Source organism: Triticum aestivum, chromosome 6B (assembly GCF_018294505.1).
Source record: "Triticum aestivum cultivar Chinese Spring chromosome 6B, IWGSC CS RefSeq v2.1, whole genome shotgun sequence".
NCBI classification, from domain to species: Eukaryota; Viridiplantae; Streptophyta; class Magnoliopsida; order Poales; family Poaceae; genus Triticum; species Triticum aestivum.
Window position 1 is genome coordinate 43,648,185 of NC_057810.1, and position 144,179 is coordinate 43,792,363.

A 144,179-nucleotide genomic window follows, 5' to 3' on the forward strand; every position below is an offset into this window, starting at 1 on the left:
TTCCTTAATTCTTTCCAGAAATAAAATTTGACTCGATTTTCCCTCTATACTCCATAAGTAAGTAGCCTGCTCCTAATATAATTATATATTGCTCCATATGTTTCAAAATATATTGTACACATGACTATTTGTAGTTTCAAATTCACAAATTTATCTTCCAATTTTCATTTATAATACGCCCAAAAATGACATACGACATACAATTATTTTTGCAATTCGACGCTATTCTTGCATGTCTAATTCATACACTTTTGCCTATAATAGTATAAAGAATTTAACTCATTGATTACATGTTTAGTTACACAAACTATATTTTGAGAAAGACGGTGTATTTTTCTTTTGCATGCATATATGGTTTCGCATGGTCCTTCACATTACTATTTTTCTAATTAAAGTGAACTTTTCCCCACAATCCATGATATGTACGTACACATCCACTTTTTCGCTCGTTTTTTAGAAAGTTTTTTTATTACCAATGAGATGTACTACGATGGACTCTTGTTTTGTGTGGGGTACTCGGACTCCTAGTTGGCAGCCGTCCTATCTTTTCTCAAGTGTCCGCAACAGCGCTTTCCATCTTTTTTAATTAGCTGGTGGCAGCGGCTCTTTCCATCTTTTTTAGTTAGCGGTAGGCTGTTGTATTTTTTGCAATGCCAAAGTACGTTCACGTCTGGTTGGCTCGGACATACCTTTTTAGGTATAAAACGAAACCACAGATGAAAGAAGTGATACGTGTCATGTCAAATTATTGGTCCGTGACTCTATTTGTATGTAACGCTATATCTTTTAAATCTTAACAGCTAATTTCTAAAATCAACGGTCAAGATAATTTAATATATGTGGATCAACGTGATGGCTAGTTTGACTTCTGTCTTAATTATATAATAGATAGATTCCATGGTAAATACTGATACCTCCGGCAAAACTCGAATGGCAAAGATAAGGAGGGCGAAAACGGTGATGGCAAGAATGATGATAACATGACAGGTGATGAAGCTGATTCTGATTTTTGTTCTGGCCTGGAAGATGCTCGATTCTGCAAGAGCAATAGTTGAGACGAGTCCAGACAGTACGATGGAGAGAAAATAGAAGTCCTTTTTTGCTCTGGCTGAGGTCTCTATGCAAAGAGGTGGTCTCTGTTTTTGCATATAACCGTTCCTCTGCTTTATAGTAGTATGATAAAGCAACATATTTGCAACCCAAGCGCTGTTATGTATCCTTGTCCTATCGCAGGTTCCTTCACTTGCATAAGTGCACATGTTATTGCATATGTACATGGAAAATGTGAGTTCAGATAATGCTTGTATCTTGTATATATATTGGCTTTGTTAAATTTTTTAATACAGTCCTGGAAATAATTTCTTTAATTCAGTCATAGAAACTTCTGCACATTGTGCGAGTTAGGGTCCACGCTTGGAGTTGGAGGTGCGATCCAATATTGTGCTGCTGCTATCTTACTATGCGTGTCAGTATGCAGAACCTGTAAAATGCTCTGGAAGCTTTGTTGGTTGATAATGATGCATCTGCGTCTGAAGCAAGGGAGCTCAACAAAATCTGCTCTTGAAGATGAGATGAGAGTTCTTCAGTGGCATATTGGCTGAAACTGGAGAAGGTAATATAAACCAGGTTGGATTCATGTTACCGATCTTTCTCATGAACACAGTGCTCTATAAGAAAGAACATGTTTTCTTCTTGCTTATAAGGATTGTTGTTTTTTGACATATATGAGTCTTTTTGAATCAGCTTGAAGAACTGGAGCAAATGATATCAACCCCAAAAGCAGGCATGCAATCAACGAAACTGAACTAATTATCAGTCAACAAAAAGTGAAATGACTATGCTTGGGGTGGAACCATGGTCAATGCTGGCTCGCTGAGAATCCCTTCCGGAGAATCCCTTCCGGAACAACACTCCATATATTAATAGTTTCCACTTTCTTATGCTTCGTTTCTGTTCCGATATACTAATCGCTGATTGATGCTGGCTCGTGCAAGTTGCTGTTCTCCTGATGCTTGCTCATTGTATTTGCACCTACGACTGCTGTTCCTGAAGAAACTCAAGTTCCTAAAGGGAAGACGGACTATATGGTCTTCAAGTATTGTGCAACGGCTAACTAGAAAGGGTGAAACAGTATGTCATGGCGTTTCGTTTGTCTTTGTCAAACAACCATGGAAGAGTTTTTTTTAGAGCGCACATGCCCGGCCTTAAACTGAAGCCCTTTGTTGGTTTTTGATCGCTTGATCAATTCACCCTGTGCCTATGTGCAAGCTAGCCTCAACCAAGCAACCAAGCAGGCAGCTGGATTGATGAACAGTAGCCACACACGTACAAGTTCACGGCTTGGACTAGCTTTAGCTGATCGAGTCGATCGTCTCGACGGAACTCTCGTAACTTGGCGAATGTGGACGGAGAAACAGATCGGTAGACTTTGATGGCCACAGGTGCCTGTCGCACCTGTTAGTACTTTTATTACTTTTATCTCTGGCGTAGATTACAGGGGGCCTGATACATGTATATATAGCATGATCGGCTAGCTAATACATGACGGAAACGTCTAGGAAAACTAATCCTACTTGGAGTACTACTCGGACGATAGTACACGAGTACTACTCGGACTCTAGGACATGATCGTGTTTAGCTCTCACACCCTTAAACTGAAACCCTTGCAGATCCAAGTCTTAAGAAAATGAGAACGAACAAAGGAAAAACAAAGAAGGTTCGATACAAGGTCAAGCATGACCCGGAGCCGTGACACAGTGACACAGCGCGCCAAATGACAACCGCAACCATCTGATCCCATGAAGAATACGGGTGGCTCGCTCCTAGCCGACATCATCCCGCCTTCCCATGCGGCGGAGCTCAGCGCACCTTGCATGAAGAGTTGAAGACTGCGCGAAGACCTAACCATGGAAGAGTTGACAAGTAATCATTCATATAAAGAGAGACAGAATCACTACTAGCGTAGCACGGGCACGGATTACAGATCTCCCTCCCTCTTTTTTTTTTGAGGAACTGGCAAGAGCACTGTCCGTCGTCCGGAGGCAGACGTAGGGGAGAAGGAAGGAGGCGCTGAGTGGCTGCTAGCCGTCCTCGTCACCGGCGTCGTCAGCCTCCAGATCGCAAGGTCGCCTCCTTCCAAACAATTCATGGTCGTTGGACAGTAGTACCTGGACCCTCAAGCCAAGTAGTTGTGGAAAAACTGTACTTAGCTTCACAAATTCCAAGCCACAAAGTCCTCATTGGCATGCTATCTGAAATCTCAAACGAATAGTACCTGGACCCTCAAGCCAACTAGTTGTGGAAAAACTGCGCTCAGCTCCACTCCAGCCCCAAAGTCCTCGTTGGTCTGCTATCTCAAATCTCAGAATGTATAACGGAGAAAACTTCATGAAATGTACATAATATAATAGCCACCAGCGACCATCACATGCAAATCAATGGTGTTGAAGATTACACGTAACCAGGGTCCATATGTACCTGTATATGAATGACAAATCAACCAGAAGAAATTTCGCCTCCAATGTCACTGTAAGCAGTCAAACATCGCAGAAATTCAACAGTCAGGACACCAACTATTGGAACGATGGAGAACATATCATGCATACCAGTGGACCAAGAAAAACATATAAGTGACCCGGGAGAAAAGAAGGCCATATGTTCATGCCAATATCTCCAATGGACACACTTCACTTCTCCTGCATCCAAATAGCCATAGCCTTACTCTTGTTCACTCAAGCCAAGAGCACCACAGAGGGCAGCACATCTGTCCTGCATGCAAACGATGCGATCCCCAACTGTGTTGCCGGTGAGAAGTCTGCCCTTCTTTTCTTCAGGGCAGGCCAATCAGACTCTGGCAACCTCCTTTCATCATGGAAGGGCGATGCCTGCTGCCGGTGGAAGGGCGTCTACTGCAGCAACAGAACCGGCCATGTTGTCAAGCTGGATCTCCGAGGCCCTGAAGACGGAAGCGGGCAGGCACTATCAGGCAACATAAGCTCCTCGTTGCTTGGTTTACATCATCTTCGGTATCTCGACCTCAGCCACAACAGATTCGACAAGGTACAAATACCGGAGTTCATTGGTTCCATTAACAATTTGAGATATCTCCATCTATCATGGTCACTGTTCGTTGGAAGGATACCACCGCAGCTAGGGAATCTCTCCAACTTACGATACTTAAATCTTGGATACATCTCAGACAACACATACTCCACTGATATCACCTGGTTGTCACGCTTGACTTCCCTTGAGCACCTAGATATGTCTTGGGTGAACCTCAGCACAATTGTTCACTGGCTTCCATCTGCAGGGGCGGACGCACGTTGAAGGGTGTGGGGGCACCTGCCCTCCACTCGATTCCAAGTACGCTTTAGATACTGGTCACGTACAGCTCTACGCGCCCCCACTTGGCCCAATGTCTTTGCCCCCACTCAGCCAGTTTCTTGTTTATTTGAACGCAAAAGAAAAAGTTTCTTGTTTATTTTGAAAAGCCCATATACACGAAATTTATAGAAGCACACCACCAAAATGAAATAACAGGCTTGTGAGATGGGCTACGTGGGAGCCCACCAAAAGCCTAGTTACGAGTGCATAACGCACGTGAAGTCACAAACGCACCAGACCGCGGATGCCCGTACCTCGCCGCTCACGCCTCACGGGATCGCGCAGTCGCTGCTCGCCGCCGGAAATTGGCGGCTTGCGGTCGCTCTTCCCTCGCGATCTTGCAGGACGACACTGCAACAGAGGACAATCATCAATTGAGCAATCCCCTCATTCTAATTTCCAGCAAGGTTAGCCGTGTAGTTCATATAGGGTTTTTTATTTCTTTTCTAAACAATTGTTCAGTTGCAATTTCTATGTTAAAAATCATGTCAATCTCCTTAAATTATGTGTGATTTTAGGTGACTAGCTCAGTTCAAATGATTTTTGTATAACATATAAATTCTAGCATGCAACTTTTTATTTACAACTAGAATTGGCTAGTCTGGACCACCACCGTCCAGTTTGATTAGGATCATCTATTACTTCTTCCTAGTTCCTACCACACTTCATCTTCATGCATGCTATTTTGGCAATTCGAAAATTCATTTAATGTTTTGGTTTTCGACACTTAAGGTTCAGGGAAGCTAACGGAAAGGTTTTTAAAAAAATCAACAAGACAACAGCCTAAAAAATTCCTGAACTAGTCGATTTGAACAAGGTTCGTAGGGATCCATCTAAAAGGAAGAGGGATACTGATTGCAATCCCAATCAGCACGAGGATATGAGAAGAAAGTACTTGATGTGCAGGGACACTCATCTGCCTCGTGCAAAAAAATTAAAGCCAGGGATGATTGGAAACATCAATCAGTATTTTAGATTACCGAACAAAATTGCTTATGAAGTGATAGTTAAACGTTTTTATGAGGTGAAAGATCATCGTGGGATGAAACGAAAGATAATGTGCTAAACCATTTTTTTCTTTAGTAATACCGGCATCCTTCAATGTTTTCATTCCCCCACGACTTGATTAAAAAACAATCTTGAAGGTTGTAGCTTAGATTATTAGAACAATGTGTTGATGTTCTCTTTTACAACTAATGTAAGTCATTTCGTTTTAAATTTTTAGTTATATTTTCCTTTGCTATGAACTTGGTTATCTAGTGGAGATCAAGTGATTGTGCCCATGTTTTAGTTTGTATAGTTGCCTGCCTTGCTGGTTCATGAATATGGTTATACATATTTGCCCCCTCCCGAAAAAGTTTCTGGGTCCGCCCCTGTCCATCTGTGAACATGCTTCCAACTCTGAAAGTTCTTCGTGTTACTAGTTGCCTGCTTAAAAGTAGCCCTATTCTCTTCTGCCCTCAAATCTGACATCTCTTGAAACACTCGACCTTTCGGGAAACCACTTCCATAAGCATAGCATGCCCAACTGGTTCTGGGATTTAACTAGCCTCAAGTATCTAGATATCTCGAGCAATGGTTTCTATGGCCCGTTTCCAGATGGGATAGGTAATATGACCTCCATTGTGTTGCTTGATTTATCAGATAATAACCTTGTGGGCATGATACCTTCCAACATGAAGAAACTGTGTAATTTGGAGAGATTAATTTCTATGATGAACAATGTCAATGGAAGTATAACAGAGTTATTCCACCGATTACCAAACTGTTCACAGAATAAACTACAATACTTGTTTGTACCGTACAACAATCTGACTGGAAGCCTGCCAACTGCACCAGTAGAATGCTTAAGCAACCTGAGCCAGCTGTATCTCGCTCATAACAGCCCAACTGGTCATGTGCCACTGTGGATAGGAGAGCTCAAACAGCTAACAAATCTGGACCTTAGTTCTAACAACCTGGACGGGGTCATACATGAAGGTCATTTATCACGTCAGGATATGTTGGAGGAATTGAGATTATCAGACAACTCCATTACCATCACAGTGAGCCAAACTTGGGTTCCTCCTTTCAGTCTAGGAACAATTGAACTTCGGTCCTGTCAGCTAGGGCCAAAATTCCCAATGTTGCTTAGATGGCAAACACAGGTAATGAGTCTTGATATATCAAACACAAGCATAAATGACATGGTACCAGGTTGGTTTTGGATAGCAGCTTCCTCAGCAGATTCTCTGAACATTCAAAATAATCAGATTACAGGAGTGCTCCCATCAACAATGGAATTTATGAGAGCAACAAATATGAATTTCAGTTCTAACCAACTTAGTGGTCCAATACCTAAACTTCCCATCACTCTGACCGGCTTGATCTCAGTCGGAACAACCTAGTTGGGCCACTACCATTAGACTTTGGAGCGCCAGGGCTTGAAACACTTTTTCTATATAACAACATGATCTCTGGGGCCATTCCATCTTCTTTGTGCAAGTTGCGATCACTGCGGTCATTAGATCTATCAAGAAATAACCTCAATGGATCAATTACTGATTTCCCAGTCAATGAGTACAACACAAACATGACAGATCTGAGGATTGTTAATCTAAGCTTCAGAAACAACAACCTCTCTGGTGAATTTCCTTCACTTCTCCAGAAATGTCCACGACTCATCTTTCTTGATCCCGGACATAATCAATTCTCTGGGGCTTTACCAGCATGGATTGGGGAGAAGCTATCATCTTTGTCATTCTTACGACTGAGATCCAATATGCTTTATGGTCACATTCCAAACAAGCTTACGGAGCTTGTTAATTTTCAATACTTGGACCTTGGCTACAAGAATATTTCAGGGAGCATACCGAGATCTATTATTAATTGTACAGGCATGACACAAACAAGAGAGAATGATGATCTTCGGGATGCATTCACTTCTGGAGTATATTCTGCTGGCAATGAACTAGTTGACTATACTGAGAATTTAACAGTACTCACGAAAGGTCACACTACTAGGGAAAAGCCTGTACACAGAACTTTAGCAGTAGCGCGTGTTAATAAAAGGCGCTACTGCTAGATAGCAGTAGCGCGCGCGAGAAAACCGCGCTGCAGATACACATATAGCAGTAGCGCGTCCATCCATAAAAGCGCTACTACAAAAATTCTCACCGCTAAGCCGATCGGCTACACATAGTAGTAGAGCTCTTTTATAAACAACACTACCGCTAACTTTGTTGTAGCAGCGCATTTATTTTTAAGGCGCTACTGCTAACGAAAATAAAATAAAATGAAAAACAAGTAGAAAAGTAAATGAAAATGAAAGAAATAAAAAAAGGAGAAAGGAAAAAAAATAAAATATAAAGAAAAATAATGAAAAAGGGAAAAAAGGAGAAGGGAATAGAAGTAGCGAGTTTCAGGAAACACGTTGTAGCTAACTTAGCTATAGTGTGTTTTCGGAAACGTGCTACCGTTAAGTTTTCACTTAAACATCGGTTCCCCCCACCCCCCGGCCACCACTTCTTCCCCAAATCCCTTGCCCTCGCCGCCGTCTCCTCAATTCGTCGTCGCCCCAGTTTGCCGCCGTCTCCTACCGGCGTGGATGCCCGCAATCTCACCATCTCCCCTAGGCCGCCATCATCCTCACCGCCGCCGCCCGAGGCCGCCCTCAGCCTCACCGCCGCCGCCCGAGGCCGCCCTCGACCTCACCGTCGCCGCCCGAGGCCGCCCTCGACCTCACCGTCGCCGCCCTCCACCTCACCGCTGCCCGAGCCCGCCCAGGACCGCCGTTGCCCGTGCCCGAGCCCGCCCTCTCCACGCCTGCCTCCGTCGCCGAGCACCTCCCGACCATCGTCTCTCCCCTTTTTGTAAGTCCCCCACCCCTCCCCCCACTCCCCTCTCTCTGCATTTTAGAGCAAAAATTAGTAGAGCAAAAGTTTGTTTATAGCAAAAATTTTAGTTTAGAGCAAAGGGTGTTAAGTAGTAGATGTTAGAGCAAAAATTAGTTTAGAGCAAAAAATTTGGTTTACAACAAAAGTTAGTTAGGGCAGTAGCGTTTAATTAGGGTACGTAGATGTTGCTTTTATAGTATATAGTGATACTAGTAGATGTTAATTAGGTTAGGGCAGTAGTGGTACTAGTAGATGTTAATTAGATGTTTTTCAGTTAGGGCAGTAAAGTTTTGCTAGGTTAATTAGGTTAGTAGTGCTGCTAGTATTAGTGGTACAGTAGGTTAATTAGGTGAAGTTAAATAAATAACCTAAATGAATGAAATTAGTAGTTAACTGATTTTTTTCCTTTTATCATTATAGAGCACTAAAGTTAACTGAATTTTGTTTTATTAGTAGTTAAATGAATTTTCTTCTACACTTTGTTTTTGAATTAGCTTGTGAAATTCGGACATGTGGTTACTCGTGTATATTTGGACATGTGTTGCGGTGTCGAAGAGGGATATTTGAACACTATTTTCAGGGAATGAAGATGAGTGATGACCCACAAGTATAGGGGATCTATTGTAGTCCTTCCGATAAGTAAGAGTGTCGAACCCAACGAGGAGTAGAAGGAAATGATAAGCGGTTTTTAGTAAGGTTTTCTCTGCAAGCACTGAAATAGTAGGTGATAGATAGTTTTGTGATAAGATAAATAGTAATGAGCAAAAGTAAATAAAGTAAATAAGGTGCAGCAAGGTGGCCCAATCCTTTATGTAGCAAAGGAGCTCCCGATGACACATTGAGAATTATCGTCAAGCTAGTTTCACCACGTTCGTAAGATTCTCGTTCGGTACTTTGATAATTTGATATGTGGGTAGACCGACACTTGGGTACTGCCCTAACTTGGACAAGCATCCCATTTATGATTAACCCCTATTGGAAGCATTCGCAACTACAAAAAGGAGTATTAAGGTAAACCTAACCACAACTTTAAACATATGGGATCATATGAACCCCTAACGAAGCAACTCATAAACTAGGGTTTAAGCTTCTGTCACTCTAGCAACCCATCATCTACTTATTACTTCCCCATGCCTTCCTCTAGGCCCAAATAATGATGAAGTGTCATGTAGTCGACGTTCACATAACACCACTAGAGAAGAGACAACATACATCTCATCAAAATATCGAACGAATACCAAATTCACATGACTACTAATAGCAAGACTTCACCCATGTCCTCAGGAACTAAAGTAACTACTCACAAAGCATAAGCATGTTCATAATCAGAGGTGCAATAATATGCATTAAGGATCTGAACATATAATCTTCCACCAAGTAAACCAATAAGTATCAACTACAAGGAGTAATCAACACTACTAGCAACCCACAGGTACCAATTTGTGGTTTTGGATACAAGATTGGATACAAGAGATGAACTAGGGTTTGAGAGGAGATGGTGCTAGTGAAGATGTTGATAGAGATTGACCCCCTCCCGATGAGAGGATCGTTGGTGATGACGTTGGTGATGATTTCCCCCTCCCGGAGGGAAGTGTCCCCGGCAGAACAGCTCCGCAAGAGCCCTAGATTGATTCCGCCAAGGTTCCGCCTCGTGGTGGCGGAGTTTCGTCCCGTAAGCTTGCCCACGAATTTTTCCAGGACAAAACCCTTCATATAGCAGAATATGGTCGCCGGAGGCCCACCAGGGGGCCCAGGAGATAGGAGGCGTGCCCTATAGGGGGGGGGGGGCTGTCTCCTGGACAGGGTGTGGGACCCCTGGCCTATTTCTTTTGCTCATAATTCCTTAAATAAATCCAAAAAGTGTTTTCGTTTCAGGACTTTTGGAGTTGTGCAGAATATGTTTCCAACATTTGCTCCTTTTTCAGCCAGAATTCCAGCTGCTGGCATTACCCCTCTTCATGGTGAACCTTGTAAAATAAGAGAGAATAGCCATAAGTATTGAGATATAATGTGTAATAACAACCCATAATGCATAAATATTGATATAAAAGCATGATGCAAAATGGACGTATCAACTCCCCCAAGCTTAGACCTCGCTTGTCCTCAAGCGGAAACCGAGATCAAGAAATATGTCCACATGTTTAGAGATAGAGGTGTCGATAAAAGTAAAATACGGACATGAGGGCATCATGATCATTCTAATAACAGCAACATATGTAGATTTTGTCATATTATTTCCTATGTTCAAGTAATAAGCAATTCACAATGTCAAGTATGGTTCATAAACTTCATTAGGAACTAACAAACTATAATCTCAGTCATTGAAGCAATTGCAATTTATTGTAACATCAGAAAGAGTCAGTAATAGAGCTTTTCAGCAAGATCACATACTCAACTATCTCGTAGTCCCCCATAATCGTTAGCACTCACTCAATACTTGTGGTTATAGAGTTTCAGCCGGACAATGAGAAAGATAGGGGCTTATTGTGTTGCCTCCCAACGTATTCACCTTTAGGTGATGTCAACAATAATAGCCTATGCCAACTTACATTCAATTTGATATATGTATCATGACCTTTCAAACACGAGGAGCTTGCCAAAGGATAAAATGAAAAAGTGGAAAGGTGAGGATCACCTTGATTCAAGCATAAAGTAAAAACATAAAGTAAAAGATAGGCCCTTCGCAGAGGGAAGCAGAGGTTGTCATGCGCTTTTAGGGTTGGATACACAAAATCTTAATGCAAAAGAATGTCACTTTGTATTGCCCCTTGTATGTGGACCTTTATTATGCACTCTGTCGCTTTTATTACTTCCACAACAAGATCGTACAAAGCTTATTTTCTCTGCATTAATAAGTCATGCATATTTAGGGAGCAATTTTTATTGCTTGCACCGATGACAACTTACTTGAAGGATCTTACTCAATCCATAGGTAGGTATGGTGGACTCTCATGGCAAAACTGGGTTTAAGGGAGTTTGGAAGCACAAGTAGTATCTCTACTTGGTGCAAGGAGTTTTGGCTAGCATGAGGGGGAAAGGCAAGCTCAACATGTTCGGAAGGTCACTAACAATATACTTTAACTGAGATGTCGGAAAACATAAACCATTACGTTGTCTTCCTTGTCCAACATCAATTCTTTTAGCATTTCATACTTAATGAGTGCTTCACAATCATAAAAGATGTCCAAGACAATATATCTATATGTGAACCCCTCTTTCCTTATCACTTCCTATTAATTGCAACGATGACCAAGGCTACGTTCATCAACTCTCAACAATTTTTATGCCTCATACTTTCTATGTGTGAAGTTATCACTATCCATAAGATCAATATGAACTCTTTTGTTCTTTCTACTTTCTCAAGATCATAGTAACATAGCAAAGGCCTTGACTCAACACTAATCTTTATTATAGATAGAACACGGACTCGCTTACAAAAAGAGATCACAAAGCAAAAATCAAAACTACTTGTTATTAAAACTTCGAATTAATAGATCAAGATACTACTAAAAGGATCGAACAAAATAAAGCGGTAAAGATAGGAGTGTGATGGTGATACGATACCGGGGCACCTCCCCCAAGCTTGGCAGTTGCCAAGGGGAGTGCCCATACCCATGTGATTATTTCTTCGGAGGTGTCAGAGTGGGGATTGTTGCATTCTTCTTCTGTAGCTTGCGTCTGAGGCTAAAGGTTTCCTCCCTCAGATCTTCATTCTCTAGCTCAAGTTTCATTATCTTTTTGCATAGTGCTGCCTTGCCGTCCTGCAAAAAACGTGGTGGGATAGATTGGACCTTAGTGAGGCTTGATTTCTTGAACTCCACATGCATATCACCAGGTTGAGGAAGTGGGTCATCCTCCTCATCGGAGATTGTCTCCTACTTCCTCTTTGGATCATAGTCTTCTTCTTCCTCTATGGTCCAGCCATAATGTTCCACATCTGCATATACTTTTGGATTTGCAATATAATCAACCACGTAACTCTCTCCCTCCGAATCTTGGGACGACATCTTGTTCCGAATCTACAACAGGAACAGCTCGAAACGAAAACAGAGGATATTTGCATGATACGGTGGCCAAAACCTTCGGGAGTATATATAATGAATTTTTACCGACCAAAATACGTAACATACAAAAAACGGAGTCCGGGGGGCACACGAGGTGCCCACGAGACAGGGGGCGTGCCCTACAGGGGGGGGGGCGCCCTCCTCTCTGGTGGGAGACTCGTGTCCCTTTCGGACTACTTCTTTCTTCCTAAAATTCTTAAATAATCCAAAACTGATGAACATTGCCATTAGAGTTGTTTTGGAGTCGGTATACTTACCGTACCATGTACCTATGCCTTTTTGGGGTTTGGAACATTCTGGAAAGTGTCTCTTATGTACTCCTCTGGGGTTATGGTTTCAATAATATTAGTTTCAACATTGATAGGGTTACCTGAAATATAATGCTTGATTCTTTGACCATTAACCACCCTAGGATTTGTGCCTTCAAAGTTGTTAATTTTTATAGCACCGGAACGGTAGAACTCCTCGATAACGTAGGGACCTTCCCATTTTGAGAGAATTTTCCTGCAAAAAATCTTACACGAGAGTTGAATAATAACACATAATCTCCTACATTAAACTCATGCTTTTGTATCCTTTTATCATGCCAGCGTTTGACTTTTTCTTCGAAGAGCTTGGCATTCTCATAAGCTTGGGTTCTCCATTCATCAAGTGAGCTAATATCAAATAACCTTTTCTCACCGGCAAGTTTGAAGTCATAATTGAGCTCTTTAATAGCCCAATATGCTTTATGTTCAAGTTCAAGAGGTAAATGACATGCTTTTCCATAAACCATCTTATATGGAGACATACCCATAGGATTTTTGTATGCAGTTCTATAGGCCCATAACGCATCATCAAGTTTTTTGGACCAATTCTTTCTAGATCTATTCATAGTGTTTTGCAAAATTAATTTGAGCTCTCTATTGCTCAACTCTACTTGACCACTAGACTGCGGGTGATAAGGAGATGCAATTCTATGATTGACATCGTATTTAGCAAGCATCTTACGGAAAGCACCATGAATAAAGTGTGAACCACCATCAGTCATAAGATATCTAGGGACTCCAAACCTCGGAAAAATTACTTCTTTAAGCATTTTAATAGAAGTGTTATGATCAGCACTACTAGTTGGAATAGCTTCTACCCACTTAGTAACGTAATCAACAGCAACTAAGATATGTGTATAACCATTGGAGGTAGGAAAAGGTCCATGTAATCAAAGCACCAAACATCAAACGGTTCAATAACAAGAGAATAATTCATAGGCATTTCTTGACCTCTACTAATGTTACCTAATCTTTGGCATTCATCACAGTATACGACAAACTTACGAGCATCTTTGAAAAGAGTAGGCCAATAAAAACCAGATTGTAGTACCTTGTGTGTAGTTCTATCTCCAGCGTGGTGTCCTCCATAGGATTCAGAGTGACACTTGCGTAGGATTTGTTCATGTTCATGCTCAGGCACACAACGTCTAATAATACCATCTACTCCTTCTTTATAAAGGTGTGGATCATCCTAGAAGTAATGTCTTAAATCATAGAACAACTTTTTCTTTTGCTGGTATGTGAAACTAGGCGGTATATATTTAGCAACAATGTAATTAGCATAGTCAGCATACCAAGGAGCAGTACGAGAAGCATTGACAACCGCTAATTGTTCATCAGGAAAACTATCATTAATAGGCAGTGGGTCATCAAGAACATTCTCTAACCTAGACAAGTTGTTTGCAACGGGGTTCTCAGCTCCCTTTTTATCAATAATATGCAAGTCAAATTCTTGGGGCAAGAGAACCCATCTAATGAGTCTAGGCTTAGCATCTTTCTTTTCCATAAGATATTTAATAGCAGCATGATCAGTGTGAATAGTAACTTTGGAATCAACAATATAAGGTCTAGACTTATCACATGCAAACACAACTGCTAAGAATTCTTTTTCAGTGGTAGCATAATTTCTCTGGGCAGTATCAAGAGTCTTACTAGCATAATGGATAACATTCAATTTCTTATCGACTCTTTGCCCTGAAACAACACCTACAGCGTAATCACTAGCATCACACATAATTTCAAAAGGTAAATTCCAATCAGGCGGCTGAACAATAGGTGCTATGATCAAAGCTTTCTTAACTGTTTCAAATGCGTCTACACAATCATCATCAAAGACAAAAGGAATATCTTTTTGCAATAAATTAGTCAGAGGCCTAGAGATTTTAAAAGTCCTTAATGAACCTCCTATAAAACCGGCATGACCAAGGAAACTTCTTATACCTTTTATGTCCTTGGGACATGGCATCTTTTCAATAGCATCAACTTTGGCTTTATCAACTTCAATACCTCTCTCGGAGATCTTGTTCCCCAAGACAATGCCTTCATTAACCACAAAGTGACACTTTTCCCAATTCAGGACGAGACTAGTGTCCTCGCATCTCTGCAAAACTCGATCAAGGTTGCTCAAACAATCATCAAAAGAGGATCCATAGACGGAGAAGTCATCCATGAACACCTCACAAATCTTTTCACAAAAATCCGAAAATATAGCCATCATGCATCTTTGAAAGGTAGCAGGTCCATTACATAAACCAAAAGACATACGTCTATAAGCGAAAGTACCAAAAGGGCAGGTAAAAGTAGTTTTAGATTGATCCCCCGCTGACATAGGTATTTGAGAGAAGCCAGAATAACCATCTAGAAAGCAAAAATGTGTGTGTTTGGATAACCTTTCTAGCATTTGATCAATAAAAGGTAAAGGGTAATGATATTTCTTAGTAGCTTTATTTAACTTACGGAAATCAATTACCATCCTATAGCCTGTAATAATTCTTTGCGGGATCAATTCATCTTTATCATTAGGAATAACGGTAATACCTCCCTTTTTAGGGACACAATGGACATGGCTTACCCATTCACTATCAGCAACGGGATAAATAATACCTGCCTCAAGGAGTTTTAGAATCTCCTTTCTTACCACTTCCTTCATTTTGGGATTTAATCGTCTTTGAGGATCTCTAACAGGTTTGGCATCTTTCTCCACTGAAATTTTATGTTGACATAATGTGGGACTAATGCCCTTAAGATCATCCAGAGTATATCCAATAGCAGCTCGGTGCTTCTTCAGAGTTTTCAATAATCTTTCTTCTTCTTTCTCTGAAAGGTTAGCACTAATAATAACAGGATATATTTCTTTTTCATCAAGATAAGCATACTTGAGATTATCAGGTAAGGGTTTGAGTTCAAACACGGGATCACCCTTGGGTGGAGGGGGATCCCCAAGAATTTCAACGGGAAGATTATGTTTTAGCATAGGTTCTTGTTTAGGGAACACTTCATCTATTTCTTCCCTTTCCTTCATAAATATATAGTTTTCATGGTCTACCAAATATTGTTCTAACGGATCAGTTGGAGGAACAACAATGGAAGCAAGACCAATAATCTCATCCTTACTAGATGATTCCTTTTCACGATGTTGTCTACTAAACTTAGCAAAATTAAACTCATGAGACATACCATCTAAGCCAACAGTGACAATATTCTTTTCACAATCAATCTTAGCACTAGCAGTATGCAAGAAAGGTCTACCAAAAATAATGGGACAAAAATCATCTTGTGGGGAACCGAGAACAAGAAAATCAGCAGGGTATTTAATCTTTCCACACAAGACTTCAACATCTCTATCAATCCCAAAAGATTTAATGGTGTCCCTATTAGCAAGCCTAATTATAACATCAATATCTTCTAATTGAACTAGTGCAATATCATGCATAATTTCTTTATAAAGATCATAAGGTATCGCATTATCACTAGAACCCATATCACATAAGCCATGATAACAATGATCTCCTATTTTAACGGAAATAACAGGCATGCCTATAACAGGTCTACGTGTCTTAGTATCGGGTCTAGCAATATTAGCAGTTTCACCCACGAAATAAATAACATGCCCATCTAAGTCTTCATCCAAGAGATCTTTAATCATAGCAATACTAGGTTCAACATTAATTTTCTCAGGAGGTGTATAAGTCCTAGTATTACTCTTACGAACAACAGTCGAAGCTTTAACATGATCTTTTATCCTAACAGGAAAAGGAGGGTTTTCAACATAAGTATTAGGAATAATAGGATCACTATATGTAATAGTCTTTTCTTCGACTGTAATAGGTGCAACTACTTTCACTTCAACAGGCGGATTATATTTAAACCACTTCTCTTTAGGGAGATCAACGTGAGCAGCAAAAGTTTCACAAAAAGTAGCTACTATCTCAGAGTCAAGTCCATACTTAGATCTAAATCCACGGAAAGCATCGGTATCCACAAATGATTTAACACAATCAAACTTAGGTGTCCTACCTGACTCCTTATCATCGTCGGAACCCCAATCTTTAGAGTTGCGTTTAATTCTTTCTAATAAGTCCCATTTGAAATTAATAGTCCTCAACATATAGGAACCAACACAGGAAGTATCAAGCAAGTTGCGATTATCTAGAGAAAGTCGAGCATAAAAATTCCGAATAATCATTTCCCGAGAGAGCTCATGATTGGGGCATGAATATAACATTGACTTAAGCCTCCCCCAAGCTTGAGCGATGCTTTCTCCTTCGCAAGGCCATAAATTATATATGTAATTACGATCACGATGAACAAGATGCATAGGATAGAACTTCTGGTGAAATTCCAATTTCAATCGCTTATAATTCCAAGATCTCGTGTCATCACATAGCCTATACCATGTCATTGCATCTCCCTTCAAAGATAAAGGGAAGACCTTCCTTTTGACAACATCATCAGGAATACCTACAAGCTTAAATAATCCGCAAACTTCATCCACAAAGATAAGGTGTAAGTCGGGATGCAAAGTTCCGTCTCCTGCAAAAGGATTAGCTAGCAGTTTTTCTATCATACCCGAAGGAATCTCAAAGTGAATATTTTCATAAAGTTCAGTAGGTTGAGGAGCATCTATTTGCTCCTCTGGTTGGGGTGAAGATACCCCAAACAAGCCACTCAAAGGATTAGTTTCCATAGTGACTAGTAACAGAAAATTTCAGCACACTAAATAAATCTTTCCTTACCAAGTTCCACTCACCAAGAGCGCTACGCTCCCCGGCAACGGCGCCAGAATAGAGTCTTGATGACCCACAAGTATAGGGGAAATATCGCAGTCCTTTCTATAAGTAACAGTGTCGAACCCAACGAGGAGCAGAAGGAAATGATAAGCGGTTTTCACTAAGGTTTTCTCTGCAAGTACTGAAATAGTAGGTGATCGATAGTTTTGTGATAAGATAAATAGTAACGAGCAAAAGTAAATAAAGTAAATAAGGTGCCGCAAGGTGGCCCAATCCTTTATGTAGCAAAGGATAAGCCTGGACAAATTCTAATAATAATGAAGGAGCTCCCGAGGACACATTGGGAATTATCGTCAATCTAGTTTCATCACGTTCGTAAGATTCTCGTTCGGTACTTTGATAATTTGATATGTGGGTAGACCGACACTTGGGTACTGCCCTAACTTGGACAAGCATCCCACTTATGATTAACCCCTATTGCAAGCGTCCGCAACTACAAAAAGGAGTATTAAGGTAAACCTAACCACAACATTAAACATATGGGTCCATACGAACCCCTAACAAAGCAACTCATAAACTAGGGTTTAAGATTCTGTCACTCTAGCAACCCATCATCTACTTATTACTTCCCCATGCCTTCCTCTAGGCCCAAATAATGGTGAAGTGTCATGTAGTCGACGTTCACATAACACCACTAGAGGAGAGACAACATACATCTCATCAAAATATCGAACGAATACCAAATTCACATGACTACTAATAGCAAGACTTCACCCATGTCCTCAGGAACTAAAGTAACTACTCACAAAGCATAAGCATGTTCATAATCAGAGGTGTAATAATATGCAGTAAGGATCTGAACATATAATCTTCCACCAAGTAAACCAATAAGTATCAACTACAAGGAGTAATCAACACTACTAGCAACCCACAGGTTCCAATTTGTGGTTTTGGATAGAAGATTGGATACAAGAGATGAACTAGGGTTTGAGAGGAGATGGTGCTGGTGAAGATGTTGATGGAGATTGACCCCCTCCCGATGAGAGGATCATTGGTGATGACGTTGGTGATGATTTCCCCCTCCCGGAGGGAAGTGTCCCCGGCAGAACAGCTCCGCCAGTGCCCTAGATTGATTCCGCCAAGGATCCGCCTCGTGGTGGCGGAGTTTCATCCCGTAAGCTTGACCACGATTTTTTCTAGGACAAAACCCTTCATATAGCAGAAGATGGTCGCCGGAGGCCCACCAGGGAGCCCAGGAGATAGGGGGCACGCCCTATAGGGGGGGGGTGCGCCACCCTGTCTCCTGGACAGGGTGTGGGCCCCCTGTCCTATTTCTTTTGCTCATAATTCCTTAATAAATCCAAAAAGTGTTTTCGTGGAGTTTCAGGAATTTTGGAGTTGTGCAGAATAGGTTTCCAACGTTTGCTCCTTTTTCAGCTAGAATTCCAGCTGCCGACATTCCCCCTCTTCATGGTGAACCTTGTAAAATAAGAGAGAAGACCCATAAGTATTGAGATATAATGTGTAATAACAGCCCATAATGCAATAAATATTGATATAAAAGCATGAAGCAAAATGGACGTATCACTGAGTGGCCTATGTTTTGCCGGAATGTTGATTCATTTCTGTTCCGGCAAATTTCAGGTTCTCGATTTGTCCACTTTTTAGCAAAGGTCATGCCGAAATTTTTCGTGAATTTCGGCATGACTTGTGATACAAACTAGGACATACCGAGTGCCCGAGATTTGCCGCACCAGGAAGGAGTCAACGTTCCTGCAAAACAATAGGCCTTTTTTATGTCATTATTCATTTTATTAGGTCTAGAATTAATTGACTAGATTTAATCATAGGAAACATGGCTAGCAACAATGAAGGATAGGGTTCTGTTGATTGCGACGACGTCTACCGGGCGGCAGACGAATTTTTAACGATCAACCGATGTTGTTGCTAGGCCCACCAGTGGCATCGGGGACTGAGACCGACATGCAGACCGGTGCTGAGACTGAGACCGGCGCCGATACTCAGACCGGCATCGAGACCGGCGCTGAGACTATGACCGGCACTGCCTCGGGGAGCGGAGCCGGTGTAGAACCGAAAGCAAAGAGGCAACGACTTCCTAACAAACTCAGGACTACTCGACTGGTGGTCATGGAGGTGGACGACAACAATTTTGAGCCAAAGGCGCCCGAGGAAGCGCGCAAGTGCTACGACAATCAAATTGGCTGCATCATACGGACAACCGCCACCATCAATGATGAGAAACTACAGAAGATAGATAATATGAGGCCCTCCCTCCTAAAGAAGTTTCACCAGATATTCTTGTTCCCGGGCCGGAATGAAAAGGATTATGAAGATCCAGATAAGGACCCGGCAAAGAAGAAGATAAACAAACACGCCATGACCAAGTTTAGCGACGCGTTGGCCGCCTGGAAAACAAGGGTGAAAGCAAGGATCATCGACAATGAACCCTACTCCGAGATTGTAAAGGATAATCTGACAATCACGGTAGAGCAGTTTCTAATATTCAAGGAGGCTTGCGAGGCCGAAGCTGCCAAAAAAAGTCTAAGTACATGAAGGGGCTTCATGAGAGGAACATTGGGAGCCAGCACCTCGGAAGCCGTGGTTACGGAGGAAAGAGGTCCAAATGGGCCAAGGAGGACACGGAAGCCGCGAGTCTGGGCATCCCAGACCCCTTGGCGGAGTTCACCGTCCCGCAGGAGCGTGACGTCCTCAGGGCCCGGCACTGTTGGGAACCAGTGAAGAAGGTTTACGAGACAAACCCGGTCACGACGAAGTTCATGAGACTGCTGGTAATTTTAGTTTCTGATCAATTCGACTGCACATGTTAGTCATATTTGTCAACGATCCTTGTGCCTTTTGCAGAGAGAGAGAGCGTCACATGATTGCGGTCGAAAGCGACTCGCCGTCTGAGGCATTGGCGAGGCCCAAGTGGGACACTCCATTCAATCGGGCGCTGAACGTATTGAAGCGACTCCCGGTGGATACTCGACCGTCGTATGGACGCGTGCACGGTGTCGGAGACGGCGCCACGTGGAAGAAGTACTACCGTGAGACCATAGAGGAGAGAAAGGAAAGACGAAGGTTAACTGGACAAAACATCACAAGAAGGTTGAGATTGCGGTTGAGAAGAAATCATCTCAGACAGTCACAACAGCGGTAGCTGCCGCAAAACAGGTGGTTGCAGATATATCTACTTCCTTGGTTTCGACCTTTTTCACTTGGACCAAGCAAAATCCAGAAAAAATTGCAGCGGACTTTCCCCTTGCTGACTTCTTGGGGAGCAGCTCGACTAGCGTTGCACCAGCACCAACTCCCGCACCGGCTCCCGCACCGGCTCCGGCACCGGACGCGCTCGACGGTGCTTCATCTTTGGCTGAGCTCGACGCCCTCACGGTATCTGTCACACCGGTCCCCTTCAATAAATGTATAATCTCCCATTTTCGTTGCCTTTCGGATGTCTCACGTCGCAGACTTTTCTTTGCAAGTCGACGAAATCCCGTGCACCATATTGTACATGTCACATCCCTAGCTTCAGGCATTGCTCTAGGTTAGCTTCATGTGTGCATCATGTCTATATTTTTTGAAACTTGAATTGAGGAATATTGGAAGCCTCAAAACCCTAAATAAAAGAGGGGCAAAAACCCTAGAAATCTTATTCATTGCTCCAAAAGGCTCTTCTTAAATGTTTGATAATTTTTGGTAAGGGTTCTGGTCCCAACCAAAATATTAAACATTTTTAAGGATTTATTTTTGGGACTTTGAATTTAAATCATTAGCTATTTGAATTTGAATTATATTCATATAATTAGAATATAATTTCAAATACCCCTAAATATATTATGAGCTTTTGGAAAAGTCCATCTAGCCAAATAAAATTATTCAGAGGAGTTTTTGGCATTGTTTGAATTTGTTTAAAATTCAAAACAGTGGCAAAATAAATTAAATAAAACAAACAGAAAAAAATAAAAAGAGCAAAGCTTACCTGGCGCTTACCTGCAGCCCCACCTAGCGCCCCATCTGGCCCAGCACCTCACCTGGCCGGCCCAGCTAGCAGCCCGGCCACCTGGCCAGCCCACCTCCCCCTGTCGTCTTCCTCCCCTCGCCCCGAAGCAGCTCGGTGGCGAGCGCTGGCGACACCGTGGCCTCCTCCCTGCCTGCCTCCCGCCCTCGAGGCCCTTCCAGCGCCACGGAGACGGCCACGCAACCCCTCGGACCCCTCTCATTCTTTCCCCGAGCTCCTCTCCTCCTCTGGCTCCCTCGCGCGCAACCACCGAATGCAGCCGTCGCCGCCGACTAGAACCACCGCGGCCACAGGCCCTCCCCCGCCTCGCCGACGTGTCCATGGCCTCCGTTTCGACCTCCTCGTCCTCCCCGTCGACTCACTCGACGCCGGATGCCTCAAAACACCGCCACCGGCCTCTTCTTCATCGCCGGCCGCCGCGGATCCCCATCATCGACTCGTCGCCGTCCGGCCTTCCCCGAGCCTGCTTCGACGTCCGCTGCAACCGCCGTGAGCCACCGAACCTTTTCCCCCTCTCCGTTCCCTCTCTGGCACGCCATAGCCGCCTCGCCCCTTTCGCCCGACTGCGTCGCCGCCTGCACTCACCGCCGACACGACTCCGGCGACCATTTGGTCCGGGCGTCGTGTCCAACATGCTCGCTGCCTCGCGTAGCTGCTGTAGGTGCCACGAATGCGATACCACGGCCGCAGCAGCCCCGTAGCCAGAAACAACCGAACGCCGGCGCCGCCTCGAGCTCGTTTCCGGCGAGCTCCGGCCGTCCCTGCTGCTGCCGCAAGCCTCCCTGGATGCGGGCGAGCCCCAGCTCCCCGCGCGTGCACTCGGCCGGCCGTTTGGTCGCCGGAGACGCAAACCCGAGGCTCGCCACCGCGGCTGGCCTCGCCGGCGTCAAGCCGCCGGTGGGTTTGACCCACTTTGACCACGGCGGGACCCCCCCTGTGTCCATGACATGTGGGGCCGGCCTGTTAATTAGGCTAGGATTAGTGTTAACTAAATATTAGTTAGTTTAATAGACACTGACAATGGGCCCCAGGCCGCTAACTAAATTATATTAGTTAGGTTAGTCACTGACGGATGGGACCCACAGGTCAAGATTGACCTGGACCAGCCCGTTGACCCGCTGATGTCACAGTGATGCAATGCTGACGCAATAAGTATTTTCTGGATTTATTATAATCAGGAAATTCCAGAAAATTGTATAAACTTCTAAAATTCATAGAAAATCAACCGTAACTCCAAATTAAATAAATTATATATGAAAAATTATCAGAAAAATTCAAGGAATCCATCTGTACCATTTTCATGCATGTTAGAACAACTTATAGGTGCTGTTTAGCACAAATCAATTAAATGGCATTTGAATAATCACATATGGAGTTTGAATTTGAATCTTGTATTCAAACCAACTTCATTTAATCTGTTGCTAGTTGCATTAGCCCAAAACACATTCATTTTGCCATGTCATGATCATGCATCATATTGTGCATTGCATTGATTGTGTTCCCTTCTGTGTTGCCGGTATTTGTCCCCTCTCGATAGACGTGATACCGATGATGCAATCGTTGACACTGATGAAGACTCAATGCTACCTTCAGAAGTGCCAGGCAAGCAAAACCCCCTTGTTCATTCCGATACAATCCTACTCTCTCGCTCCTGCTCTCTTTTACTGCATTAGGACAACATCGATTCATCTGTTACCTGCTGCGGTAGCTGAACCCCTTTATCCTTTGCATGACCTGTCATTGCCACAGTAAATAGATGAAACCCACTAGCATGAGTAGGAGTTGTTTGAGCCCTGTTGTGCCTACTCATTCATGCTTGTTTGTCATGCCTGCTACTGCTTAGAGTCGAGTCAGGTCTGATTCATCCGGGATGAATCAGAGGTGTGTGAACATGTCCTACGGTGTGTGAGCTAAGCGTGTGAACACGATTTGGTAAAGGTAGCGGTGAGAGGCCATGTAGGAGTACATGGTGGGTTGTCTCATTGCAGCCGTCCTCAGGAACTGAGTTCTGTGTTTGTGATCCATGATTCAGCTACTACCACGCATTGGGCCCGAAACCAATGGACCCTCTCGGCTTCTTGATCACCCTTGTCCTCTGTCCAGGAGTTGCAAGTAGTTTCTGGTGTTTGTAGTATGCTGGAGGCCGTGCGCAGCGCTGACCGTAGGGGTGGGCTGTGATGCGGTAGGCACGTGGCCGGGTATACCGGGCGCCCGTTTGGTGTCACGGAACCCTGTTCACATCGTTTGGGGCTGTGAGCGAAACTCCGGCCGGATCCCCTCATGGATGGAACCCGAATAGGCGATAAACCTGGACTAGAGACTTGAGTATTTAGGCAGGCCGTGGCCGACACCCACGTTGGGCTTCCGCTTGAAGGTTGCCGAGTACATGTCGTGTAAACGGCGGTAAGTGGTGAGAGCGTGTGTGAAGAAGTACACCCCTGCAGGGTTAATATGATCTATTCGAATAGCCGTGTCCGCGGTAAAGGACTTCTGGGTTGCTTATATCAGTTCATAGACAAGTGAAAGTGGATACTCTAAAATACGCAAGATAAGCGTGAGTGCTATGGATGGCGTTCTCATAGGGAGACGGGAGCGGTTCCATAGTGGTGTATTGGTTGGTGAATATGTGGACTCGTGTGCGCCACCTCAAAAGAGTTACTTGCAGTCGTAGTTCAGGATAGCCACCGAGTCAAAGCTGGCTTGCTGCAGTTAAACCCCAGCATCCCTTTGTTGATAATGATGCATATGTAGATAGTTCTGATGTAAGTCTTGCTGGGTACATTTGTACTCACGTTTGCCTATTTTATGTTTTTGCAGAGAGAATTCAGTCTCGCTAGTAGTTCCACGTGGACTTCGACGTTTAGCTTGATACCTCAGCTACGATCTTGTGCCCTCGGCAGGATCTGGTAGATAGTCAGGCTTCTCAGCCTTTTTCATTTATAGATGTCTGTACTCAGACATGATAGCGTCCGCTTGTGCTTTGATTTGTATGCTCTGATTGTTGGGTCATGAGACCCATGTTTGTAATATCTCGCTCCTCGGAGCCTATTGAATAAATACTTGAGTCGTAGAGTCATGTTGTGATGCCATGTTGTATTGCACATATCGAGCATATTGTGTGTATGTTATTGAAATGCTTGATATGTGTGGGATCTGACTATCTAGTTGTTTATCTTTAGTAGCCTCTCTTACCGGGAAATGTCTCCTAGTGTTACCGCTGAGCCATGGTAGCTTGCTACTGCTCCGGAACACTTAGGCTGGCCGGCATGTGTCCTTCTTCGTTCCTGTGTCTGTCCCTTCGGGGAAATGTCACGCGATGAATACCGGAGTCCTGTTAGCCCGCTACAGCCCGGTTCACCGGAGTCCCGCTAGCCCAGTGCTACAGCCTGGATTCACTCGCTGATGACCGACACGTTCGATGCTGGGTCATGAATGCCTGTCCCTGTAAGTCTGTGCCACTTTGGGTTTACGACTAGCCATGTCAGCCCGGGCTCCTTATCATATGGATGCTAGCGACACCGTCATATATGTGTGCCAAAAGGCGCAAACGGTCCCGGGCCAAGGTAAGGCGACACCCGTGGGAATACCGTGCGTGAGGCCGCAAAGTGATATGAGGTGTTACATGCTAGATCGATGTGGCATTGAGTCGGGGTCCTGACAGTACACCATTAGCGACTAGAAGGTGGACGTGGGGAAGGCGACGATAATGGAGCCGAAGGAACCATTGTTCCACAGCCGGCCGATCCCCCCGAACGCCTTCAAGGTTTCCGTGGCCAGTGTCAAACCGGGTCATGCGAATTTGCCTCCTCTGATACTAGTGGGGGATGATGAGAGACCCCGTGGTGGCTTCATGATTGTTGCAATGGGTGGGTCCTGTTGTAGCCAAAGAGTCTGCTTCGTCTGGAGTCGGCCGGGAGCACACCCACGAGTACGCAGCCTCAGCAAGGTATGAACATCAACACCCCACCTACCCAATTAGCGTCGGGTGTCGGGTTGGGTGATAGCGGACGGGGTAAGGAGGAGGCTCCATTAGTCGCTGATGACATCGCCATGGATGAGGATGAGGATGACGATGGCACTCAACAGTATGTCTATACTGGCGCCTACTCAGGGATTGAGCATCATGAGTCGGTGCCTGAATTGCCGTCTCCGGAGGCTCAACATATTATGGACGACCTTTCAGTAGTAAAGATGTCTGGGAAGAGAGCGAGGAAAGGCAAAAAAGCTGATTCTATGATCCAGCCGCCTCAGCAGCCTCAGCTTCAGGTCCGTATAGATATCCCCGATGCAGATAAATGGCATATCCCCGGTCAACCAATCCTACCTGCAACAGCGCTACGGGCTAGATTCGGCTCTCTAAGGAGACTTCATGACGATGTGCTGCAGATAGATAAAGGCCTCATCGCCTCGAAAGATCCAGGATACCCACCCTACGTGGTTAACGTTCCGCGGAAAATGTCGTATGTCGACTGCTTCCCCGCGGATAAGTTCTTCCTTCGATTCGATTACATATTCAACATGTTTCACATGAAGAAGTTGGATTTTACGTTTGTCCGCCTTTATGCCTTGCACATGAACTACATCATTGGGGTTGAGTAGATACATCATATCTGTGTCGCTAACCCGTACTACATGCACGAGGGCTTCTTGGGAGTCTGCGCAAAGCACCATGAATACGCGAGGGATTACATCGTCAGTTTCATGCTCGCCAATAAGGACAAGGAGGCGATTCTTGTGCCTTATCATCCCGTGTAAGTCATCCGCACTGCTATCCTTCCTTCGATTTCAATCATTCATTTGCACGGTGGAGGCTAATTAATTTGAGGTGTACTTATTTTGCGCAGCGGCGGGCGCGCCGTCCTCATCATCCTCTACCCCCGATTCTCCCACGCTCTTTACTTGGACTCGTCGAAGAACATTCACAAAAAGGATTACACCCACATCAAGGGTGTTCTCGACAGTGCTATGTTTTACTACCAAGCACGGGGTGGAGAGGTCAAGGACAAGAAGAGAAGGGGAGGCAGGCTCGCCTTCAGCCATAAGACCGACTTCTGCTGCATCCAGCAACCGAGTGATTCTCTTAATGATGGATTCTATGTCCTACACCACATGCTGGAGTACAGATGGGATCACCAGAACCTTCACATGTCACCTAGATCTGGCGATGCCCATATTTTGCAATGGGCAAAGGACATAGGAGATATCGAGGATCATCGACTTCGAGCTGAGTTCTATAACATCCAACGCGAACTTGCCCAAATCATCATGAAGGAGGTCGTCAGAAAAACAGGGATGTTCTACGGAGAAGGACAAATGTCGCGGGAAGACGTTCGAACATGGGTAGCCCCTCAGCGCCTCGACATGAAGCCTTTCACTAAGCTCGGGGACTATCTCCCTGACATGGATGGATGACAAGACATGCTAGAGTGATTGTCGATATATGACAATGTGTCCGTTTAGTCCATACTTTCTGTATGACAAAACTTTGAGTTATGCATGGCGAAACTTTATTTGTGATGTAATTAAACCGTCCTCCTCCACGAGTAGCGAAGATCACTCTAGTTAGGGCATTTTGGGTACGATGAACTTTGTTATTTATGCTTATGATATGTTGTTTCTATTTTTGCCAAGTCTGTCTCTTTCCGTTGCTCAACTATATATGTTGCATATCATCGACTCATGTGACGATGCAGGTGCATAGATCATCGATGGCGAAGAAGTGCTATGCCAGGAGTATATATACGTCGAGTGGCCAGAGTGTCAGGCCCAGGTGTACCGGTTTCCGGTTTCTGAGCTACATGCAATAGTTAGTTTAGGTTCACACTAATGCGAGAGAGGGATATGAACTCATGTACTGCAGAGTTCCGCTCTCACTCAAAGTGATAGCTCTTCTCGCGTATATCATTGTTTAGATGGATGACGATGTATTTGCAAGTAATCGAGACTTGTATCGCTATTTTCGAGATGATGACGAGAGACCACTTTGTGTTGGATGATGATTATGATGATGACATGATTTGATGAGACTAATTGTATGTATATGCTATGATTACATTTGTATGTGTATGATATGCTAAAGATTATTGTATAAAGACTATTCAAATACAAAACAAATATGCAGAAAAAATAATAATAAAACTAGTAGTAGCGAGGGGAAAAAAGTTAGCAGTAGCGCCTCCTTAGCAGTAGCGCTTCCCTGTAAAAAGCGCTGCAGATAATATCAGCAGCGCTCTTCTCTGAAGCGCGCTACAACTATCCATGTATAGCGGTAGCGTGGGACGACAGGCGCTACTGCTATACGTTAGCAGTAGCGCCTTATCAGTAGCGCATCGTCCCGCGCTACTGATAGGCCTAAAACCCGTGCTGCTGCTAGGCTTTTCCCTAGTAGTGTCAAGAGAGATTATATACAGGAGAAATCATATATATGGTGAATCTTGATTTATCCTGTAATAGTCTTATGGGAGAGATCACTGAAGAAATCAGCGCTCTTGTAGCATTGAAGAGCATGAACTTATCATGGAACAACTTCAATGGAAAAATCCCTGAGAATATTGGCGCCTTAATGCAGGTGGAGTCACTTGACCTATCACACAATGATTTGTCCGGTGAAATCCCTTCAAGCTTATCGACTCTCACATCATTGAGTCGCCTGAACCTGTCCTACTACAACCCGAGGGGGAAAATACCTACTGGAAATCAACTGCAAACACTCGAAGACCCGGCCTATATTTATATTGGCAACCCCGGCCTCTACGGTCCTCCTCTCTCTGTAAATTGTTCGTCACAGCCCAAGCCAATTCCAGGAGAAAACCACGGAGATGCAAGCGAAGACTTGGTTTCGTTTTTCCTTGCCATGGGCCCTGGATATGTGATGGGTCTCTGGGTGGTCTTCTGTACCTTCTTGTTCAAGAGAAGATGGAGAGTTTCGTGGTACTCGCTCTGTGACAGACTGTATGATTGGGTGTATGTGCAAGTGGCTGTTACCTGGAGTTCCTTGAGAGGTAAAATCAATGGGTGAGATGACCATCACTGGTTCTTGGTTTGCTCTCATGTAATTCAATAAATGCTTTTGAGATTTATCATGAACATATCAATATCGATGTTCAGGTATTGTACTAGAACTAGTCAGGATATGTATTCAAGGTGCATTCCATCGACTGAGATTGTTATGCTGTTTTTTGTATTGTAGTAGAACCAGCACTTGTGGTTCTTGGTTTGCTCTAGACATGTATTTTGATATAATCTGGAGATTTATCATGAATGTATCAATTGATATTCCAGTGTATCGTACTGGAACAAGTCAGACACATGTTTGTATTCTAGGTGTATTGTATTGGAACTAAACATGCACATGTATGAATTCTAGGGGCATGCCATTAACTGAGGTTTTATACATGATGTGTTTTCTATGTGCTTTCTGTTGATGGTGCTTTATTTTTATAGTAACTGACGGTCCTCTTCTATGTGCTTTTACCCTATGGTAAATACTGATTTAGTCATTTGCCCGGGCAAAACTCAAATGGCAAAGATAAGGAGGATGAAACCGGTAATGGCAAGGATGATGATAACATGGCAGGCGATGAAGCTGATTCTGATTTTGTTCTGCCCTGGAAGATGTTTGATTCTGCAAGAGCAATAGTTGAGAAGAACCTAGGCAGTAATATGGAGAGAAAGTTAAAATCCTTTTGTGGTCTGGCTTAGTTAAAGTCCTTTTGTGGTCTGGCTTAGGTCTCCATGGAAAGAGGTGGTCTCTGTTTTGTTTGTTTCTCCTGCATATAAACCATCAGATGTTTTTTATAATCGTGTCCCCATATCCCATTTACAGATGACATAGACTGTTCGCTTCATTACTAGTTCAAAGCTTCAGCCTCTTGGATTATTTGGTTGAGCCTGACCATTGTCGAATTGTCGAACCGTATCCCCCCTTTGGTAATGATCGTGCTAGTTGTGTGCCTCTGCTTTATAGTACTAGTATAAAGCAGCATATTTGCTACCCAAGTGCCGTTGTGCATCCTTCCGTGCGTGTGTTTGTTGGGTTTTGGGAGTAAATTTTGTCCAGGTAATATGAAGATCTAAGTGTCTAGAGGTGTCATGTTTATTTTGTTACACATGTAGGATCTCAGTTAACTTAAGTTGAGCCACATCTGGCACATGTTCCTTCACTTGTGTAAATGCACATCTCATTGCATATGTACAGGGAAAATGTGAGTTCAGATAATGCTTGTATCTTGCAGATATTCACTTTTGTTAATTTCCTTAATTCAGTGCTAGAAATAATTTCTTTAATTTAGTCCTAGAACCTTCTGCATATTGTGTGAGTTGGGGTCGACGAAACCGAACAAAGCAATCAACAAGAGGTGAAATGAGAAGCAGCCACTGGAGGAACGATAAAGCGAAAACATGTTCAGGTTTACTTTTAATATGTTTGTTTTGAAATTGCTAGCGTATGCTCACACAGATAATCACAATGGTCAATTCTGATCATTCGTGCACTAATGAGCCTGGGGTGGAACCATGGTCAATGCTGGCTTGTTTAGAACGGCTCCGCTTTCTATTGTTGAGGCGAGTCTAACATCCAGAGTCAGATAGGCCTCATATGAAGTCCAGTCGGTACACAGGGAAGGAATGGATCACATACTTAGGCAGGAACCACTTGTAAGAGTTGTGTGGTGTGCTTTAATTTGGCTCTAGTTCTGTCTAGAGAGGCATCCAGTGGATCATCTGAAAAGTTGAACTCTGAAAGGGGCAAACCTCTTTCTTCTTCACCAAGTTGCAATCCGGATCTGAGTGGCTAACTTTGGCTAGAGGAAGGAAAATCTTGTGATGTTCTTGAGAGATACTACAAGTAGGATCGTAACAATTGGTACTCAGAGCTTTGACCCTTCCCTCTTTGCTTCATACGCGTGGAAAATCTCTGATCAATTGCTTGATCCCTAAAATCCCTTCATGTCTGTGTGAAAACAATGTATATCTAACACCATATGATTCAAAGATTGAAACAATATGTATGTGAACTATGCTATGGCTGTGTCTTTTGATCAGATTATGGGCATTGATGGTTGAAATAGGGATAAAACAATATATATCTAACAATGTATCATTCATGGCAATGGTATAGTCAATGAACTGGAAAATAATGCATTACATTATACATTCGCCAAGTATGAGTAGTTCTATGAAGTTATTTTCTCCCTCTAGAAGCTACTATTTTATCAATCTTATTGCTACAGTAACACTAAAAATGCAATAAGACTTTTCTTCTCATGTTTATCTTTCGTTAGGGGAATACACAGTTATTACTTGAAGGTAAGCAATGTAAAACTTGAATGTTCCATCCTTAAATATGTTTAGAGTTTTTTGTAAAGGCATGTTATTGTGCACGTGCGAAAAATTGATATTGTGGTGTCCAATTCTGAATAATTGTGTCATGAGATTATCGACGGGCGGAAAATTTATGACGTCAGTGGTGGTAATCTTGGATAATAAAAATCAAAGATCAGATTTATGCAAAAAAAATCTATGGTAAAGAAGCATTCATTTGCCCAACTACTTTTGTATGACAACGGCTAACTGAGTATATTTGAATTTAGCTCATGTTGACATATGGACTATTTTTGGACTTGTATTGTCTTTGACTTATGGGTTATTTAATGCATCTAATGCAACTTCCTGCTACTTGTGAGTTGCGTTGGGATTTTTCCCGAAAAGAAGAGGAGATGCAGTACTGTAGAGATAAGTATTTCCCTCAGTGAGAACCAAGGTTTATCGAACCAATAGGAGAATCACGCAAAGCATCATGAACAACACCTACATGCACAAAAGAAAATATTTGCACCCAGCGCGGGCAAGAGGGTTGTCAATCCCCTTGAAATCATTACTTGCAAGGATTAAATTTTGTGTAGATAGATAGATAAATTGCAAAGTATTTTTGGATTTTATGATATGATAAAACTATACCCGGGAGCCATAATTTTCACTAGAGGCTTCTCTCTCGAACAGATAGCATACAATGGGTGAATAAATTACTGTTGGACAATTGATAGAAAAGTGCATAATTATGACGTATTCATGACAATGATCATGTATATAGGCATCATGTCCAAGACAAATAGACCGACTCCTGCCTGCATCTTCTACTATTACTCCACCAATCGACCGCTATGTAGCATTCATCTATGTTATTAAGTTCATGACATGATATAGACAAAGTAAACCAAATCAATATGAATAAACCCCACCGTGTTACCCTTAATGGAAACAATACAAGTACGTGTCTTGTCCCCTACTTTGTCACTTGGTTATAGAGCACCGCAAGATTGAACCCATTACAAAGCACCTCTCCCACTGAAGATAAATCAATCTAGTTGACCAAACCAAACGGATAGATGAGAGAGAAATACAAAGTTATAACAATCATGCATAAGAAAGTTTAGAAAAGTCTCAGTTACTTTCAAATATACTGATCATAAATCCACAATTCATCGGATCCCAACAAAAACACCGCAAAAGAAGATTACATCGAATATAACCCTAAGAAGATCGAGGAGAACATTGTATTGAGGATTTAAGAAATAGAACAAGTCATCTAGCTACTAGATATGCACCGATAGGTCTGTGGTCAACTACTCACACATGATCGGTAGGCAGCAAGGATGATGTAGAAGCTGTTCATGATCGATTCCCCCTCTGGCAGAGTACCGGAAAATGCCTCCAGATGGGATCGCGGAAGAACGGAAGCTTGCGGCGGCAGAAAAAGTGTTTCAAGTGGCTCTCTTGGGGTTTCCTAATATTTGAGAATATATAGATGTGGAATTAGGTCATACAGATGAACATGGGGCCCACAAGGTAACAGGGCACCCCCTGGGCGTGCCTGGTTGCCTTGTCATCTCCTTGTTTGTCCTCTGGACTCCTCCCAAATCTTTTAGGGCATCTTATGTCCAGAAAAAAAACGTCAAAATATTTCGTAGCATTGGGACTCCATTTGGTACTAATTTTCTGGAAAACCAAAAACAAACAGAAAATAGCAACTGCCACTAGAGAGTAGGTTAATAGGTTAGTCCCCAAAGATGATATAAAACAACATAAAAATGGATATAAAGTATCCAAGATTGATAATATAACAACATGAAACAATAAATATGATATAGTGTATACAAGTAAAAAGAATAATATGGAAATATAAAATCAAATGCTTTATCCCCTTATGATGTTGGAACATAAGGTCCATATAAGCTAGAGACAAGGAAGGCTTTTTTCCCGTTGCAAGGCACATACATGTTTGCTATACTAGTGAAAGCATACAAAGCAAAATAGACCATATCTCCCGCGATCATTCACCTTCGTTGTGCTCCTCCCATAAAAACGTATCCCATGCAATGAATGAACGGGTGCACCAGATGCACCAATGACTTATGTATTGTTTGATTGAAAAGGGAGGGACAAGATCTAGGTATGGGTAGGGCTGCTGGCACACTTGTAAAATGAACCCTTTGTTGCCCCTCAATTGAACAAACTGAGTGCTTCGATCTTCACCCTGGGGTCAAAACTCAAGCATCTCTCTTCGCCACCTTGAGAGGTAGGGTTACCAAATTTCAGCCCGACCACCTATCTCCCTCTTCTATACATCTCGAGCTCTCTGTCCCCCCTCCTTCCCTCCCGTATCAAAGCCAGTGATCGCCAATGTTGAAGCTCTAGCAGCCCCCAAGTCCGATGAGGCCATGCGTGTTGAATTCATCCTTGGTGGCAGGGAGCTCATTGCATATGCGTCAATGCAGCGACGTTGCAGTTTAACCTCTGGGACCTCGATAGTACCGCTGCATAGGAGTGAGACATCTGCTGCAGCTCAAGATCGAACATATTTTGTCTTCTTCCTTTGTCCATAAGTCTAGTCGTCAAGCTCATCTCTAGATTTTATTCTCTTATTTTCCCTTCGTTTGGAACATGTGACCGGGAAATAGCTATCATCACTGCCCTTTCTGAATAAAAATCATGTGTAAGTAATGCTCAGATGTATTTGAAAGCTTTTTTTTGTGAGTAGATGTATTTGAATGCTTACAAACGAGACATGAAAGGCTTAGCGCATAGAACACACAAATGTTTTTCTTGATTAGAAATACGAGGTGGACTTTGGCCGCGTGCTAGGGTTAGATTTTGTTGAAGTCTAAATGCATAGCCCATCTTTCCCTATTAGTTTGAGCTTTTGGGCGAGCCAGTTGGTCCGTGCAGTTCTATATGGTAACCAAGCCAAGAGATTTTGAGTTCAAGACCCAGCTGGTGCAACTAGCTGGTCTGTGCAGTTCTACCAATTTAGCCATTATCTGCCTCAGAAAAATCCGTCCATAGATGTGACTCTGACCACCTCTCCTTGGCAGTCACCTAGGCACACTCCTCTCCTTCCTTTCCGGGTGTGGGTTGTTCATGAATGCACATCCATTGTTGTCCATGGTAGGGTCTTTCCAGCAAATTACATATTTTTCTTTTATCCGTTGGAGTGTTTATGGGCTCGAGTGCATCGGGTGTAGCTGGTATGTTCTTATCATACACCACATATAAAAATCTTTGTTTAAGTACACTATCCTCGCTCATGATATTTGTTCATATGCTACAAAATAATCTAGTATGATATTTAAGAATGTTAAAATGGACCTAGAGATATGTAAATACACTACATACCAGCTACACCTAGCCAGCAACAAAAGATCTTTGGTAACTTTATTTGCCTATCTTATTCCCTTTAATCTAGGAATGATTTCATTTTGATGGGCAAATTCTATTTTAAGATAAACTTATACAATTTATTAGCAAATATGATTTCAATTCTGCCTATATTTATTTGCAACAATAGGCACTGCAATTGTGTAAAATCAACCGTTTAATAATATTTCAGAATGCATCAAAGTTTCGTAAGGTGCAATAAAGAAAATTTAAATTAGAATTTTATGTCAAGGCTTATATCAATTAAAAACCAATAGGAAATCAAAATTTTAATTTATAATTATATAAAATAAAAAAGTTTGGTATAAATACTGTAGGTTTAGGGGATAAAATATAACCTTAAAAGATGTTGACCAACTCACCACCACAACCTTCACCCTAATTGGGCAATTCCTGACCATAGGTTCTGAATATATTTGTCCCTTGACTCGTATTGGTCATTAGATATTGTTCACTGCTTGTTTTACTTTCCTATTACTTACGTGTCTCTATGATGTTGGAGTAAACTACACGTCTAGTCTGGTTCGGGTTTGAAATCATCAAGATGTATATTAATAGTGCTAGATTTGTAATCTTATCAAGAAAAATCAGTAAAACAAGTAAACATGTACGAGACGTGTTTGTGTCTATCCATGATTCATGTCTAGGAAAGAACAAAATAATCTAGTATGATATTTAAGAATGTTAAAATGGACCTAGAGATATGTCAATTTTGTTCTTTCCCAGACATTCCAGGATCAACAGGTCATGTACGTACGTTGAGGTTCGTCTAGACGTGCGGGTACTACTCCTTGAGAAACATTCAAGTTACCCTGCTTCCTCTTCATGCGCCAGTCTTGCGGCTGAGTGTGTATTGCCCCTGAGAGATATGAGCTAGTCCTTTAAACCCAACAATTCATATCTAGAGTCTCAAGGATCTATGATGGTGGACAGTGATGCAGAGTCATTCAAGTCCGACAATGGCGGTTCTAATTGAAGAAGTTCGACAATGGCCACTCCAAGGCAAACAAGAACGAAGACAAGGAGGAAAAAAGCAACAAATCAGCTACAAGTGGTGAAGGAACGAGCGGAGCCAATGTACTATCGCATCACAACATCCCCATCCACTACACGATGCTAACAAACGCCAACTATGCCTTGTTTGTAGTAATAATGAAGGTTATTCTCTGATCCATATGAGTGTGGCAAGCAATCACGGACGACAACGTCAATGATGAGTGCGACGAAAGTGCATACCACCATATGATACGTCCATTTTACATTATGTTTTCCTACGGATATTTATAATATTTTTATCGTTATTATACTTTATGATGCAATTCTAATGTCTTTTATCTCTGAATTTGCAAGATTTACATGAAGAGGGAGATTGCCGGCAGCTGGAATTCTAAACCAGGAAAAGCTACAACAGAGATACCTATTCTACAGAGCTCCAAATGACCTGAAACTTCACGGAGAATTATTATTGAATATATAAAAAATATTGGAGCAAAGAAGTACCAGAGGGGGCTCACCAGTTGCCCACAAGGCAATAGGGTGCGACCACCCTTTAGGCGCGCTTTGAAGCCTTGTGGGGCCCTCGGTTCCCATCTTCTGCTATATGAAAGGTTTTGAAATAGAAAAAATTAGGAGGAGACTTTTGGGACAAAGCGCCATTGTCTCATGATGGAACCTGGGCAGTAGCACTTTTGCTCTCCATCGAAGCAATTCCGCCAGGGATACTTCCCTCCCGGAGGAGGAAATCGAAGCCATGGACACCACCAACATCCTCTCATCGTATGAGAACCAATATTCATCAATATCTTCGCTAGCACCATGTCATCTCAAACCCTAGTTCATCTCTTGTATTCAATCTTTGTCCTAAAACCTCAAATTGGTGCATGTGGGTTGCTATTAGTGTTTATTACATCTCGTCGTTGATGCTAGTTGGTTTATTTTGTGGAAGATTATATGTTCAGATCCTTAATAATATTCAATACTCCTCTAATCTTGAATATGAATATGATTTGTGAGTAGTTACTTTTGATTTTTAAGACATGGGAGAAGAATTTTTATAAGCAATCATGTGAATTTGGTATTCATTTAATATTTTGATGATATGTATGTTGTTGCTTCCTTTATTGGTGTTATGTGAATGTCGACTACATGACACTTCACCATACTTGGGCCTAAGGAAAGGCATTGTGGAGTAATAAGTAGATGATGGCTTGCTAGAGTGCCAGAAGTTTAAACCCTAGTTTATGCGTTATTCCGTAAGGGGCTAATTTGGATCCATATGTTTCATGTTATGGTTAGATTTATCTTAATTCTTCTTTCGTAGTTGTGGATGCTTGCAAGAGGGGTTAATCATAAGTGGAAGGCTTGTTCAAGTAATAACAACACACAAGCAACGATCCACCCACATATCAAATTTTATCAAAGTAGCGAACACGAATCAAATAAACATGATGAAAGTGACTAGGTGATAATTCCCATGTGTCCTAAAGAACCCTTTTCTTATTATAAGAACCCTTGTACTTTTCTATAAAAAGGAGTGGGCCACCTTGCTGCACTCTTCCTACTATTGCTACTTGTTACTTGTTACAAATTACCTTGCTATCAAACTATATGTTATCGCTACTTCCAGTGCTTGCAGAAAATACCTAACTGATATTTTCTTATCATTTCCTTCTGCTCCTTGTTGGGTTCAACACTCTTATGTACTGAAAAGACTACGATTGATCCCTTATACTTGTGGGTCATCAAGAATCTTTTCTGGTGCCGTTGCTGGGGGGTGAAGCTTCTTTTGTAAGTCGAAATTGGTAAGGAAACATTTATACTAATTGTTGAAATTTATTGTCACTTGTCACTATGGAAAATAATCCTTGGAGGGGTTTGTTCGGGGTATCTTCACCTCGACCGGAAGCAATAACAGTTTCCCCTCAACCTACTGAAAATACTTATTATGATATCCCCTCTGGTATGTTAGAGAAACTGCTAGCTAATCCTTATGCATGAGATAGAATGGTACATCCTGATATGCACTTAATCTGTGTGGATGAAATTTGTGGATTGTTAAGCTTGCAGGTTTATGCGAGGATGGAGTTAAGAAGAAGGTATTTCATTTATCTTTGGAGAAAAATGCATTGACATGGTATATGATATTTGGTGATATTCGAACTGGTTGAAATTGTAATTTCATCAGAAGTTTTATCTTATGCATTTGATTCATCGTGATCGGAATTTTATATGTAATTTTTGGCCTCGTGAAGGAGAAAGTATCGCTCAAGTTTGGGGGAGCCTTAAATACATGATGCACACATGCCCCAATCACGAGCTCTCAAGAGAAATAATTATCCAGAATTTGTATGCTCGGCTTTCTCATAATGATCGGTCTATACTCGATACTTCTTCTACTGGTTCCTTTACAAAGAAAACTATTGTATTCAAGTGGGGTCTTCTTAAAAGAATTAAACACAACTATGAAGATTGGGAATTCGACAAAGATAAAGAGCCAGGTATAAAACTTGAGTTTGGTTGTGTTAAATCTTTTATGGAAACTATTGCTTTTCATAAGTTTAGTACTAAATAATGACTTGACTCTTAGATAGTAACCTCATTTCATGAATCATTTGCTACTCATGTTGATCTCCCTAAGAAGAAGTGGTATAAATTTCATCCACCTATTGATGAAAATTTTGAGGAGCCTGTTATAACTAAATATGAAATAATTATTTATAATGTTGACCCGGTTGTGCCTACAACTTATATTGAGAAACCACATTTTCCTATTAGGATTAAGGAACATGCTAAGCTTCAACTGTGGTCAATAAGAGTAATATTAAAGCTGACGACGGCTCCTTGCTCCTACTCTTCCCAAGCAACACTCCATACATTAATATTTTTCCCGTGTTGAAATTTAGACTCGGTGCTTTAAGCAAAGCAAGAAAAAATACAGATGAAGTGGCAGAGATCGGGGAAAGCAGGAAAACTCAAACATCTACTATTAAAGAAGACTTGGTCCTATAATGTCGAAGCTCGGCATGAAGTTTGACAAAATACAACAAAACGAGTGGAAAAAAGAAAAAGAAATGCATACAGATTTGGCTCATTGAAAAAATATGGAATTTTCAAATTTGGAAACAGAAAAAGAATTTATCAGAGACAAGTTTTGATCTTGGGACCTGTGAGTTATGGGCCACCATGCTTCCTCTGCCAAGTCTCGTCGGTGTTGTGCAAGTTCTGAATCTTAGGTTTGTATAATTTACTCGGTTTGTTCTCCTAGTTTCTGCTGCTTGCTCCAGATAAGACGAACCAGAGGAGCACATTGTATTTGGACTACGACTACTATCGTGACATGGCTTGCATACATTGGATTCAACTACCTTGAAATGTTGGCTCGACAGGAAAGACTCTCGTTTTCATTTTTTTTCTTGATCTTGGCCATAATCAGTTCTCTAGGATATTACCAACATGGATTGGGGATGAGCTATTTGTCTTTATCACTCTTGCGACTGTGATCCAACGTTTTTATTGTCATATTCCAGCCGGGCTTACAAAGCTTGCTCATCTTCAATATTTGGACCTTGGCTACAACAATATATCAGGGAGCATACCAAGATCTATTGTTAATTGCACAGGCATGATACAAACAAGAGACCGCATGTTCGCACATGAACACGTCACTAGGTACCTCCAACACCGAGGGTGATGCACCGTAGCTCACGTCGTAGGAGACACATCCAGAAGCGCGGTACGCAAGCAATCCGGCGGTCGCTTTTGATGACTTGAAACCCCACACGCCCGGGAGGGACCCCGTCAGGGTGCACGGCGGCTATGGACTACCCTAGGTCGACCTGATCGCCACTAGGGCCTTGAGGTTCGTCGCCCTGCAACAAGAAGAACGAGGAAGAAGAAGAACAAGGGAGAAGATAAAAGTAAAGGTAAAAGTTGTATATGATTGTTTGATTGTGTGTTGTTTTTCAATCGGTCGTCGCCTCTTGTCTATATAAGAGGCGGATGGACTTCCCATACAAGAAAAGGACTTGCCTAGCCGTCCAAATCACCAAAACCTATCAAAACATGGACTATTCATGACCTCCGGCCCTGATGTCCGGCTCAAGGCCCCGAGGATCCGGCCTAGCCCAGTTTTCTGACCGCAGCTCACTAATCAGGTTGTAACTTTTGCATACAGACTTGGATTAAGATTTGTATCAAAATCAACCATTTCAATGAAACACACAACTTTTCGATTGAACACTTTTTTATTTGAGGTCATCTTGAGGGTGTTTCGGGCTGTTTTCTAACATCTGCAGCAGAAAAAAGTAGTCTGGACGTCCAGATCCTTGCCCGGATTTTCTGGCCTTTACCCGGAGCATCTGGGACTGCACCTAGATCATCCAGCTTCACTTTTTAGCTCATGTTGTTTGGTTCATTTTTTCGGCCTCTGGCCGGGTGATCTGGACCCCGGCCTGGATGATCCGGCCATGCCATGCTGCAGCGCGCTGTTGTGACCGTAGATTTCGCATACATCCTCGGATGGGGACGATATTTATATCAAAATCATCCATTTCAATGATACGGAGAACTTTAATTTTAAAAGTTTTTTCATCTGAGGTCATTTTAAATACGCTTTTGGCCATGCAAAAATCTGGTGTCAACAAATGCCCCCCTGTTTTTCGGCAAAGTTGCGTGCCAAAAAATAACTTGCTAGACTTTGGTCCAAGGACGATGTCAACACTCCATCGGCCATTTATATGTGCTAAGGAGATAATTATATATCTTCCATATCTTTGCTTAGGGCGATAGTTATATATTGGTCACTTTGACTAGCAACAAAATACAGCTAATCGAATGTATGGTGACGCGGTAAAACCCTTGCATGATGTAAGAAGTTATATTGCGTCCATGGATCGAAATATGTCCATGAAGGGTAACCAATCATACCTGATGATAAATTCCATGGTATCGACATCAGTGTCATAGTTGGAGAATGTGGATAATGTGTGGATCGAAAATGTTGAAACTTCGGCTTGGTCGTTCATAGCATTCACTCTTCTCCTTCTTCACCTGTACCACACTTATTGCAATGGAAGCTTGCATATTATTCTTGTTTTTAGTACTTCCTTTGGGAACCGATGCCATATTCATCTTTTCAAGTTCTTGTGCACTCAGCTTTTGCAATTTCTTCTTTTGCCAATACGATAAGCCGAGTGGGTACCCCGACTGTGATTTTGTTTGAAGTAATGGCAGTTCTTGTTTTATCTTGTGCACTCTCAACTTCTTCCTTTGAGATTTGGCACTTGATTGACTTGCCTCATTGCCTTTAGTAGCCAATGTCAACACTTTAATTGGCTCTTTTTCATTTGAGATAATATCTGAATTGGCACTCTTGCGACCATATTTTTTAAATCGATATACTTGTTTGATCACCTCTTTCTTCTTTCTTGAGCTCTGGACCGATTCTTTGTTATTGAAACGGTCTTGAACAAATGACTGCTCACAGAACGTTGATCTTCTTGGAGCTGCATAATAATGGTGAGATGCTCTAAAATATGATGGAGAATGTGCCCTTGTATCATACGTGTCCCATGATGAATATTGATCTACATGAGCATAGGGAGACATCCACAGCATTGGCGGCCCAAAAGAAGGATATGAATATGTTGTATTGAAATTCTCACTTTTCCAATACCGATCCTCAGATTTGCACCTAAGGGGTGATCTTGATGCTTTTGAATTACTTGGCCGATAAGCACTTTTCTCTTTAGTCTTCTTTTGATATTTTTCCAAAAGCTGTGTGAAAGTGACTTTTGGCTTTTTACCTTTGTGCTCACCTTGGCATTTGCTTTCTTTGGTTGTTCTTGCATTGATCTTTGGATTTGCTTGCTGCCCCCAAGTCCTTGGCATCTTCACCGTAACTTCGATAGAACTCATGCCTTCAAGAATATTATCATTGTGCTCTCGAACAACTTCCTTAGTTGAAAGCTTGATCCCATTATCTCAGTTTTTACCTTCTCATGTTGAATGAGTCGGCTTGAAGCAGCCGATGCAAAAATCATTTGCCATCAGGACCAATCGGAATAGACTGGTCATCTCTTGGTGTCTCAACAAATTTCAATCGTCCTCTATCAATGGCCGATTTGAATATTTGACGAAACATCACTACTAGGGAAAACCTTATACATAGAGTCTTAGCAGCAGCACGGCTCAAAAAGAAGCGCTACAGCTAATTAGCAGTAGCACTGGTACGCAAAACTCGCTAATGACAAGGCATTAGCAGTAGCGCGTGAGGGATAACCCGCGCTGCTACAAATATCGGCCGGCAGTGTCCTCCAGCCTACATTTAGCAGTAGCGCGGTGACACGACACGTGCTACTGCTAAAGCTGTAGTAGTAGCACGCTTTTTATGAGGTCGCTGCTGCTAATTTTGAAATTGGGCACACTGTTAGTCCCGCTTAGCAGTAGCACGTGTGTGGAGAGTGCGTTGCTGCTACTCACTTATCAGTAGCGCATTTTACGTCCCGCGCTACTGCTAAGCCGCACCAACCCAAGACCTTTCCCCACCCGTCCTCCCCTCCCCCATCTCCTCTCTTCCCTTTCCCCTACCTGCCACATCCTCCCTCTCTCACTCTTCTTCTTCCTCAAACTTCTCCCCCATTACTCTCCCTCTTCTACCTACCTTTCTCTCTCTTCATTACTCCTAGCTAGCTAACTATACCACCTCCATTAATGCATCTCCTTTCTCTTTTTCCTTTGCCCTCCACTAGTTGAAGTTGTCTCCTCCCAAATTAGCTAGCTAGGTAGATGTAGCATTTAGTTAAGTGACCTATTTGCCCCCTAACTACATCTATCTTTGTCAAGAAGATCTTTGTGCACTTTTGATCTCTCTACATCATCATCTCCACCGTGTGCTCGATCTCGAGATAGAGGTGATTAAACTTTCATGCTTTTGCAAAATGGAAATATGTTTATGTGTGTGTGATATGATAATTGGGAGATATGATGGAAATTGTGTGTGTGGCATGAGTTGACGCCAAATTGTGCTTTTGAGTTGCCTATGTTTTGCCGAAATGTCGATTTATTTCTGTTTCGGTGAATTCCGGGCAAACTCTAGATCTATATATGTCCTATTTTTAGGGAAGGTCATGCCGAATTTTTGTATGACTTTGATGCATGCACGCATTTTTATAATCAATTTGTTTATTATTACCGTGCAGACGTTCACGATGGTTAGTGGAACGATGGTGGACAGGTGGTTGAAGTCGACGGTGCAGGACATGAAAGAAAATAACCGGACAGAGGTTTTATGTCCGTGTCGAAAATGCAAAGGAATAGTTTGGCTCGACCCCCATGATGATGGTCGTGTCGAAGCGCACCTGCTCATGACTGGTTTCATGGATGGCTATACTCGATGGATAATTGAAGATGAGGATGACGATGTTGGGGACCCCGACGGGGCAGGCAATGACGACACGGGGCAAGATGAAGAGATGATCGATAATGGCGGCGCGGAAGAGGCCGGACATGGCGGCGGAGAAGGGCCCGGACATGGCGGAGGAGAAGGGGCCGGACATGGCGGTAGAGAGAACATGGACTCCACGCAGCAGAGTTCGTCGGTACTAAGTTCAATAGTGCGGGACCCACATGTTCAAGCACTGCTTCGCAAGGAGACGAGTACTGAGAGAGCTACTTCTAGAGAGGGGGCTAAGCTAGAGCAACTAGTGGTAGACTCGAACACTCCATTGTATGATGGATGCAATCCTGAGGTGACCCGCTTGAGTTTCACGCTCCAACTCCTGAAGACGAAGGCTAAAAACAAATGGACCGACACTAGCCTCGATGAGCATCTCAAGTACCTAATGGATGTTCTTCCCACGGGGAATATATGTCCTACTAGTGTTGATGAGGCCAAGAAGATCGTGTGCCCTATTGATCTGCCGCATGTTAGATAACATGGATGCATCAACGATCGCATAATTTATCGAAAGGAGCACTGATAACCCACAAGTATAGGGGATAATAGTAGCCTCTTTCGATAAGTAAGAGTGTCTAACCCAACAAGGGGCTAAAGGTAGAATGAATATTCTCTCAAGTCCTATCTGCCACTGATTATGACTCTACGCACGCTTAGTGTTCGCTTTACCTAGAACAAGTATGAAACTAGAAGTACTTTGTAAGTGTTGTTGGATAGGTTTGCAAGATAATAAAGAGCACGTAAATAAAAAGTAGGGGCTGTTTAGATAAAGAAGCAATAAAGTAAATATAGCGAGTGTGGAAAAGTGGAGGAGTTGTGAAATTGTCCCTAAGCAATTGACTACTTTACTAGACCGATAGCAAGTTTTATGTGGGAGAAGCATAAGCTAACATACTTTCTCTTGTTGGATCATATGCACTTATGATTGGAACTCTAGAAAGCATTCACAACTACTAAAGATCATTAAGGTAAAACCCAACCATAGCATTAAAGCATCAAGTCCCCTTTATCCCATACGCCACAACCCCCTTACTCGGGTTTATGCTTCTGTCACTCAAGCAACCCACTCTAAGCGAATCATGAACGTATTGCAACATCCTACAGCGGGAATCCCTCACGCTTACGCGACATGGACGGCACAATAGGACAGCAACATAACCACAAGCAAATTAAACCAATCATAGCAATTCATCAATCACCGACAGGACAATGAAATTCTACTCACACATCATAGGATGGCAACACATCATTGGATAATAATATGAAGCATAAAGCACCATGTTAAAGTAGAGGGTACAGCGGGTTGCGGGAGAGTGCACCGCTAAATATAGACGGGGGAAGGTGATGGAGATGTTGGTGAAGATTGCAGAGGTGTTGGTGTAGATCGCGGTGATGATGATGGCCCCCGGCGGCGTTCCGGCGCCAACGGAAGCGAGGGGGAGAGAGACCCCTTCTTATTCTTCTTCCTTGACCTCCTCCCTAGATAGGAGAATGGTTTCCCCTCTGGTCCTTGGCCTCCATGGCGTGGGAGGGGCGAGAGCCCCTCCGAGATTGGATCTATCTCTTTGTCTCTATCTGTTTCTGCGCTCCCGGATTCTGCCCTAGCACCGTTTCTTTTATATCCAGAGATCCATAACTCCGATTGGATTGAAACCTTCGCCCAAATATTTTTCCAAAAATTAGCTTTCTTGCGGCAAGAGAATCAACCGCCTTATGAGGGGCTCACAAGGGTCATGGGCGCGCCCAGTATAAGTGGGCACGCGGGCCACCCTCGTGGCCACCTTGGGCACTGTCTCGCGTTGATTTTACTTCCCAAAAATCATAAATATTCCAAAAATAAGCACCGTCCATTTTTATCCCGTTTGGACTCCGTTTGATATTGGGTTTCTACGAAATATAAAACATGCAACAGACAGGAACTGGCACTGGGAACTGGATCAATATGTTAGTCCCAAAAATAGTATAAAAAGTTACCAAAAGTATATGAAAGTTGAATAATATTGGCATGGAACAATCAAAAATTATAGATATGACGGAGACGTATCAGCATCCCCAAGCTTAATTCCTGCTCGTCCTCGAGTAGGTCAATGATAAAAAAGATAATTTTAGATGTGGAGTGCTACCTAGCATAATCTTGATCATATGATCTAATCATGGCATTAATATTAAGACACGAGTGATTCAAAGCAATAGTCTATCATTTGACATAAAAACGATAATACTTCAAGCATACCAACCAAGAAATTATGTCTTATCAAATAACATAGCCAAAGAAAGCTTATCCCTACAAAGTCATATAGTTTGGCTATGCTTCATTTTCGTCACACAAAATGCTCCCATCATGCACAACCCCGATGACGAGTCGAGCAATTGGTTCATACTTTTTAATGCGGTTCAGCCTTTTCAACCCTCATGCGATACATGAGCCCAAGCCATGGATATAACACTATAGGTGGAGTAGTATATGATGGTGGAGATTTATGTGGAGAAGACAAAAAGGGAGAAAGTCTCACATCGACGCGGCTAATCAACGGGCTATGGAGATGCCCCTTAATTGATGTCAATGCGAGGATTAGGTATTGCCATGCAACAGATGCACTAGAGCTATAAGTGTATGAAAGCTCAAACTGAAAACTAAGTGGATGTGCATCCAACTTGCTTGCTCATGAAGACCTCGGGCATTTGAGGAAGTCCATTATCGAAATATACAAGCCAAGTTAGATAATGAAAATTCCCACTAGTATATGAAAGTGATAACTGAAGAGACACTCTATATGAAGAACATGGTGCTATTTGAAGCACAAGTGTGGTAAAAGAAATAGTAACATTGCCCCTTCTCTCTTTTTCTCTCATTTTTTTGTTTTCTCTTTTTTTTGGTGGGCATCTTTGGCCTCCTTTTTTATTTGGGCTTCTTTGGCCTCTTTTATTTTTCATAAAGTCCGGAGTCTCATACCGACTTGTGGGGGAATCATAGTCTCCATCATCCTTTCCTCACTTGGGCAATGCTCTAATAATGATGATCATCACACTTTTATGTACTTACAACTCAATATTACAACTCGATAGAACAAAGATATGACTCTATATGAATGCCTCCGGTGGTGTACCGGGATGTGCAATGATCTAGCATAGTAATGACATCAAAAAACGGACAAGCCATGAAAACATCATGCTAGCTATCTTACGATCATGCAAAGCAATATGACAATGAATGCTCAAGTCATGTATATGATGATGATGGAAGTTGCATGGCAATATATCTCGGAATGGCTATGGAAATGCCATGATAGGTAGGTATGGTGGCTGTTTTGACCAAGATATAAGGAGGCTTATGTGTTATAGAGCGTATCGTATCACAGGGTTTGGATGCACCGGTGAAGTTTGCACGAACTCTCGAGGTGAGTAAGGGCAATGCATGGTACCGAAGAGGCTAGCAATGATGGAAGGGTGAGAGTGCGTATAATCCATGGACTCACACTAGTCATAAAGAACTCATATACTTATTGCAAAAGTTTATTAGCCCTCAAAGAAAGTACTACTATGCAATCCCCTAGAGGGATAGATTGGTAGGAAAAGACCATCGCTCGTCCCCGACTGCCACTCATAAGAAAGACATTCAAAGAAACACCCCATGCAACAAATTTGCTACACAACTGTTACCATACGTGCATGCTGCGGGACTTGCAAACCTCAACACAAGCATTTCTCAATTTCATAATTACTCAACTAGAATGACTCTAATATCACCACCTTTATATCGCAAAACTATTGCAAGGAATCAAACATATCATATTCAGTGATCTACAAGTTTTATGTAGGATTTTATGACTAACCATGTGAATGACCATTTCCTGTCATCTCTCTAAATAGATATAAGTGAAGCAAGAGAGTTTAATTCTTTCTACAAAAGATATGCCCACGCTCTAAAAAATATAAGTGAAGCAAAAGAGCATTCTACAAATGACGGTTTTCTATGTGAAGAGAAACAGGCAATCCAAACTTCAAATGATATAAGTGAAGCACATGAAGCATTCTATAAAGCCATACTCAAAAGATTTAAGTGAGGTGCAGTGAGCATTCTATAAATCAACCAAGGACTATCTCATACCAGCATGGTGCATAAAAGGAAAGTGAAAACTAAATGCAAAAGACGCTCCAAGACTTGCACATATCGCATGAGCGAAACGAATCCGAAAACATACCGATACTGGTTGAAGAAAGAGGGGATGCCTTCCGGGGCATCCCCAAGCTTAGACGCTTGAGTCTCCTTGAATATTTAATTGGGGTGCCTTGGGCAGCCCCAAGCTTGAGCTTTTGCCTCTCTTCCTTTTCCTCATATCGAGACCTCCTCGATCAAACACTTCATCCACAAAAAACTTCAACAGAAAACTCGGTAAGATCCGTTAGTATAATAAAGCAAATCACTACTCTAAGTACTGTAGAAAACCAATTCATATTTTGTTTTTCATTGTGTCTACTTTAATACAGCTTTTCCATGGCTTAATCCATTGATATAAATTGATAGTTTCATCAAAACAAGTAAACTATGCATCAAAAACAGAATCTATTAAAAACAGAACAGTATGTATAAATCTGAACATTCACCATACTTATGGTAGCCCAAAAATTCTACCAAAATTAGGAAACATAAAATAATTGTACTGCAAGACATTGCAAAAAGAATCAGAACCATTTGACGTTCCAGTAAAAAATGTAAAATCGCGCACTACAGCCAAAGTTTCTGTCCTACACCGTACAAACCAACAAGCATTGTAAACATCCTAAAGGCAAACCTTAGCACATAATTTTTATAATACAATGGAATTGTACAAGGGGATAATTATTTTTGATGAATAGTTTCTGTAATCAACATTCACAAAGTTTCCTTGAGCATGAACAAAGTTCAAGGAGCTCTCTCACTTCAACAATGCTTGTCTCTCTCACTTCGACTTTTCTTTTTGAAAAGTTTTGGGTTCCCCTCTTTATTTATTTTTTATTTTTATACTATATGAAAGCACTCAACAGAAATAAATGACTCTCTAAAACTTCCAGGTTGTCTCCTGGCAGCGCTTTCTTTAAAGCCGTTAAGCTAGGCATATAGTGCTCAATTAATGGATCCACCCGGATCCCAAGGTATACCAAAGCCAATTTTAATTAACAATGATTTGTAATTTAGTAGTGAGCACAAAGTAACATATATCAAGGAACAACAAAGTCTAACTCTCTTCCTATGCATTGGCATGCCATAAAAGAACAATTCATGCACACAAAGTAAAGGCCAATGCATAGTATAAGCAGTTTCTTGCAATTTTATCATATTGGAAACATAGAGTGGTGGAGATATAGTTCCTCTCTCATAATAATTGAAGTAGGAGCAGCAAGCACATGTATATCACATTCATCAAAATTATCATGTGCAATGGTAAAAGGCAACCCATCAATATAATCCTTAATAAGCACAAACTTCTTCGATATAGTGTATAGTTTGGAGAATTCAAAAAGATAATAGGACTATCATGCGTGGGTGCAATAGAAACTATTTCGTGTTTAACATAAGGAACTATATCAAGTTCATCTCCATCTATCTATCTATACCTCTATACCTACCTATACTAATTACTGACTCCCTAAAAATTTCCACGTTAATCAGTAATTAGGAGCCGTTAATCCTGTGGGACCGAGTTATTACGGTTGTGATTTATCTAGCAATCAACCGTAGGTATAGATTCGCCATGCATATGCCTTCTACAACCCGATCCAACCTCAGCAAGGCCGGTTTGTCTCTCCCGCAGAGGCCCAATTTAACTCCCACATGTGCCCGTTTTCCATCTAGCATACAACCTCTTCTCAAAAAAATAATAAAAAAATAGCGATACAATCACGCAGAAGATTGCACGACCGTTCTTCCTTTCAGCGCTTCCAATCGCGATCTGCTGCACCTCGTCGTCGTGGCGATGAGAAGCAAACCCGACACGTGATGGGCAGGCAGAACAACACCTTGGGCTTGGGCAGCACCAGTGCAAGGAAGTTACATGTGGGAGGAATTGCAGAAGTGCAGCAAGGGACGAGTCACCGGCGACACCGACTGGCTGCACAAATTAGGCAGCGATCATGGAAGCCGATAAAACAATCATCTTTTTGTCTAAGTTTGTGGACTGCAAACCAGAAATTCCTCAATCCATCTTCCAGTTTTGATTAAGATTTGCATGACTGTAAATTTAATAACAGAATCATGTCTTGCCTTAAGCTGTCCTGATCATGTACGTGTATAGCAAAAAAGAAAAGCTATGCCATAGTTACACCGGATAAGGATGCGCATGTTATGATCCGAATATCCAACCACAGTGAAGCTGCAAGGATGAGTGCCGGTCAGCTCGAGGAGTGGCAGCATCCAGGTATGATCTATACAACTACTGACGTATACACATGCTAATGCGAAAGCTGAGAGCATTGGCTATTATTCTGCATGCATATGCTTTAGTTTCGTGCTTTTTACCTTATGGCTTTTGTATGGTGCATTCACGAGTGGCATGGTAAATTTTTTAAGGGCATGGGATTTATTCGTTTTGTCGTATGTCTCATCTATTATCTGTGCGTAAACTTACACCGTAGGTTTCATAGCCAGAGAGACCACAGAACAAAAGCACAAAAAATTGTCTCTGTCATGACAGCTAGATATCAGGCCTTGCCGTCAATGTATAATCACATAGCATGGAGTCGTGCTAGCCGTTGTACGCAATCGTGGCATCATCTGATCATATTGAGGCTGCACTTAATTAGAAGCATTGTGATACCATCAATTGTACAGCCATCCGTCAAGCACATGGACGAATCAGACATCGAAGGCAGGGTTAACCCAACTCTCTTCCTTTTTGGAGGCTAATTGAGACCCACAAGAAGAAACAATGATTTCTGGACATCAAAAAGTTTGAAAGGAAATTTCGAATGTGTGCCCAGCCATTGTTCATATTCAAAGTGAAAGACCGTGTATATGTACAATATGGACCTACAGTACTATACAGAAATACACATGAGGGGAGCTATCCAAACTATTAAAGAACAGTAAATACACATGTGGTCGTTAACATCACAGACCTTTCATCCTACTGTGTTGTGGTGTCATGGTGAGGTTGAAAGGAGTCTATGCAAGAAGGCCAAGAGCATATGCATTCGATACTCCACTATTTTCTCCTCTTTACAACCTTTCTTTGTTCACGTAATTCTTGTGTTTTTTCTTAAGAAAAGGAGGGATATACCATGCAATTGATTTTGATATTACGTAGAAATTTGTGATTCCCTCACGGAGCAGCGGTCATGTTTCATTTTTCTCCTCAATCGGTTTATCTAATGTTGTTGCAGATCTTGCAGCCAAATGGACAGGAGAAAAAGCCAATGCCAAATGCTGCAGCAACAACAACAACCGTGGCATCAGGATCATTAATGTTGAGGCGAATTCTATGGGAGTCCTGCGTTGTACCAGGTGAAGCTCGCAGTGCCCCATGAAAAGATGTAGCTAGGAGTTTATCAGTTGAGAAATTTTGCTTTGATCAACATTGTGCTTAATCATTAGATTACAGGTAATTCTCAATCCAGTGGGATCCAGAGTCACGTTTATCCAATGCATGACATATATTCTGTATGTACAATGCTCCAACGCCAGATCTGTTTTTTGTACGCTTGCAGATGTTCATTAATTCGGAACAGTTCATGGGTATATGATTATGTATCAGGTCGTTCCGATACAACCAATTGGTGAAACAAAATTTGTTGCAAATTAAAGCCTGACCTGATTTCTAATAGACTTTAGGTCTTTTTTTTTACTTCGAGGCATTTTTCTCTACTCAAGATGTACAACTATGTGCTCATGCGGCAGACGCAGCAGGTTACAATGCCGTGGGTTATATGTAAAAGCTTATTTGTGTCTAAATCGCCAAGAACCAAATTATGTTAGAATCTAACCTATGTTATAAATAAAACAAGTACAAAGTAGTGTGAATTACAATTATCTCCCTTATAACTTAAAAAATATTATATTGCCAAGATTGAAGGTAGTAATTTGGGATTTTTTAGTAGTTTTGTAGTTTAGTATTTTCTATTTAAGCACTGGCGTAAATTTCATGAAGTTGTACAAGTAGAATCACATATGCTTATACTACTATCTCTCCATGTTTTTGTCGGGGAAACTGATCCACGGACACCTATGGGGCCGGCGGACCGGGCCCCTTTCGGTTCGGCGGGGGGCGGAGATCGCACGAAGAGCAGATCGAGGCGAGGCACACGAGCAATTTACCCAGCTTCGGAGCTCTCCGGAGAGATAACACTCCTACTGCTGCTTGTCTGGTTGTATTATCTTGTGTTCTTGCTCTAGAGCGAGCGTAGTGTTTTTCTGGCTCACGAATGAATCGAACCGAACCTCCTCTACGTTGCGCATGGGCCTCCTTTTATACGCTAAAGGGGTCACCGACAGGTAGCAACGCAGAGAAGGGTACAAATGTAAAAAGTGAGGTGGTTGGTACAGCTACTTGTACAGTGCACCCTACCTAACCCCAACGGCAGGGGACAAGGGCATTAAGTGCCCGTCTGAGTCGCCCAAACAGTGCAGAAAAGGACCGTTAGGGGCGCCACCGTTCGCCACGATGGCGATCTTGTCAGCTTCGCATGCCACTGCGCACCGCTGGCTGCACAGCCTCCCGCCACGCGCGCCTGGAGAGGCCCCCAGGGAGACACGTTGGTGGATGCACTGGAGCGTGGGCACGGAGTGGCCGCCTGCCGCGGCAAGCGCCTTGCCGCTGCTGTTATCTTATCGGGTCCGGAAGCTTGTCGCTCACCGGGCCTCGAGGTACCTTGGTTGGTCTTCCCGGCAAGCTTCTCTTGCCGGGGCCTTGTTGCCTTGCCGAAGCGCGTGGCGCGTCGCGGCAGGTTCCTTGGAGTGCCTTGGTTGGTCTTCCCGGCAAGCTCCTCTTGCCGGGGCCTTGTCTCCTGAGCTTAAATACTTTGTTCTTGAATGGCTCCAAGGGAACCACGGAGGATCTTGGCGTTCTCCTGGCAAGCCTTGCCGCGGGGTGCTGCAACTGCCCGTGCACACGTTCGGGGTACTAGGGTACCCCTATTCTAGTACACCGACAGGAGCCCCCGGGCCTGGGCCAAACATGGTGCCGAGCGCTGTTGGGCCAGGCCCAAGACAGGGCACGGGCACACGCGGATTGGGCCACACCGAATCTCACTCTGTATCCACCGCGCTCTCCCCTAACGTCACACGCCAAAGATGTCGGGGAAACTGATCCACAGACACCTATGGGGCCGGTGGACCGGGCCCCTTTCGTTCGGCGGGGGGCGGAGATCGCACGAAGAGCAGATCGAGGCGAGGCACACGAGCAGTTTACCCAGCTTCGGAGCTCTCCGGAGAGATAACACTCCTACTGCTGCTTGTCTGGTTGTATTATCTTGTGTTCTTGCTCTAGAGAGAGCGTAGTGTTTTTCTGGCTCACGAATGAATCGAACCGAACCTCCTCTACGTTGCGCATGGGCCTCCTTTTATACGCTAAAGGGGTCACCGACAGGTAGCAACGCAGAGAAGGGTACAAATGTAAAAAGTGAGGTGGTTGGTACAGCTACTTGTACAGTGCACCCTACCTAACCCTGACGGCAGGGGCCAAGGGCATTAAGTGCCCGTCTGAGTCGCCCAAACAGTGCAGAAAAGGACCGTTAGGGGCGCCACCATTCGCCACAATGGCGATCTTGTCAGCTTCGCATGCCACTGCGCACCGCTGGCTGCACAGCCTCCTGCCACGCGCGCCTGGAGAGGCCCCCAGGGCGACACGTTGGTGGATGCGCTGGAGCGTGGGCACGGAGTGGCCGCCTGCCGCGGCAAGCGCCTTGCCGCTGCTGTTATCTTGTCGGGTCCGGAAGCTTGTTGCTCACCGGGCCTCGAGGTACCTTGGTTGGTCTTCCCGGCAAGCTCCTCTTGCCGGGGCCTTGTTGCCTTGCCGGAGCGCGTGGCGCGTCGCGGCAGGTTCCTTGGAGTGCCTTGGTTGGTCTTCCCGGCAAGCTCCTCTTGCCGGGGCCTTGTCTCCTGAGCTTAAATACTTTGTTCTTGAATGGCTCCAAGGGAACCACGGAGGATCTTGGCGTTCTCCCGGCAAGCCTGCCGCGGGGTGCTGCAACTGCCCGTGCACAAGTTCGGGGTACTAGGGTACCCCTATTCTAGTACACCGACACTTTTACTATCCTGTATATGTTCGACTACTAGATTTTTATTCTGTTTTTGTTTCAATACTCCGATTGAAATCAAAAGAAAATCATTAACCTAACTCAAAATAGCAAATAGTGCAATTGGACTTCCTCTACTATTTGCTTCTAAACTATTACGTTTTGTTTATTAAATTTTATAACCGAACGTTTTCGATTCTAAACTATTTAATTCATTTTTTCTATCCATCACACTATTATATTGTCTTTTCAGGTAACAAGAGGTTGCACATATTGTAGTGAAACCAATAGAATTTAATGGGTGTGAGAACCACTAAGAAAACACCAGTCCGTGCGAATGCACGGGTTGACGACTAGTAAGCATAATTCATATTGGCATCTTGGCCACAAGCATAGCAAGCATGATCAAGAAGGGATATTTCAAGTGAATCAACGGGATCATAACAATCATCATAGAAATCATCCCTCGGTAAGCTTGAAGGGAAATTAAACAATGTATGAGTTGAAGAGTTACTCTCATTAGAAGGTGGGCACAGGTAGCTAATCCGTCTTCTTCCTTTTGTTCTTCGCTCTCCTCATCATCTTTTTCATCCAATGAGCTCACAGTTTCATCAATTTCTTCTTCCATAGACTCCTGCAAAATATTAGTCTCTTCTTGGACAGCGGAGACTTCCTCAATAAATGCATCAATATCGGAATTGAATTCATAATTCTCATAGTAATATTTAAGTATAGCATAATTTTCAGGTCTATAAACTGAATCATCAAAATCTTCAAACTCTTTAAACATAGATTAAATTTCATAAGCACCCATAAAAGCAAAAAATTCTTCTATTTGTTCCACATCATAGTAACAATATATACCATTAGCATAAGAAGCTAAGGTTTTATTATCATTGAATTTGCATTAAACGGGAAGGTGTGGAGCCTTCATCCCAGAGCAACAAGTATAATCGTGTCTCAAGCATAGATCCCGAGCATACCAACGCAACATATAAATTTGATCCCATAATAGTTTCCTTTTTTGTGTCAAGTGATAATCCCTAAAGTATTCACGTTGATCCAATGTGTCTCCCATAATATAATTGAATGGTGTTTTCTCAAGATTATCAAAGTAGTACATAATATCTTTCACATAATGAGCATCGAGGGTTTTAGGAGGTTCCCCATCTCCATGAGTAGCAAGTACACCTAATTTTTTTGTTATTTCGTGTTCCATATCCATAACTAAAGATAGATAACAACTTAGAACAACAAATAAAAATTACTTAGTGATAAAGAAAACAAGCACACACGGAATATTCACCCCACGCTATGACCCCGGCAACGGCGCCAGAAAAAGGTCTTGATAACCCACAAGTATAGGGGATAACTTTAACCAAGTAAGAGTGTCAAACCCAACGAGGAGCTAAAGGTAGAACAAATATTCTCTCAAGTCCTATCTGCCACTGATATGACTCTACGCACGCTTAGTGTTCGCTTTACCTAGAACAAGTATGAAACTAGAAGTACTTTGCAGGTGTTGTTGGATAAGTTTGCAAGATAATAAAGGGCACATAAATAAAAAGTAGGGGTGGTTTAGACAAGGAAGCAATAAAGTAAATGTAGCGAGTGCGGAAATGTGGTGGTAGGAGTTGTGAAATTGTCCCTAAGAAATTGACTACTTTACTAGACCGATAGCAAGTTTTATGTGGGAGAGGCATAAGCTAACATACTTTCTCTTCTTGGACCATATGCACTTATGACTGGAACTCTAGCAAGCATCCGCAACTACTAAATATCATTAAGGTAAAACCCAACCATAGCATTAAAGCATCAAGTCCCCTTTATCCCATACACCACAACCCCCTTACTCGGGTTTATGCTTCTGTCACTCAAGCAACCCACTATAAGCGAATCATGAACGTATTGCAACACCCTACAACGGGAATCCCTCATGCTTGCGCGACACGGAGGTCACAATAGGACAGCAACATAACCACGAGCAAATTACACCAATCATAGCAATTCATCAATCACCGATAGGACAACGAAAATCTACTCAGACATCATAGGATGGCAACACATCATTGGATAATAATATGATGCATAAAGCACCATGTTCAAGAAGAGGGTACAGCGGGTTGCGGGAGAGTGGACCGTTGAATATAGATGGGGGAAGGTGATGGAGATGTTGGTGAAGATGGCGGAGGTGTTGGTGTAGATCGCGGTGATGATGATGGCCCCCGGTGGTGTTCCGGTGCCACCGGAAGCGAGGGGTAGAGAGCACCCCTTCTTCTCTTCTTGCTTGACCTCCTCCCTAGATGGGAGAAGGGTTTCCCCTCTGGTCCTTAGACTTCATGGCGTGGGAGGGGTGAGAGCCCCTCCGAGATTGGATCTATCTCTCTGTCTCTCTCTGTTTCTGCACTCCCGGATTCTGCCCTGGCACCATTTCTTTTATATCCGGAGATCCGTAACTCCGATTGGATTGAAACCTTCGCCCAAATATTTTTCCAAAAATTATCTTTCTTGCGGCCAAAGAAGAGAATCAACCGCCTTACGAGGGGCTCACGCGGGTCAGGGGCGTGCCCAGTATAAGAGGGCGCGCGGGCCACCCTCGTGGCCACCTCGGGCACCGTCTCGCGTTGATTTTACTTCCCAAAAATCCTAAATATTGCAAAAATAAGCTCTATCCGTTTTTATCCTGTTTGGACTGCATTTTATATTGGTTTTCTGCGAAACATAAAATATGCAACACACAGGAACTTGCACTGGGCACTGGATCAATATGTTAGTCCCAAAAATAGTATAAAAAGTTGCCAAAAGTATATGAAAGTTGAATAATATTGGCATGGAACAATAAAAAATTATAGATACGACGGAGAAGTATCAGCATCCCCAAGCTTAATTCCTGCTCGTCCTCAAGTAGGTAAATGATCAAAAAGATAATTTTAGATGTGGAATGCTACCTAGCATAATCTTGATCATATGATCTAATCATGGCATGAATATTAAGACATGAGTGATTCAAAGCAATAGTCTATCATTTGACATAAAAACGATAATACTTCAAGCATACCAACCAGGAAATTATGTCTTATCAAATAACATAGCCAAAGAAAGCTTATCCCTACTGTCGGTGTCAAAACCGGCGGATCTCAGGTAGGGGGTCCCGAACTGTGCATCTAGGCGGATGGTAACAGGAGACGAGGGACACGATGTTTTTACCCAGGTTCGGGCCCTCTTGATGGAGGTAAAACTCTAAGTCCTGCTTGATTAATATTGATGATGTGGGTTACAAGAGTAGATCTACCACGAGATCAAGGAGGCTAAACCCTGAAAGCTAGCCTATGGTATGATTGTTGTCCGTCCTATGGACTAAGGCCATCCGGTTTATATAGACACCGGAGAGGGCTAGGGTTACATAGAGTCGGTTACAATGGTAGGAGATCTACATATCCGTATCGCCAAGCTTGCCTTCCACGCCAAGGAAAGTCCCATCCGGACACGGGACGAAGTCTTCAATCTTGTATCTTCATAGTCTTGGAGTCCGGCCGACGATGATAGTTCGGCTATTCGGACACCCCCTAGTCCGAGACTCCCTCAGTAGCCCCTGAACCAGGCTTCAATGACGACGAGTCCGGTGCGCATATTGTCTTCGGCATTGCAAGACGGGTTCTTCCTCCGAATAATTTATAGAAGATTGTGAACATCAGGATAGTGTCCGGCTTTGCAAAAATAAATTCCACATACCACCGTAGAGAGAATAATATTACACAAGATCAATCTGCTGACGTATTCTGCGGCATGACGTCACACCACTTCCAAGCCTTTACTCGAATTGTTTTTATTGTTCCACCTCAGCGCGTTTAGCGAGGCGGTTTCCTTGGCACATCTTGTCGAAGCAGAGATCGTGTTCCCCTTATTCCGGGATTCCCATCAATACGGACGTGGGTAACCCAACCCCGCCATTGATTGCAGCGCTTGGGAGATAAGCGAGTTTTATCAGGCTGGTGGGGACGCATGTTTCCGTCCGCCCATATAAGGGGATAAAGATCCAATCCTTTTACCTACGCCTTCTTCCTCCTTGGCTTATCCATCTCTACGAACTCGAGCTCTAGCGCCCAAGCCCGCACATCTCGCCTCAACCTTCTCCAAATATGTCCGGAGCGGGAGGCAAGTGGATGGCCTCCTCCGTCATGGAGGGGCATATCCAGAAGCTGCGCAGCGGCGGATACTTGTCCAGCGACATCGCGCATCGGCTCCCCGACGAGGGAGAGCTCATCCCCACCCCCAGGCCCCATGAGAGGGTAGTATTCCTTCCCCATTTCCTCCGCGGACTGGGCTTCCCACTTCATCCCTTTGTCCGGAGGCTCATATTCTACTACGGCCTAGATTTCCATGATCTGGCCCTGAATTTTATTCTCAACATCTCGGCGTTCATCTTTGTGTGTGAGGCCTTCCTCTGCATCCAGCCCCACTTCGGCTTGTGGCTCAAGACCTTCAGTGTCAAGCCGAAGGTTGTGAAGGGCAGCCAAGCGGAGTGCGGAGGCGCCATGGTGGGCAGGATGTCCCACATTACGTGGCTGGAGGGCACCTTCGTGGAAACCATCAAGGGGTGGCAATCGGGGTGGTTCTACATCACCGAGCCGCGTGACACCGATTGGGCGGCGGCCCCCGAATTCAGATCCGGCATCCCTACACGGCTCACCTCCTGGAAAGAGAGTGGCCTGATCTGGGGGAATTCGGAGGAGCTGACCAGACTCCAAGCCTGTATCCAGAAGCTGGTGGACAAGAAGCTCAAGCTTGTAAACGTAGTCCAGGTCATGCTCATCCGCCGGATTTTCTCGTGCCAACGACGGGGTTTCAACATGTGGGAGTTCGATCCGACGCAGCACCAGACCCTGAGCTGGCTCTTCGACGCTACGTACGAAGATGTCTGGAAGGTGCTGTTCAAGGGCGCCGAAGTTCCCGCATCCGCTACCGAAGATCGCAGATTCCGCTCGCAGTGCCCGGCTGACGAGGTAAATGACTTTGTCCTTTAAGGGATGCTTGTTATTCATAGTTTGACTCTATGCGGGATCTAAACTCCCTTTCCTTTGACAGGACTGGCGGAAGAAGGCTGCACAGGCTATCTGTCTGGCCCCATTGCCAGAGGACCCAGCTATCGCCCGCCTAACAGGGCTGCTGGCTCCGGCACCCCACGTGGTGCCGGAGAAGATGGCCAAGAAGAAGGCCACGGGGACTCGGAAGAGTTCCCGTTTTCAGGTGCTATCGGACGATGAATCCGAGGCCGACTCCTCCCACCAAGGCGAGGAGGAGAAGAAGCAAGCCTCTCCCCCAGCGGGGGGAGGGAAGAAAAGGAAGGCCTCTCCAACAAGGGAGGCCGAAGGGTCCAAGAGGGGAAAAACTCTTCCCCGGACTGTTCCGCCAACCCCAGTGACGATGACGAGGATTGGCCTCCGAGGGGTAAGCCTCTAGCAAGATCGTAAGTATCCGGACTCCCGAATAACTTCAAGGTTTTTTATTTTCCGCCACACAATGTCTTTCTAATGCCGCATTCAACCCTGCAGTCCGCCTAACAATGATCTCCCCACTTCATCGAGCGGGTCCTTAGGGGCGTCAGATATGGATTCTCTTCCGACTGCCTCCACCCCCCGTGATGTGGGCGATGCCGAGGTGGGATCCCAGGAAGGGACCCACCAGGAGAAGAGGGCCCCGGAGGTGTCGCAGGACAACCTCCTAGACTTTGCACCGGACTCAGCCCCGGAACCCATAGTGGCTCCGGAGTCCGGCGGGCGACCCCTTCGTAAGAAGGGCAAGACCGCGACGCCGGCTGCCTCCGTCCAACCGGAGGTGCCGGATAATATGCTGGAGGCGCTCAATGGCGCCTCCATTGAAGAGGAACACCACATTGTTATGAGTGCGGTGATTCAGAAGGTTCAGCTCCCCAAGAGCGGGCTGACCGAAGCCTGCAGCAGCCTTCTAACAGGCTTTGAGGTAAGAATTTCAATATATGCAAAATGGTATCGCATAGACAGTAGCCCCTGATGCTCGGTTCGGTGTTGGGAAAGAAAAGCCAGACTGAGGATCTTTAGAAAGAGAAACGCAGGAGTCATGAAAATATGTCAATATGGGATTGCAGGCTGTGCTGCTGACCTCTGCCGCACTGACTACGGAGGTCAAGACTTTGAAGGAAAACCTCGAGCGGTCCGAGAACGAGCTCGGCCATGCCAAGAAGCAGCTCGAGGAAAAAGAAGGTGAGTAATACCTTATGAAAATTGTACCTTACAGAAAAGGATTTGGTTGCAAGAAAAATGATAAGGATAACTGGGGTATTGCAGGGGCCACTAACGAGGTGGCGATCCTGAAGGAGGCGGTGGCCGCGGCCGAACACAATGCGGCTGCAGAGCGCACCGAGCGAGAGAAACAGGAGGCACGGGTGGCGGAGGTACAGCAAGAGCTCCAGGATCTCATGCAGAAACATGAGAGCCTGGAGCGTGACTCGAAGACTCGAGAGTCTGAGCTTGCAACGGCTCTTGAGAGTGCCAAAGCCGCTAAGGCGAAGCCTACAAGGCCCTCCAGGAGATCGAGGCGGTAAAGAAAATAGCAGCGGGTAAGGCATTTTTCATGCAAAGTAAGCATGTGAGTGTTAATTACCTGTCGCTTACCCGAATTCGGAGCTCTCCAGGAGCGTTCGCAGATCTTCCTCGCAGCGTGTCCGATGCTGCCGCATTCTACCGGGCCGAGGAGGGGAGCTCGATGGAGAAGGTCTTCTGGTCTCAGTATGCTGAGCCCGAACATCCGGTGCCCCTTAGCGACCAGCTGAAGAAGCTGGTTGAGCTCCACAAGGCGGCCGAACAGGCCATGAAGGGCCTCATAGTTCGGCTGTGGCCTAAGGAGGCCATGCCTGGGAGCTACTTCGGCCTGGTGCCGCGGCTGGTGGACGCGTGCCCGTGGGTTGAAGTTATCAAGCACTCCGCCTATATCGAGGGTGCGCGTCGGGCCCTTGCCTGCGCAAAGGTGCACTGGGGTAAGATGGATGCCCAGAAGCTTGTGACGGACCCCCACCAGAGGGCAAGGAGTATCATACACCCGAGATGTATTATAAGAGTGTGCTGAAGGGCGCCCGCACTATTGCGGGTGAGTGCTCCAAAGATGTAATATTTGAGTAGACTCGCATTTTGTTATCCTGTGCGCTGAAAACTTGGTTCATATGCGCTAAGCAACGCTTGTTAATTTAATATTACCTTCTGTGCGGCTGTTTATCAAATCTGAGAGACGGCAAGTCGTCGGCTTCAGCCCCCATGCCACGAGTGCTGGGGTGTTCGGGATAAACTCGAGCGCTCTTGTTCCCATTTTTGGGTCCATCTAGGGAGGCGCTCAACACAACGAACAAGGCAACTAGACTTATAATGCTTGAACACTCTCACTTAGCCATAGAATTCTATAATTTTAAATTTTGGCGAAGCCCCTAGTTTTCGGAAGGCCGAATTTGGGGCGCTATCCACGCCTTGGCCGGACAGAATCCGGCTCCTCGCTCGAAGCGGCATAAGTCTTTAGGGACTCGCAAAGAACCTCTCGAACAGCGACCAGCTCTCGCCTCATCATGACGGTCAGTTTTAGCTTTCTCCACTGAGGCGTTAACCCAGCTCAACTGGGGCGCAATCGCAGTGGTTCTCCCAGTGCTACCTTAGCCGATAAAACGGAACGTAAGGTACCGAAACATGGGAGCCGGGCAAACCCAACTATTGACCCAAGAACATGATTCGGAGCCGATGCATATAATGCTATAAGTTCGGGGTGCCGCACTTGTGAAAGTGTTCAGACTTACCACACCATAACGCGGGAAACATAAGCCCCTGGTGTATTTAACCGTACCAAAATGTACGGGTGCAACATGTCATAGATGAACATATGTGTAAGAAAGAAATGCAATTAGAGGCAGAAATGTGCTGCATTGCGTTATTCAATAAAAACTGCTGTAAGTGCAGGACGATACAAGTGGTGCGGTAAGCAAGGGATGGGACTGTTTAACATGTCCCCCACTAGGGGTAGGCTACGGTATAATGCATAAAATAGATTTAATGCTCATAATGGAGACCACCTGGATTTTCGTCGTAGCCTTTCTCCTTCCCTGGCTGTTGCATCGTGGGTTCGGCGTGTCTGCTGCTGGACAGGGCCTCTGACGAATGGAGTCCTGTAGCTAAAAAATAAAAGGAAAAGAAAAAGAAACGACACACTTAAGAGCCCCTGGTGCGGTTGAGCCGCAGTCTGGGCTTATCGTGGTCGAGCCCCTTGCCCATGCCCATGGTATCTTCAGAGCATAATGGAGTACGCGGCGGGTCTGTCTTAATGTTTGACAGGGGCTGGGGTTGGGGCCGCACTGCTACGCGTGCTCGGAACGTGCCAGGTGGTCGTGTTGTAGGTTACTCCGGGCACGCTTAGCTGTGTCCGGCCACTTGGCAGCCGGACTCGAGAATTGCCTTAAAAGGCTGCTTTGTACTTCTACCGCGAGAGCCGCTGTATGTTCCTCTGTTCGGAGGGAGCGTTCAGTGTTTCCGTTGACCGTGATGACTCCTCTAGGGCCTGGCATCTTGAGCTTGAGGTATGCGTAGTGCGGCACCGCGTTGAACTTTGCAAACGCGGTACGTCCGAGCAAGGCATGATAGCCGCTGCGGAACGGGACTATGTCGAAGATTAACTCCTCGCTTCGGAAGTTATCCGGGGATCCGAAGACCACTTCTAGTGTTACTGAGCCTGTACAATTGGCTTCTACACCTGGTATGACGCCTTTAAAGGTCGTCTTGGTAGGCTTAATCCTTGAGGGGTCTATGCCCATTTTGTGCACCGTGTCCTGATAAAGCAGGTTTAGGCTGCTACCGCCGTCCATCAGGACTCTGGTGAGATGAAATCCATTGACGATTGGGTCTAGAATCAATGCGGCAAACCCGCCATGGCGAATGCTGGTGGGGTGGTCCCTTCGGTCAAAGGTGATCGGGCAAGAGGACCATGGATTGAACTTCAGGGCAACTGGCTCCATCGCGTATACATCCCTGAGTGCGCGCTTCTGCTCCCTTTTGGGTATGTGCGTGGCATATATCATGTTCACCGTCCGCACCTGTGGGGGGAAACCTTTCTGTCCTCTATTGTTTGGCGGTCGGGTCTCGTCCTCGTCGTCGCTATGTAGCCCCTTGTCGCTGTTTTTGGCAATTAACTTGCCTGCCTGCTTGAACACCCAACAGTCCCTATTGGTGTGGTTAGCTGGCTTTTCAGGGGTGCCATGTATCTGGCACAAGCGGTCGAGAATTCGGTCCAAATTGGATGGACCCTGAGTTGTTCTTTTGAATGGCCTTTTCCGTTGACCAGGTTTAGAGCCTCTGAATCCGGCATTGACTGCCGTATCCTCACTGATATCGCCGTTAATGCGGCGTTTGTTTTTGTTGCGATGCGACCTGCCACTACGGTCCTTGATATCTGGACTGCCAGAATTTTTGTTGAGGTTGTTGCTGCATGCTAGCCAGCTGTCTTCACCTGAACAGAAGCGGGTCATGAGTGATGTAAGGGCTGCCATGGATTTCGGCTTTTCCTATCCCAGATGCCGGGCAAGCCACTCGTCGCGGATGTTATGCTTGAAGGCCGCAAGGGCCTCGGCATCCGGACCGTGTCCAGAATTGTCTGGCCGATTCGTCTGGCTGTTGAATTATGTGGCTTAGGTCATCAGCGTCTGGTGGTCGCACATAAGTGCCCTGGAAGTTATCGAGGAATGCGGCTTCCAGGTCCTCCCAACTCCCAATTGACTCTGCTGGCAAGTTGTTGAGCCAATGCCGGGCTGGTCCTTTAAGCTTGAGGGGGAGGTATTTGATGGCGTGAAGGTCGTCGCCGTGGGCCATGTGGATGTGAAGGAGATAGTCTTCAATCCAAACCGCGGGGTCTGTTGTGCCATCGTAGGATTCAATATTGACGGGTTTAAACCCTTCTGGGATTTGATGATCCATTACCTCATCTGTGAAGCATAGTGGGTGTGCGGCGCCTCGGTACTGGGGGATATCGCGACGGAGCTCAAAAGAGCTTTGTCTGTTGTGTTCGGCCCAGCCGGACATACTGTGTCCGGGGTGACGGTGATCGTCACGTGTCGTGGGGCGCCCACGTGATCCATAGATCGATCTTGATTGTCTTGTCTTATCCTCCAATATGTCTCGTAGGTCCAGAGTGTTCCCATGTGGCCTTCTGCTTTTCGAGCGATGCCGGGGTACGGGTCTAGTGAAGGGCCTTGAGGCCTCTCTGTCGCGACCACGGGGTGATCGATCAGCCGTATTGTCTCCTGGTGAAGAGGGATCATATGCCTCCACCTCTAATCGGGGGAGCAGCTTATGTTTGGGGTAGCTTTTGGAGGGGCGTTCGAGTTCATGCTCTTCGGCCGTGAGGACTTCGGTCCATCTGTCGGCTAGAAGATCTTGATCAGCTCTAAGCTGCTGCTGCTTTTTCTTGAGGCTGTTTGCCGTGGCCATAAGCCTGCGTTTGAAATGCTCCTGTTCAACGGGATCCTCAGGCATGACGAATTCGTCGTTGTCGAGGCTTGCCTCATCTCCGGAGGGAGGCATATAGTCCTCTACCTCTTCTTCGGCCGCTCTCTCATGAGGGCTGGCGTCCCCCTCCTCCTGTGCTGGATCTTGCTGGAGTGGATTGTCTTCGGTGCTATCCGGTGTATTATTGTCTCCGGTGCCGGAATCCTCATTCTTGCTATGGCGGGATTTAGAGCGGCGCCGCTGACGCCGGCGCTTGGGCTGTTTCTTGGAGGGGTCATCCTCCGCTATTCCTTCGCCATTCCCATCCTTTGGGATATCCACCATGTATATGTCGTATGAAGAGGTGGCTTTCCAGTGCCTGGTGGGCACTGGTTCTTGGTCGTCTCCGGCATCGTAGTCCATACCGTCGATGTCCTTAGAGTCGTAATCTAGCATGTCGGTTAGATCGTCGACAGTGGCTATCAAGTGGGTGGTGGGTGGGCTCTGAATTTCTTCGTCGTCCGCATACCAACCGTCCTGGCCGCAGTCCGGCCAGGCCTCTCCTGACAACGAGAGGTACTTTAGCAAACTCAAGATGTCGCCAAGAGGTGAGTGTTGAAAGATGTCCGCCGCGGTGAACTCCATGATCAGCGCCCAATCGGATTCAACTGGAGGAGGCGCGGGAGGTCCAGAGTCCGGCAAGGAGTCCGGCACCTCGGAGTCACGGGCTTCACGGGGGACAAGATCGGTGTTCGACTCTATCGCCGTCGAGGTTGCAGCCCCCGAGGAGGTGTCTAGCCATCCATCCTTGGTCTACGCGGCCGGCTCCGAGTCGAAGGTCAAAGCGGATTCGAGTGCAGCCTCCAGGGTACTGTCCGGCTGCAGAGCTAAATCATGCCCATCGTGACAGTACGGCACGCTTGGCTGTGGCTCGAATCCGTCGAGGATCAAGTCCTCGCGGATGTCAGCCGTGAAGTTCAAACTTCTGAATCTGACCTGGTGGCCAGGGGCGTAGCCTTCGATCTGCTCCAGCTGGCCAAGCGAATTGGCCCGCAGTGCGAAGCCGCCGAATACGAAGATCTGTCCGGGGAGGAAGGTCTCACCCTGGACTGCGTCGTTGTTGATGATCGAAGAAGCCATCGAGCCTATCGGTGACGACACAGAGGAACTCTCAATGAAAGCACCAATGTCGGTGTCAAAACCGGCGGATCTCGGGTAGGGGGTCCCGAACTGTGCGGCTAGGCGGATGGTAACAGGAGACGAGGGACACGATGTTTTTACCCAGGTTTGGGCCCTCTTGATGGAGGTAAAACCCTACGTCCTGCTTGATTAATATTGATGATGTGGGTTACAAGAGTAGATCTACCACGAGATCAAGGAGGCTAAACCCTAGAAGCTAGCCTATGGTATGACTGTTGTCCGTCCTATGGACTAAGGCCATCCGGTTTATATAGACACCGGAGAGGGCTAGGGTTACACAGAGTCGGTTACAATGGTAGGAGATCTACATATCCGTATTGCCAAGCTTGCCTTCCACGCCAAGGAAAGTCCCATCCAAACATGGGATAAAGTCTTCAATCTTGTATCTTCATAGTCTTGGAGTCCGGCCGATGATAATAGTTCGGCTATCCGGACACCCCCTAGTCCAGGACTCCCTCACCTACAAAATCATATAGTTTGGCCGTGCTTCATTTTTGTCACGCAAAATGCTCCCATCATGCACAACCCCAATGACGAGCCGAGCAATTGGTTCATCCTTTTTAATGCGCTTCAGCCTTTTCAACCCTCACGCAATACATGAGCGCAAGCCATGGATATAGCACTATAGGTGGAGTAGTATATGATGGTGGAGGCTTATGTGGAGAAGACAAAAAGGGAGAAAGTCTCACATCGACGCGACTAATCAACGGGCTATAGAGATTCCCCTTAATTGATGTCAATGCGAGGAGTAGGGGTTGCCATGCAACGGGTGCACTAGAGCTATAAGTGTATGAAAGCTCAAACTGAAAACTAAGTGGGTGTGCATCCAACTTGCTTGCTCATGAAGACCTCGGGCATTTGAGGAAGCCCATCATCAGAATATACAAGCCAAGTTCTATAATGAAAATTCCCACTAGTATATGAAAGTGATAACTCAAGAGACTCTCTATATGAAGAACATGGCGCTATTTGAAGAACAAGTGTGGTAAAAGGATAGTAACATTGCCCCTTCTCTATTTTTCTCTCATTTTTTGTTTTCTCTTTGTTTTGGTTGGGTTCTTTGGCCTCCTTTTTTATTTGGGCTTCTTTGGCCTCTTTTATTTTTCATAAAGTCCGGAGTCTCATCCCGACTTGTGGGGGAATCATAGTCTCCATCATCCTTTCCTCACTTGGGCAATGCTCTAATAATGATGATCATCACACTTTTATTTACTTACAACTCAATATTACAACTCGATAGAACAAAGATATGACTCTATATGAATGCCTTCGGCGGTGTACCGGGATGTGCAATGATTTAGCGTAGCAATGACATCAAAAAACGGACAAGCCATGAAAACATCATGCTAGCTATCTTAGGATCATGCAAAGCAATATGACAATGAATGCTCAAGTCATGTATATGATGATGATGGAAGTTGCATGGCAATATATCTCGGAATGGCTATGGAAATGCCATGATAGGTAGGTATGGTGGCTGTTTTAAGGAAGATATAAGGAGACTTATGTGTGATAGAGCGTATCATATAACGGGGTTTGGATGCACCGGTGAAGTTTGCACCAACTCTCGAGGTGAGAAAGGGCAATGCACGGTACCAGAGGCTAGCAATGATGGAAGGGTGAGCGTGCGTATAATCTATGGACTCACGTTAGTCATAAAGAACTCATATACTTATTGCAAAAGTTTATTAGCCCTCGAAGCAAAGTACTACTATGCATGCCCCTAGAGGGAAAGATTGGTAGGAAAAAACCATCGCTCGTCCCCGACTGCCACTCATAAGGAAGACAATCAAAGAAACACACCATGCAACAAATTAGTTACACAACTGTTACCATACGTGCATGCTACGGGACTTGCAAACCTCAACACAAGTATTTCTCAATTTCACAATTACTCAACTAGCATGACTCTAATATCACCACCTTTATATCGCAAAACTATTGCAAGGAATGAAACATATCATATTCAGTGATCTACAAGTTTTATGTAGGATTTTATGACTAACCATGTGAATGAACAATTCCTGTCATCTCTCTAAATATATATAAGTTAAGCAAGAGAGTTAATTTATTTCTACAAAAGATATGCCCACGCTCTAACAAATATAAGTGAAGCAAAAGAGCATTCTAAAAATGGCGGTTTTCTATGTGAAGACAAACAGGCAATCCAAACTTCAAATGATATAAGTGAAGCACATGAAGCATTCTATAAAGCCATACTCAAAAGTTTTAAGTGAGGTGCAATGAGAATTCTATAAATCAACCAAGGACTATCTCATACCATCATGGTGCATAAAAGGAAAGTGAAAACTAAATGCAAAAGACGCTCCAAGACTTGCACATATCGCATGAGAGAAACGAATCCGAAAACATACCGATACTTGTTGAAGAAAGAGGGGATGCCTTCCTGGGCATCCCCAAGCTTAGACGCCTGAGTCTCCTTGAATATTTACTTGGGGTGCCTTGGGCATCCCCAAGCTTGATCTTTTTCCTATCATCCTTTTCCTCATATCGAGACCTCCTCGATCAAACACTTCATCCACACGAAACTTTAACAGAAAACTCAGTAAGATCCGTTAGTATAAGAAAGCAAATCACTACTCTAAGTACTGTTGCAAACCAATTCATATTTTGTTTTTGAATTGTGTCTAATGTAATACAGCTTTTCCATGGCTTAATACATTGATATAAATTGATAGTTTCATCAAAACAAGTAAACTATGCATCAAAAACAGAATCTGTGAAAAACAGAACAGTCTGTAGAAATCTGAAGATTCACCATACTTCTGGTACCCACAAAATTCTACCAAAATTATGAAATATGGAAACTTTGTATAGAAATACATTGCAAAAAATTTCAGAACCATTTGACATTCCAGTAAAAAACGTAAAATCACGCACTACAGCCAAAGTTTCTGTCCTGCACCATACAAACCAACAAGCATTGTAAACATCCTAAAGGCAAACCTTAGCACATTGTTTTTATAATACAATGGAATTGTACAAGGGGAATATTATTTTTGATGAAAAGTTTCTGTAATCAAGATTCACAAAGTTTCCTTGAGCATGAACAAAGTTCAAGGAGCTCTCCCACTTCAACAATGCTTGTCTCTCTCACTTCCACTTTCCTTTTTGAAAATTATTGGGTTCCCCTCTTTATTTATTTTTTGTTTCTAAACTATTTGAAAGCACTCAACAGAAATAAATGACTCTCTAAAACTTCCGGGTTGTATCCCTGGCAGTGGTTTGTTTAAAGCCATTAAGCTAGGCATATAGTGCTCAAGTAATGGATCCACCACTACTAGGAAAAGGCATGCTAGTGGCGCACCAGTTTTGCCTACTAATGGCGCACTACTGGTGAGCCACTAGCATCACGCCATTAGAATTAAATTCTAATGGCGCACAACTGGTGCGCCATTAGTATCTGGTGTTCTAATGGCGCACCAAGCAGTGCGCCATTAGAATTGCCTATGGTGCGCCATTAGAATTCCTCCCAGGGGGCCATATGTACCCATGTGCTTTGGCTTTCTAATGGCGCACCAGTGGATGATGCGCCATTAGTGTGATTATTACAGTGCGCCATTAGTGTCTTGTGTGGTGCGCCATTAGTATTAATATTAGTTTTTTTTTTCTGATTTTTTCACAGCTTACAAAATATATTATTTGACAGAATATAGACAGCACCACACAGCAACATCAGATTCATCAAATACAATAGAAGGTAAGTCTCCGAATACAATTCATCATATTAGTCTCCGAATACAAAAGACCGAACGAAGATAGAACATTACAAGTCTCGGAGACCGCGAGTAGCGAGTTTGTCTTCACATTACATGTCGATATCGATCATCTAAACCACCATCACATAGAAGAGAGCTGTGGTCATCACGATGAGCATCATTGAGATGAAACTGGTCTTCACCCGGTTCCTCCAACGCTCCCTCCTCTCTCCCGCTAGATAGCGGGCGTATCTAGATTCCGCCTCCGCCCTAGTGATGTACCCTTTGTAACTGTTACCGCTGAAACGGTGAACCTGTCTCCGACATCCTCCCAGTCGTCGTATACTCCGGGAACCTTACCCTTGTACACGACATACGAAGGCATCTATATGCACAAGCCAGACAACAGACAATACATAAGAAATATATAAGTATGCAACAAAAGGATCGGAAGAGAAAAGCAAGACATTAATAGCACGATTCATGGTCCTACTAATAAATAGCATCTATTACATCTTAGTTGACCGACTGTCCAAACCAAAGAGACATACAAGTTCATTAAAGTTTATTTACAACATGAGCTAATCGATGTTTCAGAACTACAAATAGCATCACTACTTTCGACTGGACTCATGGGACCGGAGCGTCGCCCTACCCATCACATGCACCCTCCTCGAGATATCCTAAGGTGAAGGTGGCCCTTGGCAGTCTGGCTCGCACCGGCGCCCTTGGCAGTCTTGCGTTTCCATCCCTTCTTCTTGATCTGCTGTAATGGGACCGAGTTCTGCTCACAGACCGCCTTCTTAAGCGTGTTGGGGATGATAATATTTCGCACCTCAGCTACCTGAGGCTCGGTGAAGGAGGGAGCTGGAGGCGTCTCCTGAGAACCGAACGCCAGACGACGCCTGCGAAAACATGTAGGGCGTCAGGGATGCCCAGTCAAAGGAAAAAGGAGATGAAGTCCTCGGCCGAGAGGCTTAATTATTTACCGTGACGATGGCGTCAAGCTCGGCTAATGTCGAGGCACCGCCAACAGCGGGCGTGTAACTAACGGAGGGGCCGCTTGCTGGCGAGGTGCCGGCTGTCATACACCCGGGTGCATTAAGCTCCAATGCCCGTGCCGGCGCCGGAGACACCAATACCGCCGCCGCCGATGACACCAATGGCGCCGCCGGAGACACCAATGGCGCCGCCTGCGCGTTGTGCGAGTTGCCGGCCGTGACGCTGGGAATCGGGGACACCAATGAAGCTTTTGTTATGTAGTTATGTGATTGTTATGATGCTGGTGCAGAACACTTGTTGTGATTGTTATGATGCTGGTGCAGAAATGAAAAAACACTTATGGTTGTAGTGATGATGAGGAAAACAGGAGTAGGCATAGAGTTCCTTGTTTTCGTATCGACGACAATGATTAGCGAATGGACATGAAGGTTATACTATTACTGCATGTTCCTTGTTTTAATTGGTGATCAACCTTCTCTGTAGTTTTTGTTGATGTGATCCTGATCTAGTGTTTCTACTACAATTCTCTCCAGGTAGCAAAATTCATGAGACTTTGGTGATGAAGAGGCAGATGGTGAAGATACAATGCAAAACCTGGTGCCATTTTGGTGCCATTTTGGCTGATGGTGAAGATACAATGCATTAAAACTCTGGTGCCATTTTGGCTGATACTTTGGTGCCATTTTGGTGGCATTTCTTGCTGTTTTGGCTGATGTTCTTTTGGTGCTGTTTTGGTGCCATTTTGATGGCTGCAGGGACTGTTTTGGTGCTGTTTTAATGCTTGAAGATTGATCTCTTAATATGGTTGCAGTGATTATTAATTTTGGAGCAAAATATGGCTGTTATTTTTTTTTGTTTCAGAAACAGGAGAAACCAAAGGGCCCATGTCTCCCCTCCAGAGTTTTCGAGGGCCAAAGGGCAGGACGTTTGAGTTTTCGAGGCAACTCCCCACATCTCCCCTCCACTGGCAACTCCTCACATCTCCCCTCCATTGGCAACTCCCCACGATGCAGAGGGGTTTTTCTTCCAGTCCATTGCCGCTCCATCTTCCTCCCTCTGCCTCCCTCCTCATTCCATTGTCGCTCCATCTTCCTCACTCTACCTCCCTCTTCCTCCACCATCGCTGGCCAGGAGGGCAATGGCGGAGGAATCGTGGAGCAACTCCCCTCCGTCTACCAAGAGAATGGCGGAGGCATCATTGAGCAACCCCCCTCCGTCTGCCAAGCATCACCGTGGTGAGGCGTCTGGCAAGGAGCCGCTGATGGTCGACGACGACGTTCTGGTCCCCGGGCAAAAGCAGGACTACACCGTGCGGCTCAAGGCTGATATCCACCTGAAGGAGCCGTTGGATGTCGTATGCACCAGCAATCCAGACAAAGCTGACAAGAGGATCCGCGAGATCAGGAGGAGGCTCGGCGGCATGCTTTCTCGGTCGATCGGCGTTGATGTCAAGTATACCAGGGAAGACGAACCTCCGCAAATGGCTGCTGTTCTGCAGTTATGCGTGGAGGATCTCGTCCTAGTATACCACATCACCGCGGCAACCAAATGGTAAAAACATCCAGTTCCGAAGTTTCTGAAGTTTTGAAGTTTCTGTCTAATTAGTAGTTTCTGAAGTTTCTGAAGTAGATGCAATAGTTCTGAAGTTCTGAAGTAGATGCAATACAAGTTCTGAAGTTCTGAAGTTTCTGTAGTTCTGAAGTTTCTGTTTAATTAGTAGTTTCTAAAGTTTCTGAAGTTTCTGAAGTAGATGCAATAGTTCTGAAGTTCTGAAGTAGATGCAATACTAGTTCTGAAGTTCTGAAGTTTCTGTCTAATTAGTAGTTTCTGAAGTTTTTGAAGTAGATGCATTTGATGCACCAGATTAATTTGATGCAGGCCCAAGGAACTCCGCCCGCTCCTGCAGGAGAAGAAGCTGTACACCTTTGTTGGCTTCTCCATTGGAGGTGACAAGGAGAAGCTGAAGTTGTTTGGTTTGGAGATCAACCCCGACAAGTTCGTTGACATGCAGTGCAAATGGATAGTTCCAAACAATGGAAAGAAGTGGCAGTCTTTGGCTGAGTTTGCAGCCATTCTCATCCACCCATCCTACAAGGAAATGAAGCAGAAGATCAACAAGAAATTGGACCACAAACTATGGGGGGAGAGCCCACTGCCAAACAACCTCATCGAGTATGCTGCGAAAGATGCGTACGTCACCTACGAGGCATGGAAGAAAATCGAAACCATCAAAGAAGGTTTGAAGCAATGGAAAGAGGCGGAGGATCATTGGGATGACCCCTACTACTGGGGATGTTGAGTTGTTTGTGGTATTATGTGTCTCAGTTTGTAGTTATGTGGTTTAACAAGTTTGCTTTTCTTATGTTGAACAAGTTTGCTTTTGTAATGATGAACAAGCTTGCTTTTGTTATGTAGTTATGTGATTGTTATGATGCTGGTGTAGAACATTTGTTGTGATTGTTATGATGCTGGTGCAGAAATGAAAAAACACTTATGGTCGTGAACCCTAGGTTGGGCCTAATCACTTGGCTCTATTGCCACCTATGGTTTAATGCAGCAAGAATAAAGGGGCAGTTGATCCTACTTAAGTAAGTACTAAGATACCCCGGCCTATGCATTAGTAGCAAGTACCCCATATGTCCTATTTTTAGCAAAGTCATGCTAAAATTCACGGAAAATTTCAGCATGACCTTCAATGAAAATAGGACATATGGAGTACCCGAATTTGCCGGAACGGAAGTTAATCGACATTCCGGCAAACTCAAGGGCCTCTTGGGGTACCTGCAAAATCATTATCCCACCCCCGCCCCGCTGCAACCCCACTACACCCCACAATATCATCATGACACGATGGTCGAAGACAAAGCCCCCCAATATCATCACGACACGATGGTCGGAGACAAAACCCAGCAATATATCTTCTAGCCATGAAACCCTACCCTGATTCTCCTTTCTTCCTCTTTTTTCACTTAAACCTACAAACATGTAGGGAAAGCAATTAATACAAGGCACAAAAATGGCATGCTATGTAGCCTTAATGCTACAGAACATATGAAATACATGCCAGCAACATATATGATATAAACTCCAATAATTTTTGAATAAAAATAGTAGCTAAAAAGAGTAGCAAGCAAGCAATTCATTTGACTAACTATTTAAAATAGTAGCAAACAAGCTATTTTCATGGCTGTGCATGGCTCACTTGATACCATGCATGGTTTATTAATTCATGGGAAACTAGAAGAGACCTGGTCTCTGTCTCTACCATTTGGTGGCATGAATTAGTTAACACTGTAAACAAAGCTACTGTTTTTTCTAGCAAGCAAGCAAGTATATAAACAGCTCAAGCAAGCTTCCTGAAGAATATTAACAAATTTATCTGTACCAATGAACTAAATCTATCTGTTACCACCTCTCGGCCTCTTGCCAAAGAAGATCAGAGGAAGCATATCAATGAACTAAATCTATCAGTTTTGCTGAAATAATAAAGCTCTAACAAAAGTGATTTTAGCACCCAGATACAAGCATATGAAGCAAATTTTATGACAGTATATACAACAACTTATCCTCTTAAGCCAAAACAACTTTGTAAAAGCCAGATGCAACTTCTTGAGCTAATTTTGAGCCAAACTCCTTGAGGAACTAGCAGCAAGGAGTGGCTAGAACTACAAACAGTGGCTAGAACTGCAGATTTACACATTAAAGGACACAAACTCAAGCAAGCTTCCTGAACAATACCCTGACAGAAAACATAGGACAAGCAATGAATTTCTATAACTAGCAGAGATCATGTGCAACTGCGTGACTATCATTTGTATTCTTGTTGCTAAAACTTGCCAAGTTTATGTCTAGGTAAGGAGCAGAAAGAAGAGGAGCCAAGCAATTTCTAGCACTGGTTTTACTGATCTCATAAGTAGATAAGTAGATGGTACATTTTTTATCTTTGGATTTAACATGATTAGGAGGCCCATCTGACCAATGTTTGGTTCCTAAATTAAGCCCCATTCTAAACAAAATCATCGCCATGCCTACACAGGAAGATGGACACTTGCTACAGAGCAAGAAGATGTATTAGTTCTTTGTAAATAAAGACCAAGCATACATGTGATAGGATCAGAGGCAATTAGGAAGCAAGCAGAGGTTGAGGGCAAGAGGAAGAAGAAGAAGAAGGAAGTGGAGGGAGGGGCTCACCCGCAGTCGAGGGCGTACACGGTGCCGGCCGACCGCCTTGGACCCGGAGGAAGCGCGGTCGTGCCGGATCCCTAGGGCTCGGGGCCGGCACAAGACCACGCCGCAGTAGAGCTGAGCTGAGGTAGAGGCGGTCGTCGTCTCCTCCTCCTTGTCCTTCTCCTGGTCCTCCTTCTCCGGCTCAGGGCGCGGGGGCATGGGGGCAGTGGCGCGGGGGAGCTGCAGTGGTGGGGGGCGTGGGGGCATGGGGGCGGCGGCGCGGGGAGCTGCAGTGGTGGGGGCGCGGGGCCGGCGGGGGTGGAGTCTGGCGGGGGTCGGGGCGGAGGCGGCGGGGGTCGATCGGGGTAGTGGGTTGATCTGGCGAGGGAGAGGGAGGAAGGGATCTGGCGAGGGAGAGGGAGGAAGGGATCTGGCGAGGGAGAGGGCGGAATTAGCTGGGGGGGGGGGAGAGATTACTAATGGCGCACCCCGCAGCGGTGCACCATTAGTATGTTTTTTTATTACAGTTCGAGCCCTCAGGTTATATTCCACCTAACCCAGTCTAGATCAGAACCCGCCCACTAGCCCGACTGGTCAGCACGCAGCACACACACTAGGAGGTCCTGGGTTCGATTCCCAGGCTCCCGAATTTTTATTTTTATGCATTTAAAATGCTGTTTGATATTTATTTGTGTTTAAATATCTTCAAACTTGTTTAAATCATAACAGTAATATATTTTTATAAAAACAGTAATAATTTTTTTAAAAATATGTTCAAATTTTTTATTTTAAAATACTTATGAATATGAAAAAGGTGGAGTGGAGGGTGCGGTGGGTCATCGGCGACGGTGGAGTGGGGGAGGGTGCGGGCCGGGGGTCGGCGGCAGCGGCCGGTGGAGCGGGGGAGGGTGCGGTTGGTCGTCGGCGGTGGTGGATTGGGGGAGGGTGCGGGCCGGGGGTCGGCACGGCGGCCGGTGGAGCGGGGGAGGGTGCGGTGGGTCATCGGCGACGGTGGAGTGGGGGACCGGATCTGGCGAGGTGGGATAGCGATCGAGATGGAGGGGGATCTTAGCTAGCTATCTGTTCACAATCTTCTTGCCCTTCTTTTTCGCAAATGGAGTTCTTCTGTGGAACGGACGTCCTTTAGGTAGGGTGGTCCTGCTTCTTCTTGTGGTGTATGCTGCTACTTCATCGTCGTCGTCATGTTCGATCTTCGGGTCGCCGTACTTGTCGAAGTCTTGCTCATTGGCTACTCCATCCATTCCAATGATCTTCCTTTTGCCTCTCCTCACGACAACACGACTGGGCTTTGACGGGTCGGTAATGAAGAAGCATTGGTCTACTTGGGAAGCCAGTACCCATGGCTCATTTTTTGCGGTGACGTTTGCGCCTGCGATCTTGGATTTGGCTTCGGGTATAACCATGGTGGTGAAATACCGGTCTTCTTTTAGGACGCTCTTGTTCCATCTGACACGGAACATCAGGACCTTCTCTCCAGCGTAGCTCAGCTCCCAGATCTCCTCGATCCTTCCGTAGTATCTGTCCTTGTCGTTACTGGTGTAGGATTCCATCGTTACCCCGGAGTTCTGATAACCATTGCTCTTCATGTCCTTGTCCTCGGTGTAGAATGTGTAGCCGTTGATATCGTACGCCTCATAGGTCATCAGGTTGTGCTCGACGCCCTGTGACAAGGCGAATATGAGTTGTTCTTCCGCGGAAGAATCCTCATGTAAAGGGTACAACAAAAGCTTCTGCTTGAACCAACGCGTGAAACATGAGTTGTGCTCTTTGATTATATCTCCGTCCGTCCTCTGTTGGCCTCGGTCATTGTACGTCTTCTCAATAAAGGTTTTGTGCTCTACCACCCAAGGATCGACCACGTCTATGTGTTGTAGCGTGACTAGGTTTGCTCTTCCAAAGTCGGCACGTCGACCCTCGAAGTCGACATGCATTTCGCGGCGACCCTCACGGTGACCCCATCCAGCGAGCCTGCCGAGGTGCCTGTTGACGGGCAGACCAACGGGGTCCTCGATGCCTAGATAATTCATGCAGTAGGAGATGCACTCTTCGGTCAGAAATCCCCTGGCTATGCTTCCATCTGGACGTGACATGTTGCGAACGTATCCTTTGGTGACACCATTCATCCTTTTGAACGGCATCATGCTGTGCAGGAACGTCAGCCCGAGTTTGATGATATCCTCCATGATATGGACCATCAGATGCACCATAACATCGAAGAATGTGGGCGGGAAGTACATCTCAAGCTCGCATAGTATCACTACGATCTCTTCCTGTAGCCTTCTGAGTTGCCTCATGCCAACCGACTTCCGAGAGATGACGTCGAAAAAGTTGCATAGGCCAAATAGCGTTTCACGGATGTGCGTGTCCATGATCCCATGTATTGCGACTGGAAGTATCTGCGTCATCAGGATGTGACAGTCGTGAGACTTCATCCCGCTGAACTTCTGCTTCGCTGGGTCTAGGTATCTTCTTATCTTCCCCGCGTAACCGTAAGGAAGTTTTACTCCTACGAGGCAGGTGAAAAACTACTCGATCTCCTCCTGACTTAGAGTGAAGCACGCGGGAGGGTAGTCATTTCCAGTCTTCTTGGCCTTTTTGCCTTTGCGACGACTTTCCGTGTCCTGCTTCACCTCATCATCATCATCATCATCATCATCATCATCATCATGATCATTAGCGTGAAGCTCCTCCCTGATGCACATTGATTTCAAGTCTGCCCGTGCTTTCGGCCCATCTTTGGTCCTCTCTGGCATGTTGAGCAGGGTACCAAGCAGACTCTCGCACACGTTCTTCATGATATGCATGACATCAAGGCTGTGAGGCAAACGATGGATCTTCCAGTACGACAAGTCCCAGAAAATAGACCTCATTTTCCATACCTTCAGCAGCGGCTCTGGCGCCTTTCGCTTCTTTCTCGGCTCTGGCGCCTTTTGCTTCTTTCCTGGCAGTGGGCAATCTTTCCAATTTTTCAATAGCTGGTCTATTTCCTCGCCGCTCCTCGTACGCGGGCATCTTCGGGGTTCGGGGTTCGAGCAGGAGGAGGCAGCCGAGACAAGCTTAGAGGAGGAGGTGGAGAGAATGAAGTGGGGAAAGTGAGTGGGTAGGTGGGCTGTCCAAAATATCTTGTTGGTCCCAGCTTACTAATGGCGCACCAGATGCAAATGCGCCATTAGTAACCCTGGTTACTAATGGCGCACCTGCTTCTGGTGCGCCATTAGAACTTTTGCAAAACAATAAAAAAAAGTATATATTCTAATGGCGCACCGTGGCACAGTGCGCCATTACTAGTTTACACTACTAATGGAGCACTGTGCCACCGTGCGCCATTAGAATGTTTGGAAAAATTAAAAAAAAATGTTACTAGTGGCGCACCTTGTGCCCGATGCGCCATTAGTGTCTTCCACACTAATGGCGCACCAGAACATGGTGCGCCATCAGTATATACTAATGGCGCACCACCTGATAGGTGCGCCATTAGTGTCCATCCCATCTATAGCCCTTTTCCTAGTAGTGCACCCGGATCCCAAGGTATATCAAAGCCAATTTTAATTAACAATGATTTGTAATTTAGTAGTGAGTACAAAGTAACATATCAAGCAACAACAAAGTCTAACTCTCTTCCTATGCATTGGCATGTCATAAAAGAACAATTCATGCACACATAGTAAAGGCCAGTGCATAGTATAAGCAGTTTCTTGCAATTTTATCATATTGGAAACATAGAGAGGTGGAGATATAGTTCCTCCCTCATAATAATTGCAAGTAGGAGCAGCAAGCACATGCATATCACATTCATAAAAATTATCATGTGCAATGGTAAAATGCAACCCATCAATATAATCCTTAATAAGCACAAACTTCTCCGATATAGTGTAGTTTGGAGAATTCAAAAAGATGGCGGGTCTGGGAAAATCATGTACATGGGGCATCGAAGATGGCTCAAACGGGACGACCCATGGAGAAACCGTGGAGATCTACTCAATGGTCACGCTGAGCATCGAGGACCTCCACATAAGCGGAGCGGCACCGAAATTGATGAGCTATTGAAAAACTTGAAGGAGTGCCCCGCGTCGGGAAAGACGATGAAAAAGGCGCTGGAGCCACTGCTGAAGGTATGGAAGACGAGGTCTGTGTTCTGGGACTTGGAGTACTGGCACAAACTCGATACACCTCATTTCCTTGATCAAATGCATATATGTAAGAATGTCCTTAAGAGCTTGCTCGCGACACTGATGAACATGCCAGATAAGACCAAGGATGGGCCGAAGGCAAGAAAAGACTTGCAAGATTTGAATATGAGGGAAGATCAGCACATGCCGCCCCATAAAAAGTCAGACGAGACAGAGACGGAGACAGAGGCATGGGAGAAGAAGGGTAAGAAAATAAAGAAAGAGGATTATTGCCCCCCTTCTTGCTTCACCCTAAGTCAGGCTGAGATCGATCTATTCTTTAAGTGCCTTACCGGAGTCAAAGTTAGTTCTGGTTACTGTGGCAAGATAAACAGATATCTAGACACAGACAAGAAAAGGTTTAGCGGGATGAAGTCCCATGACTGTCATGTGATGATGACGCAGATACTACCTATTGCCCTTAGAGGGATAATGGACAAGCACGTCCGTGACACGCTTATTGGTCTCTGGAAATTTTTCGACGTCATCTCTCGTAAGTTGATCAGTGTGAAGCAGCTCCGAAGGCTACAAGAAGAGATCGTTGTGATACTAAATGAGCTTGAGATGTACTTCCCGCCCACGTTCTTTGACATGATGGTGCATCTGTGTGTCCATATTGTGGATGATATAATATGCCTGGGGCCGTCATTCCTGCACAACATGATGCCGTTTGAGAGGATGAATGTGATAATTAAATGATTCGTTCGTAACATGTCCCGTCCGGATGGAAGCATCGTCCAGGGCTATGTGACACAAGAGTGCATCTCTTTCTGCGAGAATTTTCTATATGCCGCAGACCAGCCGCCTGGTGTTAGTGTTGGTTTGCCTGTTTAACAAGCACGATGGGAGGCTCGAAGGAGAAGGTCACTGCAACGGTCGCAGGGAACTGCAAGTGGCATACTCAGATCGATGCAGCGACTTTGACAGAGAAAACTTGGTAGTGCTACAACACCTAGACGAGGTAGATCCTTTTGTGGCACTGCACAAAGAAATTATCGCAAAGAAGTATCGTGACCGGGGGTATGCAGGATGGACGCCGAAGTTACTAGAGAGCACAACTCCACTTTCCTGCATTGGTTCAAAGAGCATATTATTGCTAATCCCCCGGAGGAGGGCTCTAAGGACGGATTGCTCATATACGCCTTAGCACATGGCCCCTCGCCCAACCTCGTAACCTATCAGGCATACGATATCAATGGATACACATTCTACACGGGGGCCAAAGGTATGGACAGTGATGATCAGAACTTAGGGGTGACGATGGAATGCATGACTGGAAACGACAATAGCGCAACTGAACGATTTTATGGAAGGGTCGAGGAGACTTGGGAGCTTGACTACTCTGGACTGCACAACACGATGATGTTCCATGTCAGATGGGCTAAGAATGTTGAAAGAGAAAACCGGATTTTTACTACCATGACTATACCCGACACCAAGAGCGCTACCGACGTTATCACAAAAAACGAGCCATGGGTACATGCTAAGCACGTGACACAATGCTTCTTCATAACCGACCCGCGCAATCCCAACCGTGTTTTCATGAGGAGAGGCAAAAGGAACATCATTGGAATGTATGGAGTCACCAACGAGGAAGACTATGATCAGTATGACAACTCAATGAGGGAAGATGACGATGATGATGAAGTATACGTCAAAAGAAGAATCAATACTACATTACCTAAGAAAAATCGTACTCCATGAAAAAGGCAAAGTCACAATGAGGGGCTCAATTATTCTTCAACGAACAAGAAGGGAAAGAAGCTGACTCAAAAACGAAAATGTCAACACTGAGGAACCGTATGTTATCGGTCAAATGATGTAATATATATGTTCCTATTTTGTATACCTACTTAGCCATTATTATGCATGGGTCCAACGATGTAATATATATGTTCCTATTTTATATACATACTTATTAACCGTCAAATGATGCAATATATATCGCCTTACCTTCATTCACTGCTCTCAGAAAAGAAAAGTGATAGAAAATAAAGGTAAAGAAAATAGAAGGAAACAAACAGGAAAAACTGTTATACTGGTTATAGCAATAGCACTTTTGTGAGAAAAGAGCTACAACTAGTCAAGATAGCAGTAGCAGTTTTATAAGAAAACCGCTATAGCTACCTGTACTAGCTATAGAGCCTTTCTCATAAACGCGCTACTGCTATTCCCACTTAAGCCCCAAATCCATACTCTCTCTTTCCCCATAGCGCCGCCGGAGACCTACCCTTGCCGTGCCGGTGCCCTCGCCACGTCACTGCCCTCGTCGCGCCCTGTGCTAGCCACGGCCCTGCACTCACCCCCGACTCCGACCCCGACCCCGGCTCCGGCCCCGGCGCTCGCCCACGGCCCCAACCCCGGCTCCGGCCCCGACCCTGACCCCGGCTCCGGCCTCGGCGCTCGCCCACGGCCCCGGCCCAAACCCCGACCCCGGCCCCGGCCCCGACCCCGACCCGGCTCCGGCCCCCGCGCTCGACCCCGACCCCCTCCCAACCTCAGCCATTGTCGGGCCAGCAGCCTCTGTAAGCCCTCCACCGCACCTCCTCTCTCTGGTAGCTAGGGTTTTTTGGTTAATTTACTTAGGTTTTAGTTATGGCAGATGGTTAATTAGGTTATATGTCTAGTTATGAATTTAGCTAGATTTCAGTCATGAACTGGACATGTGATATGTGGACATGTCATATTTGAAATTTGGACATGTCATTTGGACATGATGATTATGTGCAGGGTAAATGATCCGAGTGGCCTATGTTACACCGGAATGTCGATTCATTTCCGTTCCGGTGAATTTCAGGCGCACAATATGTCCATTTTTTAGCAAAGGTCATGCCGAAATTTTCTTTGAATTTTGGCATGAGTTGTGCTAGATGGTAGGCATATCGAGTGCTGGGAGTAGCGGGGAAACGACATTCTGGCAACATAAATTTCTTTTTTATCTCATTTCTCATTTTTTCCATAGTTTTTGAATTAAACAAGGAGACTTAATCATAGGAAACATGTCGAACAACGAAGAAACTGGGCCTTCTGACCAAGATGCAGACGAGATGGATTATGAGGGTGAACAAGAGTACCTCGACTATTTGACTGCTAAGCAAAGTAAAGGTTTGCAGGTCGGCCTCGATGATGGTACTGATGCCGACATCGACATCGACGGCTCCGGCACCAATGGCGGCGCTGAGACCGATGGCAGCGCCGAGACCGGTGGGGAAGGTACCGGCGCCGATGCCGCTACCGAAGAGAAGAAGCAGAAGAAGCAGAGGATACGGAAATCTAACAAACTAGGGATTGGAAGACTGGTGATCACAAAGATCGCAACTGGCAAGTTTGAGCCATTAGAGCCGGAAGAACCTTGCAAGTGCTATGGGAACCAAGTAGGATGCATCCTACGGGAATGTGTGAGCATCAACGACGATGACTTAAGGAGTAAAGAATATTTGACGAAGTTGCTCATGATGAAGTTGCACAAGAGATTCAAGTTCCCCGACCGGGATGATAACATAGAACAACCGTGGGATGATCCGAAGATGAAAAAGATTAACAATCACGCCATGGGCATGTTCAACAATGATTTGGCCTCCTAGAAAGGGAGGGTGAAAAGAGCTATTGAGGCTGAGGAACCCCTGTCCAAGATTCCGGAGGAAAATCTGACACTTACGGAAGAGGAGTTCAGAACGTTCAAGGACAGTTGCACTACCGAGGCAGCCAAGGCTAAGCCTGCGAAATTCAAGAGCCTTTAGCAAAGGAACACGGGGAAGCATCACCTCGGAAGCCGTGGTTACCTCGGCAAAAGGCCCATATGGGATAAGGAGGACGCGAAACATGAAGCCGCGGGTCTCTTAGACCCCTTTGCGAAGTTCAACAACCCCTTGGAGTGTGACATCATCAGGGCCCGCTACAAGTGGGACAAGGAAAAGAAGGTTTTTTACACGTACCAGATCACAAGGAAATTGATCAGACTACTGGTAATTATTCTTTTACCACCTTAAATTTAGCTCCAGATCTAGTCGACTACACATTCCTAAACGGTTCACGCTCCTTCTATAGGAGAAGCAACACCAGCTTGCAGCCGAAAGACCTACTTCTTAGATGAGGCCCAAGTGGGACACCCCTCTCAATCGGGCCTTGAACGAACTTAAGGGACTCCCTTTGGACCAGCGGCCGCAATATGGTCATGTGCACGGTGCTGGAGATGGTGCCACATGGAAGGTGTTTTACAACGAGGGCCCGGAGGCCAACAAGTAGAGAAAGAAGTTTAGTCAGGCGGACATCCATGAGAAGGTGAAGCTTGCGGTCGATAAAAAAGTAGCTGAGGACGTGAAAAAAATAGTCGAGGAGAAAAATGAGTTGCTAGAGCACGCAGTCAATGCAGCTATAACTGCCTGCAGAAATGATTTCTCTACTAACTTGGTTCCAGCTATCATCAACTGGATGAAGGAAAATCCAGACAAGACGGTACTTTATTTCCCGTTGCCCAGTTTCGACGGCAGCAACTCTGTGAACATCAATGCCACCGCACCATCACTTGCTCATGCAACCGGGCCTCCTCTCCCACCCGCTCCCGCGCATAGCAGCCCGTCCTCAGTCTCTGGCGCGCTAGGTGGGCCTTCGTCTTTGGCTGAGCTCGATGCCCTCATGGTAATTACATGTCGCACCAACACATATATATAGAATATTCCATTTTCGTTGCCTTTCGGATGTTTTACGCCACAGACATGTGTTTGCAGGCTGAAGAAACCCCCTGCACCATACTCTACTTGATCAAAGGCCAGAAGGTGGACATAGGAAAGGGGGTGATAATGAACGCCTTGCATCTGACGTTCCACAACCAGCTAATCCCCGCGGGGCACTTCAGGGTTGACTTGTCCAATGTGAAATCCGGGCACGATAATTTGCCTCCTCCAATACAGCATGTGGGAGAGGATGATGAGACCCCACCGCGGATTGGAAGATGCAAGGGTTGGGTGCTGCTATGGACGAAGAATCTTATTCGTCTAGAGCCGGCCGAGAGCACATTGATAACCACACATCAATAAGCATGTGCGGAGACCACCACCCCGCCAATGCAATTACCAGCTCCTGTAGTGTCGGGTGAGAGCGGCGGATGACATGATGAAGGGGGTGCAATAGTACTGGATGATGTAATTGGTCCTGCAGAACAGAGAATGGATGATGAGACGGAGGTCGACCAAATGGGTTTCCTCAATACAAACGCGTATGATTTTGACATAGATATGATGAGTCAACCATATGACGAATTGGGTTATTAGCATGCTAATGAGGATATGGATGATCTTCTCGGGCAGGAAGGTCGTAGCAGGGATTGCAAGAAGTCTCTCTTCATGAAATCCTCGCAGGACACGCCTGAAGATGCCGCCTCAACACAGGCTCAACTAGCCGGGGTCGTATAGTGCTTAGCCCGGCAACATTGGGGCAGGGGTTCAGGAAGGGTCTGGAAGGCGTGCCCAAGAAAAAGGAGAGGAAGAGATCGGGGAAGATAACTGCCTCCAAACAAGCCAGAGCACATAGCAGCCAGACGATGGATTCTGAAGAGCGTGTACCCATGAAAGGTGCAGCCATGTTCCATCTCACGGGCGAGCCGATGCTACCGCCGAAACCGCTGGAGGCACTATCAGGGGATCTCAGGAGACTGCACGACCATCTGCTGTCGATTGAGAAAAGCCTTCTGGCCTCGAAGGATCCAGGATATCCGACATACACGGCTCGTGTGCCTGAGGGGAAGTGCTACATCGACACACGACCCGTGGAGGTGTTCTTCCTGCGGTTTGACCATATCTTTGAGATGTTTCTGACAAGGCGGCTCAGTTATACAATCATCCGCCTTTTTGCGCTACATATGAGCTCCGTCATGAAGAGAGAAGAAGTCTCACAAATCTGTGTGGCGGATCCGTACTACATGCACGAGTCTTTCTTGAGTCTCGGCGACTTTGAGCGTGAAACTGCTAGGGACTACCTCCAAAACTTCATGGTACAGAATAAGGACCAGGAAATTGTCCTCCTGCCTTATCATCCAAAGTAAGTCAATTCCGGACAACCCTTTCATACATTTCAATCATTCCTTCTTGCTCATATGGAGAATAATTTAAGCTGTCTTTTCCCCGCAGCAACGGGTGCGACGTCCTTATCGTTCTTTACCCGCAAGTCTCCCACACTGTGTATTTCGACCCTTCCAAAGACAACAAGAAGAAGGACTACACCCACATAATGAATATTATAGATGATGCTCTCCAAGGCTTCAGCATTAGAGGTGGCCACATGCAGATCAGGAAACAAAGGAACAAGAAGATGGGTTTCGTGCATAAAACTAACTTCTGCTGCATCCAAGTCCCAAAACCAAGCAAGAAATATGGATTCTACATCCTCAATCTCATGATTGAGTTCAGCACGGATCACCGAAAGCTTTGCATGACAAGCAGAAATGATGATCATATCCACAAGTGGGTAGAATCTCAAGGACAAGCAGATTATATATTCAGAAGAGATGACTTCTTTAGCATCCAAAGGGACATTGTGATGATCATCATGAAAGAAGTCGTCGATAAGAAGGCACTACAAAAAAAATACACTTCCGTGATGATACATGTTTGTCACAGTAGGTCACGTTTTTTGTCATGCATGTACATCCATGACGATTTTATGACAGAATCAAGATAGTCATACATGTGCTGTCGTAGAAGTGTTCCATGACATTACCAAAATTATCATCACGGAAGTGTCCACTTCCATGACGATAAATCGCGCGTCACATAAGTGCTTTCGTCAAGGGTGACCGACACGTGGCATCCACCGTAACGGAACACCGTTAAGCTATCGGTTCGGGTTTGGGATCCAATAACCCATTAACAGCCCGGCTAATGGGAATTTTCCACGTGTAAAATTCTGATTGGCCGAAGGGAACACCTGTCAGCTTGTCAGTGGGCCAGATGTCGCCTGTCCATTGGAGGAGACATGCCTATGATACGTCGACACGTGGCTGGGCCCAACAGAGGCCCATATAGGTTAAAAAGGCTGGCCCAGTTAAAGGCCTGTAGTACATAATCATGTACTAGTGGGCCAGCCCAATAATGGTCTTCTTAATAAAGGCCCATTTATGGCCCGAAGCTAGATCTGGCTTGTTAATTGTTAGGCCAAAATTTGGGCCCATTTACGGCCCGAAGCCAGATCTGGCCCGTTCAATGTTTGCCCAATAATTGGGCCCATTTGCGGCCCGAAGCCAGTCCTGGCCCGTTAATTGTTCACCAAATATTTGGGCCCAACTACGGCCCATTGACTTTCGGCCTGTTAGAGGCCTGATATAGACATGGGCCCATTTCAGCCCGGTGTGACTTTCGACCTGTTTGAGGCCTGATGTAGACATGGGCCCATTTCAGTCCAGTGTGACTTTCGGCCTGGGAATGGCCCATGCTGCGCATGGGCCATATATGGTCCTACGGGACATCGGGCCCACTAACGGCCCGTGCTAAAGGTGGCAACAGTTAAGCCCAACCTGACTTTGGGCCTGTTAAAGTCATGTCGCGTAATTCGGCCCATTGATGCCTGTAATAAGCTTTCGGCCTCTTGAAGGCCCATGATATCAGTGGGCCAATTAAGGCCCGAGATATGTTTCAGCCTGGTAACGGCCCATGAGCTAACTGGGCCCAAAATGGCCCGGTCTACATTTCAGCCTGCTGAAGGCCCGTCAATGACTACTGAAAATTGAGGCCCAACATGCATTTTGGCCTGCTAAAGGCCCGTGGTTTCATCTCGACCGTAACAGGCCAGTACAATATTCAGCCTGTTAATGGCCCAACGCTACCTGGGCCAAACTAAGCGCTGGGTCGACAAAAGGCCCAACTAAAATATAGGCCGGTGTAAGTTTGGGCCTGGAGCAATGTGGGAAGGCCCCAATCATTCGGGCCCAAGAAAGACGCGGGCCGGCCCAATTGTGGCCCGCTAAAATCCAGGCCCATTAAAGGATTCAAGGTATATTACATCCACTGGGCATCGAAGTTCGCCACCAGTGATCATAAAGCGCAACGAAGAAGCAAATTACAAAAGTTGGGCACCATTGCAGCGTAACAAAATAATACTGAACCGATACCACTTCCAAGACAGTTCAAGAAAGGTTAGCCTTGCGGGGGAACTGCTGCGCAAGCTACTGAGCAAGGCTGTGAGACCGTCCTAGCATGTCGGTCATAGCTTCCATGTGTAGCTGTTTAGCGATGAGGTTCTCATTGGTGTTCTCCGCAATCTTTCTTAGAGATAGGACTTCAAGTCGAAGTTGAGTTGCAGAATGCCTTTCTGCTAGAACTTGGGACTGAAGAAGTCGCACTGATTCAGACAACGGATTCTGTGAGCTTGTCTTACTGCTAGTCTCAAGTAACTTGAACACTGCATCAAGACAAGACTTTGGGGTTGTCTCGCTATCTTCAAGATGTTTTGCCTTCTTTGCTGCAATATATGTTGGGTTTGTCTCACAGCCTTCAACAGACTTATGCATGCCATCAGGCATATCACCCTGAAACAAAGGAGAGAGATGACAGGTTTTGCATGTGTATAAACAAAGATGATAACTGTGCTGTCAATTCCATCCAATTTCAAATTTGAAAATAAAGAGTAAGTTCAAAATATCAATAGCATAATTTGGCATTGTTCATAATGCGGGGAGCTTCACCACACTACTGGATTACCATGTCAACATAACAAGCATAGATGAAGGGCAAATAAAATCATTGTATCTATTTTGGATAATGTGCATGGCATGTTGTTCATATCATCAGCCACATCAGTAAGATAAAACAGGAGATGACAAGGTGCAAACGTGGGCTGCTTCACCACACACTGGATTATAGATCCACAAAAACAAGCATACATATTGGGAGTATTAAGTAATGTGCATGGTATGAATAAGGAATTTGGTTTTACAAGTAAAACTTAGAACTTACGGTTCTTGCGAACACATTTTGGTAGAAATAGGAAACTAAATAGCAGTAAACGATAGGGAGTATGAGCAAATTAAACAGCAGTTGAGGATAAAGGCTTTAGAAGGACTGACTTACATTAACAGTTAACACCGGCTTTATAATGCCCTTCTCCATGTCAAGGGAAGGATAACTCAAGAATTTCCGCACATAATCTTCTTCATAAGCATTGCCTGTACTCTACATTTTGTAGAGAGGAATTATAGATATGATAATACTGGAAGGGATAGAGGATAATGAAGATAAGATGCAGATTGATGCTACATAATCAACTACCAATCCCTGGAAGTACAAGCGTTACAGGACAAAATGTACTGACAGGAGCAATGGGCTACACTTCTGCACTGGCATTGTCTGTATTCTACTTGTTGGTAAGATTAAATATAGATCTGATCTTTTTTAGTAAATGGTGGGCGGGGGAGATAAGATGCAGAATGCTACACAATGAACCAATCCCTCGTCCCATAATACAAGAGTGTTTTGAACACTGGTGTACTGTACAAAACGTTCTTATATTATGGGACGGAGGGAGTAGCTGTTAATGTAAGTATAGTGATAGACCACGTTCAGTCCTTACAAGAGGAACATAGAGCTAAACCTCTTCAAAAGCATTGGGTTGATTCTAAATTTATGTAAGAGTCCATACGGATCTTATAATGTCCACCAAATGGACGATTACAAGGCTAACATGTGCAGTGATGCTACATAATCAAACAGCTATGAAAGTAAGTATGGTCATACAGGGCAAGAGGTACTCACAAGAGCAATGCAGTGTGCAGTATAGTTGCGAGATTTTGTGGTCCCTTGAGAACGAATGTTCTTCTGCTAACAGTTTTCGTACAAGTGAGACATTAGGGAAAATGCAGAAATGTAGTTCAAATTGTGATGTGATATCATAGATAGTACCTTATGCTGCAGCCGAGACCAATGTGTAACAAGATTATTCCAGTCACCGTTGGATAAATGTAGCACCAGGAATTTTCAGAAATTTCGTTCAGAGGCTTGCCATCGAAGTGTGCTTGCCTCGGGTAGGAACGATACTTCATCAATAAGTGCTTGAAAAGCGCAACCAACCCTTGCTTGTCTTCACAATCCAGTTTGCTCCTCGCCTATTTAAAACAATGAAGTCTTGTGTCTTCTGTCAGCAGAAACATATGCAGTAATGACCATGAAAAACATTAGTACATTCTTACGCGTAAGTTGCGCAGGAAGACTGGAAATTGTTCTATGTGTGCGGTATAATCTTTCAATGAAGAAAAGATGTGCACAAAGTTCCTGACAACAACATAAGCTTCGTCTTCTAAACTAGGAAGAAATGGAATAGGGGTCCTATTTGCTGCAATTGGGGCTCTCTCTGGTTCGAAAAGGGATTTGGCAACTGGATTTGGTGTGCTCTTTGCTGGAATGGGGGTTTTGCGTCGTAGAGCTGGTGCTATGTCAATTGGCATAATCATAATGTTTGCTGCAGTTGGGGTCTGCTGAGTTGGGGCATCAGAAATGACCAGTGTAGTAGGGCTAGAGTCTGCTAGAGTTGGGGTGTTTTGTGGGTCAGGTGATATTGCAACTACACCTAATGGGCTATTTTATTTATCAGGTGCCACTACCTTTTTCAAATACTTTGCTTGTGCTCCTCCACGATCCGCAATCACCCTCTTCCTTTTGAACGTCTGATACACAAGAACATCATTTGAATGGATAAATATGGTATGATGACAGATGGAATATATAATGAAAATGGATAGGCGGGGCGTATTCACATACACGATGTGTAAACTAAGCTAATGGCAGTTCAACAAAGTAGAAGCAATGCAAAGCATCAGTTGCAAGATATGTGCAAGCAATGTAACCTTGGAAAGTTAGAGCAAGTACCTTGATGGGTGAATAAGATAGGGCATCTTCCTCTGACTCCTCCACTAGGGAGCTACATTGACTTAGGTCTCCCTCTAGCTCAGAATCACTGTTAGGATCATATTCCGAGCATGAATCTGTAGGTGGAGAGCGTTTGCATTGCATTGCATCCAGACTTGATTTCAGTCCCTTAATGCCAAGTTTGATAGCCATGGCATTGTTCTGCTTTATTCTTTTCATGCGCGCAAGCTCATAATCATTATGATGCTGTTCAGAATCTGAGATTCATGAAAACATTAAAAGTAGTTAGATTATCTATGGAATGCATTGCGGATTCAACTCGAAGAGTGTCTCCCTATAAACCCCTACATATGCAAAGTTCACCCCCCCAACCATGCTGACCAGACCACACACAGAAATACAAACCCCTTATGTCTCTATAACAGGCAGACACACATTTGAAAACTGAAGTAGGAACATTAGAATCATATGAAATTCGTATTTGAACAAATAAACTAAGCAATTATGAGTGGCATAATGTTTAGCTTCAAGGGTGGAGTGTTGGTAGTGCGACACAAAGCAAGTAGGCAGATTGTATTCCATGTAAAAGATCAAAACCTATGTAAAAGCGGGAAATGACACTTTCTTTCTATACAATGCAATGTTCGTTGCCCACACATGATGGAAGAGATCACATAGAGAAATACTATTCACTCAGGTCTACGGTTCCAGTATTTAGAAACAGCGTGGTCCACCCTAAAAGAATATTGACAATAAATATGACAAGGCAAGCATAGATGTAGTGAATCAATCACTTACTTGTGATCTTACTAGGACAAGTATGCAGAATTGTAACTGCAGTAAGAGACCGTCCAAAATCTAAATGAAGAAGTTTGTCTAGCACTTATTTTTTGCAACTAATCAACGTGAATAATTGGATATTATATAGAATGAGTAAGAAAGACAAGTAAAATTGTCAACAAACCTGGCTTGCAGTAGTAATCTGGGTCAATGTCACTATGACCAACAATCCAAAAATGACTAGTGTATGTTCCGAGGGCCGGAATTTTGAAAACCTTGTGAACTTTAGAGGTACTAAAGATTACCAAAATACATCTGAACCAGTAAGTGTAGGTAGCACTGAGCACACAACAAACCCTAATGACTGTCCTGCCTAATGAGTAATGAATCAATTAGAAAATGGGTGATGAGGAGTGGCTGATGAGTGTTGAGGACGTATCTCAGGGTAAATCGGGTTGGCTCGGTGGGTGCTGCACGCCTGAGCCCTGAACGGACAGGGAAGGTAGGCACGGCGGCGCGCCCGGGCAGCGGTGATGCTGTTGGGCGTGCGGCTCCTGGCCTCCTGTTAGTCTGGCGTATCCTCCTAGAGTCATGCCGTCCGGGGATGGCAAGTCATCCATGAGGCAGGCGGCTGGGGGCGAGTAGAGATCGGGAGCATGCAGCAGAACAGAGGGGAATCGGGGCCTAGGATGACCCAAAATCCCAGGGTGGGCCGACCCACCGTGGGCACCCTATAGAGATACACACCCGAGCGGCGAACATGCATTTTATAAACTAATTTAGGAACATTTAGCTGACCAATTAAACAACTCTGTTTTAATAATATCAGATTCATATTTGAACAACTAAGCATTTTTGGCTTGATGGGTGGAGCAGTGTTATTATGACACGAAACACGTTTTCTGATCGTATAGTGATCATAAAAGGGGGAAACTCTAAGCATTTTTTTAGCAAAAGAGGGTTTCCCCTCCGATTTCTATTAAAGAAACCATCACGGAACCAACATGATCGATAAAACCCCAAGCATGATCAATTAAACTGTATTATGGCTGTGCCATGGTAGATTTGAAGCCGCAAACCGAAGAAATGATATTTAGCATCCATTGTTTGCTTCGAACTAAGAACTAAATTCTAAGAGCTGAAAAGAAAGTAGAGTAACCAAGTTAAGATCAATTTTCTGGTTGAGATCAAAAAGTTGAGGAGATATGAAGTACCACCTCTCTTGCGGCGCCATGTAGGCATCCGGGGGCGATGGTGTCGGTGGCGTTGAAGCAGATCTGCGACGGTAGACGGGTGCATCGGTGGATAAGTCCCGTTGTGGTGGAAGAGAAGGTCGTGTGAGCGGCCCCGACAGAGAGGACGACGACACCGATGAAGCGAGAGGACGCGATGCAAGGCTATTGGTCCGTCGCCGTGGATGAGAAACGTCCATCTCTAGTAGTGGATGACGCGGTCTTGGTAGGCGCTCCGGCATGGTGGAGGACGGTGGCGATGGATGTGGTGGAGGACGGCAGCGATGGATGGGGTGGTGGACGGAGGCTGGTGTGGGGATGGGGTGTTCTAGTGCAGACGGTGTATGAATCGGAAAATGGAGGGAGAGGTACGGGGAAACATGTTTTTGGGACGCGCCTGTCTTAAATATGGGAAAGTTACGAACTTAGCCCCCGTTTAAAATTTGGACGTCTCATCGGTTGGGGATAGGACGGTAATATCGCATCTCGCCAATATTTGCCCAGAGTGATTTCGGGGGAGGAGAGGGTGGTTGGCGCCCTTGGTTGGCGCCCACGGTGTATGAACAGGGCTGACAGGTAGGGCGGTTGTGTCACGTCTAAGTGAAGTTACAAACCTGCCCCTATTGAAAATATTTGCCTAGATCGATTTCGGCCGAGTTGAGTTTGTTTTGCCATCCATCGTGTATGAATGGGGAATGGAGGGAGAAAAAGAGGTCTTTCGGACGAGCTTGAATCAAATGTGGTTTGCCACCCATGTTTGACGCCCGCAGTGTCGGAATGGGCTCAGAGGCGGTCGTGTCACGTTTAATTGAAGTTACTAACCTACCCCTATTTAGAGTAGCAGAAATCGGGCCGGTGGATTGTCCGTGTAATGGGTAGATAGTAATTTCAATCTCCCAACCACTTGGCTTCGGGAAGTCGGCGTGGGAGTGGACATTTTGCCGCTTCTTTCGAATTTTGGGACAATAAGCATCCACGTTTACCCTGGCAACTAAATACGAATCCATTTTGTATTCCTATATCAATGTTTATAAATCATTTTACGTGTTTTTATATATCTTCAAAAGGACGACAAAGATGTATTCCGCTGTCATATATGAATATGGTTTACAAATGCCGATTTTCAAATTCAAAAGCTAGAATCCAGTTTAACGTGAATTCGAATATTTGGAACACTTCATGTCCAACTCAAATGTCACACGCAGCATAATGTGTACTCCCATTTAGATATGTACACAAGCGATGTATCAAGATTCAAATACCGAGTCAATCAACCAAGAATGTACAGAACTAACAGACATGTAAACACTTATAGAGTATATGGATCAATAATATCAACGAACATACATAAGCCAGGCCGTTGTACTTTTTTTTGGCTACAACAACATCCTTTTTTTATCCAGCATCTTGGCCTTTTCCGATGCGTGCCACTTATGGTCCATCTATACTACTACTATTGCTGAATGCACATTCAACCCGATTGGCATATTTGTAGGTCTGGCACAGCAATCCAAATGAAATGTCTCCCAGTCTTATCAATTAATACATACTTGTGCTCAAATAAAATTACAAACCAAAAAACCAAAAAAAATTATTACAAGATCTCTAAAACAAATGGTTTGATTGATTACATGAAGAGACAACACAAAGGTTATTCAACGATGGAAAGAACATTTCACCTATGATTTACCAAGTAGGATTTTAATTTCCTTTTTTCCTTCAGGACCTTAACAATCTGGTCAGTCTCAGCTTGCTTCGTTTTGAAATCCACCAAATATTTAATGGTTGTCTTGAGTACTCATTGTGATTGTGATGTTTGCTTCCTTAACATGTCAACTTCATGTCAAAGTGCAGAAGCAGAATCTCTTTCTACCACTAGTTTAGCCTCTAGAGCATCAGCAGTTGGCAATTCATAATGCACGATTGGTCCGGTGCCACTGCTGTGGGATGATGCAACGTCCATGGCGACCTCGCTCTTTGATCTTGGGATAACCTGTTTTGCCATTAAAGTTCCAATTGGATTTAGAAATGTTGAAGTTAGCAAAACATCTCAACTAGGAGTTATAATAGAAAACCAGTTAAACAAACAAGGAATTAAAGATTTTCAATTGGATGCTGAAAAGTAGTTATTAACATCATTGTAACCTGCTGTTGCAGCAGCAAAGCAGTTAAACAAACAAGTAGATATTTAAGTCAAGGCAAACAGGTAATTCTTAACAGTAAGTATCAAACACATGTCTAGGCGCAGTCTACAATATGATTAACAGGCTGTGGCATTATGTAATCAGTAGCAAACTAAATTAAGCCAAGCAATGTAATTGAACAATTTTGCAATAAGCGGCTAACTAAAATTCCGAGAAGCACGTAACTGAACTTACGCTAGTTCTTTGTACAGGCACACTGCAACTTCTTTTTTTCTTACAAGGTTGTACGAAGGAGTCCATGGCATCAATTGCTTGGATACGCAGTCCCAATACTTCTTTCTTCCCACACTGCATTGGTAAGTCGAATGGTTAATCTGGTCAGATGGTGCGTCCTTGATATGTTATATGAGGACGTGTAGTCAGACTAGTTGTAGCCACACACATCACACTGGCTTTTACTGTATATTTCATGCGATTACTTTTGGCATATCGAGATCTAAGCAATCTACAATAGGATGAAAAGACTGGCATCCTTCACATTATTGGCGAACTCAGTTCATAGAAACAAGCAATTCAACCATTCTGTGGGTAAATCGAAAGCGCCACTGGAATATTTTTCACTACCCAATCATACACGCAAAAGGGGCGATGACACCATAGGGGCTGGTATGGGCGGCTGCCTCAGGTGGCTGGAAAGTGTGCGCCTAGTTTGAGTCGTCCAGGTTGGCCCAGGCTAGTTTTGTTTGTCCCAATGCACGAGCAGGCAATGTAAAAAATGAAGAAAAATGTTTCAATTTGGATGGGCCAATAACATAAGTGCAAGGCAGGCCCTATAGCAGGATCTCGTCCCATACGAGCGCCTCCCATATCGATTGACAGCAGGAAATATCCCAATTGATTTGCTCCAGCCTCCAGTCTGATTCGCTCCTAACCTAGCCGCCGCTGGAAAGACCGACACGACACTTCCTCGTGCCCTCGTTGGAGGGCGGTCGCCGGGCTTCAAGGGAACGGAAGGACAAGAAGATGAAGATCCAACCCTGGGTGTAGCCTGTGTGGGAGGCAGCGGCGGCAGTGCGGGCATGGCATCGAGCTTGCGCAAACAAACAGTCGCACCTTGCAAGAGTAGCATGCGCAACGAGCAGGTACATCACATCCCTGATTATATATAATTCAACTCTTCAATTTCTGGCCAATAGTTAAACCTGACGGTGTTGCAAAACTGCTTGTATGTAGGGAATCTATGAGAAAATGAAACCAATTTCTACCTATTCTATAACTCCCTCAATCAATACAGAACTGACTGAATCTGATGTATCTAATCAAGTTTCCGATGCAAACATACAAGCTCATGTTGTTCTTGAGCCTGAAGTGTCTAATGAACAGACTGCTAATGGAGGATTTGATTCAAACATTTTACATGCTCCTAGTGATGAACATATAATGTCTAATGAGGGATCTAATGCAAGCATTTTGCAAGCTCATTGAAGGATTTAGTGTCTAATGATGATCTGCTAAGTTGAGAGTGACAGAGATTTGCAGGCATTGATGACAAGCAAAGTATAGTGCATTTTCATAGCTTGAGCAAACATCGAGGCCATCTACCAGAAAGTCCCCGTATCATGACAACATAGCATAAATACTTTTCTAATCTGTTGTTTAAAACTATTGGCATACTTGTGCAGGATAGATATATTGATATGCAGTTTGCGCACTCGTTATAGGTGTAATTACACTTCGATATTTTCAGCCATAGACGAATAATTCAAGCAGGTACAGACCATGTTTGTAGTCCTTGTACACCATGTTGCATTTTGTGTTTTTTGGTGCTTGCATCATTTAGTGTTTATAATATGAACTACTTTGGATCATTAGCTGGTTTTCAAAGTGCATGTAGCTTCACATTTCTCAAGTTATGTTGATTTCCGGAGTGCAAGTGCCTTCGTATTTTTTAAGTTAAATGTTCGTCCCCTGGTAACTTGAATTCGTGGATCCGCCACTACACACAAATCATACACGAATGCCAGTACGAATTAAATGAAATGCAGGGACTTACGCTATCTCGTTGTACAGGCTTACTGCAGCTCTGCTTGCGCTTGGAATGTTCCATGTACAAGTCCATGTTACCACTTGCTTGGATGTGCAGGCCTTGTGCTCCTTGCATCCCCCTCTGCATTTTTGACATGCACTACTAGGAAATAGCTTATAGACAGACGCTTACTAGTAGCGCCCTATATTGACCCACGCTACTGCTAATTACTAGTAGCGCGCTATATTAGCCCCTCGCTACTAGTAAATATTACTGGTACTACATGACAAAAAAACACGCTACTGATAAATATCTCCCACGGATAGGGCATAGTAGTAGCGTGGGTTACAAAACCTGTGCTACTACTGGTTGAATAGTTATAGTGCAGGCGAGACACCCCACGCTACTACTAGCGACTCACCACCCACCACCGGTCCGATCCTCCCATCCCACCAAACTCTTCGTGAACCTCACCCCACCCTCTTGGTTGAACTCCTCTCCCCCACGATCTCATCGCCGTCACCACCGCCCACGTTGGGACGAGACGGCTGGGCAAATTTAACACGAGTTGAGTGGCCAGGCCGCGTCCCAGTCCCCGTCCCCATCCGTGCCGCACCGGTCCCAGTCACCATCCGTGCTCGCCGCTCTCGCCGATCCGCGCCGGAGCAGGAAGGGGCAGAAGACCGGCTGGTCGCCATGTGCCACTGCGCAGGCCGGCGGTCGCCTCCGCCGCTACCTGAGGCCTATGCCGCACCCTCGCCGTCTCCGCCCAGTCGGTCAGCCTCGCGAATCAGTTCTGGCTGCTGATGTGCTGGTTTCTTGTCCTCACAATTGGTCTTGCTTTGCAGGTGGCCGGGGTCTCCACCTTCGGCATGGGCATCGTCTAGGGCTCTGTCAAGCTTGGCAACCTCAAGGTAACCCCACCCCTATCCCCACCCCTACAGGGCTGTTTTTTCCTCTGTGGTGCCGTGTGATTGATGCGATTTTGGTTGCATCAGTGTTGGCTGATGCACTTTGCTTTTCTGTCCTGCACTTTCCATTTGCTAATGCAGCCTGAAGTTGTTCCTGGAACAGGTCCTGCTGGTGTTGATTGTGGTGCTCGTATGATGCCTCGTGCTCCATGTGTTGGAATGATGACAGGGGTACATCGACAGAAAACATGCACTCAAAAGTGTGCAACGAGTGCCAAATGCTGTGAATGTCTAGTCGGGAGCCATGTTTGCCTCTGGTGAGGCCTTACGATCCTATGCAGATTTTCTGCGTAAGTTTTCTTCTCTTTCATATTACTGAAACACCTAATTCTTTTACTTTCATGCATAAACATTTCCCTAGAGCGCATGATTTTTATCTATGGTGAACACTTCACAAGGAGAAGAAATTGGAATACCTGAAAACTGGCAGTAATTCCTACTTTTGGAGTTACTAGTTGCCTGCTTAGGAAATATTACCTTGGTTAAGTAAATGGAAGTTCTTTTTATGAAAAATCTGCTCATATATCATTTTCCTACACCTTTTTGAAACACATGTATGTCTTAGTGCCGTAAGTTTGTTGGACTGCACGACTGTCGACTACTTAATTTAGTAGTCATGCAACTTTGGCATTAGATGGTTAATAAAGTGACTCTGTTGTCCGGTCAGGGTGGTGAGGAGTAGGACTGTGAATCAGGGCAGCAGTAGGCGATTAATCAGTTGAGCTAGCTGGAGGGCATCTGCTCCTGGGATGACTTTGAATGATTAATGTCGAGTATGCATTATGTTGTGTGTTAATCTAGTTGCTATATTGTAGTGTTAATTCGATAAGACCGACCATGCTAGTTGGTACCCTGGCGTCTTTCTTTGTGGTATATATGATCAGACATGAGCTATTTAATAGGCATGCTTAATTATATATATCCAGCTTCCTTTCATAGTAGTACAATTAACTGATGTTGGTGAAATCGGTACACTAGTTTATATGGATGACGTACTCTAGCTTCATTCTATAAAAGTACATATAGTTGGTGTAAAAATGTAATCGATCAGGGTTCAGCTGGATCTTGGCCAGAGTGTCATGCTTCTAATTGAGGTCCCCCTTAATTCCCATGTCTTTCTCCACTACACGCCGGGCCCTCTTCTTTGGTCTTTGGTGGGCGTTGAACTAGGCTGCATGCTATGCTGCACATCACAAAGAGACGGCACAAATACTCACAGAGAGAAGAAAAAGAGACCACAAGGTCTTTGGTCTTTGGTCTCTCAATTTTTATTCTTCTACATCCCCTCATATGATGCTAGCTGAAGCAGCTTGTTGAGTTATTTTGGAATCTTTTATGCACTTTCCTGTTGAGTGCCTTTATTTTAAACTATGAGATATGCCTATGTTTAATTTAGAAATCTAAATGCAATCTTATGTTATTCCACCGAGATTGATTTTCAAAATGTGTATATCTAATATTTCTTACTGCAGCTTTAAGTTTCACTGTCATCTAACTTTGTCTAGTTAATTTTGCTAATGAAGAAATTAGGATAGAGGAATTCCGAATTTACTAAAGTTTGAAAACAATGCATGTTGGTTTCTTTTTTTGTTGGTCTGAAATTGCTGCTCTCGTTGGATTGTAAGTCATGCGATCTCTTCTAGTTTCATTGTAAATCATGCTATGTTCCAAACTCCTTTTTATTCCGCTCGTATGATATTGGTCATCTTTTGTTTTCTGTCCTGATGCCTCATATATTTACAGTAGTAATGTTCTAAATTTAGTATTTCTTGAACATAGTCAGGAACTCAAACATTGAATGCTGGCAAAATAGAAGTTCCTTCACCAAAGAAAGTAATTCCATTGATTCCAGTATTCATGAGTTATTAGTAGTGTTCTATTTATAGACCAAGTGGTCATTTCACTGTTACTTAGTTGGTTGTGTTGCTGATCCCGTTGAAACTCTCTATTTTTGGATCATTGGACCAGTTCCAGTTATCCTAAGGGCAATCTCTAACATCAAATCATTTTCCTAAGGGTCAGGTCTAGTAAGCCCAAGAAAACTAACAGGGAACACATGGGCATAGGGTGGCATCGACGACGACAACATCGACATGGGGTTGCGGCGGCGACAACGGCGGCATCGACAAGGGGCTACAGCACCGACGACATCATCGTGGTGCTGCTGCGACGACGACGACAACAACATCAACACGGGCTTGTGGAGGCGCCGCCGCCGACCTATAAGCTCGGCATATATTGTATATATATATGTATTAATTATCAATATCAGATATGCATGATTGACTGTATGCATAACATGTACGTATTATGAAATGCATCTATGTGAGTACTATGAAATGTTTGTCTAAACTGGAATAAGTAAATTTTTATTTTTTAAAATCCTAATTTATTACTAGTGGCGTGGGTGTATCATAGACAGGCTACTACTATTCCGTTATTAGTAGCATGGGCTGAAATAGTAGTAGCGCGGGGCACCAACGCTACTGGTATTTCTGTTAGTTGTAGCGTGGGGTAAAACACACGCTACTGCTAAAAAAATACCTGTAGCATCATAGCAGTAGCGTGGGAACCTACGCTACTGGTAGTCCAAAAACCCATGCTACTGGTAAGGTTTTTCCTAGTACTGACGGTGAATGGTTGATCAAATAAGAGGAATTGACCTTGATGTTGTACCGGAGGACAGATACTTACAAGGTTATACGGGTGTGTAGGATGTGTACCAGATCCCGTAGCGCCATCATGCTTCGCTAAAAATGGATTTGCTTATTTCAGATGATATCTCGAGAAGAAATAAGAGTTAAAGTAAGAGTTGCATAGGCGTGTAAGCTAAGAGAGCAGTGAAAGGATATCCAAACATCGTCGGAACAGTGCACAAGGGAGTGATGTGTGGATACCTAGTTCGGGCCGGCGTTTGGGCATGCTCGCCTAGCTAGAGTGCGGGTCACTTCAGAGCCGTTGAGGGTGATGCACTAGCATTGGCTGGCCGCGCACGGATGTAGATCCTGAGTGGCAGCAGAGCGCTACGATGCGGTGGACGAGACCGTTGGTGAAGCCCCAACGGCCTCAGGGGGTGGAGTGCGACGATGTGCTCGGTGAAGTAGCCCCGGTGAGCTGGGAGACGGCGTCGGTGAAGCGCATCTGATGCGGTGGAACTGGGTGTCTGTGAGGCACGTCGGTTGCGGCGGCCGACATTGTCGGTGGACCACCCGGTGCGGTGGACGAGGGCATAGATGAGGTAGCTCCGGTGCGGTGGTGAAGCGTGACCGTCTTCTTTGTTATCGTCATCCGGCACAGAGGTGGGGAAAGAGACGAGACGAGGGGCGATTCGAACTTTGCTTGGGTTGGCGGCGAATTAAGGATTTGAGCAATCTGGGCGCGGAAGGGGACGGTGGAGAAGAGAGATTTTGCAGGGCTGGAATTGGGGCCGCCAGATATTTCAATCCAAAATGTGGAAGAGCAAACTTATTTTGTCATCATCCTTTTTTTTGGGGGGGAGGGAGGGACGAGGGAGGGAGTGGAGGAGGGAGGGACGAGGGAGGGGGGTCGGTGGCTGGGTGCTACGCGTCCATTCGACACATGCGACCACCCCGACAGGACTATGCTTCGGTGCCTTAAGGCACCTGCCTTTGTTTTCCTGGCAATAATTAGTCATTCGAAACGAGATACTCCCTCCGTTCACTTTTGTAAGTCGTTTCAGACAACTTTAAAAGAATTGTTCTGCACATAGTTTGAAATGTCTTCAAGGTCTTATAAAAGTGAACAGAGGGAGTACTATAAATTAATTAATGAGGAGTTATTTGAAAAAAAAATCGAAATGGTATCCACGCTAACGTGGATTAGAGTGTGCGTCACATAATTAGTTGTTTGAATTAGTGTGTGTGTCACATAGCGATCTCCAATTCTAACATGGATTTCGCATATCACTGTATCCATGCTACTTTTTTAATACAAATTCATATGTATATGATGAACACCATGGTAGTGAGAAAACTTTTGGATGGATTCAAACATATGACCTACAAAAAAGCACAACAAATTGAGTCAATGTCAACTTTTCGACACTTAGTATGGCACGAATTCGAAATAATTACTCGTACGCATGGTCCTCAGTTCAAATATTACAATGTACACCGAATTGAAACATCGATGTTAAGTCTCGAACTATGTACATTCAACCCCCCCCCCCCCGGCACACGTGCTACATACTTCCTGTATCGGTCAATCTTCCTCTCCTAACCACCTTAGGAAGCTATCGATTTCCAACACACATTCATTCTTCCTCTCCATGTTTCGATCTCTAAGTCTCTCAACTACACAACCCCTTTTTCCACTCTGTTACCAAATGTATTTACCTCACACACCCACCATTGCACCCCATGCTAAGCTCTCTCTCTCTCTCTCTCTCTCTCTCTCCCTCTCCCTCTCACCCTCTCGCGCTAAATACATGCATTGCCTATCTAGCCCCCCCAACCTCTCGTGCGCACGCACGCACTTTGTATATCTAGGTCACTCCCTCGAGACTGTCTCACTCTTTCGTCCGCACGGCGGACCACACTCGCTCAATCTTGCTCTCTTTATCTGAGTCTCGTTTAACCTCATTTTCTTTCACACACAAATGATATATCTCCCTGTTCGGGCCTCGATCGACACACTCTATACTCTCTCACACAGATTGTTTATCTAGGTCAGTCCATCCAAGCCGCCGCCACTCTTTCGACCTCATGGCGGGCCACGCTCACTCAATCTCTCTCTCTCTCTCTCTCTCTCTGTGTGTGTGTGTGTGTGTGTGTGTCTCGATTGACCTCGCTCTTTCTCGGACAAAAACGATATATCACCATGTTTGAGCCCAATTCGACCTATTCACATTGTATACTCTCTCACGCACATTGTCTATCTAGGTCACTATCTCCAACCCGTCTCACTCGTTCGATCGCACGACGACCCTATGTGATCGATTAACCTTGCTTCCTCCCACGCACAAAATATATCTACACGTCTATGACTGGATCATCTCTCAAGCTCTATCTTAGAGCCCTCACCCTTGCCAAAAGCTCAATCGGACAATAACTCTCCAGAGCATATATATCTGTTCAATGAATGTCGGACCACACTCACTTTGTCTCTCTATCTGTATATCTCTCGATTGACCTCGCTTTCTCACACCATATCTTCCATGCATTGAAGCTACTACCTCTCCATCCCTCGCAAAGACGGAGCTATTTACATTGCGAGGGGCACTCCAACCTTGGATGAATTTGTGTAGGCATTTATTCCGGTCGGTTTAGATTATATTTTTGTAGCATTCGGCCCACAACTACTCAACACACCATTGCAACCCCCGCAATTCCCCTAGTTGATTTCCCTCTGGCTCGGTCATCGCTCTCTAGCACGTCCTTTCTCGGCTTCAACGTCGCACCATGGTATTATTGGAAAAAACTATGTTGTTCTCTTTAATTATTATAAATAAGCTACAAAGCTACACACCGATAGTCCACTTGGAATGGAACAAATTTCGACCCACAAATTAAAGTGCTACAAACTACACACCGAGGGGCCCACATGTCATGAAACAAATTTGGACCCATATACAAATTAAAAAATAAAGGACGAGGATCGAACAAGTGACCGGGCCTTCAAGCCGCACGTCAATAGGCAACATACGTAGAACAACAATGTTTGTTGTACCCCCCTTTGTTCACATAATGTTTTTATATTACCACAACCTATTTAATGGATAACATGTAATATTATTTTTAGTACTATTCGCCTTCACTTACTGGTGGGTTCCATGTGTGCTCTCTCTCTCTCTCCTCCCCTTATGCGCAAACACGAAGAACTCACGGGCGATGTTGCCGTTGACCATATCTGGACGCGTTCACAAGTCACGACACCAGTTTCATGTACTAGCAGCACTAGTCAGTGTGTACGTGCAATGCACGTTAATTTGGAAGTATATTAAGTGCATGCGGCTTGATGTACGTGCAATGCAGTCTAGGTCGTTGGATGACAAGGAATACATGTGGCTTGATGACGTTTTATATTTAATTTGATACGGCTCTAGCAGAACATTCAATTGATCAAACCATAGATTTCTTCAGTCTGACTCCAACTTTAAATTATACGACGATCGATATAAAATTAAACGGAAATGATAAACGTTCAGATTTTAAGCATGGCAATCCGAACGTTTTTCATGGCAAATTTAGATTACATGGCGGCGGCGGGGGCGTCTTGCGGTGGGAAGCGGCTCCTCTGCCGTGCTCTGTGTGTCGTCGGGCCACTGACCGATGGCAACGGCGGCGTCTTGCGCCGTTGTTGGCGTACTCCTGGACATTGGCCTAGCTTCAAGGAAGGCCAAAATGTTCTGGACTTCGGAGCGAGTCAACTGGCGGGAGGAGGCGACTGGTGTTGGTGCAAGGAAGCGGTCGACGGCGGCCATCCATGCCGCTAAGGAGGGCACTGGCACCCGCGCAGGGACAGGCGTTGTCAACGGCACGGCGGAGCATTCGTGTGCACGGGCACCGACACGGGAGCGCACGTCAGTGCACGCGCATGCGCTGGCAGGTGCACGGGCACCAGCACAGGCGTGCGCGTCAGTGCACGCGCAGGTGCATGCGCTGGCAGGTGCACGGGCGCATGAAAGTCAGCGGGGACCTCGTGGAACCCCGTGGGATCAAGCTCGGCGACAATGTGCGGCTCCCAGCCCATCAATGCCACGGGGATGGGCGCTGGCGCAGTCAGGGCGACGGGAGCCGGCACGGAGTGGGGACAGGCGCGGTGTCTTCCCGCAAGGCCAGTTCAAGCATGTCCCAAAGCGCCTTATGTTTTTGAGACTCCGACTGGGTGTCTTCCTCAGGAAACTGGAACACTAAGGGCAGACCATCGTGATGCGGCATGGCGTACGTTTAGGTTAGGCTAGTTGGAGGTAGACGACAGGAGAATCAGAGAGGAAGAGAGAAGATTGTAGCGATACCGGGTAGTGCGGGGTTGATTTTAAACTGCGGTGCCTTAAAAGTAGGAGCAATTGGGATGAAGGTGGGCGGCGGAGCCTGGTTAAAGGGCTTGCCTCCCTGTGAGCCTGCATAGCGGTCTGTTCACACGCCTCCCTATCAGCCGGCCCAGCGGTCTGCTCGCACGCCTCCCATCGACTCTTCACACGCTTGCTCGGATGGCACCTGCCGATGAGAAGCGGGGACTCGTGGCGGCACGAAACACCCACGGTTTTAATAGTGAAAGCGTTCGCCTTAACATGACAGGTCTTTGTTCCAAAATACGTTGGCTCTTCCTTTGTGCAACTTGTCATAAGCATCTTGTCTCAAATTGAAAAAAAACTTACGAAGTAATATTTGTGCCATATCACGTGACCATGCTCAGTTTCAAGAATTCATGCTCACTTTTTGATTTTCTAAAATTTAAGATCTAGGATTTGAAACAATATCATAACCTGCATCATGCAATAAATTTTCAAGCCGTACATCTGTCTTGTTGTATTTCTTAAGAAAGGAATTGGTCAAACATTTTGCTTAGTTATACTTCAGACAAGTTATATATGCAGAGTAAAAGGATAATCCTTCCGTACCAGTGCATTGCCTGATATATTAACTCAAGTACTAGGCACGAACAAACAGGCTCAGGTCTGTGCTCATCCTGGTGTAGTAGTAGTAGTAGTACTAGGCAATGCAGTTGACGGGTGACCTTCACGAGCGGCGACCGAGGGAATTGAACCGTGCTCGGCATGGTAGGTAACATTGTCTAGTTACTAAAGCATCCCTCCGTTGTTCATCGGTAGTCATTATGGATCAGGGACATGAGGGGAATTTCCTAGAGCTGGAATTCTGGCCGCCAGATATTTCGACTTGAAACACTGAGGCTCGACTGGTTGGGGTTGCCTAATGTGCGTTCCACGCACTACACCGAAGGATACGAGCCCGGTTTTTTATTTTTTTTATTTTTTTAGGATCAACAGGAGACAAGGTCTGGCTGGTATGCCGTTGGGTCCTACCATTCGAGAATATGAATGGAACCTTTTAAATTGCTGAATGAATCTATGTGTATTACAATACCCGCATTTTCCTTGCAAATACTAATCTTAACGTGGTAATTGATTTATGACGACTTGTTGAATTAGAGTGAGTTTGTGATATAGTGATCTCAACGTGGATTTAACATTTCATGGTATCCGTAGTAAGTTTTCGAATGCAAATTCAAATTAAAAAGATGAACCATATGGAGGTGAGAAAACTTTGTATGTATCAAGCATATGACCACACACACATACACAGAGAGACACACACGCTTGAACACAACAACAATCCAATAAGTATAGTGCATCTATTTTCCAAACCATGCATGTATGACACGAATTCAAAAATACTCCTTCTATTCCTAAATATTAGTCTTTTAGAGAGTTCAACAAGTGACTACATACGTAGCAAAATGAGTGAATCTAGACTCTAAAATATGTATATATACATCCGTATTTGCCAGTCCATTTGAAATCTTAAAAAGAACTTATATTTATAGGAATGAAGGGAGTAAAATGTAAGACATGCATGGTCCTCAGTTCAATATTTAAAACGAACATGAGACTCAAACATGAATATTAAGTCTAGTACTATAGTACATGCAAATGTTGTGTTTAGGTGGAGCTATGATTGTCGGGGGTCAACCCCTCGACCTTAGATAAAATTGTGGAACTTTGTTTAGGGTTGTTTAGATTATATTTGTCCCCACCCTCCCAACCACCGATTGATTGTGCACCCCTGACCCCTTCTCCCCGAGAGAATATCATGTGCCGCCATACCTTAGATGCTATATGCCGATACGAGTTGCTTCGAGCTTGTAGATCTGAAATATAGGAGCTCACATGATGTGTTTTAATATTTTAACAGGAAACCTTGATTAGTATGAGAATTGCACACACTTTGTACAAAAACTACTCAGATGCCCTTGGATCCCATATCCAACAACCTCGAAGCTCGTATCACCGTAGCATCTAAGATGAAGGAGGACATCATATTCTCCTGTATGTAAGACATGTGCTACCACACCTTAGATGCTTTGGTGATACAAGCTCTTCAGAGCCGTTGGATTTGTGACCCAACACCTCCTCGGTGGTTCGAATGGTTTTTTGCAGAAAAGCCCCAAAAGAGTTCGACCACTTCTTACAAGCACAAAGACTGCTCAGATCCCATTGGATCTCAGATCAAATGACCTCGAAGCTCGTATCACCGTAGCATCCAAGCTGCGATAGCACCTTATGTTTTCTCGCACGGGAGTATATGAGGTGCTCCCGCACCGTAGATTCTATGGTGATACGAGTTCACTAAGATCTAACGGCCCACAGTAGAAGGTTTGAATGTTTTTGCAATATACGGCTGATAGAGTTTGGGAAATGCGCGAAAAGTACAGGTACTACGCATGTGCCATCTAATCACTGATCAGACGACCTAGATTCTCATATCACCGTAGCGGGTAATTAAGCTACGGGGAGCACCTAATATGAGCAACGGGGAGCCGTTGGATCGAAGATGCAGCGGCACACACGAGGCATGAATGTTTTATTTGCAAAAAAACCTTTGGAGAGTTTGGAAATTGCGCATAATTACAAAGACTACTCCCAAGCCATTGGATCTCACTTCCAACGGTGTAAAAACACGTATCACCATAGTATCTAAGCTACGGGGTGGATGTGATATTCTATGCCGCTATCATTTTTGTTCGTAAACTTGCAAAATACGTGTAACTCGTGCCGTTACTTATCTTACCGCGCAAAGTGTTTGTTCAAAAAACCATCCTACACTGAAATATCGGAACAACACACGAGGGTCCCACTTGTCATTAATCAAATTTGGACCTAAAACTAACAAATCTGGAAGAGGAGATTCAAACTGGTAACCTGGACTACAAAGCGTAAGTCGATAGCCTGAAACAACAACGGTTGTTGGCTTTGTCACATAACTTGATTTTATACAATATTACGTTGAGTAGAGTAGAGGGGGTGCTTGTCAACACGTGCATAACCGTTGTCTCACTTACTGGTGGGTCCCAGGTCTGTGATCTCAATCTCTCTTCTCTCCATCGTCTAACCTTTGCACGGGCACACATGAAGAGCGGCGCTAGCTTGCCGTGGTGTTATTACAACTAAAAAAAGCTTGGAAAATAGAAGAATCGCCTAGAACAAGAGACATTGTGGCTAGTCGAGACGGAGCTAACCACATCAATCCTGTGTGCCACGTTTGCATGATGAAGCTATGTTTATTCATAGGTACTAGAGTTACTGCCGACGTCTGATACAGTACTCCCTCCGTCTAGGTGAGTAAGTCACCGTGACCAAGGAGGAGGGGAAAACGAGAGACCTTAATGTTTATTTGCTAATTAATAGCATTGCATGCAATGAACTAACCACTGCATGTCGTGTTTGGTAGTCTCAAATCATTAAAAGCATGCACACCCCTCATCTCCTATTGGTTGATATGTCAAGAAGGAAGAAACGAGATAGAAGTTAATGCACCGCGCCTAAGTGTTTTTGGATTATTTGATTTTCGTAAGATGACTTACACACCTAAACGGAGGGAGTATATTTTTACACGCACATTTTTCCTCCGTGCCGAGACATGGCACGCCCTACCGCTCGGTGTCGGGGTCCTCCTGGGTGGTGCACGCATATATTCTTCCTGACGTGGGACGCCCTACCGCACATTTTCTGGGTCCTCCTCGGTCGTAGCGCCGAAGCAAGTAAATGAGTCATCAAATCACGAAAGACCACCTTTTCCGCCGAGTACATCAGTGAAGCACGGTGTCTAGCTAGTTGGGTTAGTTTGACCGATTAGCTAGGCCACCGCCACATTTGGTTTTTCACCCCTTTTTTATCTACTTGCCGTCAGGTAAATTTAAATATGCACCGCGGCGTTGCTCTGGTGTTTGGGTGCGGCAGGATTTTTAATGTTTTGATTGACGGGAGCAGGCGCGGAAGGATTTTTAATTTTTTGATTAACGGGAGCAGGCGCGGAAGCAATTAGTCACGATGACTCCGCCTGTAAAACCCACTGCTCCTTGATGTGAGAAGTCGTCGACTGGTGTTTTACCGTGGTGAAAACCAAAAGATTCCCTGCTCCTCGGCTGGCTCCCTCCACCTTCCCGTAGATTGCATTGCCTTTCAGCCGTTTCGCCCCCTTTGCTTCCTCTCCCCATTGCTTCTACCTCGTGCCATGGTGGCGCAGCAGATCACGGAGTCCGAGGTGAGGCACCTGACAAAGGAGCTCCATGCCAAGGATGCGGAGCTCAGGGCCAAGGACGTGGAGCTCCGTGAGCTCAAGGAGGAGAGGAGTGCATGCTCCTCCATTATGTGCGGGAGTTCACGGAGCTTCAAAAGTGGCAGGCGTCCTCCACAAAGATGCTCGAGGCGTCGGCGGCATTGCTGCAGCAAGTGGGAGATACGATAGGCCGTCAGGGGAGCCGGCTGGAGTGCGAGCGGGCCGATCGTGAAGAGGTCCAGGATCGCCTCAGCCACTTGGTGAACCAAGTTGCCAAGAACGTGTTTCAGCTGCGTGATGCCTACCGTCTTGCTAGCGTGACGATGCCGGCCGTCGGGCTAAACCCGTTCGACCACCCAGTCGACTTGAACGAGCTACGGCTTCCTGACCTGGTCTCCTTCTTCACCTATATCTCCGAGGAGCTGAGCCATCTTCGTGCGATGGTGGGGGCTGAGCTGGACAAGGAGGGGTTGCGGGCTGCCGTCGCCATTGCCGGGCGAATCCTTTCAGGGCTCCATCACCGGAATCCATTCGTACCATTGGACGCCGTCTTTGACGAGGTGGCTCCTGTCGATCGGGAGCGGGCTCTGCGGGTGGTTGCACCCTGCATCACCAACGTCGTGCGCCTCGAGAAGCAGAGGGACTTCGGTGGTGTTTAGGCTCCCTCTTCATGGGCATGGCCATGTCTCGGCGCAACATGACCATTGGATTAAACTCAGACGGTGCAGATCAGTCACTGTAGCACAAAGCATGTGGGTGTGTTTGGTTGCATTCTCATCTCAATATAGTTGTTTCCTCTTTGTGTATTTTTGTTAACCTACTAGTGTGGACTCATGCACCCTTCATGTACTCTGCCAAACACCCAAAAGTGGGTCGAGAAGGGAACTTTTGCTCCCATCCCGTGCACCCTTCATACACCCTGTCTAACACTATTCATGCTTCATATGGTTCATGTTTCGTGGAGTATTGTAGCACCGTACTATCCGTGCGCTGTAGACCTACTTCTGTGAACATTGATCTCACCGTTCATTCTCGACCGGACAGTCGAAAAAGCGGTACTATGTTACATATAGGAGTAGTTGACATGCGCACAACATCATTTGTTATCATCATATCTTACTACACTAGCAACAAGATTGTCTAGTACTGACGTATGAACCACTGCACATGCCTAGTAGTAGGAGCACTGTGTATGTTCAAGTGGCTGCCGTGTTTCACACTCCTCCGCCGTAAGAGTGCAAACGCTTGCTGTAATCATTTTTTTCTTCAGAAAAACAATGGACACGCTCTACTGTACGAATCCTCCTCCAGCCATGCACTAAATTACTCACTTTCGCCGACGTGTGGGACTGCCTACACCTGGGTCCACCAGCCATGCACTAAATTACTCCGTATTAGAGTGACGGTAGACTACCCCGATCGAAGCGCCGCAGTGATGCCCAATGAGCCGACAAATCACAAAACCCCCTCCTTTCTAGCAGTAAGTTGGACGGATGATGCAACCATCATTTCACTCTTCTCTCTCAGCTTCCTCTCTTGAAGAAAACCCCCACTCGCTTCGCTTCTCCCTCATCTCGTTCCTCCTTTCACTCTTCTCTCTTAGCTTCCTCTCTTGGATGGACGCCGGAGCACCGGCTGATGTGATGTCTATGGCTTTGGCCAAAACCATCGAGGCTCATGGTATGAAGAAGCGCAAGCACCCCGCCGAGACTACCTCAGAGAAGCTCAAAGCCATCCAAGCCCCCCTCTTCGGGATCCCTCATTAAACAAGTCCAAGCAATGTCTCTTGTTGACGATCTTTTTCTCGATCTTGATCGTGTATTTTCATCTAACATGCAGTACTAGTATTGGTAGTACAACTTTCTGGGTGATCTTGCATGTGTTTTTAGTGTGCCAAATGACGGTTCTAAATTCCTCTTTTGACCAAAACATGCGAGGGGTTGACACTGATTTCTTATAGATTACTTTCAACTACTCCCTCTGTCCCAAATTTCTTGTCTTAGATTTGTCTAGATACAGATGTATCTAATACTAAAATATGACTTGATACATCCGTATCCAGAAAAATCTAAGACAAGAATTTTGGGACAGAGGGAGTACTTTATGAACATCAATGCTACCTTTGAAGAGGGTATATTTGCCTCAGTAGCTTGTGTTATGGATATTGCAAGTAATCCATCTGCTCTCATGCCTTTGAAGAGATGTTCTAGTGTCTTTGCTCACTCATTTCTGTGCGTATATGTAGTCATATATGTAGTCTTATATTTCTGAACAGATGTAGTAATTAAATATGGTTTCTGTTTGAATTAGAAGACCTGGGGATGAGTTCTACTGCTAAACTATCCAGCTGATGTGTCCTTGTCGCCACGTGTCCTGAACTAGTGTTTTCCTGTAGCATTGTTGTCAGGCGTGTTCTCGACTCTGTACTTGACCACAACAATTTCCTAGTTGTGCCTTCGATTACGAAGGGTGTGGTTCTTGTAAAGCCTCCCAACAAATCTGATGCAGCATGTCTTCGTCATCATGTTTATGAGTGGAAAGACCAGTCTGTTAGGTTCTCCAAGGTTGACAAGATGGTGATGGTGCATGTAGACATCTCTCACGAAGTCCATGGCCTAGTCAATTATGCGGGGTTCATCCCGTAGGTCGGTGGCAAGAAATAGTCTGCAGAGTTTAATTAGTGCAACTTTGCTTGTCTGTAGTAAGTACTATTGTTTAGTACTTGATTTGTGTTTGTGAACCCTGTATTGTTTATTAGTACTGCCGCTTTTGGTGTGTGGTCAGTCCTGAGAATGGTCTATGTTAATGTCTGTCCACTCAATTCAGTCTGTATATTTTGAAGTATCCAGATTATCTTTTTTGTGAGAAGGGTTTATCAATTATGGTTACACTCCAATATCTATATGCATTGCAGGGTTTATCGCACCCACCAGGATTTCGAGTCCCATGGATGTTCGGTCCAATAGATTTTTCACGACCTTTGGACTGTCCTGCTTGTGGGAGTAGGAGGGGCCCCTGCATGCCACCCGTAGTTGGACGATCAATCTTCTTTTTAGTACTTCAACATAGTGATTTCCTGGTAAGGATTCACTCGTGTCACATCAAGTAAATCTTATTGATTTACTGCCTAAATCTTATTGATTTAATGTCATGTTTTCTTTCTTTTCCTGCAATTTTATGATGCAGGTTTTGCCATGTTACATTCATCACAGAATAAACTGTTTGGTTTGCTCTACGATGGCTATTTTTGCAGGTTTGACTTCTTATGTCATGTCAGTAACGAAGGCACTGTCCATCACTTATATTACTGGGAAAAATTGGATCAGTCTGTTCTCTGAGTACAAGCTGAATGCCTATGATGAACTGCAGTTTGGTTTAACAAAAACGCCACAATTAGTCCTTCTCGCGTTTAGAAGAAATGAAGAAAAAAACTGGATCATGGTCATGGATCCTAGTCAAGTTAGAAAGCTGATCATAGCAGACCAGACACGATCGCCACTGTCTTGCACATCGGTACCACCTTCAGCAACGGATCGAGCACCGGAAGTTGCTCTAGCACTAACAGCGGCAGCAGCTCAGCCTGATGTAGCTAAGGATTGGGCACCGACCACGTCAGTGGATTAGTCTGATCTACCGGAGGATCGGGCAGCGACACCTGCACCTGCTCCGACACCGGCACCAGCTCTACAAGGAGCACCATCTCCGGCAGCAGCAGCAGCTTCGGCATCTACACCAACAATTGCACTTGCATTTTCTCTGGCCCGCGCAGTTGCACCGGCAATAGACTGGGCTGCAGTTCGCACTTCATATACCAAAGTCCTTACAAAAACCGACATGTCCACCTTCTTGGTAAGCATTGGCTGCCCAAGTGCTTCGTTCTTTTTTCTTTTCATGTTGTTTAACATGATTCACTGTGTTGATCTAACTGTTTGGGTATGTCTTCTTGTTTGCAAACAGAGAATTCCTAGAGCAACGAGGGAGTCGTTCAATAATCCGGGTGACCGCGGCCAAGTTTCTCTTACCATGCGCAGCCTTGGTGTGAATGAACCTGCTCAATATACCGTAAGTACAAAGGATGGTCGCATGATGATTGGTGCTAAAGGATGGTCAAGGTTGAAATCTAAATTATATCTTGCGGTAGGGGATGATGTCAAAATCGAACTTTCTCGGCAAGGAGAGCTGGTCCAAATCAACTTTGAAATTCTTCAGTAGCAGCACGCAACTGCCGAACTGATCTATCCTCCGAGAGATTTTGATGTAATAATCAGGTATGGTGAAACAAGTGTCCTGTGTGCATAAGTAGTACGACATTATTATTTATCACATGGTATATCGTTGATAGAATTGCAACTCTGATTGCTGGTTAGGAACTGTCGTTCGATTTCATTCCAACAATTGCCGTGCGTTATTCAATTTCGTGTATTCGCCTTGCGACAGTATCTAAAACCAGCGGTGTACCGATCGCTTGCGATATGAAAAGCGCTGAGGTAGAGCACATGGCCCCCCAAACATGCAAGGTGGGCCTGCGGCCCGATGTCCAGAACCATGAGCCTGTCTGAGTATTATATTCTCAGCTGAACCCCCATAGAAAAAGCTGTACTCCCATAATGCCCGTGCGTTGCACGTAACATCAAGATACATTTGTATGAGTATTTTATCTTGTGAGAGAAAAGGATGAACGAGGGAAGGCCTTATTTGCAAATGTGGAGAGGTGTGTGCGTACCTTTTTGCAAAATTGCCATAGTATCCTTCCTATCCGTCAGATATAAATCGTACGACCTATATTGCAGGATGGCAGGCACACCATCATCACCAACTCGTCTATACCGTGTTAAAAACAACTCTGTTTTTTATATTTACTAGCAAGATGCCCATGCGTTGCATGGAACATCAAGATGCATTTGTATGAGTGGTTTATCTTGTGGGAGAAAAGGATGAACGAGGGAAGGCCTTATTTGCAAATGTTGAGTGGCTGTGGGTATCTTTTTGCAAAATTTCCATTTTTCCTTCCTATCCGGCAGATATAAATTGTACGGCTTATATTGCAGGATGGCAGGCACACCATCATCACCAACTCTGTTTTTTATAAGAGTAGAGATATATGTTATATATATTCCCCTTGATGTTCCTTATGTATAAAGTTGTGATATATAAGATTTGTATATTTCTTTACAGAGGGAGTATCTCTCTGTCAAAAAATATATTTATGTGTAACTAGTTACTCCTGTCTTTCTACTTCCGTTCGCTAATATGTGGGGCAACCGGCAATGGGGTCCATGTGCCATATGCACAAATTAGAGTGCACAACTTCACGGTAGACACACCCCGGTCGTAGCGCCGCAGTAATGCCGAATGAGCCATCAAATCACACCCCCCCCCCTTTCCGGCTTTAGCAGTAAGCTGTACGGACGAAGCGGCACTATTTCACTGGTCCTGAATCTCCTTCTCCCTCGTCTGCTTGTTCAGAGAAAACCCCCTCTCGGCGATTGCATAGGGTTTTCTCATGGAGAACCAGGTACGAATTCTCCATCCATCCCCGATAAATCCAAGTCCCTTGGTCGCAGGTAATCCTAGGATGGCAGCTGTCGCCGTTGATGCATTTTTCTTCCTACTAAATCTAGTGTGTTTCATTTGCAGCGCCCAAAGTGCGAGGACCTATAGGTTTCTGCACCCTCGGCGACATGCCACACTTGTTCCTTCTCATCCTAACACAACATTTTGAAATGTGCACAGTATGTTCCTAGAATCCTCTTTTCTATCCGGGAGGGTAGGGTTTTTCTTAACATGTTGTGTTCTCATATTATTTTTCCTGCAGTGTATTATTTGCTTTGCCAGAACACATGTACTCAAGATGCTCGGCCTTGCCATAACTGAATACACTAGTTTAATGGTCACAGTGAAGACAAGCCATGGATATAAGTTCCGAGTTAGGTTCATGAACCAAGAAGATCACTGCTTTTTTTATGGCCGAATAGGGATAAACTTTCTCAAGTGTTACAGACTGAAAGTTGGCGCATGAATGTTGATGGAAATAGCAGAACCTGGTCTCATCTTCACTGCGATCTTCCATCCCGACGTCGTTCCAATTGTTCATCCATGTTAGTTTTGTATCTGGTTCTTGCTTGTTGCCTCGATTACTTCTTAATCCATCTATTCTTGAAACAGGAACCATAAGGTTCTTCCTACTGGGCAGTTCCTGTTTTACAGTTGTGATCTTCTTGAAACAGGAACTGCCCAGTTCTATTGTTCCTATATAGATACCTGACCATGGTCGGGTCAGACTTGCGCTTGGTCACAACATGATGTTTATGTTGACCTACTCAATTCCCCTTGGAGGTGAAAAGATACTTATTCATGGGTGGTCTCAAATAATGAAGGCCCGTCCATATTGGAGAATAGGACAGAAGATTATGTGCATGCTTTTCCATGGCTCTAAAGCAAATATCCTGTTTATTGACCACATAGAAGATGAAGCCGCTTTCAGAAGGTTGTGGATGCGCGGGGTGGCGGTCCTAGGGCTTGGCGGCCTCACACTTGGTTAACTATAGGCAAAGTAGCACTGTTCCAGGCGTGCTTTGTACGGTTGAACCTGTATAAGTACTCATACTGCTTTCAGCTTTGGTTGTTAAGTGCCCCTACTGGTTTCAGTTAAGGTTGTTAAGTACTCCTGCTGCTTTTATAGTTTGTCATGTTTCTTCAGTCCTATCTTCCTCCAGCCGCCAAAACTAAACCAGCGCCGACGGGGCCGCCTGCTTCCGCCTCCCATGGCTGGCTGCGCCTCAGAGCACGCATCGCCGCCCCACCGTCTCCTAAATCATTAACGTCGACGTCCTCTGCGCGGTTTGGTTCGCTCGCCGCGGCACCGCCCTCTCGCGTTGTCAACATGGTCAACAACAACAGGAATCGGCAGAAGTACGCGGATATGATGACAGTAGGGGCCCACCACATCAGCGTATGGAAAATAAAATGCTTCCTCCTAGTGTTTTCCTGACATCTGGGACCCATGATATTGTGAGCGTATATAGTCAATAGACAAGAGAACAACACAAGATCGGCTGACACCTGGGATGTAGCTGCTCGAGCAGTATTTTTTTTGTTATTGTTGAGACGGAGCAGGGTTTGAACTGGGCTGTGGCCCGTCTAGCCAAGGCTTATATTTTATGTTCATCACGTGACCAGCCCAACTATTTTTTCTTTGTAAAAATGAGCCCAGTTTATTTTTTTGAAGAATACCCAATTCAGGCCTACTTATTTTTCTACGCCCTGATGGACTGCAACTCTTTCAAGACACCTGCAAATCTTGAAAGTAATATGAAATGGGATGTAGATATAAAAACAGATGACAAATTGGCATTTACTTTATAATTATTTTTTTCTCATTTTCAGATTCCTATTTCACTGGGCATTAACCTAATTTAAATATATCTTTAAAGCACTTTCAGTCTGGCTCGACATTTCAGTATTAAAAATAGTTTGGAACCCACAGAAATATGCGAAATTGGCCCTGGCCAACCAAAAAAATGACTGCAATAAATTGCATAAGAAGTTTCCATGAGCTATATATAAATTATTAAAAAAAAGAAGGAGTGGTCTGACTTGTGGGCCTGTTTAGTTGACGTGTATGAAAAAAAATTATATACGTCAACAAACGATTCTAGAAGACGTAACCGTTGGATGTCAATCCAACGGCCGTCGTGTTTCTTCAATCTCTGATCTTCTTGCTCCAGCCACCAAAGCAGTGCCGGCGGGACCGCCTGCTCCCGCCTCCCGTGGCTGGTTGTGCTGCCGCGCAGGCCTTAGCGCCACCTACTACTCCCACCGCTGGCCAGGGCACCCCTCTACTCACCCACACCCCCTGTTATTCTGCGATGACGACAGCCTCACACCGTAGCCAAACCGGTGACCCCTCGTACTCCTCTCCACGCGGGCTTCCGCTACCGCATCTTCCCTGGCTTCGCATCGTCCCCTTCCTAGGCGTCGCCATCGTCCACCGCCATAGTGCTCTCGGTGCGGTGTGGTCAACGTGGTCAAGGAACGACTTCCATCAGACGTGGACTGTACGTGGAGAGGCTGACAGCTGGGTCCACGGCCACAGCATGGAAGTGACGCCTTATTACGCAGAAAATAATGATACCTCCGCCTGACAGCAGGGACGCACTGGACAGGCCACCGTATTTCACGAAAAAAAACGCTTCCTCCCTGACTACTGGGACCCACCAGCTACATCTTCGCACGCAACGAAGTACATCCGGGCAAAAAAAAACGATTTGCCCCCCCTGACTGCTGGGACCCACCAGCTACATCTTCCCACACAAGGAAGTGCGTCCGAAAAAAAACGATTCGCCCCCCTGACTGGTGGGACCCGCCAGCTACATCTTCGCACGCAAGGAAGTGCCTGACAGTCGGGACCAACCTAGTCGAAGCGTACGTAGCATTGTCATTCTGGCCGCGAACGTGTACATACATACTGGTGGATGTAGAGGCGCGCACGTGTCGTAGTAGAGGCGCGCACATGTTGTAGTAGAGGCGCGTACGTAGCATGTACACGTACGTACAGCGGCCAGGGTGCAAGAAAGAAAATACGGCCACGTATGTGTACATACGGGCGGGGTCTCGAACGCCTACTCGCGCATATATACATACGGCCAGGGCTCGTGTACATGGTTGGGTCGGAACGGAGAAACAGTGTCGTCGTCGTGTTCATGGGGAGCCAACCTGCTGGGTCAGAACGGAGTGCGTCGTCGTGTTCATCGGGAGGGCTTGGACGGAACAGGCGATGGAAACGAGGCCTGGCGTACCACAGAACGGAGGAAACGGCCTTGTGTTCGACCAACCACGTTTGAAACGGGATCCTGTTCATCGGGAGGGGTCTGGCGTACCGCAAAACGGAGGAAACGGACCTCCTACGGTCGAGACGGGGGTCCTGTTGATCGGGAGGGGTGTGGCGTACCGCAAAACGGACAAAACGGACTTGTGTTGGAGCGCTACGGTCGAAACGGGGGTCCTGTTCATCGGGAGGGGTGTGGCGTACCGCAAAACGGGACTCCACGGGATACTGTTCATCTCCACCGTCGACCTCCTCCAGCCTCCACGGGCTACTGTACATCCCCCGTCGACCTCCTCCAGTCTCCACCTACGACTGTTCATCCACGGGCTCCTGTTCATCCAGCCTCCACCGCGCGCTACTCCATCGGCTACTGTTCAACCACCCATCTCCACGCGCTCCTGTTCAACCACCCCTCCACGGGCCACTGTTCATCCACCCCTCCACAGTCTACTGTTCATCCAGCCCTCCATGGGGTCTTCCTGTTTATCCAGCCCTCCACGGGGTCCTGTTCATCCAGCCCCAACCGGCTCGATCGATCGGGGTCCTCTACGTCCAGAGGCAACGCGACGGGTCCGGTTCATCCACTCCCACCGCTCACTGTTCAGCCAAACCCCCCCGCAACGATCACTGTTCATCCATGGAAGCAGCATCGATCGGCTTCAGTTAGCAGCAGTAGCAAAGGAATTGCTCGATCGGGTTCAGTTAACAGCCATCGATCGATCGCTCGGGTTCAGTAACGCGTAGCATGTAGTGCAATCGCTCGGGTTCAGTTAGAGCCCAACGCCTCGCTAGGGTTCAGTTAGAGCCAACGCCTCGCACACACGCGCGTACGTGTATGAGAGAAACGCGGATCGCTCGGCCCCCGACCACCCACCGTAACCCGGAACTCCCCAAAATTTTCCTCGCCCTCGCTTCTACCACGGTTTTTCCGTCATGGACGGCCCAAAGAATGTCATCCAGCTGCGTCTCCGGCCCGCCCAGGACGAAAAGCCCATTTTCTGTCATGACTTTTTGTCATAGAAGTAGGAGCCCACCACATCTAGGATGATATCGGGTTTTGTCACAATTATCGTCATAGAAGTGTCATATGTATGACAGAAAAAAATTCGTTCGGCCCAAAATGTCACGGATGTGTCTTTTTTTGTAGTGAGGGGATGTTCCACCACGGCCCTATATCACGAGCTGACATCCGAACTCGCATAGACATGCAACATCATGACCTCACGCCTTTCAAGATGCTAGGGTCCATCCTGGATGATATGGAAGGATGGAACTTCTAGTGATTTACGATGCCGATGATGTCAGGACCCCGACTCGATGTCACATCGATCTAGCCGGTAACACCTCATATCACTTTGCGGCCTCACGCACGGTATCCCCACGGGTGTCGCCTTACCTTTGCCCGGGACCGTTTGCGCCTTTTGGCTAACGTATATGATAGTGTCGCTAGCATCCATATGATAAGGAGCCCGGGCTGACATGACTAGTCGTAAACCCAAAGTGGCACAGACTTACAGGGACAGGCATTCATGACCCAGCTTCGAACGTGTCGGTCATCAGCAAGTGGGTCCGGGCTGTAGCACTGGGCTAGCAGGACTCCGGTAAACCGGGCTGTAGCGGGCTAACAGGACTCCGGTACTCAAAGCGTGACATTTCCCCAAAGGGACAGACACAGGAACGAACAAGGACACATGCCGGCCAGCCTAAGTGTTCCAGAGCAGTAGCAAGCTACCATGGCTCAGCGGTAACACTAGGAGACATTTCCCGGTAAGAGAGGCTACTAAAGATAAACAACTAGATAGTCAGATCCCACACATACCAAGCATTTCAATAACATACACACAATATGCTCGATATGTGCAATACAACATGGCATCACAAAATGACTCTACGACTCAAGTAGTTTATTCAATAGGCTCCGAGGAGCGAGACATTACAAACATGGGTCTCATGACCCAACAATCAGAGCATACAAGTCAAAGCACAAGCGGAAGCTATCATGTCTGAGTACAGACATCTATAAATGAAAAAGGCTGAGAAGCCTGACTATCTATCAGATCCTGCCGAGGGCACAAGATCGTAGCTGAGGTATCAAGCTAAACGTCAAAGTCCAAGCGGAACTACTAGTGAGACTGAAGTCTCTCTGCAAAACATAAAATAGGCAAACGTGAGTACAAATGTACCCAGCAAGACTTACATCAGAACTAACTACATATGCATCATTATCAACAAAGGGGTGGTGGGGTTTAACTGCAGCAAGCCAGCTTTGACTCGGTGGCTATCCTAACTACGACTGCAAGCAACTCTTTTTTGAGGTGGCGCACACGAGTCCACATATTCACCATATCAATACACCACTATGGATCCGCTCCCGTCTCCCTACGAGAACGCCATCCATAGCACTCACGCTTATCTTGCGTATTTTAGAGTATCCACTTTCACTTGTCTATGAACTATGCAATGGGGTCCAAGTTTCCATATCCGAGGAATCCGGCTATTCGAATAGATGATGTTAACCCTGCAGGGGTGTACTTCTTCACACACGCTTTCGCCACTTACCGCCCTGTACACGTCATGTACCTCGGCAACCTTCAAGCGGAAGCCGGGCGAGGGAGTCGGCCACGACCTGACTAACCGAACAAGTCTCTAGTCCAGGTTTATCGCCTATTCAGGTTCCATCCGCAAGGAGATCCGGCCGGGGTGTCGCTTACGGCCCCAAACGATGTGTGCAGGGTTCCCAAGCCCACCAACCGGGTGCCACTTGGTACACCGGGCCACTGTGCCTAGTCTGTCCCAAGCCCACCTGTACCGGGTGCCACTTGGTAGACTACTAACACTGCCTACAAACACCAGAAACTAGTTGCAACTCCTGGACAGAGATCAAGTTGATTAATAAGTCGAGAGGGCTTGGAGCGCCCGGAGCCCAATGTGTGGTAGTAACTGATCATGGATCACAAACACAGAACTCAGTTCCTGAGGACGGCTGCAATGAGACAACCCACCATGTACTCCTACATGGCCTCTCACCGCTACCTTTACCAAATCGTGTTCACACACTTAGCTCACACACAGTAGGACATGTTCACACGCCTCTGATTCATCCCCGATGAATCAGACCTGACTCAACTCTAAGCAGTAGCAGGCATGACAAACAAGCATGAATGAGTAGGCACAACAGGGCTCAAACAACTCCTACTCATGCTAGTGGGTTTCATCTATTTACTGTGGCAATGACAGGTCATGCAGAGGATAAAGGGGTTCAGCTACCGCAGCAAGTAACAAGTATATCGTTGTTGTCCTAATGCAGTAAAGGAGAGCAGGAGCGAGAGAGTGGGATTTTATCGGAATGAACAAGGGGGTTTTGCTTGCCTGGCACTTCTGAAGATAACATTGAGTCTTCATCAGTGTCAACGATCACATCATCGGTATCACGCCTATCGAGAGGGAACAAATACCGGCAACACAGAAGGGAACACAATCAATGCAATGCACAATATGATGCATGCTATGACATGGCAATATGAATGTGTTTTGGGCTAATGCACCTAAAACCAGATTAAATGAAGTTGGTTTGAATCCAAGATTCAAATTCAAACTCCATATGTGATTATTCAAATGTCATTCACTTGATTTGTGCTAAACAGCAGCTATAAGTTGTTCTAACATGCATGAAAATGGTACAGATGGATTCCTTGAATTTTTCTGATAATTTTCCATATATAAATTATTTAATTTGGAGTTACGGTTGAATTTCTATGATTTTTAGAAGTTTTTAGCAATTTTCTGGAATTTCCTGAATATTTAGAATTAAAATAATTCCAGAAAATGAATTATGGCGTCAGCATGACCTCATGCTGACCTCAGCAGGTCAACGGGCGGTCCAGGTCAAACCTGACGTGTGGGGTCCACACGTCAGTGACACAGGGGCTAATCCCGCGTTGACCCGGGCTTTGACCCGCTATGGGGCCCACTGTCAGTGTCACGGGGGTTAGTTTAAACAGGGTCATTAGTGCTAATTAGGCGTGCCACGTCGGCAAGTCGCCGGAGTGTCGCCGGCGGCGACCAAACGCGCGCGGGAGCTCGCCGGAGTTGCGCTGCGAGCGGATTTGGCCAGCCAGGGCACCAGGAGGTTGCCTGCTGCGCGCATCCAAGGAGGACAGCGGGGGCGCGGGGTGGCGGGGTAGCGTGCGGCGCGCGAGCCTGGCGGCGGCGAGCTCGCGAGGTCGGGGTTGGCGTCAGTGGGGACGGAGGAAGCTAGTGCGCTGGGTCCTGGAGACGGTGAGCCGGTGGTGTGCTCGGTCGAGCTGCCGTGCTGCCCACGTTGCTACGAGGCCACGGCGGCGCGAGCTCTCGGTCCGGCGAGAAAGGCGGCTAGGGTACGGGAACGAGACGGAGGAGGAGGGGGAATGGAAGAGTAGCTCACAGGGGTTGCGACGGTGGCCTCGGGGAGCTCGGGGAAGGCACCGGAGCCGACGAATTTGACGAAGATGGCCGGCGGTCCCGAGGTTGAAGAAGACGGCGGTGGCGACGTTGCAGGGGCTCCCGTGGTGCGCTTCTCGGCGAGGAGGAAGAGGTGGTCGAGGCGGATCTCCTGGGTACTTCGGGTGGCAGTGAGGAGCACGGTGGCTACGGCGAACGGCGTCGGCGACGACGAGCTCCACTCGGGCGCGTGCAGGGAGGAAAACAGAGGAGGGAACGGGGTCCAGGGGAAGAGAGGGGAGGTGCAGGGGCGAGGGGAAGTGCGTGGCGTGAGGGGGAGGCTCGGGAACGCCTCGGTGGAAGCAGGAGGTGGCCGAGGCGGCATCGGCGCTCGCCACCGAGCTGCTTCGGTGCGAGGGGAGGAAGATGACAAGGGGGAGGAGGTGGGCTGGGCCGCCAGGTGGGGGAGCTGGGCCGGCTACAGGTAAGTGGCCCAGGTACGGGTCTTTCTCTTTCTCTTTTATAATTCTGTTCTGTTTTGTTTTATTTAATTTATTTTGCCACTGTTTTGAATCTTAAAATAATTCAAACAATGCCAAAACTCCTCTGAATATTTTATATTGCTAGATGGACTTTTCCAAAAGCTTATAAAATATTTCAGGGGTATTTGAAATTATATTCTAATTATATGAATATAATTCAAATTCAAATAGCTAATGATTTAAATTCAAAGTCCCAAAAATAAATCCTTAAAAATGTTCAATATTTTTGGTTGGGACCAGAACCCTTACCAAAAATTATCAAACATTTAAGAAGAGCCTTTTGGAGCAATGAATGAGATTTCTAGGGTTTTTGCCCCTCTTTTATTTAGGGTTTTGAGGCTTCCAATATTCCTCAATTCAAGTTTCAAAAATATAGACATGATGCACACATGAAGCTAGGCTAGAGCAATGCCTGAATCTAGGGAGGTGACAACTCACCCCCACTAAACAAGAATCTCGTCTCGAGATTCAATCGTAGGGTAGGATGAAGGGGAAACGCAAACTAGTACAATCTTCACGATCCAGGGTGCACTTCAGTTGAACGTTGATTCATTCACCATCATTGTCTTGAAGTCTTGCCTTGAGAACTCCAACTATCATGACAACGAGAGGAAAGGAAAGATCCTAAAAGAATGGTTCTTCTCGAAGGTCGAACAACTCAGGATTAACTCACGGAATGATACATAGCAACATCTCTCGAGCTGAGAGGTGAAGCACACATCCATAGGAATGGAGGGAAGCAGATGACGAAGGTTCACTAGGTGGACAATAATTCCACACCTAAGAAGGTGGTAAACGGTTGTCAACGTAGCGAGGAGTTGAGTTGCCATGATACCACGACGAAACATCCTGGAGGAGGGTGAGTCGTAGATTATTACCTTAAGTGGCAAAAAGAATTACTTTTGATTCAAAGATCATTGAAACTCTTCATACCAGCATAAGGCAATTCACCACGATCGTTTGGAGGGGGTCGGTAGAATGGCATACTCGGACTTGGATGATGGATTACCTTGTTGAAGACAACGTAATGGATGAATTTGCTTATCACCGGAAATGGAAGAGACCCATGGTAGAATGGCACATTGGTGGTGCAAGCTGGGAACAAAATGCAAATGCTAGGAATGATTCTGGTAACTGGGGAAGAACCCAACAACAGAGAGTGAATTCACCGTTTGAAAAGATCATAGCATTGCCGAGGAAACTGAGAGCAATCCCGGTTAGTGCCAATGATAACACGTAGCGCTTGCGCGTGCTCTCAAGAACTTGAGCATTTCCACAATCATCAAGGTTTTACCAATATCCGTGTCAAGGATCCTGGCAACACAACTTGCTACCATGATGAACAACGATGGACGATGCAGATGCGAAGGAGGATAACACTTTCTCAGATTTCACCTTAGCGAGGCCAAGCAAATAAAATTTGGATGAACGACCGAGAGACATTTAGCACTCCGCTTCTAATGTTCTCCTTGATGTGCTGACGTAATACACCCATAGATATGGTTTGATATCTAGAACATCAAGTAAAGGTCGGACTTCGGGAGCAATAGAATCCATAAGAAACAGTTACGGAGGTAAATCCTACGAAATCCTTATGGGGAGGTGGCCAACTTCCTCAAACAAGATACTACAATAATAGGCCTTCCGGCTGGGTGTGTTGGCCACGACATCCACTTTACCGGTTATCGAGGGATCAATATTATAGTTCTTGGGAAAAGTTCCAACCATCATATCTGCCTGAGATTCAGATCTGGTTGGTGTCAGGTTATTCCAGACTCATCGAGTCCAGGAAGAAAAATGAAAGTTTGCAACACAAATCGACGAGATGACGTTGCGAGATTCTCGGGAAATGAACTACGATAGCAAGCTCCAAAACATGAGCTGGTTCTGCTACAAACATGTGAACACGTTGTCCCAGACAAGCATGCCCACATGGTAGTCTTACAATAAAACACTACCGAGTTCTGGTTGGGAGCCATCATCGAGGATATCGAAGTCCTTATGCAAGTCCATGGATTAGATCCCAAGCATAGACTTCTTTTCCTTGAACAAGTCAATCAGTGGCTTGGTGTGCTAGGATATGCATATGGAATGAAGATGATCAGTCTAACAGACCACAAAATTCTTCGCACGTGCATGACTGATTTGGAATAATTCCAGAGGAAGCAAAACTAACTTTCTCAAATTCACGGCGGCAACTTTCATCAAATGCACGTGAATCAAAGGAAGTCACTTCTTTCATCCAAACATATACCTCAGAGACGGAACTCGAAGGCATTGTTTACAAAGTTTCCAACACTAACTTAATGTTCAACAACATCATGGAAGATATGGATGTTGTCAATGGGCTCAACAACAATTCATCTGGGTTTCCTCTTAAAAGGAATTCCATAGTTAAGTGAAGACGGTGATAGCATTGGTTAGACCAAAGATGTAATGGTGTATGCTTGAGGGATCAACCACGAATAAGACAACATTACGAACATCGTTGGTTCTAACTTGATTTGACGATAGCCCACACTCAAATCAAGGGATTGATAAGACAATAGGTCCAGCAACTGATCACAGGGGACAATCGATGAAGATATCATCTTTCTTCAACACACACTACACAAGAATATCCCTTTGGAACGAACTAAGTCAGGCAAGCTTTTATCTCCCAACTCTCCAAGTTGTCGTTTAGCTTAACCAACTAGCTCAGGGATATCTAACACCGATTCCTGGAGAGAAGGTGGTTCACAAGAAACCAACTTGATCTCGAGCTCAACATAGCGGTCAGGTGACAACCTGGTAATACTTCCGAGAAGATCTTCGGAAATCACGAACCACCGATATGTTACTAAGCTCGAGAACAATCTTGCTTTTCAGGGCAAGACGATATAATCAAATGAGCGAGGACTTGACAAAATCCTAACTCATTAATCGAAGGGTGCACCGAAATAAGGACTAGGTAGCACGATCAGTCTTAGAGGATGATTCAGAAACCAACACGCTAAGAATGAAATTATTGTCCTTTAACTACCAAGCAACGAGGTTGCTGGGAGTATTGATTTCACACATCACAATTCATTTGTCGGTATTCCGGTTGCCTCAACACGAAGACCGAGGAATGACTAATGATGGCAAGAAGTATCACTGTACCAAGAGTTCATAGGATGGTGTGCAATTCCTATAACAATCCCGATATAAAGATGGTAATACTCCAAGGTAGAGCAGACCAGAAGCTGGATTGGCATTTTGATCTGCGGAGCACAACTACTTTGACCCAATCCTAGATAAGGATGAGGTACTGGAGTTTGTTTCTCCAAGTCAGTCAGGACAGAATGGCTTGACGGACCACAAGAGTAATAAGCATTGATAACACGAATGCACAAATACTCTTGACTATCAATTGATAGACGAGGGTCAGAAGACAACTAAAGAGGGACAACTCAAAGGACATACGATTTTCTGAGTTGTGGATGCATGGTTTAGCATGTCGAACGAATCCCACATATTTCTTCCGGATAACCCATGCAGAAAGGTAGAGCTGGCAGAGTCACAATATAGCATCGAGAACTCATCGACGGCACTCTTGGTGTCATCTTTTGGTTCAGAAGAACTCCTGCCAAGAATGGTTCATGGTAATTGGAAGAAGGATGTACCACGAACCTCGAGGACTACCGCAAAGGTTACTACTATCCTAAAGGGACTAGCAACACTATCAACATGAAGTAAGTAGAGTGAATCTCGGGTTCAAGAACCCAGGAATGGAATACCTACTACTAAGTGGCATCACGGGATGCTTTCGAGAATAAAAGCCAGAATCATCACACTGGGATCACAAAACATTGCTAGACTACTAGATGATCCCCTGAGACACCTAGGGTCATAATAGTAACTCCAACATAAGGTCAAGGCAATAGAATACCTCAACTCAACAATTAGTGTGATTGAGCCAGCATAAAGGAACATCGAAACCAGAGGGAAAGGATTTTGCAAATGCATCAGACTATTTAGAAACCTGGAACGACTCGGACAGCATAACGGCTGTAAATGCTCAAAAAGATTTGAGACATTCACAAAAATGGTGGCATAACCACTCAGAAGCACAATATCAAGGTTTGGAGATCAACAATTAACGTACAGAAGATAGTAGAAACTGAACTGAGGCTTGAATCAACAATCTTATAAGTCTATGGATTAGTAACACGTGATCCTGATAGAAAGAAGAGATAGCCTAGTTCTTAAACCCCGCAGGAAAGATAAGATGACTCAGATCAGAAGGCATAAGGTATAAGGAGTAAAAAGAGCCTTACGTTCCATCCCACAATCAATTCCCTTATATAACTAAAGCATTTCTAGACTCAACTTCGACCAGTTTGGCTTGGTAATCCTACAGGCAGTCAAGCTCTGATACCAACGCTGTCAGGAACCCGACTCGATGTCACATCGATCTAGCCGGTAACACCTCATATCACTTTGCGGCCTCACGCACGGTATCCCACGGGTGTCGCCTTACCTTTGCCCGGGACCGTTTGCGCCTTTTGGCTACACGTATATGATAGTGTCGCTAGCATCCATATGATAAGGAGCCCGGGCTGACATGACTAGTCGTAAACCCAAAGTGGCACAGACTTACAGGGACAGGCATCCATGACCCAGCTTCGAACGTGTCGGTCATCAGCAAGTGGGTCCGGGCTGTAGCACTGGGCTAGCAGGACTCCGGTAAACCGGGCTGTAGCGGGCTAACAGGACTCCGGTACTCAAAGCGTGACATTTCCCCGAAGGGACAGACACAGGAACGAAGAAGGACACATGCCGGCCAGCCTAAGTGTTCCAGAGCAGTAGCAAGCTACCATGGCTCAGCGGTAACACTAGGAGACATTTCCCGGTAAGAGAGGCTACTAAAGATAAACAACTAGATAGTCAGATCCCACACATACCAAGCATTTCAATAACATACACACAATATGCTCGATATGTGCAATACAACATGGCATCACAAAATGACTCTACGACTCAAGTAGTTTATTCAATAGGCTCCGAGGAGCGAGACATTACAAACATGGGTCTCATGACCCAACAATCAGAGCATACAAGTCAAAGGACAAACGGAAGCTATCATGTCTGAGTACAGACATCTATAAATGAAAAAGGCTGAGAAGCCTGACTATCTATCAGATCCTGCCGAGGGCACAAGATCGTAGCTGAGGTATCAAGCTAAACGTCGAAGTCCAAGCGGAACTACTAGTGAGACTGAAGTCTCTCTGCAAAACATAAAATAGGCAAACGTGAGTACAAATGTACCCAGCAAGACTTACATCAGAACTAACTACATATGCATCATTATCAACAAAGGGGTGGTGGGGTTTAACTGCAGCAAGCCAGCTTTGACTCGGTGGCTATCCTGAACTACGACTGCAAGTAACTCTTTTGAGGTGGCGCACACGAGTCCACATATTCACCATATCAATACACCACTATGGATCCGCTCCCGTCTCCCTACGAGAACGCCATCCATAGCACTCACGCTTATCTTGCGTATTTTAGAGTATCCACTTTCACTTGTCTATGAACTATGCAATGGGGTCCAAGTTTCCATATCCGAGGAATCCGGCTATTCGAATAGATGATGTTAACCCTGCAGGGGTGTACTTCTTCACACACGCTTTCGCCACTTACCGCCCTGTACACGTCATGTACCTCGGCAACCTTCAAGCGGAAGCCGGGCGAGGGAGTCGGCCACGACCTGACTAACCGAACAAGTCTCTAGTCCAGGTTTATCGCCTATTCGGGTTCCATCCGCAAGGAGATCCGGCCGGGGTGTCGCTTACGGCCCCAAACGATGTGTGCAGGGTTCCCAAGCCCACCAACCGGGTGCCACTTGGTACACCGGGCCACTGTGCCTAGTCTGTCCCAAGCCCACCTGTACCGGGTGCCACTTGGTAGACTACTAACACTGCCTACAAACACCAGAAACTAGTTGCAACTCCTGGACAGAGATCAAGTTGATTAATAAGTCGAGAGGGCTTGGAGCGCCCGGAGCCCAATGTGTGGTAGTAACTGATCATGGATCACAAACACAGAACTCAGTTCCTGAGGACGGCTGCAATGAGACAACCCACCATGTACTCCTACATGGCCTCTCACCGCTACCTTTACCAAATCGTGTTCACACACTTAGCTCACACACAGTAGGACATGTTCACACGCCTCTGATTCATCCCCGATGAATCAGACCTGACTCAACTCTAAGCAGTAGCAGGCATGACAAACAAGCATGAATGAGTAGGCACAACAGGGCTCAAACAACTCCTACTCATGCTAGTGGGTTTCATCTATTTACTGTGGCAATGACAGGTCATGCAAGGATAAAGGGGTTCAGCTACCGCAGCAAGTAACAAGTATATCGTTGTTGTCCTAATGCAGTAAAAGAGAGCAGGAGTGAGAGAGTGGGATTTTATCGGAATGAACAAGGGGGTTTTGCTTGCTTGGCACTTCTGAAGATAACATTGAGTCTTCATCAGTGTCAACAATCACATCATCGGTATCACGCCTATCGAGAGGGAACAAATACCGGCAACACAGAAGGGAACACAATCAATGCAATGCACAATATGATGCATGCTATGACATGGCAATATGAATGTGTTTTGGGCTAATGCACCTAAAACCAGATTAAATGAAGTTGGTTTGGATCCAAGATTCAAATTCAAACTCCATATGTGATTATTCAAATGTCATTCACTTGATTTGTGCTAAACAGCAGCTATATGTTGTTCTAACATGCATGAAAATGGTACAGATGGATTCCTTGAATTTTTCTGATAATTTTTCATATATAAATTATTTAATTTGGAGTTACGGTTGAATTTCTATGATCTTTAGAAGTTTTTACAATTTTCTGGAATTTCCTGAATATTTAGAATTAAAATAATTCCAGAAAATGAATTATGGCGTCAGCATGACCTCATGCTGACCTCAGCAGGTCAACGGGCGGTCCAGGTCAAACCTGACGTGTGGGGTCCACACGTCAGTGACACAGGGGCTAATCCCGCGTTGACCCGGGCTTTGACCCGCTACGGGGCCCACTGTCAGTGTCACGGGGTTAGTTAAACAGGGTCATTAGTGATAATTAGGCGTGCCACATCGGCAGTCGCCGGAGTTTCGCCGGCGGCGACCATTCCGCACGGCGGGGGAACGCCGGACTTGCGCTAGGGGCATCGGATCGACGCGCCAAGGGCACCAGGAGGTAGCCCGCGCCCGTGCGCATCTAGGGGGACCAACGGGAGGTGCGGGGGTGGCCGGGGTTCGCCGGAATGGAGCCCGAGGCGGCGGCCGGAGCTCGGGGTTTCGCGGGATCGGCGCTACAGTGCACGGGAGGACAAATGGTTAAGTGCTTTGGGTTCCCGAGGTTGCGGTGAGCACGCGGGTGGCTCAGGAGCGAGCTGCGGTGGCTGTGGCCACGGCCACGCCATGGCCGGCGGCGAGGAGCAATCGGCTCCGGTGAGAAAGGCGGCTAGGGTAAGGGAACAAGCACGAGGAGGAGGGGGAATGGAAGAGTAGCTCACAGGGGTTGCGACGGTGGCCTCGGGGAGCTCGGGGAGGCACCGGAACCGACGAATTTGACGAAGATGGCCGGCGGTCCCGAGGTTGAAGAAGACGGCGGTGGCGACGTTGCAGGGGCTCCCGCGGTGCGCTTCTCGGCGAGGAGGAAGAGGTGGTCGAGGCGGATCTCCTGGGTACTTCGGGTGGCAGTGAGGAGCACGGTGGCTACGGCGAACGGCGTCGGCGACGACGAGCTCCGCTCGGGCGCGTGCAGGGAGGAAAACAGAGGAGGGAACGGGGTCCAGGGGAAGAGAGGGGAGGTGCAGGGGGCGAGGGGAAGTGCGTGGCGTGAGGGGGAGGCTCGGGAACGCCTCGGTGGAAGCAGGAGGTGGCCGAGGCGGCATCGGCGCTCGCCACCGAGCTGCTTCGGTGCGAGGGGAGGAAGATGACAAGGGGGAGGAGGTGGGCTGGGCCGCCAGGTGGGGGAGCTGGGCCGGCTACAGGTAAGTGGCCCAGGTACGGGTCTTTCTCTCTCTCTTTTATAATTCTGTTCTGTTTTGTTTTATTCAATTTATTTTGCCACTGTTTTGAATCTTAAAATAATTCAAACAATGCCAAAAACTCCACTGAATATTTTATATTGCTAGATGGACTTTTCCAAAAGCTTATAAAATATTTCAGGGGTATTTAAATTATATTCTAATTATATGAATATAATTCAAATTCAAATAGCTAATGATTTAAATTCAAAGTCCCAAAAATAAATCCTTAAAAATGTTCAATATTTTTGGTTGGGAGCAGAACCCTTACCAAAAATTATCAAACATTTAAGAAGAGCCTTTTGGAGCAATGAATGAGATTTCTAGGGTTTTTGCCCCTCTTTTATTTAGGGTTTTGAGGCTTCCAATATTCCTCAATTCAAGTTTCAAAAATATAGACATGATGCACACATGAAGCTAGGCTAGAGCAATGCCTGAAGCTAGGGAGGTGACAGATGATGATGATAAATGTCGGTTAAACTTGTATACTTTCTGTAGCGATGAAACTTTGTGATGTCCACGGTCCCTACCGAACTTGCGTAACACTACTTTGTTAGTTTGGGTACGATGACCTGCGTACCTCTAGTTAATTAGTTTGTGTACTGTATGTTGCATCTAGTTGCTAACCTTTCTTTTTTGTGTTGCTCTAGTATATTTTCTTGCATATGATTGTACATCCTCTTGATGAAGATGCATCTCTAACAGGTACCTAGCTTCTTGATGGCGAGATGGCAGTGCTATGTCATGTACAAAGGGAAGTGTCTGGGGGTGTACAACCAGTGGCCTGAGTGTCAGGCGCAAGTGAATGGGTTCTCAGGCGCCAGCCATAAAGGCTTCAAAAGCAGACAAGGAGAAGCTAGTTACTTGAGGTTCACACTAGCGCGAGAGAGGACTCATAACCGCCGCCTCGTGTACTGCATAGTTCCGCTCTCACCCATAGTGATAGCTCTTCTCGCATATACCTTTGTTTAGATGGATGACGTTGTAGTTGCAAGTATTCGAGACTTGCATGTATCGCTATTTTCGAGATGATGACAAGATACCACTTTGTGTTGGATGATGACTATCATTAGACTATTTGTATGTATAAGCTATGATTACATTTGTGGTCTCGCAGCCATTTATATGTGTATCATGATGACATTTGTATGTGCTAAAGATTCTTCTATAAATCCTGTTCAAATACAAAACAAATATGCAGAAAAAAACAAAAACTACTAAAATTAGCAGTAGCGAGTGGAGAAAAGTTAGCAGCAATGCGACAATAGCAGTAGCGCGCACGGGAAAAGCACGCTATAGCTATTAGTAGTAGCGAGCTCCCGGCAAGAACGTTGCTACTACACTTGTATAGCAGTAGCGTGGGAGCGCACACACTGCTGCTACGGGTTAGCTGTACCACCTTATTAGTAGCATCATGCCTCGCGCTACTGATATACCTAGAACCCACGCTACTGCTAGGCTTTTCCCTAGTAGTGCATGTTCAATCCCCAAAATTATGCTTGGACAAATCATGCAACTAACAATACATTTGTCCTTTGATTGATGGCTTGTCATGGTGATCAATACTTCTAATGTAATTATTTTTCAGCACCAAATTAAATATTTGATCACACATGCTTGAATTGAAGGTATACTTCTTATTTTCTAGCCGATCTTGGTGTGCGAATGGCTTTGGAGTTAAGCAAACGAATGATTCAAATTTGGAATCTCCCCATTCGGCTATGCATTGTGTTTTGCACCCTATCTCTGATGTATTTGGATAAGATAGTATATTAGTATCGGATTTCTCAGAAGAATTTAACCTTGGCTTTAAATCTCTAAAATGAAAATAGTTAGAATACACATCTCTAAATTGAGACCAAGTGCAAGCCAAGTATGAAACAAGCAAAGCTACTCAATTAGATATGAAAATTTGATAAAGCAATTGGGAAAAGCTTGCTGCAATAATAAGTCACTATCGGTCTTTATGAATGGCACAATAGGTTGACCGATATGTTCTATAACAATTTTGTTACTAACAAGTAAATTACCCTTCTTCATTGGTCTTTCAAAATTACTTATGAAAATTTTCCTTATAGAAGCATCAACAATAAAGTTGCGACCAAATCAGAAGATAGGTAAATCACTTGCCAGGCATACCTCTTCAAATACGTTGGGAGACCATGATGGTTGCATTACTTGAGTGATATCTTGTTCCTCTTTGGAATATCTCCCCAACACCTTGTCATACTCTTTTTTTAGAATAGATTCAGCATACATAATATTTGATTTAGTCTTTTCAATAACCGAATTAACTTTGTTATCCGAATCACCACTCTTTTTGATAATTCTATCCACACCCAATGCTTTCTCTTTTTGACAAAATTTAACTTGTATTGCAGCAGAATTAATAGGTTTTCCCTATTTTATTAATTCATGTAGAACAATATTGCATTCGTCCCCAAAAGACGTAAGATTTTCCTTAATGACCCAATTTGGATAGAACTGCCACCCGACACTTTTAGACTCTTTCGGTAATGAGATGTCGCCAAAATTCTGTAATTGTGCAGCGAAAACCTTGTATGCTACGATACTAGGTGAAGATACATGTGCTCCTATAGAATTTTCACTTATTCGGCTATTAGTGTGAATGTCTGAAGCTGAATTATGAATACATATAGTTGCATATGGTGCCAAAAAATTAGTAGCATGAGGTGTATCATATGATGGTTGAGGGTGATTGGCCGGATAACTAGTAGTAGCATGGCCAATTCCCCTATCCATCGGCATGTTTGGATTAACATATTGCAAGTTAGTTGCCGATGAATAAAAATGTGAAACACTTTTTTGCATGATTGAAAAAACTAGGGCTGGCCGTAGAGTATATTCATTGAACGATCTAGTAACACCATATGAATTATTTGCATCTACACACGGGGATTGAGTATTCATATTATCTTTGTAGATTGCAAACCGTAGATGACGATCCTGTCGTAGCAAGAATGGGCCGGAGAACGTTCAAAGCTTCGTCTGGAGTCGCCAAAAAGTGTGTTCGCAGATGAACACGTCACCGTTTACCTCCAATGCCCAGGGTGATGCACCGCAGCTCATGTCGAAGGAGACCCATCCAGAAGCGCGGTCGTGTGCACGCAATCCAACGATCATTGTTGATGACCCAAAACCCCACACGCCCGGGAGGGACCCCGTTAGGGCGCACGGCGACTATGGGCTGCCCTAAGTCGACCTGATCTCCCGTAGGGTCTCGAGGTTCTTCGCCCTATAACAAGAAGAAAAACGAAGAACGAGGAAGAACAATAACAAGGGAGAAGATAAAAGTAAAGGTAAAAGTTGTATATGATTGTTTGATTGTGTGTTGTTTTTCAATCGAACGTCACCCCTTTTTATATAAGAGGCGGATGGATTTCCCGTACAAGAAAAGAACTTGCCTAGCCGTACAAATCATCAAAACCTAACAAAACATGGACTATTCACGACCTCTAGCCTAGATGTCCGGCTCAAGGCCCGGATGATCTGGCCTAGCCCAGTTTTCTGACAGCAGCTCAATAATTGAGCTGTAACTTTTGCATATGAACTCGGATTAAAATGATTTTTGTACCAAAGTCACCGTTTTGACGAGATGCACAACTTTTCTGTTGAACACTTTTTTATTTGAGGTCATCTTGAAGGTGTTTCAGGCTGTTTTCTAACATCAACAGCAGAAAAAAGTTGTCCGGACGTCTGGATCCTTGCCCGGATCATCCGGCCTTTACTCGGATCATCCGGGACTACACCCAGATCATCGGGCTTCACTTTTTAGCCCCTGTTGTTTGGGTCGTTTGTTCGACCTCCGGCCGGATGATCTGGACCCTGGCCCAGATGATCCGGCCATGCAATGCTGCAGCGCACTATTTTGACCATAGAATTTGCATATGACATCGGATAGTAATGATTTTTATATCAAAATCGTCCGTTTTGACGAGACGAAGAACTTTCATTTTGAAACTGTTTTCATCTGAGGTCATTTTTAATTATGCTTTTAGCCATGCAAAAATCTGGTGTCAACACCACACTGATAATTTTCAGTATACATCCACTTATATTTCCGGGTTTAATGACAATGAGCTAGTTGAGTGCTGGAAATTTCACAGTCCTCACAAAAGCTCAAGAGAGACTATACATGAGAAATCGTATATTTTCTTAATCTTGATTTATCTTGTAGTAATCTTACTAGAGAGATTCCTAAGGAAATGAGAACTCTCGTTGCATTAAAGAGCATGAACTTATCATGAAATAACTTCAACAGGAAAATCCTTTAGAATATTGGAGCCTTAGTGAAAGTGGAGTCACTCGACCTATCACACAATGAGTTGTCCGGTGAAACGCCTTCAAGCTTATCGGCTCCCACATCACTGAGTTGCCTGAACCCGTCTTCCAACAACCAGGGAGGAAAGATACCAACTGGAAATCAACTGCAAACACTTGAAGACCGGTCATCTATTTATATTGGCAACCCGGGTCTCTACCGTACTCCTCTCTCGCTGAATTGGTCACAGCCCAAGCCAAACCCAGGAGAAAATCATGGAGATGCAAGTGACGATGATGTGGTGTCGATTTTCATCGCCACGGGTTCAGGATATATGATGGGTCTCTGGGTGGTCTTCTGCACCTTCTTGTTCGAGAGGAGATGGAGAGTTTTGTGGTACTTGCTCTGCGACAGATTGTATGACCGGGTTTATGTGCAAGTGGCTGTTACCTGGGCTTCCTTGAGAGGTAAAAATTAATTGGTAGAAGCTGAGATCTGGAGCACTGGTTGTCTGGTTCTTAGTTTGCTCTCACATAATTTAATAAATACGCAGGTTCAATCCATGTGCATGTATTTCCTTCTCCAAACATTTATCATTTACTCTATAAATTTTTCTATATAATCTCTTTCTATAAGAACACATGGAGCCATCACTAGAAGAAAAAGGGTCTAATGTGTAGCTGATTAGTCCTGGTTTGCAATTGAGTCGGCACTAATGTGACCATTAGTGTCGGTTCCAACGGCTAGGCGGGCCGCTCTCTTTAGTACCGATTCATGCGGAACCTTTAGCACCTGTTCGTGCCACGAACCGGTACTAAAGGGTGTGGTGGCAGGATGTTGTCAGACTGGGGCCTGTCCAACACCTTTAGTACTGGTTCTTGCCACGAATCGGTACTATAGGTCATCTTGCATATAAACCCTTCGTCCAGCTTGCTCTGTTCTTCCCCCTTTCCCCTCTCCTCCTCTCTGTTCTTCCTCTTCTCCCCTCAAGCTCATTACACATTTTGCCCAAATTTTGTCAAGATTTGAAGGCCCCCATCCATTCAAGTGATCACAAAGGTTAGCAACTTTGTTCTTTCATCTATCATTGCTATATTAGCTCTTGCAATGCTTTATATAGTGATTAATTTGTGGGTACGACATTGATGTGTACCTAAGGCCATTAGTGAAGAACTATTACAGCTGTGGAATGGAAAAGATGTAGGCGTTACTGTTCGGGATCATCAATGATTGGCCTGCTCTCAGTAACCTTTCAGGACAGACAAACAAGGGATACCACGGATGCACACACTGTTTGGATGATACCGAGAGTATATATTTGGATAGTTGTAGGAAAAATGTGTACCTGGGACATCGCTGATTTCTTCCGAGCAGGCATCCTGTAAGAAAGAAAGGAAAGCATTTCAAAGGTGAGGCGGATCACCGGACGAAGCCTCGCCACCGTACTGCTGCTGATGTACGTTATATGGTCAAGGATTTGAAGGTAATCTTTGGAAAGGGTCCTGGCGGACAACCTGCTCCGAAGGACGCTTACGGACGCGCACCCATGTGGAATAAGAAATATTTATTTTGGGACCTGTCCTATTGGAAAGACCTAGACACTACTGGAATCCACTTCTTTGCCGAACGCCATGGTGGACGGCAAAGACGTGGATCACGGACGGCAAACTCCTTTGCCATCCGCCAGCAGACGGCAAACCGTCCGTCTGAACACGTGCCAGCAAAGGCCTTCTTTGCCGTCCGCTTCCTGGAAACGGACGACAAAGGGTTGTGCCGTCCGCCGTTGGTGGCCAGCAGATGGCAACGATTGTGGACGGCAGTGAGGTGGGGTGAGAGCCATTAGGGGTTAACGACGTGCTTTGCCATCAGCCAGCAGAGGACAAAGAGGCTACGGTCTTTGCCGTCCGCTGGCAGACGGCAAAGTGCTCAAACATGCCAGTCCCAGGATTCACAGGTATCTGCCACGTGGCATGTTTGTCATCAACTAGCTGACGGCAAAGTGTTTTGCCATCAGCTAGCTGATGGCAAAGAGCCTGTACAGCCCTGTTTTTAATTTAATTCATTCAATTTGACAACAATTCATAGATATACATACATATACATATATACACAACAAGCATATCCAACACACAAGTTTCATCATATATACATACATAACCAACTCATATATAGTTCCATGAATCCTTACATATTACAAAAGTTTGACATTGTTCATCCAACACCGTTATCCATCCATCCATATATAACAAGTTCCAACCATACAAGTTCATTGATACAAAATAAAAGCACAAATGGGAAAGAAGGACTCCATCCATGCAAGCTTCCGTGAATTAAATCAAATCTACAAAATGATAAACAAGATGTTAGAAGAAGAAGAAGAAAAAGAAGAAGAAGAAGAAGACTATAAGAAGTAAGCATACTTAAGTAAAATGGAGCTAACCTAGAAGAAAATGAATAATAATAAGAAGAAGAAGACTAGAAGAATACTACACTAGTAGAAAAAGGGTCAACTGTGAAGCACATTAGTGCCGGTTTGATTTTGAGCCGGCACTAATGTGTCCATTAGTGCCGGTTCCAACGGCTAGTCGGCCACTCTCATTAGTACCGGTTCGTGGCGAACCTTTAGTATCGGTTTGTGCCACGAACCGTTACTAAAGGGAGTGGTGGCAGGATGTTGTCAGTCTGGGGCCCCTCCAGCACCTTTAGTACCGGTTCGTGGCACAAAACGGTACTAAAGGTCATCCTACATAAACCCTTCGTCCACCCGAGCTTGCTTTGTTCTTCCCCTTTGCCCTCTCCTCTTCTGTTCTTCCCCTCTCTTCCTCGAGCTCATCACACATTTTGCCCAAAAATTTTCACGATTTGAAGGCCCCCATCCATTCAAATGATCACAAAGGTTAGCAACTTTGTCCTTTCATCTCTCATTGCTAGATTAGCTCTTGCAATGCTTTGTATTTGTGAGTAATTTGGGAGGAATTATATGTGCTAGTATTTGATTTATATGCAATTTGAGGTCAAAAATAACACTTAGTTTGCATATGTAGGTGTGGTTTACTTAGTGCCTTCTAAATCTCTGTCGTGACCACCGTCGATTGCCCGCACCGTCCCTTTGCTGGCACCACCTTGTGGTGAGGCTCTTGTTCATGAATATTTTACATTACCAAATTGATGTTTGTGTGATTTGGATATATCTATACCTACTATTAAAGGGAGGTGATATTTTTAGTTTCGTCCCGCTTCGTTTGGTCCAACTTCAATTAATTTCACGTGCACTATTTGGTTTCGTTACTTGCCACCCGTTTTGGCCCAACAGAGAAAGACCATCTAGCGGCGCATTATGGCCCAAGTCCGGAGAGCTGGCAAAAAATAAAATTGGCGATGGAGGGAGGGGGGTTCGATCTCATAACCTGACAACAGGTCATTGATAACCCACAAGTGTAGGGGATCGCAACAGCTTTCGAGGGTGAAGTACAACCCAAATTTATTGATTCGACACAAGGGGAGCCAAAGAATATTCTTGAGGATTAGCAGTTGAGTTGTCAATTCAACCACACCTACATAACTTAGTATCTGCAGCAAGGTATTTCATAGCAAAGTAGTATGATAATAATGGTAACAGTAGCAACAGCAAAGATAAATGTTTTTGGGTTTTTGTAGTAGTTGTAACAGTAGCAACGGAAAAGTAAATAAGCGGAGATCAATATATGAAAAGCTCGTAGGCAATGGATCAGTGATGGATAATTATGCCGGATGCGATTCCTCATGCAATAGTTATAACATAGGGTGATATAGAACTAGCTCCAATTCATCAATGTAATGTAGGCATGTATTCCGTAAATAGTCATATGTGCTTATGGAAAAGAACTTTCATGACATCTTTTGTCCTACCCTCTCGTGGCAGCGGGGTCCTAGCGGAAACTAAGGGATATTAAGGCCTCCTTTTAATAGATAACGGGACCAAAGCATTAACACATAGTGAATACATGAACTCCTCAAACTACGGTCATCACCGAGAAGTATCCCGATTATTGTCACTTTGGGGTTGTCGGATCATAACACACAATAGGTGACTATAGACTTGCAAGATAGGATCAAGAACACACATATATTCATGAAAACATAATAGGTTCAGATCTGAAATCATGGCACTCGGGCCCTAGTGAAAAGAATTAAGCATAGCAAAGTCATAGCAACATCAATCTCAGAACATAGTGGATACTAGGGATCAAACCCTAACAAAACTAACTTGATTACGTGGTAAATCTCATCCAACCCATCATCGTCCAACAAGCCTACGCTGGAATTACTCACACACGGCGGTGAGCATCATGAAATTGGTGATGGATGATGGTTGATGATGACGATGGCGACGAATCCCCCTCTCCGAAGCCCCGAACGAACTCCAGATCAGCCCTCCCGAGAGAGATTAGGGCTTGGCGGCAGCTCCGTGTCGCAAAACGCGATGAAACTTTCTCTCTAATTTTTTTATCCCCGAGATGGAATATATGGAGTTGGAGTGGAGGTCAGAGGAGGTCCAGGGGGGCCACGAGATAGGAGTCCGCGCCCTAGGGGGGGCGCCCCCTGTCTAGTGGAGAGGCTGTGGGCCCCCTGGCATTAATTCTTTCGCCAAAAATTCTTATTAATTGCAAAAAGTGCCTCCGTGGATTTCCAGGACATTCCGAGAACTTTTCTTTTCTACACATAAAACAACATCATGGTAATTCTACTGAAAACAGCGTCAGCCCGGGTTAGTTTCATTCAAATCATGCAAGTTAGAGTCCAAAACAAGGGCAAAAGTGTTTGGAAAAGTAGATACGTTGGAGACGTATCAACTCCCCCAAGCTTAAACCTTTGCTTGTCCTCAAGCAATTCATTTGATAAACTGAAAGTGATAAAGAAAAACTTTTACAAACTCTGTTTGCTCTCGTTGTTGTAACATGAAAAGCCAGCATTCAAGTTTCAGAAAATATTATGAACTAACCATACTCACAATAAGACATAGGTCTCACAATTACTCACATCAATAGCATAATCAGCTAGCGAGCCATAATAATAAAACTCGGATGACAACACTTTCTCAAAATAATCATAACATGATATAACAAAATGGTATCTCGCTAGCCCTTTCTGAGACCGCAAAACATAAATGCAGAGCACCTTTAAAGATCAAGGACTGACTAAACATTGTCATTCATGGTAAAAGAGATCCAGTCAAGTCATACCCAATATAAACCAGTAATAATGAATGCAAATGACAGTGTGCTCTCTAGCGGGTGCTTTTAATAAGAAGGATGATGACTCAACATAAAAGTAAATAGATAGGCCCTTCGCAGAGGGAAGCAGGGATTTGTAGAGGTGCGAGAGCTCGATTTTAAAATAGAGATTGAATAACACTTTGAGCGGCATACTTTTGCTGTCAACGCAACATCTATGAGATGGATGTATCTTCCATACTAAATGCATTATAGGCAGTTCCCAAATAGAATGGTAAAGGTTTATACTCCCCAAACCACCAACAAGCATCAATCCATGGCTTGCTCGAAACAACGAGTGCCTCCAACATACAGCAACCTTGGGGGAGTTTTGTTTAATTATTTTGATTTGCTTTGATCTTTTTGGATCACGGGACTGGGCATCCCGGTTACCGACCCTTTCTCATCAATGAGGAGCGGAGTCCACTCCTCTTGAGAATAACCCACCCAGCATGGAAGATATAGGAAGCCCTAGTTGTAACATGAGTTGCTCGAGCATACAAAACATAATTTCATTTGAAGGTTTGGAGTTTGGCACATACAAATTTACTTGGAACGGCAGGTAGCTACCGCATATAGGTAGGTATATTGGACTCATATGGAACAACTTTGGGGTTTAAGGAGTTTGGATGCACAAGCAGTATTCCCGCTTAGTACAGGTGAAGGCTAGCAAAAGACTGGGAAGCGATCAACTGAGAGAGCGACAACAGTACAAGCATGAGTATGATATAATCCACCATGAACATAAATATTGTGATGGCTATGTTGATTTGATTCAACTACATGCGTGAACATGTGCCAAGTCGAGTCACTCAATTCATTCAAAGGAGGATACCATCCCATCATATCACATCATAATCATTCTAATAGCATGTTGGCACGCAAGGTAAACCATTATAACTCATAGCTAATCAAGCATGGCACAAGTAACTATAATCTCTACTTGTCATTGCAAATATGTTTACTTCATAATAGCTGACTCAAGAACGATGAACTCATCATATTTACAAAAACAAGAGAGGTCGAGTTCATACCAGCTTTTCTCATCCCAATAAGTCCATCATATATCGTCATTATTGCCTTTCACTTGCACGACCGAACGATGTGTATAATAATGAGTGCACATGCATTGGACTAAGTTGGAATCTGCAAGCATTCAACTCAAGAGAGAAGACAAGTAATATGGGCTCTAAATTAAATAAACAATCATGCATATAAGAGCCACTAAGCATTTTCAATATGGTCTTCTCGACCCCCAAAGGAAAGAAAATAAAATAAAACTATATACACGGGAAAGCTCCCAACAAGTAAGAAGAAGAACTAGAAATCTTTTTGGGTTTTCATTTTAATTCTATTACAGGCAAGGGAATTAAACTAACTAATTGTTTTTGGTTTTTCTCAAGGTTTATCAAACACACAAGAAGAAAACTAGAAAAAGAAATTTAAACTAGCATGGATAATACAATGAAAGGGTATGATCACCGACGACTAGTGTGTAAACATGAATGTAAAGTCGGTGAGAAATACGTACTCCCCCAAGCTTAGGCATTTGGCCTAAGTTGGTTTAATACCAAGGACCGCCTGGCTGATATCCATAAGTGAAACTGGGGTAGTACTGAGATGCAGAGGCTACCGCCTCCTGAGTAGCAGCGTGTTGGCGAGCTGCCTCCATTCCCCTCTCAAACTCAGTTTTTCTTCCCTAGTGACAACATATCTTCCTTTTGCCTGATAATCAAAAAGGTAGGGAGCAGGAAGAGTAACAGGGACGACGTTGCGTTTGTCATAGATTAGTCGATAATGGAGGAATTGTTCATTCCTCTCAAGAAAATGATGATCAACCATAGCTTCTTTATCCAAATAAACAAGAGGTACAATCATATCCCCCTCTCGTGGAGCTATATTAAGAAAATTAGCCACACGGGTTGCATAAATTCCTCCAAAGAAATCTCCCCTTCTACTATTATTCTGCAACCTACGTGCAACTATTGCCCCCAAGTTATAACCTTTATAACCTGACACAGCACTCTTGAGGACACAAAGATCAGGTGCACACATGTGACATACCTCGTCCTTACCGTTAATGCATCTACCAATAAAGAGAGCAAATCAATGTATAGCAGAAAAATGAATGCTCCCTATGGTAGCTTGTGCTACGTCCCTAGATTCTCCCACAGTAATATTAGCAAGAAAATCTCTAAATTCAGATTTGGGAGGATCATTAATATTACCCCACTTCGGGAGATTGCAATCAGTTGTGAAATCCTCTAAATCCATGGTATAAGACGTGTCATAAATATCAAACATGACACTAGGAGAATTACGCGCAGAAATATGTTCGAACCTCCGCACAAAGGAATCAGTCAATTGATAATATTGAGGACACTTGTCTTGTAAGAAGTCCTCCAGCTCGGCATTACGCACATACACGACAAATTCTTCCTTCAAGCCTACTTCGACCATAAAATCATCGGATGGCCACCCACAAGCCCGTACATTTGCGTCCCTTGGCAATTTAATATCTTGTTCACGTATAGCAATCCTTGGCCCTTTCTTTGCCGAGGAACCTCCTTGGTACATTCTTCTAAGCATATTTCTTTTTCTGAAAATTTCTGAAATTTTAGTAACTTCAAAATAAAAGTAAACAAGACTAAACAAGATTGATAGCAACTACTCCTACAAGTGCCTAGGGCCCATATCATGCATTGGAATTGCTTGGGACCTCAAAATTTTGACATGCAAGATCAAGAACATGGTCACCTAAGCAGCAAAAATTTGCAATGAATAAAGCACTAGAACAAAAACTAATTGGACCAATGGAGGAGTCACATACCAAGCAACAATCTCCCAAAGCAGTTTTGTGAATGGAGCTTTGAGATAAGAGATCGAAAATCGCAGCAAAACGAGCTAGAACTCGTGCTTGAGCTAGATGGGAATTTTCTGGGTAGAAGATGAAGTGTGTGGGAGCTGGCATAAGTGGAGGGGAGCCACCGGGGGCCCACGAGACAGGGGGGCACGCCCTATAGGGGGCGCGCGCACTCCTCTCTCATGGCCTGGTGCTTGCCCCTCATGCAGTGTTTTCAATGCCTAAAATCCTCAAATATTCCAGAAAAAATCATACTAAATTTGCAGGGCATTTGGAGCACTTTTATTTTTGGACTATTTTTTAATGCACGAATAATTCAGGTTACAGGAAGATAATACTATTTTTGCTTTATTTATTCTAAATAACAGAAAGTAAAAAGAGGGTACAGATGGTTGTGCCTTCTAGTTTCATCCATCTCGTGATCGTCAAAATGAACCCGCTAACAAGGTTGATCAAGTCTTGTTAACAAACTCATTCCGAATAACACGGAACCGGAGAAATTTCGAATAACACTAAGTTACCTCAACGGGGATATGAAAATCCCCAACAATAAGAATATCATACTTTTTCTTGGCAGTAGGGAGAGGAAATTCAAAATCTCCAAAAATGATAGTTGGAACTTTTTCAATAGAATTGATGCTATGAACTTGAGATTGTTTCCTCGGAAAGTGTACCGTATGCTCATTGCCATTAACATGAAAAGTGACATTGCCTTTGTTGCAATCAATAACAGCCCCTGCAGTATTAAGAAAAGGTCTACCAAGGATAATAGACATACTATTATCCTCGGGAATATCAAGAATAACAATGTCCGTTAAGGTAGTGACATTTGCAACCACAACAAGCACATCCTCACAAACACTGACAGGTATAGCAGTTGATTTATCAGCCATTTGCAAAGATATTTCAGTAGGTGTCAACTTATTCAATTCAAATCTACGATATAAAGAGAGAGGCATAACACTAACACCGGCTCCAATAAAGCAGTTCTAACATAATTTCTTTTAATGGAGCATGGTATAGTTGGAACACCCGGATCTCCAAGTTTCTTTGGTATTCCACCCTTAAAAGTGTAATTAGCAAGCATGGTAGAAATTTCAGCTTCCGGTATCTTTCTTTTATTTGTAATGATATCCTTCATATACTTAGCATAAGGGTTTACTTTAAGCATATCAGTTAAGCGCATATGTAAGAAAATAGGTCTAATCATCTCAGCAAAGTGCTCAAAATCCTTATCATCCTTTGACTTGGATGGTTTAGGAGGAAAGGGCATGGGTTTCTGGACCCATGTTTCTCTTTCTTTCCCGTGCTTCCTAGCAAACAAAGCCTCTCTTTTCATAACGTTGATTCTTTGATTCTGGGTTATCAAGATCAACAGCAGGTTCAATCTCTACATCATTGTTTTTGCTAGGTTGAGCATCAACATGAACATTATCTTTAACATTATCACTAGGTTCATGTTCATCACCTGATTGTGTTTCAGCATCAGAAATAGAAATATCATTGGTATTCTCAGGTATGTCTACAGTAGGTTCACTAGAAGCATGCAACGTTCTATCGTTTTTCTTTTTCTTCTTCTTAGAAGAAATAGGTGCCTCTAAATTATTTCTTTGAGAATCTTGCTCGATTCTCTTAGGGTGGCCTTCAGGATACAAAGGTTCCTGAGTCATTCTACCAGTTCTAGTAGCCACTCTAACGGCAAAGTCATTTTTATTATTCAATTCATCAAGCAAATCATTTTGAGATTTGATTACTTGCTCAGCTTGAGTAGCAACCATAGAAGCATATTTGCTAACATGGTGAAGTTCATCTTTAACTCTAGCCAGATTATCACCTACGCGTCATCTCGAAAGCATTATTCTTTAACTCTCTACCAACATAAGCATTAAAACTTTCTTGTCTAGCCATAAAGTCATCACATTCATCTAAGCATGGGCTATGAAATTTAGTAGAGGGTATTTCAACTTTATCATATCTATAGAGAGAATTTACCTTTACTACCTGTGTCGGGTTATCAAGACAATGTGGTTCTTCGGGCGGTAAATTAAGACCATGTATTTCTTCAATAGGTGATAAATTCTTAACATCTTCAACTTTAATACCTTTTTCTTTCATTGATTTCTTTGCCTCTTGCATATCTTCAGGACTGAGAAATAAAACACCTGTCTTCTTTGGAGTGGGTTTAGGAATAGGCTCAGGAGTTGGCTCAATTGGTTCAGGAATTACTTCAGGAACTGGCTCAGGAAGAGTCCAATTATTTTCGTTAGTCAACATATTATTCAATAACATTTCAGCTTCGTCGACTGTTCTTTCCCTGAAAACACAACTAGCACAACTATCCAAGTAGTCCTTGGAAGCATAGGTTAGTCCATTATAAAAGATATCAAGTATTTCATTTTTCTTAAGAGGATGATCAGGCAAAGCATTAAGTAATCGGAGAAGCCTCCCCCAAGCTTGTGGGAGACTCTCTTCTTTGATTTGCACAAAATTATATATTTCCCGCAAAGCAGCTTGTTTCTTATGAGCAGGGAAATATTTAGCAGAGAAGTAATAAATCATATCCTGGGGACTACGCACACAACCAGGAGCAAGAGAATTATACCAAGTCTTAGCATCACCCTTTAATGAGAACGGAAATATCTGAAGGATGTATAAATAGCAAGACTTCTCATCATGAGTGAACAGGGTGGCTATATCATTCAACTTGGTAAGATGTGCCACAACAGTTTCAGATTCAAGGCCATAAAAAGGATCAGATTCAACTAAAGTAATAATATCAGGATCAACAGAGAATTCATAATCCTTATCAGTAACACATATAGGTGAAGTAGCAAAACCAGGATCGGGTTTCATTCTAGCATTAAGGGATTGCTGCTTCCATTTAGCTAATAATTTGTTAAGATCATTTCTATCATTGCAAGCAAGAATTTCCATAGTAGCTGCTTCATTCATAACATAACCCTTAGGAACAACAGGTAATACATAATCGTTGGGGGAACGTTCATCATCACTATCATCAATAATAGGTTCTTCAATATTTTCATTCCCCCTAACTCTAGCAAGTTGTTCATCTAGAAATTCACCTAATGGCAAAGTAGTATCATGCACAGAAGTAGTTT